General features: G+C 41.9%; 6 protein-coding genes and 1 long non-coding RNA gene across 15 annotated transcripts; 4 read left to right on the forward strand and 3 right to left on the reverse strand.

Annotated features, from left to right (window-relative positions):
- The first annotated feature begins 13,582 nt into the window (after positions 1-13,582).
- zgc:110158 (uncharacterized protein LOC553590 homolog) lies at positions 13,583-58,919 on the forward strand. 5 transcript variants are annotated; one of them, XM_058090222.1, is made up of 18 exons: positions 13,583-13,916; positions 22,088-22,160; positions 26,244-26,305; positions 30,817-30,901; positions 43,300-43,389; positions 47,233-47,316; positions 48,163-48,222; positions 48,292-48,358; positions 48,965-49,029; positions 49,112-49,173; positions 49,260-49,305; positions 49,795-49,830; positions 49,915-49,966; positions 50,150-50,220; positions 51,701-51,779; positions 51,871-51,899; positions 51,996-52,097; positions 54,688-58,919. In XM_058090222.1, exons 1-18 carry the CDS (start codon positions 13,861-13,863, stop codon positions 54,856-54,858), a joined length of 1,290 nt encoding a protein of 429 aa, XP_057946205.1. In that variant the 5' UTR covers positions 13,583-13,860; the 3' UTR covers positions 54,859-58,919. The 5 variants fall into 5 exon arrangements, with proteins under 5 accessions (XP_057946205.1, XP_057946206.1, XP_057946204.1 ...); XM_058090221.1 differs by having other exon boundaries at positions 13,586-13,916; positions 49,915-49,969; XM_058090224.1 differs by having other exon boundaries at positions 13,592-13,916; positions 49,915-49,969; positions 54,400-54,839.
- Positions 58,920-60,538: 1,619 nt separating this feature from the next.
- On the reverse strand, positions 60,539-68,635 carry LOC131140145 (ankyrin repeat domain-containing protein 34B). 3 transcript variants are annotated; one of them, XM_058090300.1, is made up of 5 exons: positions 68,599-68,635; positions 66,426-66,653; positions 66,173-66,355; positions 65,254-65,467; positions 60,539-61,115 (listed from the first exon to the last, which is right to left on the reverse strand). In XM_058090300.1, exons 2-5 carry the CDS (start codon positions 66,624-66,626, stop codon positions 60,877-60,879), a joined length of 837 nt encoding a protein of 278 aa, XP_057946283.1. In that variant the 5' UTR covers positions 66,627-66,653; positions 68,599-68,635; the 3' UTR covers positions 60,539-60,876. The 3 variants fall into 3 exon arrangements, with proteins under 3 accessions (XP_057946283.1, XP_057946282.1, XP_057946285.1); XM_058090299.1 differs by lacking the exon at positions 68,599-68,635 and adding an exon at positions 67,550-67,560; XM_058090302.1 differs by lacking the exon at positions 68,599-68,635 and having other exon boundaries at positions 65,254-65,308; positions 65,411-65,467; positions 66,426-66,714.
- LOC131140141 (RNA polymerase II elongation factor ELL-like) lies at positions 67,658-80,102 on the forward strand. Its single transcript, XM_058090294.1, has 12 exons — positions 67,658-67,989; positions 69,637-69,681; positions 69,770-69,891; positions 70,843-71,003; positions 71,863-72,161; positions 75,180-75,304; positions 75,381-75,858; positions 75,930-76,017; positions 76,106-76,172; positions 78,836-79,007; positions 79,230-79,274; positions 79,348-80,102. Exons 1-12 carry the CDS (start codon positions 67,846-67,848, stop codon positions 79,471-79,473), a joined length of 1,872 nt encoding a protein of 623 aa, XP_057946277.1. The 5' UTR covers positions 67,658-67,845; the 3' UTR covers positions 79,474-80,102.
- Positions 80,103-80,227: 125 nt separating this feature from the next.
- d2hgdh (D-2-hydroxyglutarate dehydrogenase) lies at positions 80,228-85,811 on the forward strand. 3 transcript variants are annotated; one of them, XM_058090296.1, is made up of 10 exons: positions 80,229-80,445; positions 80,675-80,985; positions 81,047-81,104; positions 81,177-81,316; positions 81,686-81,879; positions 81,973-82,141; positions 82,214-82,357; positions 82,782-82,924; positions 83,051-83,216; positions 83,529-85,807. In XM_058090296.1, exons 2-10 carry the CDS (start codon positions 80,676-80,678, stop codon positions 83,789-83,791), a joined length of 1,587 nt encoding a protein of 528 aa, XP_057946279.1. In that variant the 5' UTR covers positions 80,229-80,445; position 80,675; the 3' UTR covers positions 83,792-85,807. The 3 variants fall into 3 exon arrangements, with proteins under 3 accessions (XP_057946278.1, XP_057946279.1, XP_057946280.1); XM_058090295.1 differs by having other exon boundaries at positions 80,228-80,985; XM_058090297.1 differs by lacking the exon at positions 81,973-82,141 and having other exon boundaries at positions 80,240-80,985; positions 81,686-81,799; positions 83,529-85,811.
- Positions 84,531-88,557, reverse strand: acvr1l (activin A receptor, type 1 like). The gene is made up of 10 exons (XM_058090298.1): positions 88,395-88,557; positions 87,985-88,080; positions 87,587-87,838; positions 87,302-87,513; positions 87,133-87,232; positions 86,303-86,449; positions 85,960-86,235; positions 85,527-85,724; positions 85,326-85,456; positions 84,531-85,247 (listed from the first exon to the last, which is right to left on the reverse strand). The coding sequence occupies exons 2-10, from the start codon at positions 88,058-88,060 to the stop codon at positions 85,116-85,118; spliced, it is 1,524 nt and encodes a 507-aa protein (XP_057946281.1). The 5' UTR covers positions 88,061-88,080; positions 88,395-88,557; the 3' UTR covers positions 84,531-85,115.
- Positions 88,059-97,417, forward strand: otomp (otolith matrix protein). Its single transcript, XM_058091368.1, has 11 exons — positions 88,059-88,072; positions 88,584-88,616; positions 91,170-91,297; positions 91,368-91,504; positions 91,745-91,847; positions 91,920-92,105; positions 92,199-92,373; positions 95,551-95,618; positions 95,879-96,063; positions 96,136-96,307; positions 97,083-97,417. Exons 1-11 carry the CDS (start codon positions 88,059-88,061, stop codon positions 97,091-97,093), a joined length of 1,212 nt encoding a protein of 403 aa, XP_057947351.1. The 3' UTR covers positions 97,094-97,417.
- A 16,634-nt stretch (positions 97,418-114,051) lies between these two features.
- LOC131140632 (uncharacterized) lies at positions 114,052-120,178 on the reverse strand. Its single transcript, XR_009132434.1, has 6 exons — positions 120,033-120,178; positions 118,194-118,261; positions 118,017-118,086; positions 117,654-117,807; positions 114,410-114,496; positions 114,052-114,286 (listed from the first exon to the last, which is right to left on the reverse strand). It is a non-coding gene; the product is annotated as an uncharacterized LOC131140632 (long non-coding RNA).
- Positions 120,179-144,179: the final 24,001 nt, after the last annotated feature.

Genomic DNA, 144,179 nt, shown 5'->3' on the forward strand with positions numbered 1-144,179 from the left:
AGTCCATACCAGATGGATGACTTACGTATGTGCTTTGTGTGTTTAAAGGTGTCTTTCCACTCAGGACATTTTCATGCTCTAATGCCTGACTGCTGAAATGCTGTATTTTACACATACAGTACGCACATACGGTACATATTTTACACAATTAAGGTGAAACAATTCACATGAACATTAATGAAGGTGACCTCAAACTGTGGCCATCACAGAACCTTTATTAACTGTAGGTTTAAATATGGCTATCAAATGATGACAATTTCCTTTGGAGTCAAATTAATCACAGTTTTCAAATTCATTTTCATGATTAAGCACAATTATATATTATTATTATTATATATTATGTGAACAGAAAGATAAATGTCACACATGAAATGTATGTATCAACAGCTCCAAATGAACTGAAAATTTCAATCAAACTTCTGTGGTGTGAAAAAGTGAGATTAATTGAGATCTGTTATTCTGGAAGAGCTTTGGGACTCCAGCAAACCACAGTGAGAGCCATTATTTACCAATGGCGAAAACATGGCACAGTGGTGAACCTTCCCAGGAGTGGCCAGCTGACCAGAATGACCCCAAGACCGCATTGACGTCTCATCCAAAAGGTCACAAAAGACTTGCCTCAGTTAAGATCACTTTTCATGACTCCACCATAAGAAAGACACTGGGCAAAAAGGGCCTGCATGGCAGAGTCCCAAGACCAAAACCACTTGCCAGAAAACATCTTGATGATCCCCAAGACCTTTGGGGAAATACTCTGTGGTTTGATGACACAAAAGTTGTGTGTCAGTAAAAGAACATCATAGCAAAGCATAGTAGCATAGTAAAATATGATGGTGGTAGTGTGATGGTCTGAGGCTGGAAGTCTTGCTGTGATAAATGGAAGCATGAATTCTGTTGTGGGCAGCACGGTGACAGGGTGGTTAGCATGCAGGCCACACAGCTTTGTTCGATTCCTCGCTCTGTGTGGAGTCTGCATGTTCTCCTTGTGCGTGCGTAGGTTTTCTCCGGTTACTCCGGGTTTTGCCCACATTCCGAAAACATGCTAGCTTAATTTGTGACTCCATATGTATGAATGTGCAGGGAAGGGGGCAAAGACTTTTTCACCACGGTACCACCGTATATAAATGAGTCCTTGTAACAGCGCACTGAATCCAAGACTTCTCTAGCATTCTTTAGCATTGTTGATCTTCAATGGTGGTCACTACAGTCGAGTAAGTGGGACCATGAGAGCTTTTATGATGTTCATAAAAGCTCACTTCCATGGTCTTCCATGGTGATGGCTTTCTTTTTCCTTGGCGTACTGTCACCAAGTGTAAAAAGTAACTGTAGCTGGAACTAATTCTGGAGTGAGTTGTGTGTTTTTGCGCCAAAATGACATTATTAATTACCGAGGACTACCTGTATTAGGATTAAATGCCCTGGCAGGCCAAATATGGCCCACACGGCCACAGGTTGGCCAACCCCCCCACGGTAGTGTCACACATATTTCCATGCAGGTGTGAGAGTGTGTAATTGCATGCATGTGTCTGCGTCACGCATCCGACGGGCATCTGAATCTGTGGCACGTACATCCGAGGAGAAGCAGCGGCAGTAAGACAGACAGCAGGCAGTCAGCGGGGAGAGGAGAAGCGTGAGGTTGAGTGAAGATGTGGGGTGGGGGTGGGAGGAGGTGGGGGGGGGGGGTAGTGGTGGCTTAGAAGGAGTGGAGGAGAGAACAAATGAGGAGGAAGGAGAGACAGGCAGAGAGTAAGACACACAGAGATAGAGAAAGAGCGAGACGGACTCAGGAAAAGAGAAATAGGGGTTGTTTGGTTGGGGGGGGGTGGCATCAGCATACGGAGCCAGTAGCAACAGCAAAAGAAAATAGGGGAAGAGGAAAAACAATGATGGTTGAAAAGATTAAATTCCAGTCAGAGTCGCAACTCGGAGAAGGACACACTGATGCCGCTTTGGGGGTCGTGCCATCATAGTAAACCGCCCACCACTGAACCCCCCCCCACCCCTCCAAAAGCTGCATTCTCAGTACAGTAGACGCCCGTTATTTGCAGTGTTTACATTACAAAACACATCCACATAATGTGATAAAGTACAAGGTGACTGTAATGATCGCTAATAACTGGCAGGAGGACTGGTCGCGTTCATTAAATGAATTGACCATGCAAACTCCATACAGAGATGGCTCAAGCGGAGAATCGAACCCAGGTCTTCCCGATCTCCTGACTCTGTGGCCAAAATGCTAACCATTCGTCTACCGTTTATTATACTATTTATCTGTTTATTTTTGCAAGGTGGCAGTTAGCTTTAATAACTGGTAGAAGGAGCGATTGCATTCATTCTTTGACATGTAAGTCACACATAGTACATATCGGCCTACCTATACCTGTGTTTACCGTGGATTTTGACCTTTTGAGAACTATATTGAGTCTTTCAGTTCATTCTATTGTACCAGGTGGTTATTAATAATAACTGGTGGGAGGAGAGATTGCATTCATTTCATGACAGGTTTACGTTTTGTACCTGTGTGTGCCTGTGCATGAGCAAGCATGCACTGGACTTTGACTGAATGGATTGTAGGAGCTATTTATTGGTGTGTTCCTAGGTTTTTGATATCTGTTGATTTATTTTTTGTTGTTGTTGTTTTGTTTGGATTCCTTGATGGTATTTTCTTGTTGGTTATTTATTTATTTTGTTTGTCTATCATATTTTGTTGGGGTTAATTGGTGGTTGATTTGTGGGTTTGTTTCATTGGATGGCACCCTGGGCACCTGCAATATATTTGGGTGGGCGGTGCTCAGGGGACCAGCATGCACCGGGGTGGGCCTATGGTTTTGTACCAGAGCAAGAGAGACAAGAGGAAAAGGCCCTTGTTCCTTTTTTATTCGTTTTGCTTGCTTGGTAATAAAAGGAAAGAAGAAACGGAACAGGATTGTTTGGACTGACTCGTTTGCCTGCGTGAAACAAACCGATGGTGCATCAGTGGCCGTTTGATTATAGGTTACGTTTATTGTTTTGGAGAAGGACAAATAGCCACTACAGGATTATTTTGAGTATTTGTATTTATTTCTATTGTGTAAGGTGGTGATTGTTAATAACTGGCGGGAGGAGAGATTCCATTCATTGACAGGTAAGTGTGCACATATTCCTCTTCCTTAGTGTGTGTACTGTGGATTTTGACTTTTGGGAACTATTTTGAGTCGTTCAATTCATTTTTATTGTGCCAGGTAGTTGTTATAAATAACTGGTGGGAGGAGAGATTGCATTTATGACATGACTGGTTTATGTTGTGCACCTGAGTGTTCCTGTGCATGGATTTTGACTCAATTGATTATTTTGAGTTGTTTCTGTGTATTTCTATTGTAGAATGTGGTTATCGTTAATAATCGGCAGGAGGAGAGATTCCATTCATTGACATGTAAGTGTGCACATATTCCTCTTCCTTAGTGCGTGTACTGTGGATTTTGACTTTTGGGAACTATTTTGAGTCGTTCAATTCATTTTTATTGTGTCAGGTAGTTGTAATAAATAACTGGTGGAAGGACAGATTGCATTCATTACATGACTGGTTTATGTTGTGCACCTGAGTGTTCCTGTGCATGGATTTTGACTCAATTGATTATTTGGAGTTGTTTCTGTGTATTTCTATTGTAGAAGTACGCACATGCTCCAAAACTTAATGCATGATTATTTTGAGCTTTTAAATTTATTTTGATGGTGCATGGTGGTTATGGATAATAACTGGCAGGAGGAGAGATTGCATTATATGCATTATACGACAGGTTGATGCTGCTGATGTGTTTTTAAATAAACAAGTGTACCACAGACTTTGACTTTGTGGATTATTTGGAGTTATTTTATTAATAACTGGAAGGAGGAGCAATCCTTGTAACTACATGCGCTGCTCGATAAATTTGTCCAAATATTTGATTTATATCAGTGATTTAATTTGAAAAGTGAAACTTTCAAACTATATATTCATTACACACAAACATATATTTAAAAAAGTACTTATGACCAATAAGAAATGATTTTAGAAATGTTGGCAAAAGTATGAGCATGTACAGCACTCAGTACTTGGTTGGAGCTCCTTCTACCTGAATTAGTGCAGCAATAGGGCATGGCTTGGAGTCCATCAGTCTGAGGCACTCCTCAGGTGTTTTGACAGCCTTCAGCTCTTCTTGGAATTTCCCGTGTGGGACTAATAAAGGCGTATCTTATCTTATCATACCCTCTACATTGTTGGGTCTGGCATGTGGCATTTTCCTCTTGGCTGTAACGCATGGCTAACCCATTCTATGGGGTTGAGGTCAGATGAGTTTGTTGGCCAGTTAAGGGCAGGGATGCCATGGTCCTTAAACCAGGTCGTAGTAGTTCAGGCATTGGGTACAGGTGCCAAGTTCTTTTGGAAAAGGAAATCTGCATAAAGTTGGTCAGCAGCGAGAAGCATGAAGTGTTCTAAAACTTCCTGGTAAAAGGCTGCACTGAACTTGTACCTGAAAACACACAATGGACCAAACCATACCCGACTGTGGAAAGTAATGTCATGGTTTGGGATGCCATGTCATCTGTTGGTATCCCCGTACTTAATTGGCCAGCAAACTTGCCTGAGCTCAACCCCATAGAAACTCTGTGTTGTATTGTCAAGAAGAAAATGACCCAACCAGAACCAACGGTGCAGAAGAGCTGAAGGCCACGATCAGAGCAGCCTGGGCTCTCATAACGCCCGACTGATCGACGCCATGCCACACGGTATTGCTGCAGTAAATCAGGGGAGGAGCTCCGACCTCGTACTGTACATGTTCAATCTTTTCAGTTGGTCATAAGTAGGGATGTCCGATTTTGGCTTTGTTGCCAAAAACCGATATTGTCCAACTCTTAATTTCCGATACCAATATCAACCGATATGTGTAACAAATTTTTTAATATCGGTGTTCATGATGGGGATGATAATCCCATATCACATTTTTGTGCTGATATCGGACATCCCTAGTCATAAGTAATATTTCAATATTCTAGGGTTGAATTTGGGATAGTTCTAATCAATACTATGAAGCAAAATAAACATTTGAAATACATCTGTCCAGTTCGTGAAATAAATCAACTTTTTGGTCATATTGTATGACCATGAATAATCGTCCCATAAACAATACCATCATTTCTATCCATTCCCGAGTGCTGTACTTCTCCCATTGGCCGCTAATGTGACAAAATACTTCAACAAGATAGCTGACGGAGCCCCGCAGTTTTCTTTAACTCACTTTTTCTACCTTGGGGAGTGGCATTCTACCTATGAAGCTTTCTATCGCAGAAAGAACACGCACCAGCAAATACAAATAGACGGTGTAGACATTGAAAGGGTGAAGGAAAATACATTTCTGGGGATCACAATAGATGAAAATAGATGAGCTGGAAACCTCATATTTCAAATATACAACATAAGGTGGCCAGAAATATTTCAGTATTGAACAAAGCAAAATTTGTTTTCAATCAGAAATCACTCCACACTCTTTATTGCTCTCTGGTTCTACCATATCTTACTTATTGTGTGGAAATATGGGCTAATAACTATAAAAGCAATCTTCACTTGCTAAATGTACCGCAAAAAAGGTCAGTAAGGATAATTCATAATGCCGCTTACAGAGAACATACTAACTCCTTATTTCTAAAATCACAAATACTTCAACTTGCTGATATAGTTCATCTTCAAACAGCTAAAATAATGCATAAGGCTAAAAATAACCAATTACCTAAAAATGTCATCCAATACTTCTCTACAAGAGAGGAGAAATATGATCTCAGGGAAGAAGTACATTTGAAACACTTCTATGCTAGGACTACGTTATGCTAGCCATAGCATTTCAGTATGTGGAATCAAACTATGGAATAGATTGAGTAAGGAAATCCATTACCCATTATGTCATTGGATGCTCATATCACCTTGTACTTTGGTACGAGGTACATTATTTAAAAAAAAAAAAACTGTATTATGGAAAGCAGGAAGTGAACAAATGTAACAGTTAGTGATTGTAAAAGTACCAGATGGAGGGGTAGGATTTAATAAGCTTTGCTTCTTCCTACTCCTTTTGGACATGTGGAACTGTGAACTGATTATGGGATGCACTCAATTGGAATCTGATGCATGTTCAAATGAAATAAAACCATTACCATTACCATCGTCCGCACAGGAGTTTGTTTGCTTTAGTGTCGCACGAAGGTGATTCCCAATTTGGAGAAAGACAGTGACATGACAGTCATAGCATTTTATCTTCTATTAGTCACCATGTGACATCGTGACTTCGAAATTGTGAACGTACAGCACATTGAAGAAGCTGAATTTTCTGAAACAATCACTTGAAATTTTGATTGGGTCGTCTTTTTTTCCCCGATGGTGTTTTTACCACAGACGGGAGCGCTGTGATTGCCGAGTGCTACAGGCGCTCGCTCTTCGAAGCCAATGAGCTCTAATAGAGAAATTCCAACAAGACTACTGATTGGCAGGCAAAAGGAAGCCATTCAATTAGAAGAGAGTATGTGAATGGAAGCCTTGTGGAGTGATGAAAAATACAGGTTTGCCGTGATTGAGCTACAACCTGTTTGGAGATCGACAGTGTGTGTGAACGTGCACTCTCCCCAACCCCCGCCCATGCGATAGGGGCTTCGTTAGGGTAATTACAGCTTTGCCATGTAAATAAGGCACTCGTAGAGGGGAGCGACACACCCACCCACTTTTCCAGCCCCAATTAACCTAACTCCCCTCGGAATTTACACAAGTTACCATCCACACACACACACACACACACACACCACACTGTAGTTCACATTTTCCCAAGCATTTCAGTATTTCTTCTCATGCTTGAGAGTAGTCAGTGTACAACTTGTACAGCACTATATTGACACAGCCATTATTGACCAAACAGCCAGCAACACAAGCAAATAGGAAGATAATGCCGCCTGCAGTCACGTATGGTGGTAGCGTCGTGGTCTGCTGCTGCACGAGTGTCACTGGAACCAGGGAGCTGTGGTTCACTGAGATAGAAACATGAATTCCTACGTGACCTGTGGTATTCTGGAGCAGAGCATCACTTGGGGAACTGGTTATTAGGGACAATACTGGCAATGTGGATATACTTTGGAGCAGTCGTTCTAAAATGGTCTCACCGTGGGACCCACATTCTCCAGTCATTAAGTCCATCCATCCCTATGCTACTTGGGGCACGATGTGGAGACTGGTGGCCAGCCAATCACAGGGCACTTATAGTCAAACAACCATTCACACTCACATTCATACCTATGGACAATTTGGAGTCGCCATTTAACCTTTAATTTTTAATTTCTATTTATTTTCAATATTTTCTCTTTATCTAACTCAGGGGTGCTCACACTTTTTCAGCATGCGAGCTACTTTTAAAATGACCGAGTCAAAATGATCTACCCACTACAAAAATGCAAAACATCTATTTATTTTCAAATGTATTGAGGATTATTTGTACGTACAATGTATGTTGATGTACCTTACATAACCAAATGAGCCAATATTGCAAAACACACATAATTAACTATTAACATTTTTTGTAATTACCTCCACATTACTCCACATTTCCCTTCTTTGGTACTGCGATGGTAGAATGGCATATGAGGCAAACGCACTTGGAAAAAGACATTGTGAAAAAAAAGTCCACCTCCCATTCCGTATGGAAGTGATATGTTTTTGCCTTTTTACTTGGTCCAGCTCCTTCACTCATTTTAGTGACCATAAACTTTAGCGAGGGCTTAAAATCTGACGCAATTCGCCGACTAGCTTAGCACTTTGCATCGTTGTTTACGCATGAGCGGTGACCTAAAGGTCAAAATTCACTTGTCATCTGACTGGTTGTCCTGTATGTCAATCAAGTAACGGGGATGGATGATAGGCTGACATCGTAAGTTCTGCTGCACTTAGAGACGTTGTTTGATTTGATTGGTCGCCCGAAGGGCAACATTCAGTTGTCATCTGAATGGCTGCCCTGTATATCAATCAAGTGACGGCATTGATGCTAGGATGATATTTTTTTAATGTCACGCCGCGATCGACCAGCGATCGACCAGTACCACCTCCGCGATCGACCGGTAGATCGCGATCGACTTAATGAGCACCCCTGATCTAACTCATATATGTACACAAAAAAACATTGTTTTTTATTATTATTGACACTATTCTTTAAGTAATTTAAATTTATGTTATTATTTTTTACGCTTATATAAGTAATTTTATGAATCATGAATAATTCAATTTTTATTCTTCTTTTTATTTTTCAAGGGTGTAGGCTCCAGCATAAGGACAGAAAATAGATGGATGAATTTATTGATAATTTTGTTTACACTTTTATCATTTTTATTTGTAAATTGTTTATAATTATTTACAGTATTATTTAAGTTATGTTTATTTTTTATTGTTTTTTTAGGCTTTTAATTCATTTTTGGGTTTATTTATTTCTAATTCATTTAGCACTTTTATGTAATCAATGTTAGTTTGATTTATTTTATTATTATTTACACTTATTGAAGTCATATTTATTTGTATTGTTTCTAACACTTTTATTGATTTTATTTTTAGCCTTTTAAGTCTTCATTTGTTTATTTATTCCTTCATCTATTTAATGATGTATTTTAAAAATGTATTTGTATATATTTTTTGAATTGCCTGTCATCTGAGTGTAGTTCATGAAGGCATGTAGAGTAGAGTAGTCTATATAGTATAGAGTATAGCAGTATATTGTCCACACGCAAGGCACTTGAACTCAGTGAACCACGGCTCCACAGTGCCGGCAGCACTCATATGGCCCCAGACCATGACACTACCACCACTACGTTTGACTGTAGGCACAGTACCTTGCTACTCACTCATGTAGCCGGCTATGTAGACAATAATGAGCGTATGTTACATTGGTGTTGGTGTTAGCCATTGATGAAATCGAACAAAATGCAGCCGCTTGTCCACGCGCGTGTCTGAAGCAAAAGCAAAAGCACCACTCTCCTTCCCATCTGTGTGGACACCAGAGAAAGATGAGAAAGTGATGGTGCAGGTATCTCTTTAAGCTCCTGACCACAAACTCTATCACTGTCTCCCTTTCCCTAGCAGCACTATTGATCCGAGAACCCAGTGATCCTCAGGAACACGGCCTTCTTTCCTTCTGCGCACCAGCAGTATCACTTTGCTTCCTCTGCTTTATCAAACATGTAGCAGCTGATAAGCATGTTGGCCTTCTGTCGCCATCAGTCCTTAGCGCTCGTCATCTGTCCATCCAGACTTTAGACTCAGCCGCGCACTTTGCCCTGAATTGCCGAATCACAATGATACACAATTTGTAGAAATGAATCCTGATTTGAAGTCATGCTGGACATCGACACAGCACGGTAAACCACGGGTACCGTGATGATAAACATATTGGTAAAGTAATACAACTCAAATTGAACATTATTAATGCACAGGAGTACCTAATGTTGTCCTTGCACGTATTAAAATGAGTGTGATTCATTCAAAATATTAGAAACTAAAATGTAAATAAATTATTCAAATGTAACTTCATACTACTACTAATAATAGTAATAATAATATTAATACATTGTTTTTATACTTACTACTACTACTACTACAAGTAATAATAATAAAAATAATAAATACATATATCTGTGGTAGTAGTACTAGTGTTATTACAGTAATCAATTGCCTGTATTTTTATGTACCGTTACAACTAATACAAGTAAAAATAATGTATTCTAATTATGGATGATAATTATCGACCCGATATTCGCATAAAACTGCAATATCAGCTGATATCGGTATCACATTTTTTCCCGATCATGAAAACGATATTTAAAAAATGCTGTATACAAGACATACATGTTCATTCCACCATATATATATATATATATATATATATATATATATATATATATATATATATATATATATATATATATATGTCAATATTGTCCAACTCTCAATTGCAGATATCAGCCGATACCTATATATATATATATATATATATATATATATATATATATATATATATATATATATATATATATATATATATATATATATATATATATATATGTATGTATGTATATGTATGTATGTATATATATATATATATATATATATATATATATATATATATATATATATGTATGTATGTATGTATGTATATATATATATATATATATATATATATATATATATATATATATATATATATATATATGTATATATATATATATAGGTATCGGCTGATATCTGCAATTGAGAGTTGGACAATATTGACATATATCAGTTCATATCAGATTTCGGCAAAAAAGCCAATATCATCGGACATGCCTAATTTGAATGCAAGTTGCATCTTCTCTGAAGAGTAGCACCATGGTAGCCTCAAAACAGCTGCCAACTTGCAAGCTTGAGAGCAAAGATTGTTCAACATCATGGTTTAGGTGCAGGATACAAAAGCTAGGTCAGATGGCAGATGGCAGATTCTTGCCAACAGTGTTCAAGATTCGCTGACAAAGTTGAAGTTGCGCCGAGGATGAACACTTCCTACATAAAATAAAAATAAAAATAAAAATAAAAATAAAAATAAAAATAAAAATAAAAATAAAAATAAAAATAAAAATAAAAATAAAAATAAAAATAAAAATAAAAATAAAAATAAAAATAAAAATAAAAATAAAAATAAAAATAAAAATAAAAATAAAAATAAAAATAAAAATAAAAATAAAAATAATGGGGGCAAGTGCGCGGTCGAGTGGTTAGCGCGCAGACCTCACAGCTAGGAGACCAGGGTTCAATTCCACCCTCGGCCATCTCTGTGTGGAGTTTGCATGTTCTCCCCGTGCATGCGTGGGTTTTCTCCGGGTACTCCGGTTTCCTCCCACATTCCAAAAACATGCTAGGTTAATTGGCCACTCCAAATTGTCCATAGGTATGAATGTGAGTGTGAATGGTTGTTTGTCTATATGTGCCCTGTGATTGGCTGGCGACCAGTCCGGGGTGTACTCCGCCACTCGCCCAAAGACAGCTGGGATAGGCTCCAGCACCCCGCGCGACCCTTGCGAGGAAAAAGCGGTAGAAAATGAATGAATAATAATAATAAAAATATAAATAATAATAAAAAAATAATAATAATGGTTATCATCATCATGTTGAAATGCTAAATGTCTTCAAAGCTTTTTCAAGGTTTTCAAAGTTGCAGTCTGAATACTGTATGTCAAATACTGTATTATACATACAGGATGATGATTACGATGATTTTAGAACAACATTTAGCTTTGAGCATGGAGTGACGCCACCCCAATTCACCCCCGCTCCCTCATCCCGATTCCTCCTTTGCTTCCTCCTCCTTCCCTGCCTGTCCCTCCGGTACCATCTCTCCATCTCCTTCCTCCTCTTTCACATCATCCTAGTCTCCTCTGACCCACTTTCTTTTCTGCACTCACTAGTGCACTCACATGTTTCCCACTGTTCTTCTTCTCCTCTTTCATTTCTTGTCTTTTGCATGCCAGTCTTACTTTCCCGCATCCCTCACTCAACCGTTCCCCATCCTCCTCCTCCTCCTCCATCCCTCCTTCCAGTCCTCGGTGCGCTCTCCCCTCCCTCAGCCACAGCAGAGCCACTCAGGACAGACATTCATCAGCAGGTTGGGATGATAGATGCTGCTCCGCACAGCTCCAGCAGCCAGTTAGCCTGAGATGATGCCTCATGCATACAGATATCACCTGGCTCACAACACAACACAACACAACACAACACAACACAACACAACACAACACACAATCATGGTGGCCAAACGTCACACGTGCAGTTGCGGTGTGCTTAAAATCAAGTACAGTTTGGGACCAGGTCCAAAAACTCAAACCAGAAACTTTAAATGAGCTTGCATACCCGATTTGACCATCTGCTCCAGTCAAAGAAGATCCCAGACCGTGGATGGTAGAGTAAAGGCTTCTGTGCACACTGTTGGAAAAAAGATGCCGTTGGCAGAACAGCGCCCCCAGCCGGTTGTAAAGAGGCACATTGGGCTACGCATAACATGAAAAACCTTGCACTGAAGGCTCAAATTATGGTATATTCCGAAATTTTTGAGCGTGGAATTATCGTATGTCTGACAAACAAACATTTTGAATGGGGGTTATTATAATCTTAGTTTTTTTCCCACCCACTTTTTGGTCGGTAGGCTAGTTTTTTCGGAATGGACTATATCATTTGCAATCTGTGGCGGGGGGGGTCTCAAATTCAGTCTCAAAACAAATTCCTCAAACAAAAGTGAGAAAAGAACTCCTGAATTGCCGTAGTTAGGCTATTTTCCATTTTATATATAATAATATATGAATTGACGGACAGGACTCTACCATTTGTACGGTGGAGGGGAATGCTAGCTAACAAATACGTAATTAACCTCTAATCTTGTACAGTTTTTATTACTGATTCTAATCCTAAATGCTGATTTTAAACCCTATATGTTTTTATTATCTTTCTCCTCTTCTTATTGCCCCCGACTTGTCAGAAGACGCTTGTCGTCACACATGAACAAAAATAAAGCTTGTACGAAAACGCTTGCACACACGCACGTACGCACAGCCATGCATGCAAGCACACACATAGTCAGCTGTGCCCTTCCCACAGCTAGTAGCACGAAAACAGAACACACTGCCTGTCCCTTGCATTGCACACACACATGCACACACACACATGCACACACACACATGCACACACACAGACAGCTTCCATCTATACACACTCTTAAAGGGACAGGACGCATACTTCCACCACCAACAGCGACAGCATACCCGGACATTAAAACTCCATGAAGTGAGTGAATGTATCCTACCCAAACATAAGCACAGTATCATCACTTCCTGTGTCTTATTTTGAGTCTTTCTGATTATTTCTACTGTCAATGATGAGAGATGAAATGATACATATTTAAGCATGAACTCAAATGTATACCCTGTGTTGTGAATTTTGGATTACTTTGACTCTTCCTATCATATTTTGATGACAAAATTGCAATGGCATTACTCTACAACATTGCGTGTGTGCATGACCTTTCCTCCCACATTCCAAAAACATGCTAGGTTAATTGGCGACTCCAAATTGTCCATAGGTATGAATGTGAGTGTGAATGGTTGTTTGTCTATATGTGCCCTGTGATTGGCTGGCCACCAGTCCAGGGTGTACCCCGCCTCTTGTCTGAAGTCAGCTGGGATAGGCTCCAGCATACCCCGCGACCCAAGTGAGGATAAGTGGTATAGAAAATGGATGGATGGATGTCATCATGACCAATAAATAAAAGGCAAAATCACTGAATGCTCTTGAAAATGTTCAGGATTGATACTAAAGTTCATTTTAACCACACCAAACTCTAACTTTACAAAAAAGTAATTCCGTGCCCCGAAACAATGACTCATAAGCCGACCAGGCCTGAACTTGACGCCCATTCGAACTTGAAGTAAAGTCGTCAGAGGCAAAAAAAAAAAAAGACGCTGTGCCTTTAAGAAGCCCCCACCTTTGCTTAACAGGGGGATGAGAGCTGAATCCTGGAACAGCGATTGAAAAAAAAGCTCCACCAGCGGACGGTTTCAAGTTCCCCCCTCTGGTGAAACCCTGCCTGATTTGTGGGCAATGTTGGGATGTAAAAAAAAGGAAATCGGAGCAAAGAGAGAGAGAGAGAGAGATAGAGAGAGAGGGAGAGAGAGAGAGCGAGACAGAGGAGGGAGAGAAAGAGATCGAGAGAGGGAGACAACACTAACTGGGTAGCTATGGAGATACCTGCTAGCTTTCTTTGACAGGTGCCGAGTGGGATAAAATAAAGTCGCCGAGCAGCTTCCACGATGTACGGCAAGGGTAAAGGAGCTGTGGTCCCCTCAGACAGCCAAGCGAGAGAAAAGTAAGTGCACTGTTTGCACACTTCCATGATGGGGAGTGCTAAGGCTAGTTGGCTAAACTTGCTAGCTGATGAACCTCTGCGCAAACTACTGCTTAGCAAGTAAATTCGCTTTGTTTGGTAATTGCTCCTGCAGCTTTCTTCAATTGTTGGCTACAGTTAGCTAACCCGGAGCGGAGCTGCAAGAGCCGGGTAAAGTTGTGCAGCAAGTGTGGCTAGCATGTGGGGCTCCCCATGGCTAAGAACTTGCAAGTGTGGTCGTAATAGTAGTGGGGAACAATGAATTGTGTGAAAATAGTACATATATATGTTTATGTTTGTTAGATTTTACTTCACACTGCTCCATGCGGCTCATCGAACCACCGCGTGTGGGTGCTCCATTTGCGGATGCAGCCCCTTGCACTAGTGCGCCTCTTAACTTTTACACTTCCTCCACTCCAGCAAGGCACTACTGTGCAAAAGTACCAAACCGGTGTTGCCGAACAGAGCAGGGACAATTTAGAGAGGCATTTAACGGGGGGATTGTGTGCTGGTGAGGGTTAAAGCCGCAGCAGCCTCGGGTTTCTTTGTTTGCAGACGATTGTTCACTACAGTGTTGAACGGGACTCACTACCAGGGCACAATATGAGGTCACAGCATTGAAATGCATTGGTTTAAAAGTTCAACTCAAAGTGCATGTTGGTGTTGGTGTGTTTCAGTGCATTATGTTGTGTTAAACTACTCCGACACACCACAGGGCAGGTAAAAAAGCCTTCCCTTTTGTCCTGCAGCTGCTCATCCCGGCATCTCCTTCATCTCCCACTTTCCCCATCCTTTTGCTGCTCCTTGTGTTGAATTATTGAGACGGAGCCGAGCATCTGCTCTCTCAGCTTTGCCTCCCACTTGAGCCAGATACAGCAAGGCGGACTCATCCATGTTTAAAGAGGGGCTGCTATTGTCAAGATAAAGAAGCAGGCGCTTTCTCGTAACATGTTTAGGTGTGGCGGTCATGGGCACCGGTGGGGGGGGGGGGGATTTCTCACTTTTATATGTGCATGCTCCCCCCCCACGCCGTCACTACATGTTCCATTTTTTCCCCCCACAAAGCACAAGAGGGATCGGCGGTGGGGGTCAGGAGGTTAGCGCACATGGTGTGATGGAGGGAGAAGATTGTGCTTTTAGTCGGACGATCCGGGTCGAGCTGAGGCTGAAATTTTGAAAGTGGGAGGGAAAATAAGGCTGGATGTTCTATGTACCTGATTTTTCTGTTTACTAGAGACCAGTTCTAAGCTAAATCCAGATTAAAAACAGTCCTTCTGATTGTTGGTTCATACAAACATTTGAAAATACATCACAAAAGTACTTAAACCTGCAGAAAACATAGGAGACCATATATTTAATCTCTGCATATACACCCAACCAAAATGCTAATAGTGTAACATTTGTGCTACATTGCTACTCAGTCCGGAGCCTTTCTCACAGAATAACTGCAGCAGACCCACATCAGCAGACCTGGCTGTGTCTTTTAAACAGAACACACTGAAGGGAAAGCAGGCAACAACCCCAGTTTATAACAGAGAAGCGGGGCAACAGTTAGGAAAATTGCGTCTTTTCCCGTGCTGTGTGAAAGGGGCAAAGTCTACATAGAATATTCAAAAGTTAGATTTTTCTGGAAGGACAGTTCAGTTGTGTTTGCAGATCTGTGTCAAAGTGGATCTTTTTCAAATACACAAACCCTGTCCCGGCATTGTGGTGCATAACAGCTCTGAAGGGGAAATTGCCGGATGGACTCGTCTGTCTGTGCCTTTTGTACAGAACAGTGTCATGGAGGGGAAAAAAGCCACGGAAATGCTGGGTTTTACAAGCACTGTTACATTTGTATTGTGTATTACAAAGCAGTATTACAAAGCAAGGATGAGCAGTGCAGTTATTTTTTGCAAGTCTGTGTGAAAGGGGCACAGCAATCCACACTGTGTCAGAATAGTAAATAGTCAATAGAATCACTGGTTGAAAACAATGTAATGCATAAGGTACACTTACCGAAATATTCAGATATTATGTTGGCTTCCCGGTTCACTCACTTCTGATCATGTGACAGCAAAGGGGCGACAAAGTCATCATTTTGAGAAAGTAGTGGTTTGCTTGTTTATACAGAAACAACACTGGCAATGTTGCCAGATTTTTCCACTTATTTGCCTTTTCAGGGCTCTTTCCACCTGAAAACGTTCCCATGTGAACAAAGAAAAAAATCTGTAACCCCTTTCCCACAGCACATTACCTACCCTGCTCACCACGGTGCTCGGTGCTATTGCTACAATACACTCCACAGTCTTCACTTTGCTGCCGTGCTCTGTTTTGTTGCTGTCCTCAGTCTCCGCTTGGATAAAATGAGTTTCCTTAGAAGTAAATAGAAGATACCCTCTTTATCCTCCATTTTTGGTGTTTGTTAGCAGTGAATATAACTTAAATAAATCTTCCTCTGATACCACCCACAATTGGTTCCTGTTGCAACTACCCCCCCCCCCCCCCCGCCAACACCCCATACTATTCTTATCGCTTTACCCCCTTGTCCTCAAGCTTGAATAATGCACCAAAACACATAGGCACCACACATAAAAGTTTCATTGAAGGACTCCTGAGAAGGACGGCGGACCTCCAGACGCCAAACCAAGTGCTCCACGTGAACATAAATCAAGCAGCACCCTTTACTTTTGAAATCCATGCAAGAGTGTTGTCTTGGCACCAGCATGGATACCAGGGATCCCGATAGGTGCTCATGTGTGATTTTAGGTGCAGAAAACGGCACTGGTAAGCACTTTATGGTCCTATGTGTGTGTGTCTGTGGGACTGATGACCTGCAAGTGACAGTGTCTTACACTCTACACCAGCGGTCACTGAGAGCTTTGTGACCTACAAATTGCTGGGAGCTCCTAAGAAAGTGGTCAGATTCCTGCGGCCGTGTGGTCAAGTGTGTGTGTGTGTGTGTGTGTGTGTGTGTGTGTGTGGAAAGAGGCTGTCAGCACAACAGCAGTCTTGGATCTTGAAGTTTGTCCACCCTTGTCCACTGCTGCAGAAGGGTCTGCGTTCAGGGTCAAATTGTGACAATCAAAAGACATTTATGTAGAAGAAATGTTTTCATTCAATGTACTGTTCATACAAGTGTAAAGAGAAGTTAACCCCTGTAGAATAACATAATAAATATCTGCTGTACTGAGTAAGTTGGGGTTGGGGGTCCTCACACTGGTCCTCCTGGAGCCTTGGCTGAATAAAGTCAGTGTACAGGTTTCATCGCTATTAGAGCTGTCAATCATTTATGCTTTATTTATGACTGGCATTTACCGTATTTTCCCCACTTTTTTTCATAGGTTGGCGGTTCCTGCGACTTATACTCCAGAGCGACTTATACATGAAATAACTGTTTATGCTACATAAACAGCGGACACCTTTACTGTTCATGTTTATTTTTTGCGTATCTGAATAAGCATTGTGTTAGCATATCTTACACCTATTCAGTCTGTTCTTTTCTTTTATTCATGTTAGAACTTGCCTTCCAAGAGGAGAGTAATGTCTGTTTTGGTCAAGTAGTTTTAAGTAAATTACCCGCAAAAAATGCAAATTATACTCAAGTGCGACTTATGTATGTTTTTTTTCTAATTATCTAATTATGCATTTTTGGCCTTGAGCGACTTGTACTCCAGAAAATACAGTAAATTGTGCACCACTTTCTTTACCGATCACATCTCCACTCAAACAGTGTGGCCATCGGATTTATGCTATTTTTGTTATGTGAAGGCTGAAAGCCTGGATTCAACAGTATTAAAGTTGAAGTAAATATTCTTTGACCCTTTGGTGAGCTACTGAAAATGAGCTGATATACTATAGTATTGCTTTCATAAGGCTGGACACACGATGTGTTTATGTTCATTAAACAACCACACACAGACATGTGACAAAAAGAAGCTCCCAACTAACCAATTTGTTTACCTAAAACAAAATGTCACTCTGGTAAAAAGTTACATTTGGAGTCCGAAGATCAGAAGGTGGGCAATAACTTTAGCTAGTGAGCTAGGAAAAGTCCAGTGGCATTATGTTTGATAAGGGAGTGATTGGTATAGTCTGTGGAAAGCTGGGTTTCCAGACCAGTTTTGATTCTCCTGGCAATACCGGACAGATATGCGTCCGTTGTCGCCTCAATGTGGGTGTTGACAAGTCTACATGACACATGTAGGCCATGCCCATCTGCCTTTGTGAACGGCAAATGTTGTTTGGCAAAAACTCACAACTTGAACAGTTGTCTCATGAAAGTCGGAAGGTACCACAAAATTGGCTAAATATTTTGGGCTGCAGCTAATGATTATTTTCTTCGGTGATTTAATATGAAGCTTGTTGTTTCGATTCATTGAGTAATCGGTTACGCCCTAGACCAGGGGTGTTCAAAGTGTGGCCAAGGGGCCATTTGCAGCCTGCAACTCTTTTTTTTTTTAAATGTATTTTTATTAGCCCTTGATTGTTGTAGAACACTTGGGTAAAATGGGAAAAAATAAAGCACAATATAAAAGCAAATGGATGACTTTGGAAATTAAAATCAAAAGCAATTACTGAAGTTCCAAAATCCTTTTTATTATTAATTAACACTGATGTACCAAACCCTGCATGTCCTCATTGTTGTTGACTGTGTTCTTCATTGACCCATGATGGACGTTATTTGCAAACTAAACTGGCATGCTTTAGCTGGTCAACTTTTAGACGGCATTCTTGCGACGCATCTGGAAGAACCTGTCGGTTCTTTCCTTTCTTGCATCAAAGATTCAGTCCTAACCCTTAAGGAGCAATGTGCCAAAATAGCCTCCGGCCTGTAGTGTAGCATACATTAAGATACAGTAAGTGCTGTAGGTTAGATCACATGACTCATTCATGATTGTTGTTGAAAGTGCGGCTAGCTATGGCGATGATGCTCTATTCTTGTGTCACGAGTCGCCTGTCTGCCAGCGAGCCGAAGGCATAAGAAGACGTTTATTGTGTGGTCGCTGTCGTCACCACCTCAATGTCCATGCAGTATGAACTTGTGCCGCTTTTATAGCCCGCACTTTCTGTTGCTCTTTTTAAATAAACATTTCGCCATCAAATACCGACACCATTCTCTGAAATGCGGTGGTTAAATTATATCCTCAATGCGTCGGCGCTGATAGTTGATAGACTTGACTGACATCATGTTAACTATTTGTGGCAGGTGTCCAAACTGGTCTGTTCTGCAAACACTGCATACCGAAATAGCTCCTGTTGTTTTAGACCAGCTTGAAACCCCCACGACTTCTGAAGACTGGAGCTGGAGCTTGTCGCGCAATTGTGGAGACACTAGAGATCTGCATTGGACGACATTTCTTTCATCATTCATCAACTAATTGTTATTTATGTACATTATTTTCACTCAGATGGGAGAATCTCTCTCAGTATGTTCAAAAATCCACGGCAAGAGTGGTTGTACTGCGTGTAGCTCAACTTCCCACAGCTGACATGTTCTCGTTCTGCCAAGTAGTAGCAGTCGGCACTATTGAGAGACTTTTAGGGTGTCGCGCCCCAAGAAACCCCCAAAACTTGTAGTAAGATTTACTGAGTTTCAGAGTATGATAAAGCCCTCAAAAATACAATTTAATCTTCAGAATAATTATAACAATGCTGTAAATGCTCAGTTTAATTACCTAAAGAAGCAGTAAATAGAGAGATGCTCTTTCCAAAAGTCGTCCTGCCCGCTTTGTCTTTTGCTGCTTCACTCCATCACTTTTTTCCAAATATATTCATTTAAAAGATTATATTGGTGTTTCACAGTTGACTACGGACTACTTGTAGACAAAAGTATGCATTTCTAAGCATAAAAAGCATAACAATGGCAAAATGAACTAAAATACAAACAAAGCATTCAGAACACAAACTGCACTCAACCACTAGAAAACAGCTTCCAATAAAATCTGTTTGTTAATTCCATACAAAAAATCCTTACATTTATCGATGCTATGCATCATTGGCCAATTTTGCGCAGAAAGGGATGAAGCTTGGCTAACTGTTCTGATGGGATTACAGCCTCTACACACATTACTACAAAATCCTCAACAAAATGTCATATTTGTGCTTGTGGTTAAGGAAGACCGATGCAATTCCAATTGCCTCTGAATGTAAGATATTTGTTACGATGCCCTTATTTTGTTTCGATCATTAGACAGGATGTGGCAAACAGCACTCTTATTTTGAAGTTCACTATGTGTTGAGAGTGTCTGATGGTAAGGACAAACTGGGTGCAAGAATAAACGTGCCTATCGTCCTTGTTTCATTTGAACTTGCACGACGCCAGCGGGCATTTTAAAATGCTCATTTGTATTAACACACACAGCCGCACCAGCATGCTCTGCTAAACTCGGCTAATCCAGCTAGTTTCCATTCACACTCATTTTTAGGCCATTTTTCAGTTTGCCCTTTGAACATTTGTCGTCCGGGAGGGGGAGATTGCCCCATGATTGAGCGGTTTGCCAGGGAAATATGTTCCTTCTCCTCACCATGACAAAGTTCAAGAGTAGATTCACGTTTATTAGCCAATTCTGTCAGCGATTATGTCAAAGTGGAAATCATGGGAGGTATGTGTCAGTATGGTTGGAGAGAAATAAGCGACTAGCTATCTGAAAATTGGGAATTTGTAAGCATTTTTTCAGAAAAAACAACCCCAAGTTGCTTCTCATAAGCAGACCTGGCAGTGTTGGTGTGTCTACTATATTGGGTCGTTGGGACTATAAGGGTGTTATTTCTGTCTGTCTCTCTAATAATGTTAAAAAACATATTTCAAATGTAAACATGTTTACATGGAACTACGGATGTATCAATTTATAAATATGGAATTCTACTTTGCAGAAATTCACTTATCACCCTCTGGTCTGGAACCAGTTAACTGTTATAAACGAAGGACGCCTTTGTATATGAAAACATATTTTTCAAACTTTAATAATGATGTAGAGTGCATTATAAAGTGTAAAGGACATGGCCATTTATTAGTATAAGTGTATAGTATAATGTGTAAATGTATTGCACAGTACAGTAGCCACTGAACCAATGTTGTAATAGTGCCAGGGAACAAACTGCTCAGTCAGCTTGTAGCTCTGTTTTAAACAAGCGCATTACTACTACTACTCAGGATACTTCAAATGCTGCTACTGCCATTTTGTGCAATTGGTAAAACACTACATCAGGAGGTTACCTACAGCCGAGGTGTTAATGCCCATATTTTGTGATCTGGGCTAATTCCAAACCCTGACGGTTATTTGTTATTGTCGACCAAGCACTCGGTGACTATAGGAGATTCTGCAGTTAAAGGAATTGAGCCGTTAATTCTGGATTTCATCATACGAAAATACTCGTAAAAATAGGAATACGAAGAGCTTCTGGAAATAAAGACAGACAGATTATCTCAAAACCACGTTTCATTGATTAGCTGATGATAACAACGGTCTGCTGTCCCTCTCATTAGGGCCGGATCGGTCCCGTCAGGAGCTGCTGCAGTCGCACGGGGCCACAGTCATGTCCACACCGCCGGTCGATTGATGGTCCATTAACGGCCTATTAAACATGACTAAGTCAGGGAGTTGGGGAGCACAATGTTGGGTCAATAGGGGTTTCCCCACTCCTCTCCACCATTGGTGTCTGTTAATAACCCCACTAGGCTGTTTGTATTGGCCGTGATTTAATTGGAATGTTTTTTTGCTACTTTTACATCATTGAATGTAGTTATTGACTAGATTCTTGTGCTCTCTGTAAGCAGTCGCTGATTGTTATAGGAGATGAGAGCCAGAGTCTGATGACGTTTAATGTCTTTTAATGTTTCTGAATAGCTGTTTGACAAAGCCGCTCACTCAGGCGTTTGTAGAAAAGGATAGCGTAAAGCGTTCCCCCTTTAAAGTTCACCCATTAAAGCATCGCAAGTCGCACTTTGATCGTTTCAGACCCATCAAGCTATTTCATTGTGGAACTTCAAAAAAAATAATATTTTGCCATTTTATTCATACGGCATTGCTCAGGCGAACGACTCAGCTTTACACCTCTACAACAATGTCTTTGCTTGTAAAATGCAGAACGGGGGAAAGGGAAAGGTCACGAAAAGTTTGCAAGCTAAATTGGGTCTTTTAACCTTTTTTTATACTTCCTGTGCCTTCCAGGTTGGCGTTGTATGTGTACGAGTATCTGCTACACGTGGGAGCACAGAAGTCGGCACAGACCTTCCTGTCTGAGGTAAGAATTGGTACTTTAGATGGGCAACTTTTGCCTGTGATTATTTAAACTTTACCTTTGGCCATGTGGACAAGAATCTTGGAATCAAGCCTGTTTAAACTAAACTAGTGGTTCCCATTCATTTTTGTCATGGCTGCCCTAAAGGACAGACATTTTTGAGAACCTGCTACTGTATGAGTTTCTGCAGCAGCATCATTCACGCATGAATAAAGACACTAACACCCCTGCCCACCTTGAAAATATGTAAGTATAGTAGTATATAGTATGTATGCAGTGGTATATGGTACACTATAGTGTCCTTTGCCTCTTGCGACCCTAACCTTTCACTCTTAATTCTTAATTTTACCAAGACATTGCAGGTTCTCCACAGGACTGCAATCTATTTGTGGAGGGGTGCATTGCGTTATGCGGGGTTGTTCTTCTGTCGCTTTCTTTTGTCTTGTTTTTTAAACATTTCACAAACAAGACAGACAGCGGTGGGAGTGCTTTTGGATGCAGCACTCGCTGCTCGATGAGAAGCGGCAAATAGGAATTTATGGAATGACTGCAGTCGGACGCCACATCTAAAGCATGGTGTGTTTGGAAAGCGGGATTGATGCCCTTCCTTTGGGCCAGGGTGGATCATAGAATAGCCTCATTTTTTAGTAGCATTTTTACCCTGCAGCGGTACACAACATGGCAGTGAGTAAATTGGTGGTTAATGTGTCATATAAAACCGCACGGTGGATGAGTGGTTAGCATGTTCGCCACCCAGTCAGGAGATCGGGAAGACAATTCTCCACTTGGGCATCTCTGTGTGGAGTTTGCATGTGCGCGCGTGGGTTTTTATCCAGGTACTCCGGTTTCCTCCCACATTCCAAAAACATGCTAGGTTAATTGGCGACTCCAAATTGTCCATAGGTATGAATGTGAGTGTGAATGGTTGTTTGTCTATATGTGCCCTGTGATTGGCTGGCCACCAGTCCAGAGTGTACCCCGCCTCTCGCCCGAAGACGACTGGGATAGGCTCCAGCATCCCCGCGACCCTCGTGAGGAAAAGCGGTAGAAAATGAATGAATGAATGAATGAAATTGTCCATAGGTATGATTGTGAGTGTGTATGGTTGTTTGTCTATAGTATGTGCCCTGTGACTGACTGGCGACCCACCACTCACCCAAAGACAGCTGGGATAGACCCGCGACCCTAGTGAGGATAAGCTGCATGGTTGGCTAGTTGTGAACACACCGTAAACCTATGCAGAAACAAAGCTGGTGATGAATGGGCTAACTTTTCCACCACTTCTTGGAGAAAGTTGGACGAATTCTAAAATCACTTCTGTAGCCCCTTGGATCTTCCTTGTGATTTTCTGTTAATAATTGATCACAATGCCCAAATCGATGTCTTGTAGTCAGTAGTTCCCTCTCCTTCTCACACTTCATTTGCCTTCTTTTTTTGTATTTTATGCCCCCTTCCTGCTCTCTCAGCATTCTCTTTTTGCAGCTGCAAGAAAATATAGACTTATCTTTTTTCTGCAATAATGAGTTTCTTCTCTGGAGTTCAACATCTTGTGGGTCCCTTGCAAATAGAGGAACTAATGAAGCTAGGGGTGATGCCTGCTGTTGCTTGGCGTCACGTGTGACAAAGCGAGACCAAATAATGCCACGGTTGCTTAATGGATGGGGGTAGTGATGCGTACCTATACGTACGTGTTCTGCGTCCTGATACAGTCGTCCCTCGCAATATCGCGGTTCGATTATCACTCCCTCATTGTATCGTGGTTTTTCTAAAATGAATTAATGATCACTGTTTTATTAGTTAACACATTGAAATGCAAGTCACTTGTAGTATTCTGGCAACTAGGCAGTAGTAATGTTAAATGGATGAGACATCAACCCTTATTAGATTACCCTATCGTGCACTTGATGCAGAGAGAAAGAAAGGTTCCCCTCCCGTTCCATGTGGAAGTGGTAAATTTGTGGCATCATACTTTGTCCATTTTCCCCTTTCGTTAGAAACCCTTTCTTCAGTTTCGAAGAAGTAAAGTGGAGGCAAACTTGTCAGCGCGCTTGTTTGCTAGCTAATGGCAATCTAGAGTCTCTGTAGCATAAGTGGTGACTATAGTGGTGTTATTTCTGCATGGCTCTAATGATCTTAAAAATCTTAAGAAAGTCATAAACAGGTTTTCTATGCTCCAATATTGCAGAATTTCATTTACCACGGTCGGGTCTGGAACCAATGGACGATGGTACTTGACTAAGGAGTAAAGAAGGCGTACGGGAGGGTGGCATTTCCTGCCAATGCACACCACTTTCAGTCAAGAAATGCGTGACAGCTGACACAATTCATCATAGGAATAAAATGTAAAGACTCAAAATAATCCAAAAGTCAAACACACGGCGCTGTCGCTCACCGGCAACAATAAAGGTGCCCTTTGATTAATGTGATCACTCTTCTTGCAAGTCATGACAGCTGCCACATTACAAGGTAGAAATAATCAGTTTGACGCAAAATAATCCACCAAGCCAGGGAAATTGCAGTTGTACAACCTTCATGAAGCCATGTCCAGCCTGGTGCAAGTGGACTAACTTTTGATAAAAATCCCATAGAAATTCCCCAAATCTTGACATAAGTCTTCCGAGGAGAGTGGAAGCTTGATAAATTTGGTGTCCCAATACTTTTGCTCACACTGTGCATCATATCAAACACAGAACTCAATCTAAAAGACCTATCAGGTCTCTTGTAGTCCTCTCAGATATTAGTTGTCCTCATGCTGATTACATGAGTGGGAGGTGTGGTGTACATTTTTCATGAGCCAAATCCTATAAAGTTACGCGGCCATTCCGCTTTCTTGTAAGCTGCGACATGCCACCTTTGACGCGGGGAAACACACGATGCAGCAACAACAACAATGCCTGCGTAACTTAAGGGAGAGTCGTTTGATTGGAGTGGAAGAAGAACCAAAAAAAACACAAGCAGGTCACTTTGGTTGGGTTAGGTATGGAAATTTTAACAAATTTATTGTCACAGAAAATAATGATTCATATAGTATAGGGTGTATCCCGCCTCTCGTCTGAAGACAGCTGGGATAGGCTCCAGCACCGCCGCAACCCTCGTGAGGGTAAGCAGTAGAAAATGAATCAATGAATATACTAGTACCAGGTTGTGGCACCCTTACTTTAGGGGTGCCAACTGCGGTATGCATGGGGCTTGACAAAGAATCGTTAGTAGGTTAAACAAACCACAAATCTGGTCTCTTTGTCTTCAAGGTTTCACTAAAGTTAGTTTGAGGTGTGAGGTGGACCACCTCACACTTTTTTGAAAACTACTGGCTCCTTGCAATTCAGAAATGCGAAAAACGTATTCAAAGTCTCGGCTATACAGGTACAGCTTTGCAATGTTTGAAGTCACACCAGTAGCACCAGTAAATCCAAAACATCAAAATGATCAGACGTCTGAAACGTTCCTCGAAGATCAGAACCAAACTGAATTAGCTTGAGTAGTCGTCATGAGCTTCAACGTTCCGAATCATCCTGTGACGAACGAACATAACTACCCTGATGGAAACATGGGTAAAGATATGTTAGCAATTACAGTTGTAATAGATTTTAGCAGTGTTTTCATGTCACGTTAGTAACTTTCATGAAATTCAAAACGTAAAAAAACGCACTTCCAAGAACCGATCCAAACTGAACTGAATTATCTGGGTGGTGACACTTTGTTCCTGCTCTGTCACGGTAGTAGCTATCACATAGCTTCAACGTTCCAAACCAACCTGTGAAGAGTGGCCTGAACTGCCCAGGTGACAACTGAGGTAAAGATGTCTGAAAACCACTGATGCTCCAATAGATATTGTCCTCCGATTTCCGTAAAACCGTGTTTGGCATATGTCAATGAATGCTTTTCCAAGCCGATCACAAAAAAGAATTTGTGTGCTGTGTCATGTAGGATACAACTCGTGTGATTGGTCTGTGTCGGCCGATATCACTCATGGATGATCGGCAGCATAAAACCCTGATCGTAGCATCCCAAATGAAAACCTATTAGAGCCTCTTTTCCTGAGACTGGCCTCCAGGTTGTGACTTCTCTTTGTTCTTCTGTTCAAAGATCCGATGGGAGAAGAACATCACATTAGGGGAGCCCCCTGGATTTCTCCATTCGTGGTGGTGGTGAGTGTCACTTTTTTTATTGCTATCAGTGTAGCAGTTTCATCACATATTATTTCTTCTACTACAACTGACAAGGCACCACCCTCAACACGGTCTCCATTTCCAAACAGGGGGGCGACCCCATCCTTTTGATGGTCCCCAGCATACAGTTGAACCCGTTGGACTAAAACGGCTGGTGTCTTGTCGTGATTTATGATTTTATGATGACACCGTTGGTGTGGGGCTGGCCACAGTCTCAGCCTTGGGGGTGACCAGACTCGCAGAGGGCGTGACCCTCCCCTCCCCTCCTCCAGCTTTCTATCTTTCACCCCCCGTTCCTGAAACAATAGATCCAGATGGTTAGAGAATTGATGCCCTCCCCAACTCCCCCCCCCCCCCCCCCCCACACTTTTTGGGTCCCCTCCCCCTCTTTACCCCCCGGTCACCCTTTGTGTGCCCCCCACCCTCCCACTTTTCCTCCTTTGTTCGGGCAGCAGAAGGATTCTTAGCAGATTATCCCGTCGCATTCCATCCTCCTTTTGTGCCACCCCTTCGTCCGCCATTTCTGCCCCCTCGCTGCTGTCATTTCTGCCCCTGGCTAAGGGTTGACCTTAAAAGTAGAGGGGGGGGTCAGCAGTTTAAACACTTCAAATCAGCCAAGTTGCTTATTTTAATAACATAGGACATGGTTCTCATTCAGTCTATATAGGAGCAATGTAAGCATGTTGCTGTCAAGCGAGGTGTCCTTTTACCATTTTCAAACTTGCGTAAAGAACATTAGCAGCGCACTGATTGTTCTAAATCAGGGGTGCTCATTAAGTCGATCGCGATCTACCGGTCGATCGCGGAGGTGGTACTGGTCGATCGCTGGTCGATCGCGGCGTGACATTAAAAAAATATCATCGTCGCATCAATGCCGTCACTTGATTGATATACAGGGCAGCCATTCAGATGACAACTGAATGTTGCCCTTCGGGCGACCAATCAAATCAAACAACGTCTCTAAGTGCAGCAGAACTTACGATGTCAGCCTATCATCCATCCCCGTTACTTGATTGACATACAGGACAACCAGTCAGATGACAACTGAATTTTGACCTTTAGGTCACCGCTCATGCGTAAACAACGATGCAAAGTGCTAAGCTAGTCGGCGAATTGCGTCAGATTTTAAGCCCTCGCTAAAGTTTATGGTCACTAAAATGAGTGAAGGAGCTGGACCAAGTAAAAAGGCAAAAACATATCACTTCCATACGGAATGGGAGGTGGACTTTTTTTTCACAATGTCTTTTTCCAAGTGCGTTTGCCTCATATGCCATTCTACCATCGCAGTACCAAAGAAGGGAAATGTGGAGTAATGTGGAGGTAATTACAAAAAATGTTAATAGTTAATTATGTGTGTTTTGCAATATTGGCTCATTTGGTTATGTAAGGTACATCAACATACATTGTACGTACAAATAATCCTCAATACATTTGAAAATAAATAGATGTTTTGCATTTTTGTAGTGGGTAGATCATTTTGACTCGGTCATTTTAAAAGTAGCTCGCATGCTGAAAAAGTGTGAGCACCCCTGTTCTAAATGAACGCCGGCTACTTACACATACCATTGGAGGTGATACTAAACCCCTCACCCTCCACCAGGCTCGACTTAATTCGAATCCAGACACACCCACGACTGTACGACGAGACCATCGAGGCTTGGATTAAGCCCAGAGCAGAAGTCTGAACCAGACCCCAGGGCGAATAAATTATCTCGCTCAATTAAAAGTCAAGCCGTTTTACACGCGCACATATATTAGCTCGGACTGTTGAGTCAATGTAATCACTGATTAACGCCAAATTCCCTTTATTGATGCCGTTTAATGCACGTTTAGTTTTCATGACCTTTTGTCCAAACTGGAACAAAGTGATTTTAGGCGCTTGTAAAGTTGTATAGTAGAAGTATTTCTATTTGTAAAGCGGGGGTTTCCAAATATTTTCAGCCCCTCAGCACCAAAATGTACTAAAATACATCACATAATTGTTATTTCTGTCATTTGAAAATTCAACTAAGAATGTCCTCCAAAAATGGCATAAAGATGGCATAAAGATGTTATATCACTTCATATTGGTATCAGCACGGGAGTGATAATGTACTTCACACAGCAACAAATCAAAATGTTGCATTTTCAAGCATAAACATAGCTAAATTAACAAAAGTACAAATGTAAGGTATTCAGAAGAGGCATTCAAAGTTTTCTCCTTTGGTCACTAGGTGTCAGTAATGTCATATTGAGACACTAGCCGCCGCAGGAAGTACTGTAAAGGAAATTTAAAGTAAAAAAAGAACAATAACATGGAACTCTCCCAATGCTAGTGTGAATTAATATGTCTACTGTTGTTGGGTAATAGGAGTCTACAGGTGACCATAGGGGTATTATTTCATGTCTAGAGGGTTCCAATAATATTTTAAAACTGTATTTATAAGGTCTTAAATAGGTTTTCTATGCTATAAATACAAAAATATTATATTTCCAAATAATAATTTCTTTATTGCAGTAATTCAATTCGGGTCAGGTCTGAAACTTATTAACCACTATAAAGAAGGGATTACTCTATATCTGAGTCAATTTTAGTCTACAGTACGGCAAGTGTATTACTACAGAAGGTAGTCCTAGCCGACATTTTAAAGTGCAATCAGAGGTAGATAAAGCTTCCAGGCACTTCCCACACATGAATACTTCAAATTTGGCTCCTACCATTTCGTGGAGTTAGTAAAATCAGAAAGTTGCCTACAGGCACTACATTTCATGTAGGAGGCACTGTGGCTACCATAATAGAGGAGCTAAGTGGAGCAGTTAGGATATGCTAGCGCTAAAGAAGACAGAAGACGTCTATATATTGTCATATACCGTATTTTCTGGACTATATAAGTCGCTCCGGAGTATAAGTCGCACGAGGCCAAAAATGAATAATTAGGTAGAAAAAACATACATAAGTCGCACTGGAGTATAAGTTGCATTTTTTATTATTTATAATTTTTTATTATTTATGATTTTAAAAAAGTGTGACTTATAGTCCGGAAAATATGGTATAAGTACATGACAATATCTTCCAGTCTACTAATTTAATTTTAACATTAACTGTATTGCTCCTCACAAGGCTACGCTCTGCAGTCTGTGTGTATGCTCGCAGCCCCGCCTTCACCCACCAACACTAAGAGACTATATGACTGACAAAAGGACTCACGGCTTTCATGATGATGTTCTATGGGGTGAACTCCCTTTCTGCCTGTTTGGGAACGGGAGACCAGGAAAATAGACTTTTTGCCGGCCTTTATTGAGCGATTAATTAATTCATGTATTATCGTCACAACCCTGGTGCCCACAAGACGAGAAATCTTGTCCCATTTTAATCTTGTGTGATCTTGTGACAGCCCTATCTATGACCTATGTTGAAGCCCATACCTAATATGGCAACAACAACAAAAAGACAGAATGAAAGCCAGTTACTAGAAATGATCAACTATGCATTATGTATTATTGTATTACAACTACAAAGCAAATATTTAAAAGTGTCCAGACTCCGCATGTAGCTTTAAATGGTGTTTAGTACAGTTTGTAGTGTAACTTTTCACCTCAGGGGGTGATTCTGCTGAGTCATAAGAATGAACTTCGGGCTCGCCAAGCACTATCAGCAATGTGAAAACCAAGGACGTGTTTTTTAATAGCTAGTAAGAGAATGGGCAGCATAATAATTTGAAAAGGTTACAACCCCGGTTAACTGGGAGGGGGGAATCGGATGTCATGGTCATTCCTCTCTTGCACACATAAAATGGAAATAAATACAATTATGTTGTCTTTGAGTTTGCATTTGAGCAAAGCATTGGTATGCATGCCGCTACGGCGCCCGTGCACTCTGACCTCATCACGGAGGGGGGCTAAGCTGGATAATTAGTTGACTTTTTCTGATCAAAACATCCATAAGTTCACACGGTTTGGGACTGGCAAATTAGCATGACGCGGCTGTGTTTAACCGTGTGGCGCTGTTCCACCCACTTTCTAGCCCCGAATCGATACATACAGACTGATCCAATTAGGACCTCTTAGACACTTGGCGGATAGTGTTGCCGGCCATGTTGGCGATTTCCCCCACTTCCACTGCCCAAATAGACTGCGATCGAAGTTTATATTGACGGGGTTTACAAGTACCCATCTCTGTCCATTTCCAATCACCGGACTGCCTTGTTGCTCTATCACAAGGACTTGATACGTTTACAAGGTGTACTACATTGTCAGTGAGGTGTATTTACAGTGACTGAGAGGCTGATTGAGGGTAGAGGGGGAGGGGGTGTGACACCGGCATTGTGTCCCGCCGCATGCCGTTGCTCAAGTGTATAAGAGGCAGTTTTAAGAGCACTACGCTGATAGTGAGAGTGTGTGAATGGGTTATGAATAGCTGTTACACATTGGCTTGTGTTGCTCCATTTGCTAACCCTTGCGACCTTTTCTCTACCCCCCGCCCCCCCCCACCCCCACCCCCTCCATTTCAGCGTATTCTGGGACTTGTACTGTGCAGCTCCAGACCGAAGGGAGACGTGTGAGCACTCCAGTGAGGCCAAGGCCTTCCATGACTATGTAAGTGGCCTCACTCAATCGGGTATTTGAACTCTTTCTAGGCCGTACCTCCACTGTGTGGATTACCACTGATGACACGTTTCACTCCTAACACTTATGCCAAGGGTGAAAAATGAAAGGATGCAAGGGTCACTTGGATATTTTGTAAAGCAACACATGTAGATATGCTAAGACGTGTTATATATATATATATATATATATATATATATATATATATATATATATATATATATATATATATATATATATATATATATATATATATATATATATATATATATATATATATATATATATATATATATATATATATATATATATATATATATATATATATATATATATATATATATATATATATATATATATATATATATATATATATATATATATATAGCGCGCAGACCTCACAGCTAGGAGACCAGGGTACTCCGGTTTCCTCCCACGTTCCAAAAACATGCTAGGTTAATTGGCCACTCCAAATTGTCCATAGGTATGAATGTGAGTGTGAATGGTTGTTTGTCTATATGTGCCCTGTGATTGGCTGGCCACCAGTCCAGGGTGTACCCCACCTCTCGCCCGAAGACAGCTGGGATAGGCTCCAGCTCGCCCGCGACCCTCGTGAGGATAAGTGGTAGTAAATATATATACATATATATATGTATATGTGTATATGTATATAATATGAATATATAATATTTATATATACTTCTAGAAAATCTGCATTTCAGCTTTCAACGTGTTTTTTTCTTTAACACTTCAACTTAATGCTACTAAAATGATAATATTTTTTTTCTCACAGTATTTTATTGTTTATTGTTGTAAAATATATTTTTTTTAACTTTTCAGTTACTTATATTATATTGACTTTATTCTTTATTACTCTAATTACAGCAGTTTTGTCCATTTGTGTTGTTGTCAAGGAAGGGCTGTCCTTCAGACACACAGCTGTAGATATTTGCTGGAGAAGAGACAGCACTGTGTTGAAAACAGTCCCATAAAATAGAACATATGTGAGAAGTTTGAGTTGAAAAATTCCTGCAATTTGGGTCAGCACTTGTCATTGAGGGGTGATGGTGGGTCTCGCAGCCAAACCAGTTGAGAACCTCTGCTGCTAGTAGAACATCAGTAGTAAACTTACATTGAAGCCACCGGTAAAAACTGGCAGTGGTCAGGACGGACCCGCAAGAGAACCCTCAGAGGAGGAGGGTGGTGTTCAAAACGTGTCCCTTGTTATGAAATGGGATGGGCATGTAAGTGGACCTGGAAGAAGCTACTGTATCTCGTCTCGTGTGTAAATGTCATGTGTTATGATTGATACGCTGCATCTTTCCCCTTAGGAGGCCATGCCCTCTGGTCAAGACTGTGTGTGTTCGTGTGTGCGTGCATGCTGTATAGTGTGGGGAGATAATGGAATAGAGTTCTAATCCGGTAATCCCAGCACTGGGTTGAGGCTAAGCCAGGGATTTTGTGTCTGTGTGTGTGCGTGCGTATTTATGGACGGGGGGCATCTTTGGCAAGCAGCCTATAGAAGAAGGGTGGAGGGGCTCACACCCCCAGTGCCAGTTAACCCCCGTGTGCGTGCGTGACAGTGCGATAGTCGTGCTGCACGGTCGCTCGCTGTCTGCTTCCCAGCAGTGATGAAGCGAAGGAGACAAGCCCGGTTTAATTTTGGCTCCGGCCCCCCTGAGGCCTCTCTCTCCGAGCACAGGTCCTCTCTGCTGGTTTCAAGAGACGCTTGACAGAGAAGACATAGCGAAAAAAGGGAATTTGTGTGTGTGTGTGTGTGTGTGTGTGTGTGTCTTATCTTTACAAGAGTTTGTCAGTCTTTTGAAGGCTGCTTGATTGCGGGGGCCGCCGTTTATGAGGCATTATCCCGGCGTTCTCCGCTGGGTGCCGGGACCCTGCAAAGGTTTTACGGTGGCAGTCGGCTTTGTGTGACATGCAGGATGAAGGGCTTTGAGGCTCTTTATCTTCACTATCTTCAACAGTAGTTTATTGATGCTAGTTGTTTCTCCTCAAATGTCTGAGCAGAGGAAATAGTCATTACAGTACGGGGGCACATTTGTTAAACAAAAGCAGCCGCAAACTTGCATTGGCCCCGGTGGAGGTTTCTTTAGTCTTTACAACGCATCTAATCCTTTGGAATCCTGACTTGCAGTGAGGTCCTTTTAGTCTTTGTTCGTTTGCATTAAAAAGGGCTCAGCATACTATAAATATGAATACATGTATTCATTTAGTTAAGCTAACTTCTTAAATTCATTGTTGCTCTTCTATAAGGATTTTATTGTGGTTAGATCAATCTAAAGCTCACCCTGCCTGGTTTGGATCTGCGTCATTTGTAGGTGACCCCGTGAGCAAAGTAGTGTGAAGCGTCTTGCTCAAGGGCACAACGGCAGTGGCTGGGATGGAGGAAGCGGGATTCGAAACATGCAACCCACCAGTTACTGGACAATCTGTCCTCCCTTCACAGCGTGCCTTGTCTCATTAGATCCATTCATGAATGTTAATCTAAGACAATCGATGAATAGTTGGAGTCATAGTCGCTGTGTGTATATGCAATAATCCCTCACTAGCAGTTAATTGGTTAAGTGAATTTCCACAAAGTAGGGACCTGTTTGCGACCTTTTAAATACGTTTTTTGCAAACAAGATTAGCGCCCTCTAGACATTAAATAACACCTCATAGTCACCTTTTATACCCATTACCCAATATAGTAGACATAATAAGAGAAAATAAGGCTGTACGATTACAGAGTGGTTAGTGTGTTGGCCACACAACCAGGAGATGGGAAGACCTGGGTTCGACTCTCCGCTTGGCATGCACGGGGAAAACATGCAAACCCCACACTGAGATGCCCAAGCAGAGATTTGAACCCAAGTTTTCCACAACTGACCAACAGGCTAACCACACAGCTGTACCACCACCTAGCTCTACGTATATCATTTATAAAATAAATAAAAGCTAACTGTATGTTATTTTTGAATAAAGCAATGGCCCATAGTTCTAAAATTGACATCAATTTTTTATTTTTTATTTTTTTTTATCATTGAACCTGAAAATTTCCCTTGGCCCGGTTCGTCCCCCACCCAAGGACTGGTACTGGTGGGGCGGGGGGACTCCTGCTGTACAGTACTTATTACTGTGGTAGCTGTTGTCTCAGCAGTCTAACATTACTGACACGTAGTGACCAGTGTAGAATACTACCTATCAATACAACGCTTTTGTATACGTCTTCTGAATGCGTCTTGAAAATGCTTCATCTAGCCAAAAATTAAATAAAATATGCACATTGTATTGCATTATGCAATATATTCTTCTTCTCGTGTTTTTCTCTTCATACCCTGCTGACGTCTTGCACGGTGGTTTGAGTTGTATGCCACTTTAGAGGCAAAATAATGTGCTACAGTGGAGGTCTGTGTGGATGGTGAACTTACTAACATCGTAACATCGTTTACGCAGCAAACGAGTTGAGACTGAATCAAACAGCGCCTCTGCTGGTTGTAGTCAAGTAGTGCGTTTTTGCCTCCAGACACAGTTAATCAACAATAAATTCATCGCAATTGCCAGATTTTTCAATGATGAATTCATTGATTATGATGTCCATACCTCATGAAATTAATTTATGCATTGCATAATTTTTGCATTGTATTAAAAAGTGTAGTGTCAAGCTGTCTGTTTCTAGGTGCTCAAAGTGCTTTTGTTTTCTCAGATAGCAGTTTGTTCATTTAACAGTTTGCTGAGAAACAAATTCAGTTCTTAGCGGCTTGATGCTTGCAGCCAGTTCTTTCCCTTACACAATCCCACTCCTCACCTCCATTGTTTCTATACACTCGCTCGTTATTTACATTTATCATCACTTTTGCCACTTTCACACTCCAGCCTTTTTTTTTTTTTTTTTTACACCTGCCTGTTTACATTGTGACATCTGAAGATCTGCATCGATTTATTATATTTTGCTTCTACACTTCTCTCTTCCCTCACCTCCTTTACCTTATCACTCCCTCTCTCTCACTGTCCCCTTTGCCTCTTCCTCCTTTCCTATCTCCCTCCTTCGCGCTCTCGCCAATTCCACTACCTCTCTTTCTGGGAGAAGATTGATTGGCTAATCTCTCTGTTTACCCACAATGCTGTGTAGAGGAGGGCAGTGTGGACAACACCAAAATTGTCTGAAAATGGAGCTGAGTGGGCAAATGTCACAATGGGGAGTAAAGATAAAGGCCATACGGGAAGTCCTCTGTTTACCAACAAGTTCTGTTCCGACAACTCTGCTTTTTTTAATGTAAGTTGCAGTTTATGCCTAAATTAGCACCTAATTTACTCCTACTGTCCACCATATTAAGCCATTTTAAGCATCATGCAAAAAATGGCTAAAGGAAGGAAAACCTGTACAAATGTAAGGGATTCAACAGCTTTTGTGATGGGTAGTAGTAGTAGTAGTAGTAGTAGTAGTATTGGTCCCTTGTTTATTGCGGTTAGTTGGTTCCAGACCCGACTGGGATAACTGTCTTTCCAGAAGCAGAATTCAATATTAATAAATTGAATATTTTCATAGAAAACACTTTCTTCATTATTAGAGCCCTGTAGATAGACACTGCAGTAGTCACCTTTACACTCATATTCTTTGATTACATCATATTGTGCAGGCTATGGGATCAATCCGAGGACATAAGACGCCCGCCTCATGGTAACTAGTTGGCCTCTTCAATTAGCTTATTCTAAACTTAAGAAAGTATATCACACTGAGTAGGGAATTATTTCCCCCCACTTGATCTCAGCCATGGCATTTTGGCCCAGTAGCCAATCTAATGTAATCTAACATCATGTCTCATAACATTACTGATGCCTAGTGACTGGAATATTACAGATAACTTGTCTTTCAATATTTTTTGACTAATAATAGGTAAGTGGTTCCCAAACATTTGACCTGAAGCCATGTACCCCCCCATGCACACTTAAAAAAACATCCACATTTTTATCGGAATTAACTTGAAATATTGAGCATAATTAATTGGTTAAATTAATTGTATAGTGTATGTGTATTTTGCATGGTCACATTTTGATTTTGAAGTTTCAGGTGAACACTGATAAATCGATAAGTAACCATCCTTCGTCTTTCATTGTGGTTTGATGTCGGCATCCGTCCGTATGAATGGGTTCAATTTGAGCTACCCTTTTATTGCCCACTTACAATGGATATTGTTTATCTGCATATTCATTTAATACCAAGGGGAAGGTTTAATGATCGTGGTAATGTAGTATCCCAAGTACAAAAATACCCACAACCAACGATAACGCTGCATTTTCCGCACTCACAGTGACAGGTTTTTACTTCATCTGCTATAGACCAAGAAAACCCAATCTGTTGAGGCAGACGGCCACCCAAAGTCTATGTTCTTTTTAATGGTGTGAGCTTAAAACCCCCAGATAACCTTAAAAGTCATATGGTGTTGAATCGAATTGATTAAATACAGGTGAGTGAAATGTGTTGATCGATGAATGAGCTGTTCAAAGTCATTTTACCCGGCGCTGCCTCCAGGTCCAGGGGAGGTTATCCGTTTTGGTGTGTGTTGCGCGTGCGTGGGGGGCCAGGTTTTGATCATCATGCCTCAGGCAAACAACTGCAGACGTGCGACATAAAGTGCGCAACCTTTTGAAGTCGACCGTAAACATTTTTTTTCAGCTTTCAAATCAGCATTTCCGCCCTGGCTCGTGGCGCCGCAAGGCCGTCCTTATATGACAAAATGTTTTTTTTTTTCATACTACTTGGACAGATGTGGCTCTCCTGCAAAGATGCCACGTTGACTTTGACCATCTCCACCTAGGGTGTTGGTAAAGATGAGGCTAATGGTGCCACAGGGCTGCTAACGGCATCTACTCAAGGAAGGCTCCATTTTCCTCTCATGTGCAGGACCTACTGGATGGATCAATAGTGCTCAACACATTATTGACCTCCGCCTGATTCCTTTCACACAGAAAAAACAGAGACATAAACACAAGACGAAGTGTGTGTGTGTGTGTGTGTGTGCGCGCCTGCCTGGAGAGGCTACTAATCTACATTCTGGTTCACACTGATATGTACCTCATCACCGTCTCCTTGACCTCCTGTCCTTAGCACACAGAGAGAAAGGGAGGGAGGGGCCGAGGTAGGGGGAGGTGATGGAGGGAGTGTGTGTGGAGAAGGGAGGCAAAAGAGCTGACTGTGGTGATCCAGCTAATTTATCAACCCAGTCAAAACACGGCGATTGCGCTCAGGAGCAACAGGATACGGACGCTTCACTCACGCTGTTACGTCGGACTCGCAAACATGAAAAAAAGCAGAGTCCGCGCACACACACACACACACACACACACACACACGGGATGACAGCACTAATACACGCCGCAGACACAACATCCACTCAACTCACACTCCAGAGACCCGGCACAGAGGCCAAAGACAAAGACGAGGAATAAAAAGAATGGCGAAGCTAAAATAAAAATCAGCCACTGTGGAGGAGGTGGAATGCAGGAGCAGACGAGGGGCGCTGCATACCTTTTCTTCACTTTCCCGGCTAACTTTTTCTTTGCTTTTGCGTCCTCCAGACAGTCGTATTCATAGAAGAACATATTGGGGCAACAGTGTTGCTGGTTAAGACACCGAGATCAGGGCTTCTGAAATGTTCTCATTTTCCTGTGGCCATTAAGTTGTGACCCACCTTGATTGCAGTCATGTTACAATTTATTTTGTATCATTTTGTATACTTTCTTTAAATCCCTTTTATTTGTATTTGATTTCTTGACATTAAGAAGAACTTGATCATACTCCAGACAGACAGGAAGAAGGTTGGGAGGCATTGCTCTCAGCACAGTGCCGCATTTGTTCCATAGAACAACGGCACGAATGGATTGAGCCTTTTTTCAGTCACAATCTCTTTTTCAATCTCGCAGTGAGCATGCACACAGAGTGACGAGTGTAGTCACATAGTAGAAATTCTATACATCATACTAGCAGATTGCAATATATAGTCATATTTTGTATATTTGTTTGTACTTTTCTTAAAGTTAAACTCCACTTTTGGCTTCCCATAATGCCTTGTTTTGTAAAACTTTGCTGAGGTTACATATGTGTTTAGTTAACATAGTTGTTTATTATTCCCTATATTAGTAGTAGCAGTAGTTGCTGTAATTTTCTTGCCTGTTACAGTACATGTCATTTTTGCGTTGCTGTGATTGCAAGCCGTGTTCTGTCTCGTGTGACAAGCTCACTGTGATTTCAGTGTTGGCTATGACTTGCCCAATTGAACAGCCGCTTCCTTTTAAGCAAGCTAAAGTGCCTTTGACCATCCCTTGTGGACCTCTAGTTTGTATATATGGAAATAAGAAAACAGCAGAAATGTAAAAACAGCCGTAATTTTATGAGCACAAAGTCAAAAATATTAAGACTAAAAAGTCATTCTGACTTGAAAAAAGGTGCATTTTTATGAGAATAAACTTGTAATATTATGAGAAAAATGTCATTCCAGTCGCAAAATGGTGTCTTTTTAAAGTCAGATTCATTCATTCATTCATTTTCTACCAATTATCCTCACGAGGGTCACGGAGCCTATCCCAGCTGTCATTGGGCGAGAGTCGGGGTACACCCCGGACTGGTCGGCAGCCAATCACAGGGCACATATAGACAAACAACCATTCACACTCACATTCATACCTATGGACAATTTGGAGTGGCCAATTAACCTAGCATGTTTTTGGAATGTGGGAGGAAACCGGAGTACCCGGAGAAAACCCACGCATGCACGGGGAGAACATGCAAACTCCACACAGAGATGGCCGAGGGTGGAATCGAACTTAGGTCTCCTGGCTGTGAGGCCTGCGTGCTAACTAGTCCTCTGTGAAGCCCATTCTTATCATATTTACAAAATTTCAAAGGAGCCCGTGCATCCTTTATTTTTTAGTATGGGGGCCACAAAATATGGCCCCAAGTTGGAGACCTCGGGCTAGAACTCATGAAGTTGGATAGTAGCAATACAATTGTAGAGAGGGTACTATCATCATATGCTGCAACTTATTTTGTATCGTTAGTAATGATGAAGAGTACATGAGAAAGCAGAAAGGAAAATGTAGCCATCTCTGACCACATAGTTATTTATCAATAAGTATATTGCACAACATATTAGCAACAAAAATGTTGGAACAGCAGTAAATACATTTTGAAGTACATGCAGAGTTTGAATGATGCTGACCACTACTTATACTTCAAATGTAGCTACAGCCATTTTGTGCGGTTAGTAAAAAAATAAAATAAAATAATACAGCAGGAGGTTGCCTACAGCCATTACAGGTGTGAATGTGAATGTTTTTTGCCCTAATTAGATACCCAGGCAGTAATTTGCTTTATAGGAGACTGTGGTTAGTTAAATAGAGGCGTTAATTGGATCATTTACGGTAGTTGTTGCATAAATATCCCCGAGCATTTTCAAAACGTCTCCCTCTGTTTTTGTTTAACTTTTGGTGGGCTCTAGTGACATAATTGACTCTTACGCTTCCTGCCTCATCATTATTTAGCGTTTCAAGCCGCTGTGCTACAAATATGTATGTTCATTATGTCAGTGAATTAGAGTGGCAGTGGTGCTTGTGATGTATGGCACATGCTCTTTTTGGCAACTATTGTTTATCATCATAAACAAGACCCCCCACCCCTTCCCCTTATTTCCAGCTTTACTTTCTCTGCTGATTGAAGATGGCAGGCTTGTCTTTTGTTTTTGTGTGTGTGTGTGTGTGTAACTCTACTTGTGTGCTTTGTGTTGCAGTGAAAAGGTAGATATAGGCGACACTGTGGGCGTCGCTACAAAAGCACAGTGGGCCAGTTTGGTTTTAATAAAGACCCGGCTGCATACTAAATCTACCTTTTGCACGGAGAAAAGGAACAAGAACTAATAGATGTTGTTAATAGTCTTTATCAATAATGTGCCACGGTGATTGATGATGAACAAATCCCATTTTTTTCCCCCTTCGTTCACAGCCTCTCTCCAACCTTGCATGTTTATCTTCAAACTCTACTCTCCTTCTCCTGCATCTTCTTGTTCTTTCTCTCTCCTGGAGCGGGGGATGCCAGGGGGACAGAGTGCAGATAGGACCTGTCTCCATGGCAACAGCTTCTGCAAGCTTCTGACGCCCTACTCGTAAGACGTGGAAGGGGGAGGTGAGGGGGGGATGGCGGCAGCGTTGAAGGCATGAGGGGAGGAAAAGGTTGCGATAGGGACGAATTGTACTAAGGTTGCGGGGCACAGGGAAGAGAATATACCTGTGTGTGTGTGTATTAGTATTAGGGTGGAAAGATGGTGGGAAAGGATGGAGAAGAAAAGATGAGGGGGAAGGAGAGAGACAGCCGACCCTGCTCCCTCCCCAAGGACTCGGTGGCCTGCTCATGTTCACTAGCAGAATTAACATAAAGATGGGGGGAGGTGTGTTTGTGCATGTGATTTTTTTTCCCTCCTTTTGTTATTTGTGTGCGCTGATTTCACGTAGAAGTGCAAGGAAGTAATTGGTAGTATATCCAAGCGTGCGTGTGTCACTACGATGTAGTGTGCTCGTTAGGTGTGTGTGTGTGTGTGTGCGTGTGCACGCTCGCACACTGGTGGACCAATGCATGGTGAAGGGTGCGTGTGTGTTGGTGAGCACCGTTCCCTCCCCTGGGTCTTAAACCCCCCCCCATCCTCCCCATTCTCCTCCGTCTGCCTCACTACTGAAAGGCTGTACTTTATAAGCTTGTGATGCAACTCTTTGTGTGTGTGTTTGTTCCGGCGTGCTTATGTAAGCACTTTGAACATGCGTCTCCGTCTATGTGTGTTGACGAGAATACAGTTATATCATATGTAACTCCCGGGCTGAATCATTTGGCGAGTCACCTCCCCCAAGATTCCAGTTCCAGTTTTCTTTGCATATTGTTTGGCTTGACAAAGGAGCGAGACAACAGTGTTAGCTTGTGCTCCTTTGGTTTAGCACTGAGGTTGTGCACGAAGAACTGGCATTTATTGGCTTTTCCTTCCTTACAGAACCCTGTGATATTGCCGCACCCTTGTGCGCTTTCACACAGCGACTGAAGGGGAGAAGTGAGTGTTGAGTGTGTCCCTGACCCGGCTTTTTTATGGCTCCGATACGACCTCTGGATACTGGCAGGATTCTCTGTCCTTGACATTTATACAGTTATCCAATCTGGAAAACCGTTGGATATACCTGGCTTGAACAGGCTGTGGTAAAAAAAAATGTTCATTATTTTTTAGTAGGAAATGTTACTGAATAACGGCGGCACGGCGGTCGAGTGGTTAGCGCGCAGACCTCATAGCTAGGAGACCAGGGTTCAATTCCACCCTCGGCCATCTCTGTGTGGAGTTTGCATTTTCTCCCTGTGCATGCGTGGGTTTTCTCCGGGTACTCCGGTTTCCTCCCACATTCCAAAAACATGCTAGGTTAATTGGTGACTCCAAATTGTCCATAGGTATGAATGTGAGTGTGAATGGTTGTTTGTCTATATGTGCCCTGTGATTGGCTGGCGACCAGTCCAAGGTGTACCCCGCCTCTCGCCCAAAGACAGCTGGGATAGGCTCCAGCACCCCCCGCGACCCTCGTGAGGAAAAGCGGTAGAAAATGAATGAATGAATGAATGTTACTGAATAGGGTCTGCACAGTCGAGAAGTGGTTAGTGCGCAGGCCACACAGCTCGAAGATGCAAGTTCGATTCCACCTTCGGCCATCTCTGTGTGGAGTTTGCATGTTCTCCCCGTGCATGCGTGGGTTTTCTCCGGGTACTCCGGTTTCCTCCCACATTCCAAAAACATGCTAGGTTAATTGGCCACTCCAAATTGTCCATAGGTATGAATGTGAGTGTGAATGGTTGTTTGTCTATATGTGCCCTGTGATTGGCTGGCGACCAGTCCAGGGTGTACCCCGCCTCTTGCCCGAAGACAGCTGGGATAGGCTCCAGCACCCCCGCGACCCTCGTGAGGATAAGCGGTAGAAAATGAATGAATGCATGATGCATGAATGCTGGTCCCCTTTCACACTGTCTGTAAAAACTGGCATTTTCCTGGCTTTTTCATCTTATGGATCATTGTCGTAATAAAGGCAGGACGCCTGCTGCTTTGTTGCGGAATATTTAGTATTAATATAGTTAGTATTAATATAGTTTGTGCACATGCACACGTACACTTGCAAGTGTGAAAATTGTAAATAGTTGGTATAATTGTGAAAACTATTTTTTTTTGTTTATGTTGTGTCACGGTGTTTAGCCATTTTGGCTAAATATATATATATATGGCTAAATATGTGTCAGTGTGAAAGTTATGCTTGAAATGTACTGCATCTTTTCACCAAAAGCCTTTTCTTTACATTTGTTTGTGTTATGTTCTACTGCCGATTACTAAAGAATGGAAAAAAATACAAACCATTTTTCTTCTGATGCAAGATCTTTTTTTTTTTGTATAAACCATGTTTATGTATCCCAAGACCACAATATTATGTGTGCCTTGAAAATTCCGCCAAAATCCTTAAAAAAAATGTAATTGTCATTTTTAGATTGCCTTGAATAGCTACCTACCTGACTCTCATATGGTTGTCGTCTGGTGGTGGCAAGGTTATGAACAGGAGACAATTAAAGGCCGCATTTAATAGAATTATCGCATGTGTGCTATCAGTTTGCGTTGGATGGTGACCAGCTGCAGCTGTAACTGCTGCAAATGGATCACCCGCACGTTGTCACATGTGATCATATTACATGTAATGTGTAATTGTTGTGATTTGTTTAAATCCCACTTGGCAAATAGCTGCCTGCTTCAATGAGCCAAAATAAACGAAGGCATAATGAATTGGCTCAAATTGAATTAGTTTTGACTCTGAAGCAACTGTTGCATAGCCACATACTGTATATGAACGCTATCCTGTAACAGTTTATACCGCAATAAAAAGGTTTTCTTGTTGTCATCATGTACTTGAGGATGCTGCCACGTATCGTTAAACAATATTTCCTTGAGGTTATTGTGCTGTGCTTTGTTAACTGACGGTAAGTATCACTGAAGTGGCGCTGCTTTTTTCATAGCATGCATCAACGGGGTTCTCGTTATGGCATAGAAGTGCAGTGATTTCTCCTTGAACACTTTGTCCTAATTTAGTCTTGGTCAGCAGGAAAAAAATGAATCCCTTATAGTCTACCATCTTCATGTAACGGTTTAAAGGCCATAATAGAAGACACTTTCCTGAATTAACCATTAAACTTAATATGTTGAGGGGGGGCAGCAGGGCAGGGAGGGCGCTGAGCCATCAGGTGTAGACATTGCCCCCTTCAGGATCTTGGCAGTCATTGCATCATGGACATTATTGTGCTGAGCGTCACATTGAATGAGTTTCGCTTTGTGTTCCAGAGTGCAGCAGCAGCACCCAGCCCGGTGATGGGCAACATGCCCCCCAACGATGCCATGCCAGGCGGGCCCATGCCTCCAGGCTTCTTCCAGGTATGACCCTTATCCCGTCCACCCCACACAGCTTTGCACCAATCAATTGTTCCTTCCATCGCATGGCCACCTTACCGCTATTTCTAGCCTGTCACTCCTAAAGGTCATTATTAACAGTTAGTAGCTATGTTGGGGGGAAAAGATAATAGTGTTAAAACGTAATGAGGAAAATATCTATAATGATGAGGTAAAATACCATTTTGTCAAGACTGTTGTTTGCATTTGTAAGTCCATCATTCACTTATGAGTGCACTGTTGTTCTTTTAAAATGACTTCTAAAAACTAATTTGACATTTTTTTTTTCATTGCAATATTTCAACTTTTGTCTCGAAACATAGGCTTCTTTTCTCTTTTTTAAGTTATTAATTTAACCTAGCTTTTCCCCCTCACAATACAACTTTTAGAAAATGTTACTGGTAATAGTAGTACAACAACTTGATTGTTCTAACACAAAGTTTTGTACTTTTTTCTGCTAGTATGACCATTTTCTGGTCACTTTCTTACAACTTTATTCATGTAACATCATAATGCTACCACGTGACTTCTCCTCATTTTACCACTACTGCACAGTCCTGCTAAGTAGTACTACAAAAGTTGTTTTAATTTGAAAAAAGTTTTAAGACGTTAACTAATTTGAGTTTTTTCTCAGATTACAAATAAAAAAAAATGTTTTACAAATAATTGTAATATAAATTCATTATTACAACACAACTTTTTAACAATGTTGCAGCTGTAAAATAACTTATTTTGAATATGATGACTTTGTTTTACTCTTATTGAAAATATACCGCTCTTTTTGTTATATTGCACGGAAGAGAGTATTTCATGGTGTAGCATATGCCACACAACTTTCGAAAGAGTTCGAAAGATTATCGACTGCATTATCAGTAGTGAAAAACGAATCTGTCTCACAATGGTCTAAACCTAGCTGATGTTCCCTGTTAGCGGGTGAACAATCGAACGCTTGGTGAGTGCAGGTACTCGCTACCGCCCTGCCTCTCCCTACTGGGACAAAGAGACTGAAAGACTGACAGGAGGGCTCCCTATGCCGTTCATTCCGCTATAGAACCAACATTCCCAGGTGTTGAGAGACACATAGTGTCACATAGTGAACACTCTTGTCAACCAGCTTGTTTGATAGAGAGAGAGAAAGAGAGAAGGAAAACACGCATGCACATGTTGATATATCAAGGCCATAAAAATGATCACATTTTTAAAATGTATTGTGCTGTTAATTGATTTATTGATTATCATGGCAGACCTACTTTCAGTTATGCAGGCGTTTTAAAAATCAGTGATGGACCACGAATTTGTAATCGGGACATTATGGCGTCTCGTAATCTTCCTCTTATTTTCCCCTCTATTTTTACTATTCTCATAAAACGACTTTTTTTCTTCTAATATACTTGCCTATTCTCGTAACAGTGTTCTTAACTCGTAATGTCACTAAAATGTACAATTTTCTTCTTATAATAGTTTAACATTATTCTGGTATTGTCATGAATTCTCTTTTTTTCTCCAATTTTTTTTCTCATAAATTCTAATATTACAGCTCAGAACAGTGCAATTGTTTATTTTCTCACTTTAATTAAATTCCTTCTAAAGGAGTGACTTTTAAAGAATATATTTTAAAAATGTTCTTTTGTGTTGGACTGTTATTGTCAGGTCTTTTAATAACAGTTGTTAGTTATCGTCATAATGACTTTTAGATAAACGTGTAATAATTCACTTGTATGTTCAATGATTTCCATCTTCTCACTCTGTGGCTTCCATTCTTGATATTTCCACCCACCGGGGGCTTGTGAAGCTCTCACCATTCATTCATTCATTCATTCATTCATATATCCGTGGTCCGCTGTTGAGTCCATTGGTGATTCAGCCTAATGTAGTCATCCTCTCCATCCTACATCTCTGCCTCCGCCGCCCTGTTCTCCCGACTCTGGCACGCACACACCAACCACACGACCTGGGACACAGAGCTGCACACCGGTACATGTACACTCGGTGTGTGCGGTGTGATGGACAGCGTTGGCATTTGGCCGCGGCACGATAAGGTGGCGGAGGAGAGTAGGAGAGAGGAAGCGGGCGGCATTCAAGAGAGTTTGAAGGGTGGAGGGATGAGAAAGCTCACCTGCACCTGGGCTGTGGTCACCGAGCATTGTTTTCATGCTGTAAGCAAGGCAATCTGCTGGCTGGCAGGCAGGAGGTGAGGGGGTCCTAATGAGAGTGAATAAGCATAAGCAATGGTGGAGGGAGCCTGTGTGCTATTTATAACGTTGGTGGAGGAGTGAGGGTGTATGTGCACATGTAGCGGTGAAGGGACTTATTGTGACAGGGAGCTGTGGTTTGTTTGCTGCAAACACGCTTCGTTGGCACTGTAGGAATGCTAACCGTCCGTCATGCAACAGTTTGAGAGCATGCAAAAGACTCATTCGCGTGACAACTGTAGAGTCCGAAATGCCCATGTCTACACAGGTTATTTATGTACCTCCTGTCATCGAGGGGAAGTGCATTGAATTGTTTGTTCTGCATGTCACTATGCGTTGCTGGCATGGATACACCAACAAATGTGCATTATTTGTCATAAATAAATAAATAAATAAATAAAGGAAGTGAAATTGAATGATTTGTTTGGTAGATTATTCATCACTTCAGAGTAGTTGGGAATCCCCGTTTTATAATGATCAGACAAATGCTCACTGACTTACAGTATGAACAATTACTTTTGCTCGATGCCGGACATGTTCAATCAATCTTGCTCAAATGTTACACGCATGCGGTTGTCAGTCCCCTGAAGGTGTGTACCAAATTTTGTGCTGATTTGGCACACACCCTTGAAGTTACATTGGGTCTCTGTGTGAGAAACCTCAGGTCAATTCCACTAGTGGGGTTTAATAACGACGTGGCAGAGGTGTGGACTTGAGCCACGCGACTTGGACTCGAGTCAGTCCCGAGTCACACTTTTTGATAACTTTTGCATCGGCTTGACAATATCATCAAAGACTTGCGACTCGACTTGGACTTTGACATCAGTGACTCGGGGCATGACTCTGTCTGTAGTCTGGATGACTTGCACTTGACTTTCGGTGAATGTTTTGGGTAAAATGTGTCGCCAAAATGTATTCGACTAACATAAGGGTGTCCAAACTGCGGCCTGGGGGCCATTTACGGCTTAAGTCTCATTTTTAATGAGCCCTCAACACATGGAGAAATAGAGCAAAAAGGGGAAAAATGGAATGTGGACACTAATAACACACACACACATATACACACACCAAAGTGCAATAAAGACTCACGTGTGTGTGTGTTTCTGCATATGCTTTATATATTTGATAGTTATCAGTGTGTGCCGAGATGACCATGGGGTCAATAATGGCAAGTTCTGATTGGTCCGTTCTGTTTTTCTTGAATTATCAGGACAGTTAAAGAAAAGTGTTTTATTGTGACTTATATAAGGGGTCATAAGGGCTCTTAAGTATCCAACTCCCAGCTACTGTACTTGCCCCAGTGCATGTTCTATTGCAGTGAACCTTTGGCAACACTGCCCCCTTGTGATGCACAGCGGAACTACGTGTTTCCCATGACAGGCACCTAACCACACATTTTGACATCAGTTGAACTTGTTTTAATGACCTTTTTAAACATGATTTGTTAAGAATAACATTATTCAAAGTGCACGTTCAGCTCCTTTTGTCCTCAAACTGAAGACGTCTCCCACTAACTCCTCCCCTTCATGGTTTTTAATCGGGGTTCCACCAGGTGTTACCCCCACCCCCTGTACCCCACAACCTCACCCTACATGGGCCCCTCCCGTCTCTCTGATATCACTCTTCTTTCTTAAAGGGACCGCCCGGCTCTCAGCAGTCCCCCCACGCACAGCCCCCCCCACACAACCCAAGCAACCCCATGATGGGACCCCATGGTCAGGTAAGATGCAAAGCACTTTCTCACCCAGCTTTCATTCCTTCTAAAGCCCACTCACCCCCCCAAAAACACACACCCGCTCTTCCTCTCCCCCAGCTTTCTCCCATTCTTTCTTCCTCGTTTGCCCCTCCAGGCCCGCTCATTTGATTCGGGCTCGTAGATGCTCCGCTCTGGAAGCATCCAGAGGCGGCAGGCCATGCCTCCTCTTCAAGGCCCAGAATCGGGTGTCCCTGTGTTGGATGAATTATTCACTCCTTGCCCCTCCCCCGGAGCTGCTAGTGGGGGTTGCACACTTATCTGCTTCACCGCTCTTAGCGCGCACACACACACACACACACACACACACACATCTCCCTTCTGCCTGCATTTTCTATCAGCTTATGAATAAAACAAGGGGTGGCCATGGTGGACCTACGCACACACATGTACTCACATCCGTACTTAAATAAATGGGGCACAGTCTGGGTTAGCGAGGTTGCTAACTAGACAAGATCCAGTTTGTCGAGTTTTCCTAAAGAGTTTGGTGCAGCGAGCACAACACCAGCGCTCCTCATTCTTGTGGTTTCCATGGCTTCCCTGGAAGGTTTTGTATCGTTGGCCCGAGGTGCGTCTAACCACGGCAGCGAGACCACAGGCCGCGTCGGCTTACACCACAGCGAGAGCGGGGCGATGTCTTGAGTGCTGTCTTTACACGCTGTCGTGCTGCGCCTCGTTACAAAGAGACGCTTGCGGTGCGTTCCTTGTTTCAAGGCATGTCATCCTCATCCACCCACATCCTCATTGGTGTGTCCCCAGTGGAACGTTAACCAAATATCTCCACATTTAAAGTCTCTTTCTCCTCTTTTGCAGCCTTTCATGTCACCACGGTACCCGGGTGGACCGCGTCCCGCTCTCCGAATGCCAAATCAGGTACACAGTCTGCCCCACCAGATAGATTTTCTATTGTCGCCTGTTTTTCATGTTCTGTTGTGTGTTCAGCCTCCAGGTGGAATCCCGGGATCTCAGCCTCTCCTGCCAAACAGTTTGGACCCGACACGGCCGCAAGGTACAATGCTTGGTATCCAGAACTGTGGCGGCATCGCATCAGTCATATCATTTTTTTTAATGCGCAGACCCCGGGACAACATTCTACTTGGATCAGGTTCAGATTTAGCATGTTTGATACAGTACAACATGGGCCAAATTTTGGATCACTTCAATCAATTTTGCCCATGTAACAAATGCCAGCTTGTGTGGCTGCGCCAAAGTAAACCTCACTCCCTGACGCTCCAAAGAGCCATGCTGGACGGGGAGTCCACAGCTCAGACTTTAAGTTTTAGTTTTTCTTTGTTATTCATAATATTACTCATAATGATATAGAAATTAATTCTTGCATTTTTTCGTTGGTATTTTTAATTTCTAATGACAAAGCGAACCCTCCCCCCTTAAGTTATTTTAACACGAGTCAGCTAATTCCACTGTTGTATTAGTTGTGAATGTGGCCCTGCATGAAGTCTGCTGTGATTATTAGCTGGAGGTTACCGCCAGAGGGTTTGAACTAATGGTATTGGGAAGGCGTATAGGATGGAAGCGTATTTCTGCTGCAAGTCCCTGTTGGACTTTAGGAGATGAGCCATCTGTGGAATTAACTCTGCGTGTCTGTTCGTTTCAGGACATCCTAACATGGGTGGTCCAATGAGGATGAACCCTCCTCGAGGAATGGCCATGGGCCCACAGGTACCGCTCTGGCAAATACACACTCAGACCTCCATTTATCATCCAATATCTCAATTTGGCATTTATTTTTTTTGTCCTGCAGAATTACGGGGGCATGAGGCCTCCCCCCAACTCCATGGGCGGCCCCATGCCAGGAATGAACATGTACATTAAAACACTTATTCTAATGGTCTACTCCATTGTTGTGATGGTGATTGTCGTCTTATATTTGTTCCTTTGTTTCCCTTCAGGGGTCCAGGAGGAAGAGGGCCATGGCCGGGGCCTAATGCTAACTCAGTGAGTGTTTTTATTTTCTTTTTTAATACAAGCACAACATTATTGCAACCACTGACTCAAATATAAGATGACCCTGAATATTATAAGGCAGTTGGAAAAACATCTTTTAAAGACAATATTATGAATGTGAGTGAAATCACAATTTTGGGAGTGAAAACAATACATAAAGATTATATTTCATAGTTTAGCTGGACTTTCCAGAGGGTCTCTGCATCTTTCCAGGTCACTGGTGGTTTTTATGTGTATGTGTATGTGTGAGTGGCAGGTAGAAAAGCTCTGACCCACTTGGAGGCAAGTTGGGCGCAGCTTGTTGATTTGCATGAGTAAATCTCTAGACCTCGACTTCACCAAATTGTACTCCATTCAGTGCTGTATTATGATGTCACACTTGAGCTTATTTTTGAGGTTTTTACGTAACTATCCCTCACATCCAGATGGTCTCCTTCTTTTCTTTCTTCCTATTCTGACTTGTGACGCTTCCCTCTGCAGATAGCATACTCCTCCTCATCTCCAGGAAACTATGTGGTAAGTCAGTGATAAAGATCTTCAAGTTAATAATCCTGAAATTTGTTTGAAATTCATTGTCACCCGTTCTCCTCCTCCTCTCAGGGTCCACCAGGCGGCGGAGGTCCACCCGGAACTCCCATCATGCCCAGCCCAGGTGGTGCGTCACCTAACTTTGACCCCCACCCCACGGCACTAACACTCCTGCATCTTGTCCTCCTCACTGACCACGCATGCTCCCCCCTTTGATGTTTTTTTGTCATCCAATTTGCGTCCGTCACTCTCAAATGACAGACGTCCATTTACAGTCCGTTAACTGACCTGTTTCATCCTCACTCAGACTCCACTAACTCCAGTGAAAACATTTACACCATGATGAATCCTATTGGACCCGGAGGCAACAGACCCAATGTAAGTTACATTTTGGGACTATTAGGCCGCGCTCATGCTTTGCTTAGCATTCTCTTTTGTCACGGCACCAAAGGCTGTGCAGTAAAGAACATATACATAAAGTAAGCGCTTCATTAGGCACTTTTTGTGACCGATGACATGACATAATGCAAATATTCCAAGCCAAAATGCCCTCTGCATACATCCTATCCGCTGGAATATACTTATAAGGAGCGTTGTCTGCAGCGTTTCCTTTTACATATTTATACAGGCGGACTGGTGCGGCGTCTGCAGTCTCACAGACTCTGCATCAGTCCGTTGTGGCAAAAAGGGAGCTGAGGCGAATGACAAAGCTTTCAATTTGCCGCTCGATCTACGTTCCTACCCTCACTTATTGTGACAAACTTGGGTAGTGACCGAAAGGACAAGATTGCGGCTACAAGCGGGCCGAAATGAGTTTTGAGCTAAGGTGAGAAGCACTGACATTCGGAAGGAACTTGGAGTAGAGCCACTGCTCTTCTGCATTGAAAGGAGACAGATGAGTTGGCTCGGGCTTGTAGTTAGATGGCCTCCCGTACGCCTCCATGGGGGGGGTGTTCAGGTCACAGCGGTGGGAAACCTTGGGAAAGATCTAGGACACGTTGGAGGGACTCCTGATCCACTGGGGACCTGTGATGTTTGTCATTTCTTCCTGCTTTTTGCTATCATTTTGAGGCTGCTCTGTCTTTGGTACGTGTAGCGTTCACGTTTGAGTTCAAGTGTGGTGGGTCTCACTTCGCTTGTTTGGTGCCCAGCGGGGTTCAGATGATGAACCGGCAGACCACATACTGGCAGACCACACGCACTAGAGTTCCTTGTGTGTGTGTAACTTTAAAGCTTTTTGGAAATATTTCAACTTTATGCTACTAAAATGTCATTATTCTTGTAAAATTATGCCTTTTTCTCGTTTTTTTCTCTTGATAATTGGACTCTATAGTTATTTATTTAGTTATTTAAATTACTGCAGATTTTTTTTTTTTGCTGCATTTTTTGTAGTTTTTTTTTGTTAAATACAATTTTTAGAATGTCCCACGGGCCAATAAAAACAGCTGTGTGGACATCTAACTCTAAAAGAAGCTCTATCCATTCTTCATGGAGACTGAGCCACCAATGTTTGGCTGCTTTGTCAGCGGCATTATTTGGCCGAGACAGTGTGTGAAAACCAAGACATATTTGTGGCGACAATATTCGTCCAAAACCAAAACAGAATGTATGAAAACCAAGGTTCGGCTGTACATATTCAAGTCAGCAAATTACATTTTCATTTGAAATATGTGCATTAGCTCATTAAATGTCAAAAAAGCTTCCCAGTCAAGTCCTTACTTCATTACTGCACAGCCTTTGGTCCCATGACAAAAATACATGCATGAAATATATATTTTTGAAGCCCAGACGAGAGTACCGAATGACACATATGACATCAAAACAAACACAACACTGAACTTCTCATTGGTTTCCCCAGTTCCCAATGGGACCAGGGCCTGATGGACCGATGGGCGCCATGGGAGCCATGGAGCCGCACCACATGAACGGTTCGCTTGGTACGTGGCCGTCACTCATTAAGCAGCACCCAATTAGCCAAGCAGAAACATTCTTAATGTTGCCTTGACTGAGTGTTATTTGCATCCACAGGGTCTGGAGACATGGATGGCTTGCCAAAGGTGAGCTCTCTCACCAAGTCTGGACGGAAACATCTGGAGATGCTTAAAAGGAGCAACGTTCATCACTTTTTTTTCTCTTCCTCTCTTTCCATACAGAGTTCTCCTAACAACATGGGGGGCATGAGCAACCCTCCCGGAACGCCGAGAGACGACGGCGAAATGGGCGGCAACTTCTTGAACCCATTCCAAAGCGAAAGTGTAAGTAGAGCGAGTGAATGACGCCTCATGAGTCCTAATGGTTCACCTTGACGCCCCAACTTACCAGTGGAGGAATGCAAGCAGAGAAGGACGCCCTAATATATATATATATATATATATATATATATATACTATATACACAGTATATTTTTTTCATGAGACTCAATATATTTAGGATAAACAGTGGAACCTCTAATATCCAACACAATCCATTTTGGTACAGCTGTAAAAACGGGTCCAACTCTGACCATTTTATAAACTTTATTACAGGCAATAACCTTTTTCATAGAAAAATCCCCAAAATTCCACCTTCATTCTTAACTGTTGTGCAAGTGTAAAAAGAAGTTAACCACAGCTTAATCTGTAAAAAGACACTTCATTGTTCATTTTAATGACAAATCTGTTTTTTAAACCCCTCCCCTGCATGTTGGACACCCCTGCCTTAAGGGTTATTTTACTTTCCTTAAGAGGTTCCACTGTCGTTGACATTTTTGGGCCATTTTTAACGTAGCTTGAAACCCTTGCTAGATGGCGTAGTGTTTCGTGCGACCATAATATATCAAGTGTTGTCTAAACAGCCTTGCTTGGAAGCTAAAATTGGCTGAAAGACAGCATTTGAAATGTCTTCTGCTTGCATTGTGGCCACTTACTAATCACAGACAAATTCATTCTGTCCCCCGTGTGACAGTCATGTGTGATGCTGACCATGTGTCAAACACACAGCACCTCAGCACAAATGTTTTATTATTCTTATTATTAATGAATGCTAATCAACTGGATGTTCCGAGCCAAAGAGAACTGTGGTCTGTGAAGGTCCACCATAGGGGGAGGGGGCTGCTGTTCAGTGAGCTGCTTTTGAAATACAGAATTGGGCCTGGAATGTCCAACCCTAATCTACAAGCAGGAAAATATCAATTCAACTCATTTTTTGTCATGCTCTAATTATGACCTCCTATGAGTATCTCCCAGTCTTGATCATGAGTCATTCTTTAACAATTGTGAAAAGTGAATTTCCATATCCGTAACGTTATATTTTTATTTATTTATTAGTTAGAGCATAGGAAACCTGTTTATTTCTAGGATGACCAGGCTGCAATGGATGTCGACAGGTTAACATGTGACAGTTAAATATAACAGAGAGTATAATAGTCCTGGTCCAAGATGCGATGCCATTAGGAGTGTACCATGTATCTGGTGTACCATTACTAGAGCCTGCTGGACATCAAATAACACCCCTATAGTCACCTTTACACTCTGATTACACAATATAGAAGGAATCATCACAGAAAAGAAGCCATTTCAGACATAAATAAAGACTCGTGCTTGTGTGTGTTTCAGTAAATGTCTTCCAGACATGTGAACAGGAAGTGGCATTGGGGATTCAGAGTTGAGTTTTAGCTGGACTACGTCCACAACAGGAGCCCATGATATGATGACAGTGCAGTCTGGTGTGTGTTACTAGTGACACCTGATGGCCAGAGTAGACTACAGTTCATCAACATCTCGTATTGCCTTAAACTGTGTTTGTATTTGAGTTATTTTACAATATGTTGTACAATAATAATGTTTAAGTTAGGCCAAGAATATGTAACACTTGTTTATATAACAGGTCATAGTCAACAACGGAAAAAAAAGCTGCAGTTAGGATGTCCAAATAGAGCCTCGGCATCTTTAAAAACTAAAATGTGATATGATAAAACAAAACAAAAACAGCAAAAAGATGGGGGAAAGTAGTTTTTTTTCCAAGTTTCTTGGGCTACATAGACATGGTAGAAAGATTAGATTCTCATCTTTCATCCAAAAAAAGTTTGTCTCTCCCTTTTTCCGCTCCTTCGTAACCAGCAGTAGAACAAAGGTAAGTTTAATGAAAATATCAGCTCCCAACTAAAAAAAAGGGAGAAAATTAGCTTTTAGTGAAAAGATGTATGTTAAGCATACCTTTCAGTTTGATACAAATTTAGCCATAAATATTTAACCAAAATGTCCAAACAACAATACCACAACATAAACGAGACAACAAATGGTTGGTTTACATGAAAATAAGCACTTATTTACAAATATAACACTGTGAACTATTTACAATTGCAAACAGTTGCAACTGGACCGTGTGTGTTTGGCCCCCCCGACTTAGAATATGGTGCAAAAGGGGCTTTTGCATGCTAGGGGACCTTTTTAATAGTGGACCGGGGCCACCTCTACAGTATATTTGCAGTGCTGGGTCAGTCAGAGCGCCTCATGGTGTTTAAATGTTGCACATCCACTCATCTGTGCCCCCTCCCCCTTTCCCTCTCTCTCTTTTCAGTATTCTCCCAACATGACGATGAGTGTGTGATTTCATTTTTTCCTTTTTTGTATTTTTGTTGATCTTCCCCTCCTATTTCTTTTTCCCTTTTTAATTTGGATTTTTTCCGCAATCCTTACCTCGCCTCGGATCGCGCCTCCTCCTCCTCTTCCTCACACACACAAACACACACACACACACACACAACCTCTGCTCCCATCTGGGGCGGGGTGGTGTGTCCACCACCTTCCTGCCGCCATCCCCGACTCTCCACCTCCTCTCTTTGGGTGAACTGTGTGGTCCACGCAGCCCTCCGGAGCAGCCCTGGAGCATGCTGGGACTCTAATCAAGACGGGCCCTTCGGGAGCGTGCAAGATGGCCACCGGCCCGAGCAGGAAGTTGTCACAGAGCAGCAGGAAGAGCCTCTTCTCGAATTCGGGCCCGAGCCTGCCCGGCTTCCTGTCTGCTTCGAGACAATGAGGACAAACTGGAGGGTGGGGAAGGAGACTGACTGAGGACACAATGTTGGCTCTTTTCAGCAGCGGTCTGGAAACGTCATCAGACTTTTTTCAAGTTGTTTTTAAAAGTGATGTTTCCAACAGATTGGATGCAGGGTCTGCCGACAGGACCTCTCCGACCCTTGACATTATTCTCTCTGTGTGTACATTTTGAACAGAGGTGTTGTGATGATCCGTGAATTTTTTTTTCCTATTTTGTGTATGTATTGTATCATTGCTATTTTTATTATTATTGTATTATTGTTAATTATATTGCTATGGTCATTTTTAAAGATTAGGATCAAATTTTTCCTTTATTTTTATTTTAGGGGCACATTACAGTATAACATCACTGGCTGGCGAAAAACATGTATCTCCATATTGGGGTTTTTTTTCCCTTCTTTTTATTCCAACAAATTCTCAGTTTTTTAATTAAACATATAAAAATCTACCAAAAATGTAGATGAACATACAAGTGTCTGGAACACTTAATTTATTTGATCATTTTGCGTAACTTCACTTAGTAATTTTTTGTGTGATAAACATAAAAATCCACCAAAAATGGGCAATATACAATTGTCAGGAAGGTTTTTTTTTCTAATTTATTTTGATTCCATACTTTTTTGGGGGCGATGGATAAAAACACATCAAAAATTTGGATAAGTATATATAACTGTCCAGAAGTTTTTTTTGCGTAATGTCACTTGCTAATAAAAACATGTATATCAAATTCATATATTTTTTTAAGTACTAGTTTTAATTACATTTTTGGATAACGATAAAAATCCAGTACACTCAAAATTTATATATATCAATTTTACGGAAGATCCCCCGGAATAAAAATACATAACACATATTACCTATAAATTAAAAAAAAGATTGTTTTGTCATTGCATAACGTCAATCACATTATGCAAAAAAGTAATTTAACCCTAAACACAGTTTTTTGTTGTTAAAAAGAACGTGGATTTACATGTTTCCTAGTCAGCCACCACAATTGAGTACACACAAATCCAAACTTTAATGATGTGACCTCACTGCCCCCTGCTGGTAAGACCACAATATAGCATCGGTTGGCCTACTGCTTTGTTTGTTTGTTTGTTTGTTTGTTTTTTTTAACTCAACAACACAAATCCAAACCTGATTTTTTTCATGTTAAAGAAAGAAATGCACAGCTCTATTTATTTAAGGACTTTTCTTTTTGTTGGTTACTTTGACCTGAGAGTCATGGTTACATTTTCAAAGTGTTATTCTCGTAGTAGCAACTGTGTAAATATGCAGATCCAGTCAGCACTGTGTCCTCATCTGTGTGATGTCAACCACAGCCTCCCTACAAAGGTACTGACCCCAACCTTCGTGACCCCCCCCCCCCCCCCCCCAGTCCCACATGCTGCTCACGCCGAGTTTGGACTGTCTGTGTTTGCATTTGGACATTTTTCTTTGGAGTTAGTCCCCAACAAAAAGGTCGCCCCACTTCTCTGTGTTTATATCCGAGTCCTGGGAGGGCAGCCTCGTGGTAGCAGCGTTCTCTCGGCTCGGGTGCCCCCTTGTTGATGTTTGCTAACCGGGGGGCGGCGGCAGTCACAGTCAGCATCCCCTTTCAGATTCTCTCCCATCTATTTTTTTTTCTTTAAATTAGTTTTGTAAATACTGTACAATGAGTTTTGATATCATTGACATGTTTTGATATTTCAAATGACAGTCGGAACAGAAACTTGGAACGGGGGGGCGGGAGACAAGGTGTGTTTGTCCCACTTTGTCTTGGAGGGGCACTTTTTCATGGACGCACTCAAATTCCCTTAGAAGACTCTTAAAGGGCGCACTCACACCGGAGCATGTCAACCGTGCCGGACTTGGGCGGCACTCACACTGCGTTGCATTACAGCGTTGAAGTGGACCATCACTTCATGACACAACACACCACTTTCCTGACTTGGTGGCTTATTTTCAGCCATGTTCCTTTAGAACGATAATATAGTTATTCAAATGATATCACCCTAACGTCTACAGCGAGTGTGAGCGACATGTCAACTTTGATTTAGTGGATTATTTGGAGTCATTCTGATTGGTTGTAAGGTGCACGCTGGCTGGTTGTCATGAGAAAATGGCAACAGGAGCGATGATATAATTATATAATTATATATCATACAGTAGTTATATCATTCAATGACGTGTTTACGTTGCGCATGAGCGATTGAACCATCTATTTTGATTTTGTGGATTATTTTGACTCATGTTAAGGTGGTGGGTTATCGTGAGCAACTGGCGGCAGGAGCGACTATAACATATATCATATAGATATTATAATTATATGACATGTCTATAATGTGCACAAACGATTGATATATAACATTTCATATATATCATATATATCATATAGATATTATGTCTATAATGTGCACGATCGAGCCATTAACATTGATTTTGTGGATTTAGAGTTTGAGGTGCAAGGTGTCCGGTTATCATGATTAACTGGCAACAGGAGCGTGGATGTAATTATATATCATACAGTAGTTATAATTCTTAAGATATGTTTACGTTGCGCATTAGTGATCGAACCATCTATTTTGATTTTGTGGATTATTTTGACTCATTATGTTAAGGTGGTGGGTTATCATGAGTAACTGCCGGCAGGAACGACTATAACATTATATATATATATATATATATATATATAGATAGATAGATAGATATTATAATTATATGACATGTCTAAAATGTGCGCAAATGATTGAATCATCAACATTGATTTTGTAGATTTTGAGTCATTCTGATTCTTTTTAAGGTGCGAGGTGTCCGGTTATCATAAATAACTGGCGTCAGGAGCGATGATGTAGTTATATATATCATACAGTAGTTATAATTCATGTTTACCATGAGGGATTGAACCATCTATTTTAATTTTGTGGGTTATTTTGACTCATTATGTTAAGGTGGTGGGTTATCATGAGTAACTGGCGTCAGGAGCGACCATGTAATTCTATATCTTATAGTTGTGATAATTCTATGAAACATCTACGTTGCGCACGAGGGATTGAACCATCTGCTTTGATTTGGTAGATTTTGAGTCTTTCTGTTGACGTCCGTGATGCCGGTTGGTTATCATGTCTACCTGCCGCAGGGAGAATAGCATGAAATGACTCATCTACATTTTGTGCTCACACATGAGCAAACAAACGTGTCGGCTTTGATATTGTGGATTATTTTGAGGCTTTCTGTCACACAAGCTTGGAGAGACGTACATACAGTACCAGTCAAAAGTTTGGAGACACCTACTCAATAAATAACGTGATGAAGCGTCTCCAAACGTCTGATTTGGTGATGAGTTGCGCAGCCTGAGTGTTGCCTAATGTGAGTGCGCCAGTCATTAAAACCGTGCGTGTCCAACAACTATTGAATTCATTGCAAGTTAAACAGGAAATGTATTTTAACTGTGAAGGAGGCCATTTTTGTTGACACATATCCCTTCTTCTTTACTATGAAGGATTTCTTTTCAAATCTATTTCCAAGTGCAGGAACAGGGTTTATACATATATATACACACACACACACATATATATATATATATATACGTATATATGTATGTATATATATATATGTATGTATATATATATATATATGAGGGGAAAAAACACTGTACAAAAACTGCAGTCCAACTTCACACTCTTTATTTTCTTACTGTTATGTAAGAAGAAGAGTCGTGGTGACACCATTGAGGATCATTTCTGTATTTCTATTGTGCTGGTTGTAAAATACTGTAACATTGAAAAACAAAGAGGGGGTGAAATGTTCAGTTCCTTTATTTGGGTGGATTTTAATTTTTCCTCTGATGACAAAGCAGTATTGAACATGAGGCATTGTGTCCACAGGGGGTGGGGGGGTTGCTTTGTATCATGTTAGGTTCCCCCCCCCATCCTTAAATGTCTTGTGTAGTTAAAAAAAATCTTCTATGTATGATTCTTTATATTGATTTAAAAAAATGTTATCGGGGGGCAAACTGCATTGAGAATTAATAAATGTATTTTTTTTCAGGGTTTTTTTTCATCAAGTTGTCGTTTTTTTGCCTGTGCCGTCCCCCCGTCCCCCCTCCCCGTTGTAGATACATATTAAAACAAATAAAATGACTTCACTCCTTTTGCCATGAACACATTTGGAACACTGTTTTTTTCCTCTTTTTTTTTTTAACTTTATTTATGGAAGCTTGAGTTTGCAATAATTAACTCATTTTTTAATATTTATGTAATCAATGTATTATTTTTAATACTACTACAGTATTTCTGTTTTTTAATTTAATTTGAATTCAAAATAAATAATGACTTCACAGCTTGGTGAAAAAAGGTCCACTGTTGGAGCTATCATTAGAAAATGGAAGAAGCTAAACATGACGGTCAATCTCAATCGGAGTGGAGCCCCATGCAAGATATCACCTCGTGGGGTCTCAATGATTCTAAGAAAGGTGAGGAATCAGCCCAGAACTACACGACAGGACTTGGTCAATGACCTGAAAAGAGCTGGGACCACCGTTTCCAAGGTTACTGTAGGTAATACACTAAGACGTCATGATGTGAAATCATGCATGGCACGAAAGGTTCCCCTACTTAAACCAGCACATGTCAAGGCCCGTCTTAAGTTTGCATATGACCATTTGGATGATACAGAGGAGTCATGGGAGAAAGTTTTATGGTCAGATGAGACCAAAATAGAACTTTTTGGTCATAATTCCAATAAGCGTGTTTGGAGGAAGAAGAATGAAGAGTACAATCCGAAGAACACCATCCCTACTGTGAAGCATGGGGGTGGTAGCATCATGCTTTGGGGGTGTTTTTCTGCACATGGGACAGGACGAGTGCACTGCATTAAAGAGAGGATGACTGGGGCCGTGTATTGTGAGATTTTGGGGAACAACCTCCTTCCCTCTGTCAGAGCATTGAAGATGGGTCGTGGCTGGGTCTTCCAACACGACAACGACCCGAAGCACACAGCCAGGAAAACCAAGGAGTGGCTCCGTAAGAAGCATATCAAGGTTCTAGCATGGCCCAGCCAGTCTCCAGACCTGAACCCAATCGAAAATCTTTGGAGGGAGCTCAAACTCCGTGTTTCTCAGCGACAGCCCAGAAACCTGACTGATCTAGAGAAGATCTGTGTGGAGGAGTGGGCCAAGATCCCTCCTGCAGTGTGTGCAAACCTGGTGAAAAACTACAGGAAACGTTTGACCTCTGTAATAGCAAACAAAGGCTACTGTACCAAATATTAACATTCATTTTCTCAGGTGTTCAAATACTTATTTGCAGCTGTATCACACAAATAAATTGTTAAAAAAATCATGCATTGTGATTTCTGGATTTTTCTTTTTAGTTTATCTCTCTCACAGTGGACATGCACCTACGATGAAAATTTCAGACCCCTCCATGATTTCTAAGTGGGAGAAATAGCAAAATAGCAGGGTGTTCAAATACTTATTTTCTTCACTGTATATACACTGATAGTAAAGACACAATCATTAAGAATAAAATATATTTCTGAAATTAATAGAAATATTTAATATATATTATTAAATGTATATTTTTATAACATGTATTTAGTATTTACTGTAATTAAAATGGACTTTTAGACAATTGGTAAAAAAAAAAAAGGTAAAAATTGTTCTAAATAATTAACTCCGTATCAACTTCAAGAAGTTCAATATGTAGTATATGTGTAGACATGTATGAATTTATGGCATCAATAAAGTATATCTACAACCTAAAAAAAAACAACAAAAATATGCACCTTGTCAAAAATAGTCCTAAATTCTCCTCAAATGTGTTCAAGCTGCACGGAGTGGCGTCGTGGTACGTTCCTGTTCCTCCAAGAAACAAGAGGCGCCATGATGATGGGGAGCGGCGGGAGCGAGGGTCTCCTTCCTGATGTCCTGCATGAAGATGACCAGGGCGGACTTTTGGAGACTTGGAGGGGAGTGCTTGATTTGTTCACCAAGGGCGGGAGGGGAAGCAGAGGCTTGTCAGAGGGTAGAGTGTTCCTGCGGCTTTGGGAGTGATGTACATCCTCTCCGCCTCTCTCCTTGTGCAGGTTCCTCCACTTCAGGCCTTCCTCGTAAGCTTTGGTGAGACGGTCCAGATTGGGAATGTTCAGCCACGGCTCGGAGAACATCATTCCCTGCCTGGGTGGAGGCCACCGGAGGCCACCGGAGGCCACCGGAGGGCGGCTTGATGATGCTTCCCAGCCAATCAAATGGTAAGACTGATAATCACACACACAGGACTCAAAAGGTGGCCAGTTTGAATTAGAAGTAAGTTAGCTAGTTCCATCAGTGCATACTTTGTATTTTATACAAGTATGTATTACATTTGTATATTAATATGCATAAATAAACTCAATCTGTCTTGCAACAAGAACAGGGACAAGAATCTGAGCTTTTTTGTTGTTTCTGCGTCTGCTAGCACAGCACATACGTACAGTAACCCCTAACCATCCCTCCAACCCTGACCCTTTGACCTTCTAACCCTAAACCCCTAACCCCCTAACCTTCTAACCCTAAACCCCTAACGCTCTAACCCTAAACCCCTAACCCTCTAACGCTCTAACCCTAAACCCCTGACCCTCTAACCTTCTAACCATAACCCCGTAAACCTCTAACTCTCTATCCCTAACCCCGTAACCCTTTCACCCTCTAACACTCTAACCCCCTATCCCTCTAACACTCTAACCCTAACCCCCTCACCCCATAATGCTCTAACCCTAACACTCTAACCTTCTAACCCTAAACCCCAAACCCTCTAACTCTCTAATCCTAACCCCCAACCCTTTTAATCTCTAACCCTGTGAACCTCTAACTCTCTAACCCCAACCCCAACCCTCGAATTCTCTAATCCTTATCCTCTAACCCTCTAACTCTCTAACCATAACCCCTTAACCCTCTAACCCTAACCACCTAAAACGAACCCTCTAACCCAAACTGTAATCCTAACCCTAACCCTTTAAGGCTAACTACCTAACCCTCTAACCCAAACTGTACCCCTAACCCTCTAACCCTAACCCTCTAACCCTAACCATCTAACCCAAACTGTAATCCTAACCCTAACCCTCTAACCCTAACCCTCTAACCCAAACTGTAATCCTAACCCTCTAACCCAAACTGTAATCCTAACCCTCTAACCCTTTAACGCTAACTACCTAACCCTCTAACCCAAACTGTAACCCTAACCCTCTAACCCAAACTGTAATCCTAACCCTCTAACCCTTTAACGCTAACTACCTAACCCTCTAACCCAAACTGTAACCCTAACCCTCTAACCCAAACTGTAATCCTAACCCTCTAACCCTTTAACGCTAACTACCTAACCCTCTAACCCAAACTGTAACCCTAACCCTCTAACCCTAACCCTCTAACCCTAACCCTCTAACCCAAACTGTAACCCTAACCCTCTAACCCTAACCCTCTAACCCTAACCCTCTAACCCAAACTGTAACCCTAACCCTCTAACCCTAACCCTCTACCCCAAACTGTAATCCTAACCCTCTAACCCTAACCCTCTAACCCTAACCCTCTAACCCTAACTGTAATCCTAACCCTCTAACCCTTTAACGCTAACTACCTAACCCTCTACCCCAAACTGTAACCCTAACCCTCTAACCCTAACCCTCTAACCCTAACCCTCTACCCCAAACTGTAACCCTAACCCTCTAACCCTAACCCTCTAACCCTAACCCTCTAACCCTCTAACCCTCTAACCCAACCTGTAACCCTAACCCTCTAACCCTAACCCTCTAACCCTAACCCTCTAACCCTCTAACCCAACCTGTAACCCTAACCCTCTAACCCTAACTGTAATCCTAACCCTCTAACCCTTTAACGCTAACTACCTAACCCTCTAACCCAAACTGTAACCCTAACCCTCTACCCCAAACTGTAACCCTAACCCTCTAACCCAAACTGTAACCCTAATGCTCAAACCCTAACCCTCTAACCCTAACCCTCTAACCCTAACCCTCTAACCCTAACCCTCTAACCCTAACCCTCTAACCCTAACCCTCTAACCCTAACCCTCTAACCCAAACTGTAACCCTAACCCTCTAACCCTAACCCTCTAACCCTAACCCTCTAACCCAAACTGTAACCCTAACCCTCTAACCCTAACCCTCTACCCCAAACTGTAATCCTAACCCTCTAACCCTAACCCTCTAACCCTAACCCTCTAACCCTAACTGTAACCCTAACCCTCTAACCCTAACCCTCTAACCCTAACTGTAATCCTAACCCTCTAACCCTTTAATGCTAACTACCTAACCCTCTACCCCAAACTGTAACCCTAACCCTCTAACCCTAACCCTCTAACCCTAACCCTCTACCCCAAACTGTAATCCTAACCCTCTAACCCTAACCCTCTAACCCTAACCCTCTAACCCTAACTGTAATCCTAACCCTCTAACCCTTTAACGCTAACTACCTAACCCTCTAACCCAAACTGTAACCCTAACCCTCTAACCCTAACCCTCTACCCCAAACTGTAACCCTAACCCTCTAACCCAAACTGTAACCCTAATGCTCAAACCCTAACCCTCTAACCCTAACCCTCTAACCCAAACTGTAACCCTAACCCTCTAACCCAAACTGTAACCCTAACCCTCTAACCCTAACCCTCTACCCCAAACTGTAATCCTAACCCTCTAACCCTAACCCTCTAACCCTAACCCTCTAACCCTAACTGTAATCCTAACCCTCTAACCCTTTAACGCTAACTACCTAACCCTCTAACCCAAACTGTAACCCTAACCCTCTAACCCTAACCCTCTACCCCAAACTGTAACCCTAACCCTCTAACCCTCTAACACAAACTGTAACCCTAACCCTCTAACCCAAACTGTAACCCTAATGCTCAAACCCTAACCCTCTAACCCTAACCCTCTAACCCTAACCCTCTAACCCTAACCCTCTAACCCTAACCCTCTACCCCAAACTGTAATCCTAACCCTCTAACCCTAACCCTCTAACCCTCTAACCCTCTAACCCAACCTGTAACCCTAACCCTCTAACCCTAACCCTCTAACCCTAACCCTCTAACCCTAACTGTAATCCTAACCCTCTAACCCTTTAACGCTAACTACCTAAACCTCTAACCCAAACTGTAACCCTAACCCTCTAACCCTAACCCTCTACCCCAAACTGTAACCCTAACCCTCTAACCCTCTAACACAAACTGTAACCCTAACCCTCTAACCCAAACTGTAACCCTAATGCTCAAACCCTAACCCTCTAACCCTAACCCTCTAACCCTAACCCTGTAACCCTAACCCTCTAACCCCCACTGTAATCCTAACCCTATCCCTCTCTAACACTAACCCTAACCCTCTAACCCCAACTGAGCCAAAGTATAACCAACATTACACAAATGAAACAAATGTGCTTTGCTATCTTGTTGAATAAAATGTACTCTAGTATCAGTGCTTGTAAATGGTGTGCAAAAAAAATCTATGATTTAAAAAAAAAAAACATAAACTGGACAACAGCGCTATATGTGCCCTGTGATTGGCTGGCGACCAGTCCAGGGTGTACCCCGCCTCTCGCCCCAAGACAGCTGGGATAGGCTCCAGCACCCCCCGCGACCCTCGTGAGGAAAAAGCGGTAGAAAATGAATGAATGAATGAATGGACAACAGTGTTCCTGTTCCTGTTCCTTTCCTGTTCCTGTCAGAATTGATTGGACTTAAGTAGAAGTGCCTCATAGGCTCATTGAAAACGCCACGACCACCCAGATGGCTGAGCTAAGGACCAACTCCTTGCATACAAGGCACACCATGACGCCACCATTCAGGCTAACCTTGGCTAACGGATGTTTACCAACACAACAAATCCTCACAATAAACACACTTTTTATCCTCCTCACATCTTCAGTGATGTTTTACTGCTGACATTTTTATCTGATTATTATGAAATGATTCAATATGAAATATGATCATAATACTGTATGATAGAGCAGCAGCTATTTGCATCAGCACGGGACTGATTTCAAAGCAGCAGGCATCCACCCTTCTCTGTCTGGACTTGCCTCCGTGTGACCCTCCAGGCTACAGTAGAAGCACTGCTGCTTGGCCTTTTTTCCAACTGCTCTTACAAAGTGATTGTATAGCTGATATTGCACTGACTAGCCACATTGCAATAAAGTTCAATTTCCTGGTTCTATGGTTATCATCACATTTCCTTGCTTTCTGTGGTGGCATCACACCACAAAATTCACATTTGCTGACATCTCTTGTGATGAGCATGAGTTGGCTTCTTTTCCATAAAAACTGGTGTTGAACCCACAGCTTTTCACCCCTTTTTGGGGTTCCTTTCCAAGCGTCGTTGGTCCTATACCAAAAAAAAACCTGTTCTCACTCACCTGTTCCTTTGAAGCTGAAGATGTTCTCACTCTCAGAGGAGTTGGGAGAGCCCATCTTGAGGACAATGTCGGACGGGGACATGCAGGACACAGAAGAAGATGTGTCAAGGGGTGAGAGGATGTCCGGGTAGCTTGGACACTCAGCCCCACTGCTTACTTCTGTGGCAATGATGATGATTTCACGTCCTTTGGCCCTGCAGGCATCCATTAATACCTAAAACACAACACGTGGAGGTATCAGATATTAGTCAAAAACAGCCATGAGGTCCCCTATGATACAAATTGATTTGTCCTATACAGCTTGTCCTTAGAGCCTCTTTATGAGAACCAAACATGAGAAAAATCTCCCTCACTTCCTGGTTCCTGTCATGTGTGATTTTTTTCATTCACTTGATCCCTGCCGAGCTCTTATTAAATGTACTTCTACCACCTTGTGGCACTTTTTATGAGTTATGTTAATAGTGCTCTAAAATGTTAATGCATTAGTGGAGAGTTGCATCATCACCTTTTTGCCTCTCATGCAAAAAAAACCCCAATGTATAAATATGTTGTTGGGCTCAAGCATTCGGGATAATGAGTTAAGGAGGTTAAAAACCCCACGTAAGAAGAGAATTATATATATATGTATATATGATATAAAATCTACATCAAGCTACTGTAAGTGTAGCACCAGTAAAAGCAAGAAGGCTTGTTGTCAAAGATATCAACAATCTGGATACATATTAAACATCATATCACCATGACAACAAGGAACATGGAGGATACAAGCCACAAAGAAAGAACCATACAGTTAGAAGGATTACATTCAGTTACATTTGTCAAAACAAACAGGCTTTGCTACACATCTTAACTATCCCCATACTGTTTTTTTTTATCTCCTTTCTTCCTTTTTGTCCTGGAGTTACATCTTCTGACAGACCTTCAGCGTGGGCTCATCTTGTGTGTTGACGGCATAGACAAGGGCCGAAGCTCCCGAATGGTCCACCATGCTGGGATCAGCCCCTGCAGACAGCAGAAGGGACGCCACCTGAGCTCTGGCTCTCTCCATGCAGGCGTACATCAACGCGGTCCGCCCCTCCTGGTCCCTTGCATTTGGATCAGCCTTCAGCGCGAACAAAAACTGCCATTTTAATGCCTAAAGTATTGAAATGTAATGGTAAAAGTTGACAGACCCTGTTCTGGAGCAGGTAGGTGATGATCTTCATGGCTTCAGGTCCAGGAGGTTCTCCTCGTAGGGCTTTACAAGTGGCCAGCAGGGCCGTCTCCTCCCTGGAGTCGCATCCATCCACTTGTGCCCCACCTTCCACAAGCAGGCGCACCAGGCGCAGCTTTCCGGAGGCCGCGGCACTAATAAGGGAGCTGGTGTCGGTCATGGGGTCCACCCGGATCAATTCGCCTTCCTACAAAGAAACAATGAACATGCATGATTGGAAGGGCCAGTAGCTTTTATCGACCTCTTTCTGGAAGAGTTCTGGCTGCTCTGTCCTTTCCTCACTGGCGGGTTAAAGGAGAGGTTCAAATGTCACCTGTTGCTAGGCGAGCGCTACAAAGACTCAGAGAGACTTTGGTGAGTCAGATTTGGCACCTCTGCTGGCTTCAAACGCACATGAAAACACATTATATCCAACTAGACTCCAACTATACGTATATATCCAAATATACTTTCTTCACAATGACAGCATACATGTCCTCAAATTATGGTCTCAGTTCTCATTGATGCCGTGCTCCGAATAATTTATGACTAAATTCATTTCATGCAGGAAGAAAAACAACCAAGTAGAAATCATATACAGTATAATGTGAATCGAGGCCATGGTTTAAAATATAATAATTGATATTGTAGCATTATTTTTATTTAAAACAAAAAACCCAACAGGATTAAATAATATACATAATTTGATATTTGAATATAGTTATAAAATTTGAAGTTGAGTGAACGCCCCAACCACTGTGACGAAATACAACATTTTGATTATGGTGCCTTCAAGACAATTTGCACAAATAAAGGTCTCACTGTTGTAGACACTACACCCTAATAGATGCCTGAGACTCTCTGCAGTTGAGTAACAGACTGGTTGGGCATTCGAAACCATGTTGACAGTATTTTCGCTTGAGCGGTATAAAATATTCTATGTTTTCTATAAATGCATTCTTAAAATTATTAATTAAAACGGAAATAAGCGCAGGTATACAGGACTTTGAAAAACTATATGTTCAAATAGATTAGTCTAAGTTTAAGATTTTTCATTAAAAAAGTTTCATTAAAAACCGACATAAAGCCCGAGGCAACTTTTACGTTATTGTGAAGAAATTCCTAAATGTGTTAAGCAGGAAGGCAAACGGGAAGTGGTCGTACATACGTCACCACTTACGTCACAGATTATTTACGCCTCTGGCCAATCGCGCACACGTAAGCGCGATGACGTAAGGCGTTGTACTCGGAGAAGAGCGCGCGGCGGAGGAATCAGCACAACTAGACCAGAGAAAAAGGCGAACAAGTCCAGCGTTGTATTCTTCCTCCGCCAATGTCCGTTTGTTTACCTTTTGGAAGCGGTTCTCTAGTAAGGAGGCTGGCGGCACCCTCGCTGCCCCATGCTGGCTCTCGAGGAGAACCGCAGCTACGGGCTGTCCGGCGGCTGCCCGCTGCCGAGGAGCCGTGGCGCCAACGTTTCGGTGTTTCACGTCAAACTAACTGACAGTGCGGCTAGAGCCATTAGCACCTTTCACCACGACAAGGTAAGCTAGTTTTTAGCTGTTAGCTTAGCCTACTGATAATATCTACTCCACACCGAATCTCTGTTTTTAAGTCCGCCAAAGACTGACATACAATTCCACGTTACACAATTGAATGCGGAAAAATAAGCATATGTTAACAGTTGAAAGCGGCCAGGAAAGAGTGATGATGATGATGATGATGATGATGGTGGTGGTGGTGGTGGTGTGATCATTTGTTCACTTTGTAGAGATTAAACACTCAATTAATAAAATGTATGCAGCTCCAAAGTGCTCTTCCGGCAAGGTTGATCAACTTGAAATGAAAATAGTGTGGATGTAGGCAGTGTTGGAGTGGCGCACTTCCTCTATGAAGCACTTCCCAGTTGTTTAGAAATAGGTCATTTCACAGACAGCCAACATGGAAACCACACATCTCCTCCTTGTTGGACTTTCCAGTGATGTAGCTTGTTACCGTGATAATGGCAGGTCAGCATAGATGAGAGTAACAAGGGAAACCACCTGTTTGCACGCCTGCATTCAATGCTTCAGGCAGTTTGAGTGTATCTTCCTAATATAACTGGCTGTGTCCAATTTAATGGTCTGCACCCAACAGGGCCAGTAGTAGCCTACCTGGACGAATGCCGGACTTTCTGAGGTTCCTCCTCCATCCAAGACCAGCCTTGTGAATAGTCAACATGTGTCAAACTCAGGCATGGGGACCAATTTATTCAGACTGTGATATCATAGAAGTTATTAGTTTTTAAAATGTAAGCTTTACAGGAGATATTCTGCATGTGTTACAACAACATGTCTTTGTAATAAAAGAGTGGGTACTACACTGGCCTGCCTGCAAGAATGGGACAGAATTCCACCTACAAAGCTTCAACAATTAGTGTCTTAAGTTCCCAAACTTTAATTTCTTTCTAATTATGTCATGCAGCCCACAAATGCGGACTAGTAGGCTGCAGACCCTGCAGATTTAGCCACCCCAATATAAATAACATTATAGTTACTATTGTGGCTGTAGAGAAAACACTTCTCAATATTCTCATTACATTATTAAATGACCATTATTGTTATTGTAAAGGCAGATGTGATGATGGCACAATTCATTCATTTTCTAGCGCTTATCCTCACAAGTGTCACAAGGGTGCTGGAACCTATCCCAACTGTCTTCGGGCGAGAGGCGGGGTGCACCCCGAACTGGTCGCCAGCCAATCACAGGGCACATATAGACAAACAACCATTCACACTCACATTCATGATGGCACAATGATGTATTAAATTGTTTATACATACTTAATGAAGCGACTGGTTGGAGGCTTGTGTCATAATGCGAGTGCTTTCCCTGGGCAGCCTCGTCATTAGATGTATTAAATTGAAAGCACACCCGATGTACACAGCAGTCATTTCCAGGCAGGGACATGTGGGATGACTACCAAGTTCTGCTGTCAAGACTGGGGGAAGAAGAAAAGGGAAAAAAAAACAATCATGATTCATAGTTTGACATCCATTCAAAAGAACACACATTTGGAACATGGTGGGTGGTGTTTTGAGGACCGTGGGTCCCAAAAAAATGTAGTTAGTGCAATAAGAAATGTACAGAGTAGAATGAATCCTTTATGTTTTTAATCAGCCAGTCTTTAAATGATTTCCTTTCCTTTTTAGGCTTCATCTGCCCCACCCACCATCTCTTTCAATGGAAACCAAGGGGTGAGAATCACTTTCAACATACCTTCATATTAAAAGCATTCTTTCTTTTTTTTGGCATAAATCAAACTCTCCGTTTCTCCAACTGTAGAAAATCACAATTCCCTGCTGCAAGAATGGAGGTGAGGCGAGGAGCTTCATGTTTGGGGTGACCAACGTCGCCCAGGACAATCCCCACGGGAGCTTTGACTGCATCCAGCAACTCAGCATGAGGTACGAGTAAAATACACACGCACAAAACACTTTAGAAAGTGTTAGAAAGAAAGAAACTTGTGCATATGTTGAACTCGGCTGCAACGTCTTTTCTGGACTTTGATGAAAAATACACACGGCCCACATCACTCCTATTCCATGCTTAACATGCTGTTGTTGTGGTCACCGTGGGTCTATCCGGCCGTTGCTGGATATAGTAGCTGGGACAGAGTCTGGAATCGACAGCATGTATCGGAGTGCCAATATCTGAGATTTTAGATGCAGCTGATATAATCTGATACAGGCGTATTTCGCTGTATCGCGGTTCGAACATCACTCGATATTGATGAACTGTAATCTACAATGGCCACTAGGAGGCACTAGTAACACTAGTAACACCAAGCAACAGGCACAATAACAACATAATAATAACAATAATAGTCATCGTCATCATCGTCGTAACGCAGACTATTGTATTGACTATTTGTTGAAACACACACACGCAGCTTACGTATGTCTTAAATGGTTTATTTTATGTCTATTATCTATTATGTCACGTTAGTGTAAAGGTAATTATACTAAATCATGGTAAAAATGTTATTTACCGTGGAAAGTCATGCACAGGTTTTCTATGCTCTGACTACGGAAATGTTTAGTTTATTAATAAGGAATTCTACTTTGCAGAAATTCCCTTATGCCGGTTGGTCTGCCACTAATTTACCGTGATAAATGACGGTTTATCGTCATTATATCGGCCCAATATCAATATCAGACCGCAGACTGGGACAACCCTAGTTTTAAGCTGCCACGAGTCCATCTTTCCACCAAGGTGGACATCTGGGCTCCTTTTCCCTTTCCGGTTAATGCTGTGTTTTTCATTTCTCGCCATGTTCTGATGAGAATGCATATATGGTAGTTTCAGTATTTGCAAATGTCCTCACACTGTTAAGGCATCACCCTCTTCCCCTTCAGTGGTGTGCAGGAGCTGTCATGTCTCGGCGTGATTCAGAAAAAGATGACGGTCAAGGCGACAGATGACTCGTACGACAAAGCCCTGCAGAGCATGGCGCAGGCCGAGGAGGAGACCCGCAGCCGGGGAGCCATCGTCATCAAGCACGGCGGGCGCTTCCAGGGTAGGACGCTATTTGTTTTTCCTCCTTTTTGTAATGCCCTAACCTGGGCTGGGTTTAAATTATAGCCTCCATACTATATCATTTTTCATTAGGTCTCAGAGGTTCCCCAATAGTGTATCGAAGTGTGTTGGCCAAAATCTAGCCTTGTTGCTGAAAAAATGTCCTTTTAGTAAGGCCTACTGGGAACACAGCATTTTGTGCCCCAAAAAGCACTCAAATCAAAAACTAAAATCTTCGAAAACGACCATTTGAGCACCTCTTCTCTCATAATCGCAGCAAACAGATGAGAGAGATAGATTATTCTCATATTTGGTGCTCATAAACAGACTCTAGGGAGACATATTACTGTTGGATCATCATTAAAAAAAATCTATTTTGCTCAATAGGGGACCGATATTTGTTATAATATGCTTGCAAGCCAATAAAAAACTCTGGTGCCACACCCCTTTGCTGTAAAGTTTGTGGGTTGATCACACACGTACGCCGATGCTTGTGTCGATTCAGCGGAAGTCAATGTAACAGCGCAGTCATTTCCAAAATTAGATTTCACTTCTTCCGCTCACAGAGTGTGTCACAACACAAGTGTGGCTTTCTGAGGAAAAGGAAATTGGGTCATTAAAAAAAATGTGTAACACTTCAAGACGATAAAATAAGATGCCCAGCTTTTTCCTGCCTGTGGTGTCTTGGTTTGAGTGGGAGTCGCACAACAAACACACATGCATATGCAGTGGCTTTCTAATGAGCTTGATTTGAATGAGAGCTAAACATTTGAGTGTATGAGGTCACCTTTGATAATACAAGTACCGCCTCATTGCCCGATTGCATTTGTATGCCGATTCATTTTGCTGCCGCCCTGCAGGCAAGAAGGTGACGGTGCGCGCCCCTGCCCCAGCCCTCGCCAGCCTGACCAAACCTCGGCGCTCCACCAAGTCCCTTTTCAGCGGCATCAAGGCAGCAGGCGTCTCCACAGGGAAGACAAAGGACGCCGGAGTACCCAATGGGAGGACCACCAGTGAGGTGCAGCAGCGACCAATCAGAGAGCGGGTGACACACTTGCTGGCCCTGAGGCCGTACAAAAGACCCGAGCTGATGCTGAGACTGCAGAAAGATGGACTTACCGCCAGAGATAAAGGAATGCTGGACTCTCTGCTGAAGGAGGTTTGGACTTTTTCTATTTACCTCTGTCATGCAAGGTGGTGGTTATCATCACTGGTGGGTGGAACAATTCAAAATGATTATGTGGCACAGCTTCGCTGCATTATTTACAGATCCTTTGGTTATTTCTATGGTGCAAGGTGGTGGTTATTATGAATAAGCCGCTGCAGGAGAGACTACATTAATTATCCAACACATCTACAATGTGTGCTTGCTCTTGTGGCTTTTTGAGTTTCTTTTTAGTTCTTTTGATTATTCATTATTATGCATGATGGTTATTATCATTAATGGAGCCATCATGTTGATTATATGACACATCTGTGTAAGCCCGTCACAATAATTGATAAATCAAATGATTTATGATGCCGCCTCGATAAATTGACATTTGCATACATATATGCCTGCTTGTTTTCCCTGTCTCTCTGGATCCTATAGGCTGGATGACAAGAGGGTTCACTCTGCATGTGTCTGTGCTCAGTGGTTCTACGTACAGTGCATCCGGAAAGTATTCACAGCGCTTCACTTTTTCCACATTTTGTCATGTTACAGCCTCATTCCAAATTGTATTAATTTAATCTCTTACCTCAAAATTCTACACAAAATACTCCATTATGACAATGTGAAAAAGTTTTTTTTTTTACTTGTTTTGAATTTATTAAAAATAGAAAAAACTATACCAATAGTTAGTAGAACCAATAAAAAAAAATATAAAAAACTAAGAAATCACATTTACATAAGTATTCACAGCCTTTGCCATGAAGCTCAAAATTGAGCTCAGGTGCATCTTTTTTCCACTGATCATCCTTGAGATCTTTCTACAGCTTAATTGGAGTCCACCTGCAGTAAATTCAGTTGATTGGACATGATTTGGAAAGGCACACACCTGTCTATATAAGGTCCCACAGTTGACTGTGCATGTCAGAGCACAAACACCAAGCATGAAGTCAAAAGAACTGTCTGTAGACCTGCGAGACAGGATTGTCTTGAGGCACAAATCTGGGGAAGGATACAGAAACATTTCTGCTGCTTTGAAGGTCCCAATGAGCACAGTGGCCTCCATTATTCGTAAATGGAAGACGTTTGGAACCACCAGGACTCTTCCTAGAGCTGGCCGGCCTTCTAAACTGAGCGATCGGGGAAGAAGGGCCTTAGTCAGGGAGGTGGCCAAGGCCCCGATGGTCACTCTGTCAGAGCTCCAGCGTTCCTCTGTGGAGAGAGGAGAGCCTTCCAGAAGGACAACCATCTCTGCAGCAATCCACCAATCAGGCCTGTATGGTAGAGTGGCCAGACGAAAGCCAATCCTTAGTAAAAGGAACATGGCAGCCCGTCTGGAATTTGCCAAAAAGCACCTGAATGACTCTCAGACCATGAGAAACCAAATTCTCTGGTCTGATGAGACAAAGATTGAACTCTTTGGTGTGAATGCCAGGCGCCATGTTTGGAGGAAACCAGGCACTGCTCATCACCAGGCCAATACCATCCCTACAGTGAAGCATGGTGGTGGCAGCATCATGCTGTGGGGATGTTTTTCAGCAGCAGGAACTGGCAGACTAGTCAGGATAGAAGGAAAAATGAATGCAGCAATATATAGAGATATCCTGGATGAAAACCTGCTCCAGAGCGCTCTTGTCCTGCTGAAAAATGAACCTTCGCCCCAGCCTGAGGTCAACGACCCGAAGCACACAGCCAAGATCTCCAAAGATTGGCTTCAGAACTACTCCGTGAATGTCCTGGAGTGGCCCAGCCAGAGTCCAGACTTGAATCCGATGGAACATCTCTGGAGAGATGTGAAAATGGCTGTGCACAGACGTCTCCCATCCAACCTGATGGAGCTTGAGACTTATTGCAAAGAAGAATGGGCAAAACTGCCTAAAGATAGGTGTGCTAAACTTGTGGGATCATATTCAAAAAGACTTGAGGCTGTAATTGCTGCCAAAGGTGGATCAACAAAGTATTAAGCAAAGGCTGTGAATACTTTTTTTAATTTTTTTTATTAAATTCAAAACATGTAAAAAAAAACCTTTTTTCACATTGTCATAATGGAGTATTTTGTGTAGAATTTTGAGGTAAGAGATTAAATTAATACAGTTTGGAATGAGGCTGTAACATGACAAAATGTAGAAAAAGTGAAGCGCTGTGAATACTTTCCGGATGCACTGTATAGTAGAATAAACGGCGAGAGTGAACTCTCCTGTCAGCCTCCTTGTCCCACAGTACTTGGAGGTGGCAGACAAAGTGTTAGCAGTTACCAACAAACGCTAATATAAATGAAGGCACAAAAGCCATGGTTTTTAAGCCAGATGCCACAGCGGCAGGGCCTTCATCCCAACAGTCAACACTTACTGAGGAGTTTGATCGTCAAAATGGTGCACGCTCACAGACTGTGTCGCTTGGAGAAGAGATGCAACCTTTCCATACGGTTGATAATCCAACATTTCTGTACTGTCTCATTATTCTGCTATATAATTTATGAAAAAGTTGTCTCAAAACATTTTGTCAATTATATTGATTATTGAGAGGTTTGTTATTGTGACAGGCCTACAGCTAGACTGTGTGAATATGCATTTGCATCAACAAGCGAATTTTAAGCTTTGCTTATTTTAAGCTCTTCTGGTTATTTTGATTGTGCAAGGTGGTGGTTATCATTAATAACTGGCAGAGGAGCGACTGCATTAATTATAACACATCTACATTGTGTAGATGTTCAGGCAACAGGATTGATCGCATTAATTACACAACATGTGTACGTTACTTGCCTGTTCTTGTATAAGAGCAAGCGTACTGTGAACTTTTGGTTTGTGGATTATTTTGTTTATTTTTGTAATGCATTGTGGTTATCATTCATAACTGGCTGGAGGATTTATGGCATTGATTATACATCCTGATGATATTGCGCTAATGCATGAGCGAGCGTACCATGGAATTAAACTTTGTAATAAATGACCAAATATGCTTCCTTTCTTGATGCAGTGCTTCTCTGTAAGCACTATTTCCTCAGCGCATGTCTCTGTGTGCTTGCAGGTGGGTCATGTCAACAGCAGAGACAACACTTTAGTGCTAAAGGACGCTTTGTATAAGGAGCTGCAGAAAGACTGGCCTGGTTACACATCAGGAGACCAGCAGCTTCTGAAGCGCATCCTCGTCAGGTAAGACCAGCTAAAGCCTGAACTTGAAAGTGCTAGTCACACTTGTTGTTACTTGTGGCATTCTTTCGGCATACAGGAGGCTTTTCCAGCCGCAACAGAACCTCCTCAGCATCCCCGAGACCCAGGTCAGCCCTCTCCGGGACACACCCAACTCCTCGCCGGCACACCGTCCCAAACATTCCCTGGCAGAGGAGTACACATACACTGACCCTCTGGCCAATAAGAAGACAAGGATCTCCCACTTGTCCCGCAAAACCGCAAGCGGCATTTCCGCATCGGGATCATCACCCCAAGCAGCTCACAGGGACGTCGTAGTGGCGCCACGGGATGACTCTCAGAAGCACTCGCTTGACCCCCGCAAACTTTTGGACTCTTTGTCAGCAGCTTGTCCTCGGGATACAGATAACGCCGTCAGATGGTCAGATGGATACTTAAGGCAAACTTCCTGCAAGCAGGAGACGCCCGAGCCTCTAGCAGAATCTGAGCAGCCTCTTAAAGTACCTCAAGTGGACAAGAAGTCCATTAAAAGGAAAAAGAACAAACACAGAGAGCAGGTGAGCACAAGAATAAAGCAGACAAATGCTATTCTTGTTGTTTCTACGGCATTCTCATTCTGCTTTAATAGATTGAAGAAAGGAGGAGAGGCGACAAAGAGAGGAAAAGAGGTGACAGTCCAGGGGATGGAACCAATCAAGCTGGTGTGGACTGTGCAGGTGAGAACACAAGAACACCTCTGATGACGTATTTACTGTACAGTGTGGTGTTTCATTAAGCTGGTAACTATCTTGACTTCGTCCACAGAGCCTGCTGAAGTGATGTTTGACTTGGAAGAGCCTCAAGCAGCTGATGATAGCAGTGATTATTTAACGTAAGTATTCTGAAGCCGTGTTATTGTGCCACGCCATCACTCACGAGTCTCATTGATAGCAAAAGGGAATAACTATGTCAAGGTTGCTGAGTCCCATATGACTGAGGCATCAAGATGCGTTATGAAAGAATCGGAGGAAAGTCTTCTAGGTTTAGTCTTAAAGGGATAGTTCAGATTTTTTTGACATAACGTTGTATGGCACATGAGTTCTGTTCGCATTTCAGTGATGATGGAAATAGTTACTCATCAGTTTAGTTGGTGGTGCCACTTAAGTAAAGGGTTTGGCTTCTCAAAACATTCATTCATTCATTTTCTACCCCTTATCCTCACGACGTGAGGGGTGCTGTCTTCGGGCGAGAGACGGGGTACACCCTGGACTGGTGGCCAGCCAATCACAGGGCACATATAGACAAACAACCATTCACACTCACATTCATACCTATGGACAATTTGGAGTGGCCAATTAACCTAGCATGTTTTTGGAATGTGGGAGGAAACCGGAGTACCCGGAGAAAACCCACGCATGCACGGGGAGAACATGCAAACTCCACACAGAGATGGCAGAGGGTGGAATCGAACTCGGGTCTCCTAGCTGTGTGGCCTGCGCGCCGACCACCGCTTCTCAAAACAATATGCTTCAAAAGAGTAAGACCAAAACGCCTCTAAAAAAAATAAAAAATAAAAAAGGCCTCTCAGTGGCTCTGCACTATTGCCATCACTGCACGCTAGCGCTTATACATTGTTATATATTGTATAGTTGCACATTGTTTACATGCTCTGATGAAGGCCGCTGCGGTGCAAGAGAGTGAAAGTGACTACTATGCCAACTGATATCGTCATATCTGAAAAAATTGTGCAGTCTTTGTTTTTCCTGTTATGAACACGAGACAACTTTGGTTTCTTGCCGTATACGGGATGTTAATAATGGCCGGGATGAAACAGCTTCATGGTGCACACTTCAGCGAGAAGGATTACGTTCCTACACGCCCCAAGACAGAAGAAAGGAACATGTTTTGACAAGATCTGTTATTCGCGGCAGCACGCAGTGATACCAACTTAGAGAAAATAGTGCCAAACGATTTAGAAGGGGTATTTTTTCCAAATGTATTACTCTTTTGAATGCATATTGTTTTGAGAAGCCAAATTCTTGACTTAAGTGGCCCCACCAACTAACCAGAACTACGTTCCTTATCAACGAAATGCGACCAGAACTGGCTGCTCATGGGACAAAGTGGGTAAATTACTACACAAGCACTACACTGCTGATGGGGATGTCATACAACTTCATGACAAAAAAATTGGAACCAACCCTTTAATGTGAAGAGGCTCTCCTCCAGGGCACACACAAACACAGTACTCACAGTAATCACCTCTGTTACGGCATTCTTACTTTAAGTTTCATACTGTCGCCATCTTCTGTAAATGAAGTTGTTGTGATGGTGACATGTTGACCCAGGAACAGATAATTTCTATTTCCTGTAGGTTGTGTTCAACCTTAGAGATATTAAGTATAGCTAGATGAATTTTGCCATTATTACTGTAAGTCAGCTACTCGCAGTGTGTCAATCACTGATCATTTTGACTGGGCTTGCCACAAAAATCAATAAACCACACGATAAATAGAAACGAATTTGATCATTTTGCTGGCCTCAATACATAGACATGTGCGTCTCTACCAGGCTGGATGACAAGCGGGTTCACTCTGTGCATCTAATGCAGGGGTGCTCACACTTTTTCAGCATGCGAGCTACTTTTAAAATGACCGAGTCAAAATGATCTACCCACTACAAAAATGCAAAACATCTATTTATTTTCAAATGTATTGAGGATTATTTGTACGTACAATGTATGTTGATGTACCTTACATAACCAAATGAGCCAATATTGCAAAACACACATAATTAACTATTAACATTTTTTGTAATTACCTCCACATTACTCCACATTTCCCTTCTTTGGTACTGCGATGGTAGAATGGCATATGAGGCAAACGCACTTGGAAAAAGACATTGTGAAAAAAAAGTCCACCTCCCATTCCGTATGGAAGTGATATGTTTTTGCCTTTTTACTTGGTCCAGCTCCTTCACTCATTTTAGTGACCATAAACTTTAGCGAGGGCTTGAAATCTGACGCAATTCGCCGACTAGCTTAGCACTTTGCATCGTTGTTTACGCATGAGCGGTGACCTAAATGTCAAAATTCAGTTGTCATCTGACTGGTTGTCCTGTATGTCAATCAAGTAACGGGGATGGATGCGAGGATGATATTTTTTTAATGTCACGCCGCGATCGACCAGCGATCGACCAGTACCACCTCCGCGAGTGACCGGTAGATCGCGATCGACTTAATGAGCACCCCTGATCTAATGTAACACCTGGGCGCATTCTATAGCAGAATGAAAGGAGTCAATATTCAGGCAATCACAACAAAGTGACGCTTGATAGACTTTATGTATAAATATTTTCGAATACACTTTTTTATTGTTTCACATCATGTTTCTGCGCGTGTTTATTTTATTTCAAAGCCTTGACTTTCCAATTCTAAATATAATGTTGACAATAATCAGCAATAATTTGTAGGACAAATGATCCAGCCAAATATCCTGTCATATCAAAGTTCTATAAAATGAAGTGATCACTGCTAATGTGATTGTTCTTCTATAGGAAGTACACAGATATTAGCAGCTACACTCAGCGGCAGCTTTACAAGGAGGAGTTCAACAAGGAGTACAGCGAGTACCGAGACCTGCACGCCCGCATTGACAGTGTCACCAGACAGTTTATGGAGCTGGACACGCAGCTCAAACAGCTCCACCACGATTCCCATAAATACAAGGTGAGATAGGGACTTAAAAACACTTTTTCCATTACTCGATGTCGTAATCGGCCGCTGACGCTTTTCCTCGGCTACAGGCTGTCACCATATGGATGAAAATTCTCACATTTGATAAATGTACAGATGCTACCGTTAGCTCCACAGCGTCCACTTTGCTGCAGCTCACTCTCTTGGGTAAAATATGTCTTTTTTTACCTGGGCTAATCTGTGTGTCTCTTGCAGACTGTTCATAATCAGATACTCCACGATTATAGCAACATAAAAAAGGTAACCCCTACTTTTCAATAACGGCAGGTGATATTTACCCACTTAAAATGTGTTTGTGTTTGTATGCCGCCAGTCCAATCCCAACTACAGCCAGGAGAGGATCCGTTGTCAGTATCTCCACAACAAACTGGCGCACATCAAGAAGCTCATATCCAAGTTCGACCAGCAACAGCTTCAGCAGCATTCTGCCCCCAACTGAAGAGAAAAGAGGGGGTCAAATGTTACTTTCCGCACGTTGAAGCGAGGGGCGTGGATACAGTCTGAGCTCTGAGCGGTAGGACTCGCCGCAGAATAGGCTGGTAGTCGCATGGGACGTGGAGAAGGTCAGCCAGAGGAACGGTTGCCGATGCCGAGGTGATCCGGATCGCCAGTGTAACAAAGGCTCTTAAACCAAGACAAGGCACATGACGATGCTTTGGAATATTTTAGTGTCCCGTGCGCCATGTCCATGTTCACACTCTCAGATGACAAATGTAAATAGCTACAGTGATGAGATTTGTCTTTTTTGTGAAACTAATGTGTAAGGTCAGTGTTCCGTCTCACACCCTCAGCCCTCATTTTATGTAAAGGTACCAGTGTTGTCTCAATGTCTAAAACTGTATTCAGGGATTTTTTTTGTTGTCCAAAGGATTAAGGTGGAAACGCATTGTTGCATGCAGCATATTTTACAGAATGCATGCTTAAATGAATTGTCAAGAGAAAAAAAGTATTTTGTGTAGGATTTTTAATTTTTTTGCTCATTTTGGTCACTTCAGTTGTAATACATTCTATAGGCAAAAGCTAAATCAGAAAATATGTGAATAAATTCCGATTTGAATGTGCATCAAATCTAATTTCAGCTTATGTTTGTGTTGCTATAAAAACTTTGCTGCGCAATTATCTACCTGCGTCGCGTTTATAGGCATTACGATACTTCACTTGTTGCAACAGCTGCCATTGGACCGACCTAAAACGACAACCCCGCCTCTTGTGGGGTGTTGTGGTGGTGTGCGTAAACGTTGATTGGTCTGTCATCTCCTGCTCTTCCGCACGCGGAACTGTCCCTGCTGCTATGCTAGCTAAACACATCATTATACAAACACGTTACTTAACTTAAAAAACAAAACACGGTGCTCTGTAGCGTGGCTTCCGTCACTAATATTTGAAGGTGTGCCATAACGCGACTTTTGAGGTACGCATGTAAAGATTTAGTAGCTAATTTCCGCAGTATCCTGTGCTGAGGTCACTAGCTAGGCGCATTAGCTTGGCGGAAGTTGTCAGAAGCCATTTGTTAACGTTAGATATCACTGCGAGCTAATGCTATTTTTTGAATAAATTTTGTGTGGAGCTATAGATAGAAGAAGTGGACGTAATTACCAAGACGTTGCTAACTACTTACTGCAATCTACAATCCTGGCTAGGATGTTGCTGAGGACACTGAGGCTGAGGACCTCTCTAAAACCCTTGAGCAAACACAACATCATGCGCCCATCCACATCCTGTTATGGCCCATTGCCCACCAGCCTGTGTCAAAGTGTAGCCTGCTGTCGGAGGCTCCACGGCGGGACTGATATGGCCAACAGGTCCTGTGACGAAGCACCACAGAGGTTACCCTTCGCCAGGGTGACACAAGAGGATTTGGACTATTTCAGGAGGCTACTACCTGGCAGGACCATCACAGACCCGGACCTTTTAGAAGCGTGCAATGTAGACTGGCTCAAGTCTGTGAAAGGTGACGGGACAAGCCAAAAATAGAAGAAGATAATGTAGTGATGTTTGTGTCTCTTCTGCAGGTTCCAGTGAAGTGCTGCTGAGGCCTCAGTCAACACAGGAAGTCTCTCAAATCCTCAGGTACGCACCCCAAACAGTGTCATTGACATACACTTGACCACATGCTAACAGTTGTCTCCTTCCCAAATGTAGCTACTGTAATCATCGTAACCTGGCGGTGAACACGCAAGGTGGCAACACCGGGCTGGTGGGCGGCAGCGTGCCTGTTTACGACGAGATCGTTCTGTCCACCGCCTTCATGAACAATATCCTGAGCTTTGACAGCGTTTCTGGTGAGTATCCACACTAACTAGTCGCCTCCGCTGGAATAGACACCGTGCCTCTATTATTTGCCAAAGCAATGCATCGTTGACCCCGTCCAGAAAATAAACAGTGGCTGTAATTACCTTTTGATATGACTGATAGCACGCTACCTATAATTACATTTTCATTAACTTTGTAGCAAAAAAATATTCCAAATATAATTTAATGTTACAATAACAAATGCTACGCTTATAGATGCCTATACTCTCTGCAGTTGAGTAAATCCATCAGAAGAAATGCAGTAAAATTGTGGTCTTGTGCATTATTATTATTTTGTAGGTTCTCCGGGTGTACCTAATGTTGTGGTCTATGATAACATAATTTTCTGCACCTTCCAGGGGTCCTGACTTGCCAGGCGGGTTGTGTTCTCGAGAACCTGTCTCTCTACCTGGAGGAGCGAGACCACATCATGCCTCTAGACCTGGGGGCCAAAGGAAGCTGCCATATCGGAGGTAACGTGGCGACCAACGCTGGCGGGCTGCGGCTGCTGCGGTACGGCTCCTTGCACGGGAATGTTCTGGGTTTGGAAGCGGTGAGGACGTGAAGGAGCCTGTCTTTCTTCGTTTAGCAGGTGTTTGTTTTGTATGAGAATGAGAGCCGATGCTTTGTGGGTGTCGTGGTCCAGGTGTTGGCAGACGGGCAGGTCCTGGACTGTTTGGCCACTTTGAGGAAGGACAATACAGGATACGACCTCAAACAGCTCTTCATAGGCTCTGAAGGAACCCTAGGGGTCATTACAGCCGTCTCTGTCCTTTGTCCTCGCAAACCCAAATCTGTCAATGTGGTTTTTCTGGGTGAGACTTCTCACATTTATCATCAGAGTTGTAAAAAATCAACAACTTGTGTCTTCTCGTGCGTGTGATCAGGTTGTGAAACATTTGAGGATCTCCTGAAGACATTTCAGCTCTGCAGAGGAATGCTGGGTGAAATCCTGTCTGCGTTTGAGTTTTTGGACAGCGAATGTATGAGGCTGCTCAATACACACCTCAAACTGGACAACCCCGTCTCTGGTACACACGCACACATAAAATAATTGATATAAAATTACATTATTTAACTGTGTTTAATACTATACAGGGTGGACCATAAGTATCCATACATAGGACACCCCAAGGGTATTGCAAACAAACAAAAAAATCCTATTAATGGAAACTTTTGGCCTTCCCCTGTAAAACTGCTCAACATGTTTAGCTATTGAATTATTGAAAACTGCTAATATGATCCAGAGTACTGAATTTGTTTCGGCAAGCAATGTGCTGGAATGAAACATTTTCAGAGATAAAGGCCTTTTCCTCACGGTATTCACAAAGCTGAGGTTTTAATATTTATTTTATCAATTATTTAGTGAACTCTCTGCAATTGAGTTAGCAAATGCAAAGCAGTCCCCTTGTAAGGGAATGTAATAGTTACAATCCTTCCTCCCTTTGCTTGCAGATTGCCCGTTCTACATTGTCATAGAAACGTCTGGATCTGACACGAGGCACGACGAGGAGAAGCTCCACAATTTTTTGGAGGAGGCCATGACCTCATCGCTGGTCACTGATGGGACGGTGGCGACAGAGGAATCCAAATCAAAGGTTAAGTGACTACAAAAGGAGATGAGTGTAATGTGCTTGTCCAACCACCAGGGGGCAGTATGCTAGCAAGAAAGTAAAAGCTGCAGCCTTACAACCTGCAAATAATGTTTTTTTTTTTTTTTAAAGGCTTTATGGTCGATGCGTGAACGCGTAACAGAGGCTCTGACTCACGACGGCTTCACCTACAAGTATGACGTCTCGCTTCCCGTGGAGAAGATCTACCAGCTGGTGACTGACATGAGGGAGCACCTAGGGGGCCAGGCGAAGAGTGTGGTAGGATACGGACACGTAGGTGAGGCCAAAAGAATCATTACCTAAAGATAAACTGGATAACTACCATGTCCATCCAATTCCTGCTATATGTGGGGGTTACCATGTGAGAGTCTCTGCTAAAAACTTCAGTAATGGATGCACTCATACCAATGCCTATTTTTCACACTCTAAGCAAATAAACATGTTACAAATGCTGAATTGTGAATACTGCACTGTACAGTATTCCATCATCCAATCAAAGTGAATGGAGGGCAATAAGTGTAACTCCATTTATTGGAGAAGTCAGTGAACTGCAGTTTCAACAACCCTGAGTGACTTGCTCTCCTTGTAGGAGATGGCAACCTCCACTTGAACATCACTTCTCCTGCCAGAGACCCCGTCCTCTTGGCCGCCATTGAGCCTTTCATCTACGAGTGGACATCCGGCTGCCAGGGTAGCATCAGTGCCGAGCATGGGCTTGGCTTGAAGAAGAGGAACTACATCTACTATAGTAAACCCAGCCAGGCGGTCGCCATGATGGCCAGAATCAAGAGCATGCTGGACCCCAAAGGAATTCTTAACCCCTACAAGACTTTACCGGACCACCTGCGATGAAAGTCACCAGTGGTGCAATGCTCTGTGAGAAGGCCTTCAAGGCTAATTAAGGTAATATGAAGATATGAGTTTTATATACCAATCAGTCCATGGTGCACCCCGCCTCTCGCCCAAATACAGCTGGGATAGGCGCCAGCATATTCATGACCCTAGTGAGGATAAGCGGCACAGAACTGGATAAGACTTCTATATACTACGACTTGTTTTTGTCCAGATGTGACCACATGGCAAGGGGGTGCGTGGAAACATTAAATTTCCAAGCTGAGTAAATTCTGTCATTTCATATTAAGTCAGACAATAAAATGGAATGTGTGGGTGACAAAAAGGCTCTGGAGGTTGGGAATGAATGTTGGGTTGAATGAACAGCTGAAGTAATGACTTAAAATTTCATTAAAACTGAATTACAGTACGTTTTTTGTTGGTTATGCTGTGTAATAAAATGGTAGTTTCAGCAATATTTTGCTTTATTTTTAATGCTACGATAGCTATTTTGATAACCATATTCAATTCCGCAAATTGTTCACAACAAAAGCTTAAAAAAAAAAAAAAGGATCAAGATGGGGTCAGCAAGACGAAAAAAAAATTGGGATCAGAAGCCAAAAAATGTGGATGGGGACATCCTTAACACTGTAGTACTGTAGTAAGTACCTGTATTAATATACAAGTATGGTCAAATACTGCAGTACTGTAGTAAGTACCTGCATTAATATACAAGTATGGTCAAATCAGTGGCCAGAAGTGCAGCAAATGTTTTATTACATATAAAAAGACAAAAATGAGCATTTGTGAGCAAATTCACCTGTAACCGCACACCTAGGCAACTTCAAGGCATAAATAAAATGTTTCCTACTGTAGATGGAGTGTTTTGTTTGTCCTTATTCAGGTGCTTAGTGCAGTGAGGCAAGATGGGCGGCGAGGGGAGTATGCAGAGGTCCAGCTCGCTAGACAGTAAACCTCCATATCTTAAAAATAAAAAGTCACTAGTGTAAACAAATATTCCTTGACCTCCCCTGTCCCTTCACAGACTCCAACTGTAATATCTGCAGATGTATTCCTATTTTGCAGCTCTAGCGCTATGACGATGGAGCCATGACCACAGCAAATGGACGTGTTTGCCTCCGTAGCGATGTGATAAGCTAAGTACACAGAGTCAAGTCTGTTGGCTAACTCCTGATTGTCTCTAGCCAGAGTAGAACATTAGAAGTGTTCCTGGTCCTGCTGATGGAGCTACACGTGTCTCCCCACCCCCCCGTCTTGTAAAGGCCCGGTACGGACCAAACCAGTGGAAGGCAACCAAGGGAGAAGGGAAGAAAGGATGCTCCTCTCACGAGTCCTTCACCTTGTCCAGGGAGCTGTGGATCTTATCCAGGGTCTTCTTGATGCGCAGCGCTGTCAACCTGGCTGACGGGTTCTGGTACCAACACTCCTTCATCAGCTTCACCAAAGATGAGAGCGTCTGAGAGGAGAAGAAAGAAAAGCTAAGACCTAACAGGAATGCAGTGATCCACAAGGGGCGAGCGAGCCAACGACATACCGGGTCAGAGAACCAACGATTGGGTATGAAAGGCCTCTGCTGTTCCACACAGACCACCTTCCTCATCTCCTCAAAACTCGGGTCGTTTGGCACCAGATCATAGAAGGGAGGCTTGTAGTCTTCTATGATACCTGCACAGACAAATTGAGGGAATTTATCAGGGCCAACAGATTAAGAAGGTCCCAAAAACTTAAGACTCACCGTTGCTGTAGGTGCGCCTCGCTATCTCCCACAGCACCAGCCCGAAGGCCCAGATGTCCACCCTCTTGAAGGCGTCGAAGCAGTCCGTCTGTATGCTCTCGTCCAGGACCTCGGGCGCCATGTAGCGCTTGGTGCCCACTTTGGGGTTGTTGCCCACGTCCAGCAAGTTGTCTGCCTGGGAGTGGGTCACCGCCAGCCCTGAAAACACACCAGCACTGAATCACAGCCCAGTTTCTACCACACAGTGCAGTCTGGTAAGCATTGGGGTTTCCTTTGTGGAAAGTTAGAGGCACTAATGACCATTAGTATAGCGGCTGGGCTATTGATTGATTGACAGACTTGTACAGTGTCATTAATAGAAAAAAAGATTTGACTTAAAACCGTGTCAGCACACAGCACTTTGTTGTCCTCTGTTGCAAAAGTATTCCCTTACCAAGGTCGGCAATGCAGCAGCGCAGCTCCTTTGTCACCAAGATGTTCTTGCTCTTCAGGTCCCGGTGTGCGATGGCCGGCTTGCCCTCTGTGCCAAAGATCTCCGTGTGCAGGTGCACCAGCCCGCTGGCGATGGATGCCGCCATGGCCAGGCCCTCCGGCGGCTCCACAGCGACCCGCTGCAAATAGTCGTACAGGGAGCCGTTTTCGTGGTAGTGGGTGATGAGCCACAGCTGGGTGCTGGAGTTGCGTGAGGTCATGTCGGATGCCATGAAGCCTGCAAGGCGTCACATCAAGGTCATCAATTCCTTGAGTGATGATTTGAAGAGGTGCAGTAGACTCACCCAGGATGTTCTCATGTCTGAGGAGCACAGTGTTGTAGATCTCGGTCTCTCGGAACCAGGACTTTTCATCTCTTGAGGAGAAGATTTTGACAGCCACGTTCTCGCCTTGCCACTGGCCTCGCCACACCTCACCATACCGCCCCTTGCCTAAGTGGGATGCACAGAAGAAAGGCGACGTGGAGCCGCAAAAACACCACAGGAAGACCGTCAACACAAGTATTTTAAGAAAAATACTGCACAAGCCAAAATGTAAATACCATTTAATAACATGGGAATGTGTACAAACTTTTGGTGGTACTGCATGTACTGTACGAAGGAGGCAATGCAATTCCTAACACTTACATCATTTTACTCTCCTGTTTACAAACAATGGTAATAATAATACAGGTTTAAAATTAAAATTACTGTCATTTAGTGACCAGTGTAGAATGTGACAAATGTCTTTGAATGCGTCTTCCAAATGCCTTATTCGTATTTCACTTATTTAGCCATTTGTATGCTTAAGTTCGGCAATATACACACAATTTGTTTAAATATGTACATTTTACCGATATGCTGTATTAAATCATGAAACAGCATGATTTGCTAAGTAATATATAGAAACCATTGGAGTGACGCCATGAAATTCCAAGTCGTGAGGATAATAAATGAATGTGGCACATTAAGGGGACCAAAAAAAAATAACCAAAATGACATTACTTTGGTTTCTGACTGTTACAGTAAACAAACCACTAAATAATAATACATTGTTTATTTAAAAAAATCTTATATTAGGAGTAATAGCAACCAGACTCTCCATTTTGCTTTTGATACAATGCCGCCCAACTTACCAACACACTCCACCAGACTGATCTGCCTAGCAACCGTCCTCTGGACCAAGAATGGAAGACCCGAACCACTCCCTGATGTGCACGAGTGATCCAGTAAGTCCTAGAAGGAGCAGACTAACCCATTCAGTCCCCTCAATGCAAGTTCAAAGAGATGTCCCGTTCCTCTTACCGCTAAAGTGCTGTCCCCCACGTTGGAGGTGATGAGGCCCTCCACGGCTCCCTGCTCCGTGTCAAACTCCTGCAGCCTCTGCAAACGACCATGGTGGAGCCTCCTGCAGGCCAGCGCCAATGCCACAGACAGCAGGACCAGAACCACAATTGGACCCACCACGAAGAGCGCCAGCATCCCGACACCGTACCCGACCGGCTCTTCCTGTGGGGCTACGCCGTGCATAATTCGCAGTCAAGAAAAGTCAAACAAGTGATCTTGGATGAACTATTTTTGTTCCTGCACCTGAAGGCAGAAGCGCCATCACTGAGCTCCTGGTAGTGTTGAGGTTGCACATGTCATGGGAGCAGCAGGAAATGGCCTGGTGGGAGGATGGCTGAGTGGAGCAGTGCAAGCGTGTTTTCTTGGGGCCCTCCAGGCAGCCACGCTCAAACACCACGCCGCTGGAGCCCACCCGCACTGAGGAGAAGCAGCGCGTGCCCTGGCACTGGTCCTGGAGGCATTTTGGACTGTCACACAGGCACACTAGCTGCCCATCTGAGGAGAGAGAACATAAGATGCTCACTGGGCTCTGCGGCGGTGTGTGCTTCAAAGCACAGCAACGTTTGATGCTTTGGTATATTTGCATCATGGACACACAACAAAAGGATATTAAACATGAGAGAATACAATTGCTGCAGTACCTGAGCCCTCAGCAGATGTTTGGAAGGCCCACTTGAAAAGCAGCAGCAACAGGATGTGGAGAGTCCTCCAAGCCATGTCTCAGTGCTGGTGGAAGACTGGAAGAGAAGCACATAATATGCAGTTATCTTCCCAATTAGCTTAGCCTGGCGCCAGCAAGCATATGTACTCAATATGCCTGTTAAACTTTAAAGCACCCCAAACGCTACCAGGTCAGATGTTATTTGGTTTGTGTAGCCGGGGGGACATTACCTAAAAGGTTTATTGGCCAAATACCACAGTCTCGGAGGCGCCAGTCAACAGCAGAAAGATGCTGTTAGCCTAAACTAGCATGCTAATCTAGCTACAGTACCAAACAAAGCCCAGGCACAAGACTCGCCAAAGTAAAGGACACGAAAGGCTTTCAACTTACCCGGCACACACGCGTGACGGATTCTACCTCATCCCGTTATGTGTACGTGTCCTTGGATGAGGTTAAATATGGGCTTTTTCTTAAAATGGGAATTAGCGACGGCAGCCACCGAAAAGGGCCACAGCCCAGCCCTGCCCACCAACTCGCTTGTTTTTGTTCCAGCCTAGCGTGACGTCACCAAAACATTAGCATCGCGGTGCATTGTGGGATCGGTGTTGCCAGGTGGGTGTACTACAATCTTTACTGTATTTTTTTCCACGTAACCTTTATAAATAAATGTATACCAAACAGTATACAATTAATCAAAAAATAGTAAAAACAAAAAACTTACATTACATTACATTTCTAATTTAAATGACTTACATTAAATTTCATTTCTTCATTCTTAGAACTCTTGCAAAAGCCTAAAGCAACATTTTCCCACAACAAAACAAAATCATCGACGATATAATAATCAATAATGTAGTAATGTGGTAATCAATAATGAATCTGCTTAAGTCCACCCACAGCTTTTTGGAGTGTGGACGATCTCTGGTAGATCTTCAAGATCTGCAAATGAAGATGTCAATAAAAATATATTTTAAATTTGAAGTGAAGAAAATATTTAATTCAATCGCATGAAACATGGGTACATGCTTTTGGCTGGTACTGTGAACAAAATACAACACGAAGAAAACGACTTTGGTAATTTATTGTTACATTTTTAATGACATATGCTCTTCACATCGTTTGTATTTAAGCAGGATGCTGTTGCTATTTAATTGAACAACACACCCACCAAAGTTAATAATCGGATATCAAACCCACCCACAAAAGAAGAAAGTTGCATAAAGACAAAGTCTCTCTTCATCTACTACTAGCATCTTAAATTACATAAAGCAACTGCTGTATTTGTTTCAATAGTAGGGGTATTTATTTACTTCACTTCAGAAGGAACCGGGCATTATTAGTTTAAAAAAAATCTTAGCAATGTAAACCTCATCCTTACAGATACCATGTTTGTGCTGCAGGTTGTGATAAAGTTATGACAAACGGTGTCGTTTTTATTATTTATATTTTGTGAGTGGGGATTGTCATGAAAATTAGACTTTATTGTTGCTTGTATAGTATATTTTTGTACTTGGGATACTGCTTTATCACGATTGTTAAACATCCCCCCTTCAATTTTGTATAAAAATAATATACATATTTAAATCGAAGCCATCATGAGTGGATGAAAATGTTTTTAACGTATATATCAATGCTTATGTGAAACTTTAGGGAAACGTAACCCGGCAAAATACACATTTTTGACCTGGAAATACTATAAAATGAATGAACCAATTAATTATGTTCAATATTTCAAGTTATAGGGGGGTACATGACTTCATCTTAAACGTCCGAAGGGGTACCCGACTGTAAAAAGTTTGGGAACCACTGGTCTATGTCATATTTTTAACATTAATACACATAATTACATGTCCAAAGTGCATTCAGAGCAGGGGTGGGCAAACTGCAGCCCGGGGGCCAAATCAGGCCTGCCAAGCATCTTGATCTGGACCACCAGGCATTACCAAATTCCTTTTATTAAACCTTTAACGTGGAAACTGTAACACTGTGGCACGCTGGAGTTGTCAAAATAGTCAAATGCAATCTGGAGCTCGTACAAAAAAAGCAACACGTCAACACACACCATGCACAAAGTAACCTATTTGTATGGGCTTACAAATAAATACCCACGCACTATAACCATGCCAACAAAAAGCCCACCCCTATATTCCATCCGCAAAGCATGCTGGGTAGCTTGTGGTACGCTTTTGCTGTGTTTGTAGCATTTTTGCTTGATTGCTAAAAATGTTGAGCGATGTTAACGTACGCTTGATGTCCAATGTTTTACTGATTACTGTTGCCACTAGACAACCCAGCATGCCTTGCAGGCATTTGGAAATAACAGTGTGAAGTTACATGTTATTTTTAGTGCTTAGCTGTTGTTTATCTCACACGTCGGCAGTAGATGATTTATGTGATACGTTAACTTGCTGTGGGTTGCTGTGTTTTCGTTTCGTTGCACCATGAGCAAATATGTCGTTCTGTTTGATGGCCCGTTTGCCAAATTTCTTAACCCAACATGGCCTGCCATTCACAAAGTTTGCCCAACCCCTTGATTTAGAGGAATTTATTAAGGCATTTTGTCAAGGAAATGAGGAAGAACATGTTAAGTCCATGCATATAAATAATGTAACAGTGAAATGAATTATCAAATAGGACCATAAATTCCGATATTTCACTTATTTCACTGGCTCTCTGCGACCCACCAGTTGAGAACCACTGCATAAAAGCCAAGTTGAGGAAATGCGATGCTTCTCCAATGATGGGTATGAACCCAACAGTGCAAAGGGAGAATTGTATGGAGCCGCTCTGTGATGTGTGGCCGTGGAACAAAAGGCAGCGCTGTTAAGTTAGCTAGGCTTCAGCCTCCAGTGAGTCTGGTCCGGTATCGGTTCAGTTCTCCACATAAACACAGAGGCACATTGTGTGCTGCACCTTTTAATTAAAAACTCCCAAGTTGACTCCCGTGGCCAGGTGACCTGAAGTGCCCCCCACTCTATGTATATAGATAATTCAGCATTGGGTAATGCTATACTGCTATACTATCTGAAGACTAAGAAAGGATTATACTGAGTACTTCTTCAGCGAACCGACACTCGCCTCCTCTCGGATTCCTGCGTCACTGCCTTTTTTTGTTTTTGCATCCTGCAATGAAACCCACCTGCTTCTCATTCCCTGTTGCATTAGAAGGATTATCCCGAGTCTCCCGACCAGAGTGGACATGGAGCATTTAGGGAGAACTTCAGCGTTCCTGCTTTTTTGTTTCTTCTTGAATCTTCTGTCTGTCCACGGCGTCTCCCATCAAAAAACAACAGGTAGGAACAACACTAGCACAACGTTATCAGGAGAAACACTTGCCTTTCATTGGCTGCTGGTTGTGTTCAGTGTCCTGGTGTGTGATATCGGATGCGGAGGAGCAGAAGTGCATGGATCTGGCCGGGAACGCCACAGCTCGGAATATCAGAGGGAACTTGCAATGCGTTCGAGGCCTGAACACCAGGGACTGCATGGAGAAAATTAAAGTATGCATTAAAAAAAAGAAAGAAAATTGTGATTAAGGGCTTCAGGAGCAGAAACGAGTTTATATGAATCATAAAAGTTTAAGCTAAAAGTAATTATAATTAATTACTAGTTGTTAAAAATTTAATTGTATTTTTATTTAAAATATTTCATTTTTTTTTAGATTTGTTTTAGTTTTGTATTAAAAATAGAATTTCATTTAATCTGTTTTAAATTTAAATTTCTGCTTTTGTGCTTCCCAGAATGGGAGCGCAGATGCAGCCTCCATGTTTGCCGATGACATCTATGCTGCGGGTCTGTGTCACGGCCTGGAAGTGTCAGCAGGGGAGTCCCTCAATGGAATGGGTGAGTCTAGAGGTCACAGGCAAATTATAGGGAGCTGGATTAGATTAAAAAAAAAAAAAAATCCTCCTGAAGATGGCATCAGCTACTATGTGGTGGCGCTGGCCCGTCGCTCCTCGTCCGACTTGTCCCTTTTGGAGATGCATGAACGCAGCTCCTGCCACCCCGGCATGCGCACCACCGTGGGCTGGACCGTTCCCATCGGCTACCTGGTCAACACCTCGCAGATCAGCGTTGGGGAGCAGTGCAACTTCCCTCGTGGTACTTTGCGTTTCCGTTCCTGACCAATCATCCTGTTATCCTGACAGATTATCTTGTGGTGTCAGTTCCTTTTTTCTTCATCTTTCCTTCCAGTGGTGGGCAACTTCTTCGGTTACAGCTGCGTACCTGGCATCAAGGACCCCCAGCATGACCCCAGAGGCAACAACCCCAAGAACCTGTGTGAGGCCTGCATAGGCGATGAGAATGACAGACACATCTGCGCCAGCAACCCCCGAGAGCGACACTATGGTGAGGCGGGGGCCCTGAGGTAGGTTATTTTCTTCTTTTTTTGTTTTTTTTTTATGGTTGCCAGACACAGTACCAGCAGTCAAACATTTTGAGACACTTTCCGATGGGAAGGTGTCTCTAAGTATATGATCACTTTCAATGCGCAAGGGTTTGAAATTGAGACACTCTTTGATCCAATTGCATAGGACAGTCTCTATAAACTTTTGCCGGGTATTGTGAATAGTAACTCTTTAGTGCAAGCTTTTCAAATGCAGTCAAAAGTCAAAAGCAGTAACGTTTAAAGTGCATGCATTTGAAATACAGTCCAAAGTTTAGAGACACGTTCCCATGTTATTGAGTATACGCCAGTCAAAAGTTTACAGACACTTTTTCATGCTATTCAATGACATGTCGTCTCTGAACTTTTGACCCGGTTTCAATTTGTCACACTCTGAAAGTTACTATTACAGAGGTATCCAAAGTGAGGCCCAGGGGCCATTTGTAGTCCTTGGCTGCAACTGGATGTGTATTGGCCCTCAGCACCTACCAAAAATAAAAAATACAATTAAAGAAAACATTGGAAAGTGTCAGAATTTTTTTTTTTACATGAAAAAAGAATGAAGTCATAATACTCATAAAAACTAATACTAATAAAAAAGCATGAGATGTAAAAATTAAAGGAAAAAAGGGGTAAATAATATGAGAAACCAAATATTTGTGCAAATAAAAAAAGCAAAAAAGGGGAGCAAAGTCATTATATCAAGATGAAAAAATAGCATAAACAAAGATACCATTATAATATTTGGAAAATGATGTTGAGAAAGGTACGGTGTATATATTACAAATAATACATTCAAGTCTAAATATGAGAATAAAGTCATAATATAGACAGAAGTTGAAATATTAGTAAAAAAAAAAAACCCCAGCTTTGTTTAGTAAAAAAAAAATGTAGCGGCGGATTCGTTGGATGATGACGGATTTGAGTGCGAATACACACATGTGTCTTTGGATGCGTGAGTGCCTGGCCCGCGGACGTTCCTCCCTGTCAGGTGCCCAATGCTGGAGCTCAATTCACAGGGTGTTGTTGTGATAAAACAGCGGTTGCCATGGAGATGTCCATGGGGGAGCCCAGAGCGTCTCCCAGTCAATCCAATTCACGATGGGCAGCTGTGGGCCAGGTTGATCCGTTCCCTCCATCATACAAATTCTGCGAAACACCATGGCAGGGCCCAATCCGCTCAGCAAGACCTGTTATCGTGGTTCCAAATAGGCAGACAGGTTCCCCCGAACCTGAGCTTCTCGTTCAATTCTATAATTTAGGTTTTGGAGAGACGGGACTAAATAAGACGTAAGAAAGGGAAAGAGAGGGAAAATGCAACCACCCTTGAGAGCTAAGATTTCTGTGTCAACACCTTCACCTTTCATCATTTAGCCTAGAGGTCAGAGGTCAGAGGTCCCACTCCATTGTTTCCTAATTGTCATTAGACACCACTAAAGAGCCAGCCATTCCTGTCTGGACCTGTCTCCTCCTTACACCAAGCCATCAGATTAGTCCTGTCCTACCTTGTCTGACTGGTGTGTGTCCCACCTCGTCTTTGAGCATGAACTGATGAAGTCTGCTCGAATGAGAGGAAAAACATCTTCTAAAACAACCTGAACAGTCCAGTTACATTGGACTGAATGCCCTGAGAATACGATGACCTGCATGAAGAACAATATTCACATACAGTAGTGTCGTTTAGTTGAGGTTTGGAGACTCTTGTGCTGTATACTGTACAAACTACCATTCAAAACTTTCCAGACACTTGCTACCTAATAAGAAACTGACTCTTAAATTGGACTGCTTCTGTAACAGAATTTGGCTCCTTTCTTACCCTTACACATTGTTTTGATACAGAAAGGTAGTATACAGTGGTGTGAAAACATGTCTGCCCCCGTCCCAGTTTTTGTTTTTGTATGTTTGTCACAGTTAAGTGTTTCAGATCATCAAACTAATTTAATTATTAGTCAACTGATCACAAAATTAAGCTTTCAAATGAAACATTTTATGACAAAGGGGGAAAAAATCCAAAGTTTAAACAACAAACAATTACCCCCCCTCCGTTAAGATGAATTGACACCTATCAGTCTGGAAAAGGTTATAAATCCATTCTAAAGCTCTGGGACGGGACTCCAGCAAACCACAGTGAGAGCACAGCGGCGACTCATCCGAAAGGTCACAAAAGACCCCACAACAACATCCAAAGAAGTGGAGGCTACACTTGCCTTAATTAAGGTCAGTGTTCATGACTCCACTAAGAAAGACACTGGCCACTCTGCATGGCACTCTGAGTTCCAAGACCAACACCACTTCTGAACAAAGAAAACATCTTGATGAGTCCCAAGACCTTTGGGGAAATACTCTGTGGTCTGATGAGACAAAAGTTCAACTTTTTGGAAGGGGTGTGACCCATTTCATCTGGTGTAAAAGTAACACCGCATTTCAGGAAAAGAACATCACAGCAACAGTAAAATATGGTGGTGGTAGTCTGGTGGTCTGGGGCTGTTTTGCTGCTTCATTACCTGACAGAATTGCCCTGATAGATGAAAGCATGAATTCTGCTGTTTCCCAAAACATCTTGAAGGAGAATGTCCTGCCATCTGTTGGTGACCTCAAGCTGAAAGCAACTTGGGTTGTGTAGCAGGGCAATGATCCAAAACACACCAGCAAGTCCACCTCTGAAAAAAAAAACCCAAATGAAGACTTTGGAGTGGCCTAGTCCAAGTCCTGACCTGAATCCTATTGAGATGAGATCATTGAGACATGACCTTAAAAAGGCTGAATGACAATTCTGCAAAGATGAGTGGGCCAAAATTCCTCCACAGCGCTGTAAGAGACTCACTGCAAGTTACCACAAACACTTGATTGCAGTTGTTGCTGCTAAGGGTGACCCAACCAGTTATTAGCTTTAGGGGGCAATCACTTTTTCACACGGGTCATGTAGATTTGGACTTTTTTGTCCCTTAATAAAAAGTTTCATAAAAAAATATTTTATGTTCAGTTGTGTTGTCATTGACTAATATTTAAAATTATTTGGTGATCTGAAACATTTCAGTGTGACAAACATGCAACCCCCCCCCAAAACAAATCAAGAAAGACTTTCACACTAGCGTAGATGACCTTATTTAGCTCCATGTTTGAGTCTATATGGACATGTTTGTTTTGTGTTTCTTTCAGGTGTGTGGCTGAGAACCTCGGTGACGTGGCTTTTGTCAAGCACACAACTGTCTTTGACAATTTGGATGGTGTGTATTATATGAAAAGGAATTCCGAAAGAACATCCATTCTGGCATTGATGTACTTTGCTGTGATGCTGAGATGATTTGGGTGTTCGTCCGCCTCTGGTTGCCAGGCGATAGGCGATGGATGTCCAAATGTCAGCATGCCAATTAAAGAAGAAAAAGGTTGCACCGATGTGACATTTAGGAAAAAAAAAACACGTTGTTATTTGGAGCTTTTCAATGCCAGTTAGCAAAATGACATCTCCGTGGCCTCACCTATCCAGGAAAGAACCAGGAGTCGTGGGCTCTGGATCTGGAAGTGGAGGACCTGAAACTGCTGTGTCCCGATGGCACAGAGGCGGATCTGGAGGACTACAAACGCTGCCACCTGGCTGCCGTTCCCGCCAACGCCGTGGTGGTACGCATGGAGGACAAGTGTCGTGTCTGGAAATACTTGGAACGCCTTCAGGTGAGTGTGTTGACCTTCTCTCCATCATCCGTCCAGCCATTGTCTATCGTGGCTGCTTCCTTCCTCCTGTAGAACATCTTCGGCAACACCAGCGACGGCTTCAGCCTGTTTAGCTCTGCTGGATACCCCGACTCTGACGTGCTGTTCAGTGACTCCACCCACCACCTGCTGAGGGTCCTGGGGGGCTTCACCTCCTGGCTGGGCCACTCCTACACCAGCACACTGCAGGCCTTTGAATGTCAAGGTGAGACTAGAGCAGCCATGTCCATTCATTGGTAAGGTATACAGTGGTGCTGTTCCGCTGCAGTCCAGTAGGGGGCAGTAAAATCCATGTTGCAGTGGTGTAGATGTGCACTGCATCAGACCGACAAGCTGTTGCTGTGTAATGTATGGAAGCCTGTTTCCTCTAATGGTAAGCCAATGGTAAGTCATAATTAGGAGATAAAAATGTGAAATCATGAGATAAAAACTCATAATTGAGATTTTTTTAAAGTCTCAATGAAGAGATACAAACTATGCATGTGCCCACTTTTGATCTAACTTTGACATTTTTGACTTTTTATATCATAATTATGACCTTTTAGTCCGCCATTTTTACTTTTTACCTCAATTATAACTTTTTTTTTATCTCATAATTGAATCTTTTTAGCTCATACTTATGACCCTTATCTCGTACTTTCAACTTTTTATTATTAATTATGACTTATTTTGTAATTTCACCTTCTTATCTGATAATTATGACTTTTAATCTTGTGATTTCAACTTCATATCTCATAACTAGGTGCTCTGATCTCATAATTCTGACGTTTTTTTAATCTCTTGATTTCAACTTTTTTCCCTCATAATTCTGACTTCTTATCATAAATATGACTTATGACATGATGACTTACCATTGGGATCTTTTTTTTCTTTCAGTGGCGGAAACGGGCTTCCACAGTAGTGGAGCTAAATAAGAATTGTCAAAATATCAGACCAACCAACCAACTATTACTACATAATGTGATATTTTCCGCCAACAGGCTTCTGCTGATGAAACCCGAAAGCAGACATCTCACATCCACTTTCGCTTGCTACTCCCTTTGCTCCTTCGACACTTTTGTTCCTTAATGTCCTTGTTGTGGTCCCCATTTAGAACTTCCAAAGTACCGCCTGTCAGGGTGGAGCTCTCTTAAGAGGGGCTAATCTGCTCAAACTGCTATAAAATGTCCCTGAAACAGTGTGTGGATTTAGGAAGGACAAAGCAAGAAAGGACGGGAAGTAAGAGTATAGAAAAAAAGATACAATAGAACTACATTGAAGATTTTACAAATAAAAAGTATGTCTCATAAGGATTTTCTACCCAGATATACTTTGTTGTTGTTTCTGATGATTTTTCCATGCCCCCCCCCCCCCCCCCCCCCCCACCCACAGGTTACATATCTGGCACTGAACCACTAGGTGCTATTCAACAATCCTGTAGTTTTGTACATATGTACGTGTGTGTGTGTGTGTGTGTGCGACTTGCCCTAATTGGCAGTGTGACATTTTTAAAAGAATCCAGTGTTGTTTTGCCAAATCTCTATCCTTAAGGTTGGTAATGCAGCTATTATTAAAGGAAAGAACCAGAGGATGAACAAATGTGTCCTATCACAAGAATTATTCTAATAAATACTAACAATAATAAATAAACCCTTTTTATTCCTCACAAAATCCTCTTTTTTCTCGTTTATTTATATAAACTATAGTCATAGTATTTCTTTATTTTCATTGTGGCCTTTTATTAATGCAAAATTCAATGTTTTTTCCTCATAGAATTGTCTATTTTTTAATTTTAAAATTGAATTACATCTCTATCTATTTTTTTGTTTTTGTTCAGTGTGATTTGATACCTTTTTAAATATATTTTTTATATTATTATATTTTTTATATTAAATAAATTATTTTTTATATCCATGTATATTTAATTCATTCTTGTAAAATTAAAAAAGGCATTTTCAATTTTGTTCAATTTTGTTTTCCCTGGTGTTTTTTTCTTTTAAACTCCTTCACAATAGCAACTTTATTTTTTCTGCAATAACATAATAATAACGTATCTTAACATAACAATATATATATTTATTTAACATAAAAAATAACTTGTACAATTATTATAATAAGTTCATTCATTCATTCATTCATTTTCTACTGCTTTGCTCATGAGGGTCACGGGTGTGCTGAAGCCTATCCCAGCTGTCTTGGGGCGAGAGGCGAGTTACACCCTGGACTGGTGGCCAGCCAATCACAGGACATATAGAACAGTTAACAGTTTATTTTACGTGTGTGTCTATAGCATTTTTTGCTTTCTCATATTTGATGAGTTCCCGCTGGTGGTGGTTATAAAAATGCCACTTTATTACAATTTTTAAAGATGCTGCCCCTTTTCTAATCAGTGACAGCATTGGCATCAATGAAAATGGACAAAATGATGTCTTCTTCAGCTTCAGCTATCATAAAAATGCTGAAGATTATTTCCGATCTAATCAGTTATCTTTGCCGGTCTGGACTAAGGAACTTTAATTAAAGCCTGTCGCTTTACAGCGTCACCAATTTATGTGCTCTGAGACGTATAAAAGCCCGTTCAAGGACGACAGCCGCGGCTTTTCTCGACGTCAGTAGCGGGGAACTGATTAAACCCGACGAGGTCCTTGGCGTGGCGCTAAAAGAAATGTGACAGAAACGTTGACGTGAGTCACGCGGGGCCTGAGGCCAGCTTCCCTGATTCTGATGGAAGGCAAAGACGTAGGACGCTGACTCATTTCCCGTCGTGTTTGTGCTGTTTGTTCAACCGTCCTTCATCACCAAGAGCTGCTTCTTTTTAAACCAATTAAAGAAATGATGCCAAAGAAAATAATCCTTCTTCTGACTTCTAAATATCCTTACTACTGTGTGTGATATAATTATTTACTATTTTCTGGCTTCGGAGACACTCCAGAACTTCGACAACATTGTTGACAATTGTCTATCAAGGAAAACATCATTTATGTACGCTTATGTTTAATAAAAATCACTTACAGACTAAAAATAGGTTTTAAAGTATCAATCTTGGGAAATTTCCAGTTTTTAGATGTTTTAGATGATGATGAAATGTTCTTTTTTTTGTACTGGTACCTATTAGTCTATTTCATAATTTTTTTAAATACAGTTTTTGAATACAATGTTGCCAATCTTGGCAGGGGCAAGCAGCTACTTTGTCCAGACCAGCTCCTTCCGGCAGATCCCGACAGGAGATGTTCAAGCCAGTTGAGGGACATAGTCTCTTCCGCATGTCTTGGGTCTTCCCCAAGGCCTTCTATAGGTCGGACATGCCCTGAACCCCTCCCTAGGGAGGTGTCCAGGAGGCGTCCTGACCAGATGCCCAGGGCACTTCATCTGGCTCCTCTCAATGCAGAGGAACAGCGGTTGTACTCTGAGTTTTTCCTGGATGACAGTGCTTCCCACCTTATTTCTAAGTGAGAGCCGACCAAGAAAAGTCATTTTGTTCGCTTGTACCCAAAGTCTTGTCCTCTCGGTCACTTCCCAAAAAGCTCATGACCATAGGTGAAGGTAGGAATGTAGATCACCCGGTAAATTGAGAGCTTTGCCTTTGCCTCAGCTCGCTCTTCATCACAATGGACCGATGCAGAGTCCGCATCACTGCAGATGCCGCACCAATGCACCTGTCCATCTTGCGTTTATTACTATATGTGTCTTTTTCTCATCATTGTGTCAAGCCAGCACCTCATTTTATATGACAATAAAGGTGAAATGTCATGTTTTCACCTCATAATATTACATATTTATTTAGTGTCAAATTATCGGTAATGGTAATGGTTTTATTTCATTTGAACATGCATCAGATTCCAATTGAGTGCATCCCATAATCAGTTCACAGTTCCACATGTCCAAAAGGAGTAGGAAGAAGCAAAGCTTATTAAATCCTACCCCTACATCTGGTACTTTTACAATCAGTAACTGTTACATTTGTTCACTTCCTGCTTTCCATAATACAGTTGAAGGTATTTTTTTTATTTTTGTATTTTTTAAATTTTTTTTGTAGTTTTTATTTTATTTTTAATAAAATTACTTTTTGTCATGTCATTGTGGCTGTGGCTTTGTATTATGTAGTTGTGGACTCCTATAGAGCAGCTACACACGATAACCAGCACAGAAAACTTTCTAGTTCTTCCAGAATCTGCACCTATTCAGCTGTATTTTTTTGGATTTCGTTTTTCCTGCGAAAACGGTCTGTTTTAATGTATTCCACCCATGGCCTGCCTCCAGGCACGCCCACTCTGCTGTGATTGGTCAAACTCCCAAGTAGAAATAGAAATAGTTCCGGTTTGTGCCACTAACTTTATAGGAGGCGATTTATCTTTTTAAAATAGCAGTCATATGTGTTGGATCTCTCAAATCCGATCCAGAAGTAAAGACTGTACAGTGCGAAGTTTCCCAAGAAAAGAGGTTACTTCAAGACATCTCTCAATGGTAAGTAGCTTTAGCATTTTAGCGTTTTCTACAGCATCGGTAAAGTAATGCGTTTTGTGGGACTACCAGTGTGCAGTAGAGCTATTAGCAACCTTGCTTCCTCTATGCTATAATGCTACACAGACAAGCACTTTTGTTCCTGACTTACCCAAAATAAAGACAGTTGGGACACTGATAAACTCTTACTTACAGCTTGCTCTTCTGACTCTTCCACACGACCAATCAACTTTGGAAAGGCATCAGGCTTCAGCAAGTTTGTTGGCTAGTCCAGCTGCATAGTGGCCCATGTTCACAACATAGTCCAGTGTGAAATTTCATTGATAAATTTAAATATTTTGCTGGTAGGAAATCAGGAAGTTCAACCACTTGTGCCTGATAGCGGTGTCTTTAAGAATTTTAAACAAATGTACTTTTCCCTTACACCCAAAGAAACACTTCCTGGGAGCCATTGTCAACAAGTATTGAACAAAGCAAAATTTGTTCTCAATCAGAAATCACTCCACACTCTTTATTGCTCTCTGGTTCTACCACATCTTACTTATTGTGTGGAAATATGGGCTAATAACTATAAAAGCAATCTTCACTCGCTAAATGTACTGCAAAAAAGGTCAGTAAGGATAATTCATAATGCCGCCTACAGAGAACATACTAACTCCTTATTTCTAAAATCACAAATACTTCAACTTGCTGATATAGTTCATCTTCAAACAGCTAAAATAATGCATAAGGCTAAAAATAACCAATTAGCTAAAAATGTCATCTAATACTTCTCTACAAGAGAGGAGAAATATGATCTCAGGGAAGAAGTACATTTGAAACACTTCTATGCTAGGACTACGTTATGCTAGCCATAGCATTTCAGTATGTGGAATCAAACTATGGAATGGATTGAGTAAGGACCTCAAACAATGCACAACGATGAGCCAATTCAAGAAACAATACAAGCAGTTGATGTTTGCTAAATACAAGGATGAAGAGTCTTGAACCAGTCATGATGTGCTATATATATCACTATATTGACACGCACTATGGTACCCATTATGGCATTGGATGCTCATATCACCGAGTACTTCGGTACAAGGTACATTATTAAAAAAACAGCAACCTCAAACTGTATTATGGAAAGCAGGAAGTGAACAAATGTTACTGATTGTAAAAGTACCAGATGGAGGGGTAGGATTTAATAAGCTTTGCTTCTTCCTACTCCTTTTGGACATGTGGAACTGGGAACTGATTATGGGATGCACTCAATTGTAATCTGATGCATGTTCAAATGAAATTAAACCATTACCATTACCATTACAACAAAGTAAACTCAGAAGCAGCGCTTGGGGGAGGGCAGAGAGTTTATGTATAAAGAAATCTGACCCTCTGTGACATCACAAAGGAACGGTTTGACCACGCCTTTTCAAACCGAGCGTTTTGAGCCATCACAAAGATCTTTTCGGGCTCACTTCCAAATACGCAAACCTCATTATCTGAAACTTTGGCATTGTTTAACATGAGAATACGACATTCTAACTACATTTATAGGTCAGAATAGTGGAAAAGGTCCCCTTTAATAAAACAGTATTGAATGGAAAAGTGTGAATTGTGAAAAGTGTGAAACCATTCAACAATGGTTTAGCTGGTGGATTGTGGGTGGGGTGAGTGGTGAGGGTTAACCTGACAGCAAGGGAATAGAAGGATGACAGTGATGGAAGGAGAGAAGTGAGGAAAGTGTCAGCTCATCCATCAGATGCATTCATGTCATTATTCAATTAGCAGCCATCCTTAATACACACACACACACACACACACACACACACACACACACACACACACACACATACTGGTGCTTTTGAACAAGTGTGTATGTGCGTGTGTTGAGCATGTTTCCTCACAAGCTTTTCGGCCAGCAGACCCCTTCATCCCCTCCCTCCCGCATGTCACCCTATTATGACAGTTTTGCCGTACCTTTCACCGCTTCCCCTCCAGCCCCATCCTCATGCTTGTCTCCATCGACACCATTTATCTTTTTCCTGGCCTCCTCGCCACCTACGGAGCCCTAAGAAGATAAGAAGGGCGGGTGATCAGATAGACGCAAGTGACACCGAGCTTATCGCTTGGCCTCCCAGATCCCGTTCCATGCCCGGACACAGTTATCAGAGACTCCACCAAGGAGGAGGTACAATAAAATTGCAGGTAAACCAGAGACAAAAGAATTTAAATGACTCTTTTGGTCTAAGCCAGGGGTCAGCAACCCGCGGCTCCAGAGCCGCATGTGGCTCTCCAGTCTCTTTGTTGCGGCTCCCTTTGCAATGCTTGAATATTTTTTAAGCACCCGAGTGGTGAAAATGCACATCTTCGTTATGAGTTTACAAAAATCCAACTTTGTGTGAGACCATGAATGCATCCTGACTGAGTTCTGACTGGTGACTGAATGAGCAGACAGGATGCTATCCAGTTCTCTCTGACAGGTTAACATGAAGGGAAATGAGTAATACTTTGAGTTATTTGAGTTATTAATTATTATTAATGAGTTATTTGACGATTCTAAAAAATAAATTAGAGCTCATTTAAAAACAAAAGTTTATCTCCAGTACTAGCAAGAGTACTCCAACTCGTCTTTTTTTTTTTTTCCCTCCAATGTTGTTTTAAACATACAACGTTTTGCGGCTCCAGGCTATTTTTCTTTAGTGGGCAAGTGGGTGAAATGGCTCTTTTCATAGTAAAGGTTGCCGACCCCTGGTCTAAGCGTTCAGTTTATGTTGGGCTTTAAAGGGCTTTGCAGATACTAGACACTAGATGGCACTGTTTCCTCAGCAGTGTGAGGTCCATATTAAGAGGCTTCCATTCAAAAGTGTTTCTTGTTCCAAAGGTGTGTATACTCCGTTTCAGGAGCAATCTTCGACATTTATGAATGTCGAGAGGATATTAATTATACTTGGGGCTGTCAAGAATAACGCGTTAAGAGCAGTAACTAATTTATTTAATTAATTACGTTGTTTTTGTGTGTAATTAAAGCATGCCTACCCACTTGCGCCTGTCTGTTATGACGGCGGATGGAAGCATTAGCGAAGCGTCCCCACACAGTCACACACACTCACACACACACTCACACACAGTCACAGTCACTCTTTTCTAACTTCATTGTGATCTTGGCCACATCAACAGCAGCACGATTCCAATACCATATCCTGGTACTGTAGGTATCTCCAACTCACACACCTCCGCAGTCCTTCATTCTTGGAAAATACTTCCTCATTCTCATTTCAAGACCGCGAGATGCATTCAGGGACACTGCGAACATCACAAAAATGGCTTTATAGTGTTCCCGTTTATTTAAACATACACACAGTGCATGTAAATAAACAGGGAGATTTAAAAGAACATGTAGTGGATATTCTTATCCATCACTTTGTAATTCGGATGTACAATTTACTACACTGAAAACAAGTAAATTTACCTTAAATTACGTGATGTTTTTGAATGCAACCCCTCATTGCTCATAATAACAAGATTCAAAAGTGGCATTCAATGTTTTGCCATGGCCTCGACTAATGTTGGACCAATACATTATTAGACTTGTGTGGTATCACACAAGCTTGATTGACATTCAATGCGTTTGGAGCTGTTAATACATACAAAAATGTACAGTATAATCCTCATGTTAAATACAGTAAAAAGGATCATATTTCAGACATTGTTACTAATGGTGATTAATTGTGTTTAATTTATTTAAAAATTTATTAATATGATTTAAAAACTAACTATTTTTTTACTATTTTTTTTACTAATTACTATTTTTTTTTTTTACTAATTTCATGTTTTTTGTAATGAAAGTGTGACCTTTTTAATATTTAAAGAGATTTTTCTAAAATCCCCCAACCTAAAAATATTTTTATTTGGCAAAAAAAGGCTGAATGTTATTGAATTTTACCCCCCCCCCCCCCCCCCCCATGAAAATATTTAACCGAAAGGATAACAGTGGTATCTTTGTTAAAGATCTGACCAGAGAATGTTGTAATATGTCAGCTCTTACATTCAATTTCGTTCCCTAAATAGTCAATCTGGATTGGGACCTTTCTTTTCCTTATACCCTTGATGGCACACTTCTTCTATCCGCCTGTTCACGTTGCGTGTCTGTCCTCCAACGTGGCTCTGTGCCTTTTTCCAGCATCTCATGTCCACTGAGGTCGTTAGAACATGCTCTCACTAATAAGCTCTGTCTTGTGTTTTTTTTTTTTTTTTTTACACCAGTGGAGCGTGACTCCTATATAAGCAGGCTTCTATATGGTGGCGAGTGGGGGAGGCTGTATTTCCTTGTTTGGATCTGCTTGTAGGTTTTGTGTGTGTGGACCACGTGGATCAGTGACAAGATGTCCTTGAGTGCGTGACCCTGTTATGAAGCTTCGCCTTTGGCTGTACCGCAGACCAAACCTCATTAAGGATGTGGACACACACATCCTGCAGTTACAGGTGAGTGTGTGTGTGGGTCCCATTTCACACCAAAGACCCTTTAATTGGGGACAGGGGATGTTCAAGTGTCATGTTCCCCATTAGGTGGGAGCTGATGGTGTGGGTCACTGGCTGAGGTGGTTAATGGCCATGCTTACAGTCTGAGCAAATTATGTGAAAAGTGCTGCCAATCCTCATAAACTCCCTTCTTAACCTCCTCAACTGTTTTACAAGTGGAAAAATAAGTGAAGCACTGCAAAACATTAAGAAAAATCCTTCGATGGAAGATGCTAAAGCTGTAGAGGAAGGAAACAAAGGTTGGAACATGAAGAAGAAATGAAGAATGGGGAACAAATTGAGGCATTTAGTTGGCAATTAGCAAAGGGATGAACTGGGAGGTAAGGGGAGCGGAGGAAGGAAATCACCAAGCATCCTTTGCCTTACTCTGTGTTTTGGAAAAATACTCATCGTTAGCTTTAATCTTTACACCGACATTCTTCCTCATTATGAGGATGATGTGTCTTATTAGCTCCCCCCGACAGGAACATTGTGATGGATGTGCTCCAATCAGGGGCTGCATTGATACCATCAGCACCGACGTTACGACAATCATCCAGTGTGCTCGCCTGATAATATCTCATGCTTGTTGTGACTCGCCACGACAGCTGGAGTGACGCGTGACGACCATTAGTCATGGCGAGGTGGAGTGCGTGACGGAAGCGGAAGCAAAGGAGGAACAAAAAGTGTGGGCAAAAGCTAAGAAAGAACACTACGTTGAATAGTGTTGGCTGATGCTGAAAGAAAGGGTTAGGATTTGGTAGGTTTAGGGTACAGGTTTATCATTAATGTTAGGGTTTATAGTCAGGTTAGGGCTGGGTAGGGTTAGGGGTTAGATTTAGGGCTTGGGGTAAGAGGATAGTAGGGGTTTGGCAAGGGTTTACAGTTGAGAGATAGGTTCGAGTTTAGGGTTGGTAAGATTAGGGTTTACAGGAGTTAGGCCAGGCAGAGAGACAGAGATGGGAAGGACGTGCAGCAGGTTAGGGTGGTCAAGGAAAGGAATGGAAGTGTACTGACAGATGGCAGTAGCGTGATGGGAAAATGGAAAAAGTACTACGGAAGAGTAGAAGATGTGTCTCCTGTGGACCAGGAAGTAGCAAAGATTGGTAACGAGGATTGAAAAGGATGAAGACTGGGAAGGCACTTGGTCCTGATGGTATACCTGTGGAGGCATGGAAGTGTCTAGGAGAGCCGTAAAGTTCCTGACTGGGTTGTTCAATAGGATCTTAGGTGGTGAGAAGATTTTTAAGAGCAAGGGTGATGTGCAGAGCTGTGGCAACTACAGAGCTAATGAGCCATACTATGAAGTTATGGGAAAGAGTAGTTGAAGATAGACTAAGGGCCGAGGTCAGCATCTGTGAGCAGCAGTATGGTTTCATGCCAAAAAAAGTGCTACAGATCTAAGATCTAAGCTCTAAGATTTGCTCTAAGAATGTTCATAGAGAAGTACAGAGAAGGTCAGAGGGAGATGCATTGTGTCTTTGTAGATGTGGAGATAGCCAATGACAGGGAGCCTAGAGAGGAACTGTGGTATTGTATGAGGAAGTCTGGAGTGACGGAGAAGTATGTTCAAGTGATGCAGGACATGACGAGGACTGTAAGACAGTGGTAAGATGTGCTGTAGGTGTGACAGGAGAGACTGCATCAGGGATCAGGTCCGAGCCCCTTCTTGTTTGCTATGGTTGGTGATGGACAGACAGACAAGAATCTCCATGGACTATGATGTTTGCAGATGACATTGCAATTTGTAGTGAGAGTGGGGAACAGGTGGAGGCAATGCTGGAAGAGTGGAGGTTTGCCCTGGAAAGGAGAGGAATGAAGATTAGCCGCAGCAAGACGGAGTATATGTATGTACATACGTATGTGTGTCAATGAAGGGACCCAAGTGGAAGAGTGAGGTTACAGGGAGAAGAGATACAGAAGGTGGAGAAATGTAAGTACCTGGGGTCAACAACAAGTTCAGAACAACAGAGATTGTGAAAAGGAGGTGAAGAAGCGTGTGCAGGCAGGATGGAACGGATGGAGAAAAATGTCAGGCGTGATGTTTGATAGAAGAGTTTCAGCTGAAATGAAAGGAAAGGTCTCACCACAAAACTGTGGTGAGACCAGCCATGTTGTTTGGTCTAGAGACAGTGCCACTGAGGAAAATACAGGAAGCAGAACTGGAGGGAGCAGAGATGAGGACGCTGAGGTTCTCATTGGGAGTGACCAGGATGGATAGGATCAGGAAGGAGTACATCAGAGGGACATTATATGTTTAGAGGCCTTGGAGATGAAGTCAGAGAGGCCAGACTGAGCTAGGGTTATGGCCAGGTAGTATTTAGGTTTATAGGGTTTATGTTAGGGTTAGGCTAGGTTCGGATTTGGCTAGGGTTAAAGTTGTAGGATTATGGTTTAGAGCTGGGTAGGCCTTGGGTTGGGTTAGGTGAGACCTTGGCTATGGTTACAGTTAAGTTTCAGATTGGAATAGATTAGCTTGGGTTATTGTTGGTAGGGTTGGGATAAGGATAGGGTTTAGGTTTGGTTAGGTTCGAGTAGTATTAGGGTTTAGGTTAGGGTTAGGTTTTTACTGTAAAGGTTGGGTTGGTGGCTAGGATTTGCCATACTTGGGGTCTAGGGTTAGAGTTTGAGTTAGAATTACATCTGAGGTATGTGCTTCACTGTTGCCAACAATAGGTGTCGCACACATCTGGCACATGAAGTATACTTTAACAACGACATAATGTAAGATGACAATGAGTATTTTTAAAAAGTAAAACTACCACCACAATCATTTCTTATTTGTGCAGAGTTTAAACGATGGTGGATCCACATCATTTCATCAACAAATAGGCAGGCATATGTATGCTTCATATGAGAACATGTCCTCTCGCTTCACATTCTACCATGATACTCCCTGTGTTTTTATAATAAGACATGCGACGCCAGCGTACACACACATTGATTCATGGCCGCTTGCTGAACCTCCACGCCCTCTATCGCACACGCTGCTGCAGTGTGACAGTTGTGGAGCAGCATGCACTGGAAACCATGCACATGGAAAGCTTTTGACACACACGGGTGTGTAATATTCATAAGGAGTGCTCCACTTCCTGTGTGCTGCTTTGGTCATGTGCTGTGATATAATATTCATGTGTGTGTGTGTGTGTGATAGCTTACACTCTGTTGTTCATTCTGCCCCATTTCTTCCACAAATGTTCAATGGGATGCTTGTTAAATGTTGTATGCCTTACTAGGACGCTATATAAGAAGCCTGATTATTGAAGGGGGAGGGAGGGGTTCTTTTGGGCTTTTTGTACATGCTGAACTTGATACACAATGATAGATCGCCTTGGCTCTGAAACAGCCCGCTGTTATTTTTCTTGCCAAACAAAGTGGCAGTAAGTAAAGCTGCACTGAGGAAAAAAGTGATATTTACTTCCTGGGCTGCTATAGCGTGTCAATAAAACTCTACTGCACGATGGCATTATGGTTCCAAGTACAATACTAGAATACACTGATAAATAAATACATCGTTCATAATATAGTACTGATATTATTCTTCAATTTGAAGTACATACTACTGTTTTAGTCTAATTCACATGCTGAAAACTAAACTACATCTAAATGCAAAATCTTTCATTAGCGTTCTGACCGCTGCTTTTCCCTTTATCCTCACGAGGGTGGTGGGGGTGCTGGAGCCTAACCCAGCTGTCTTCGGGCATTCACACTCACATTCATACCTATGGACAATTTGGAATCGCAAATTAACCTAGCATGTTTTTGGAATGTAATGGTAATGGTAATGGTAATGGTTTTATTTCATTTGAACATGCATCAGATTACAATTGAGTGCATCCCATAATCAGTTCCCAGTTCCACATGTCCAAAAGGAGTAGGAAGAAGCAAAGCTTATTAAATCCTACCCCTCCATCTGGTACTTTTACAATCAGTAACTGTTACATTTGTTCACTTCCTGCTTTCCATAATACAGTTTAAGTTTTTTTTTTAATAATGCACCTCGTACCGAAGTACAAGGTGATATGAGCATCCAATGCCATAATGGGTACCATAGTGCGTGTCAATATAGTGATATATATAGCACATCATGACTGGTTCAAGACTCTTCATCCTTGTATTTAGCAAACATCAACTGCTTGTATTGTTTCTTGAATTGGCTCATCGTTGTGCATTGTTTGATTTCCTTACTCAATCCATTCCATAGTTTGATTCCACATACTGAAATGCTATGGCTAGCATAACGTAGTCCTAGCATAGAAGTGTTTCAAATGTACTTCTTCCCTGAGATCATATTTCTCCTCTCTTGTAGAGAAGTATTGGATGACATTTTTAGCTAATTGGTTGTTTTTAGCCTTATGCATTATTTTAGCTGTTTGAAGATGAACTATATCAGCAAGTTGAAGTATTTGTGATTTTAGAAATAAGGAGTTAGTATGTTCTCTGTAGGCGGCATTATGAATTATCCTTACTGACCTTTTTTGCAGTACATTTAGCGAGTGAAGATTGCTTTTATAGTTATTAGCCCATATTTCCACACACTAAGTAAGATATGGTAAAAAGAGTGTGGAGTGATTTCTGATTGAGAACAAATTTTGCTTTGTTCAATATTGAAATATTTCTGGCCACCTTATGTTGTATATTTGTAATATGAGATCCCAGCTCATATTATTATTATAGTATTATTATTATTATTATTATTATTATTATTATTATATCTATTGTGATCCCCAGGAATTTATTTTCCTTCACTCTTTCAATGTCCACACGGTCTATTTGTATTTGCTGGTGCGTGTCCTTTCTGCTGTTACCAAACAGCATGATTTTAGTTTTACTTAGGTTCAAGGACAATCTATTATCATCAAACCATCTTTTTAGTGGGACCATTTCTTCTCTGACTTTTCTAATGATTTTGTCTGTACTCCCTCCAGAACAAAAAGCAGTGGTATCATCCGCAAAAAATACCAGATTTAAGTCTTTTGTGACTTTGGAGATTTCATTGATGTACATATCATTGATGTTGGTCCCAATATTGACCCCTGGGAGGGGTCAATGTGGGAGGAAACCGGATTACCCGGAGAAAACCCACGCATGCACGGGGAGAACATGCAAACTCCACACAGAGATGGTGCCGAGGGTTGAGTTGAACTCGGGTCTCCTAGCTGTGAGGCCTGCGCGATAACCGCTCATCCGCCGTGCAGCCTAAAATGTGATCATCACAAAGATTATTAAAGCAATCTTAACTTTGCTAATAATTCATGGAACAAATCAAGCAAGAAAAAATGTGAAGGCTTAAGTCAGGCTTATTAATAAAAAAGACCAATATTTAGATTTGACTTTTAAAAGTGTTAGATAGAGTCAGACCACAATCCACACACTGGGCTCGCGGCTCTGCCTCGCTTCCCCCATTTACAAAGCTGTACTTGAAGTCAGGAGTGTACTTACATAAATATTTAGTATTTTGGGGTGGGGACTTGCACCACTTTTGTCTTCATTTTCTTGTTTTAAGAACTTCTCCATTGCTCGTTGCAGTTGAATGTGTTCTTGTGATCTTCTGTGAGCTTGTTAAAACAACTGTCTGACACATTACTGCCACCATCTGGTCGGAAGCGGCACTGTTAATGAGCATCTTATGCATAACATACAATAGCATAGTGGCTAGCCTAGCTCTGGTGGCTTCAGTTGATAAGCTACTACGCAGTCCCGCGGCCCATTGGTGCAAAACGCAAAGTTTTTGCGGCCCTATAGGTGGCGCTTGAGGCCCACGTTTGGGCAGCGGCCCTATATTATTAAGAATCACTGCTCTAATAGAATCATTGCGCTGTAGTTTTTCACTGTTTTTGGGCTAAGAGAGCCATATATTCTCAAATGTATTTCTGTGAGAGCCATATGATATTTTTTAACATTGAAATACATTTTATTGTGTTAAGAAATGTCAGAGTCAGATGTATTCATCAAAAGATGTATTCATCTGGCTCCTAAGCCATAGAATCCCTACACTTAGCTTCGATGATATTCGGCCTTGCAGAAGCTTCTAGAATGTTCTTGGCTGCCAGCATAGAGGACGCCATAGAGGATGTGGAGTGAAGGAGGGCGTACATACACGGGGAACACGTGCTGTTGGCTTTAATAGAATGCTAACCTGCTCTCAGCGCCCGAGGAGAGGTGCCAAGGAGACGTAAGGGAGGAAGTTCTTTGGGCTAATACCAGAATAGAAACCTTGCATATTGAGCAAGAACACCTCATTAATAAATTGCTGAAGTCAAAAGCCAGGGTCATGAGCATGTATGAGATGACGGGAACATGCAGTGTCAACATTTTAACATTGTGTTTTTGTCCTCAATGAGTCGGAGTTAGGATTAAAACAGTGGATTTTATGAATTGTTATGAATAATTTGAAATACTAAACTAGAAAGAACCTTTAGTAGCATATTTATTTATTTATCCGGACCTGTGATCAATTAAAGTGAATGGAAAATATAATAAAATATAATCATGCTTGCCAATTGTAATTACTTCAGGTATTACGGTTAAGATGACAGCAAACGTGGTGATGTCACTCAAAAGGAGCCAATGAAAGTTTGTTTACTTGCCAGGAACGATCCATCCATTTACCGATGCCGCAAATCTTCCAACAGAACAAAAAGTTAAATGAAGATTGAAAAGTGAAAGGACGGACCAAAAAAATGTTCATTCTTCAGAATCCAGTGCCAAAACGTTGTGTTTCATGTGCTCTGAAACTGTAGCGCCCAGTATGAAAAATCTGGAGTCGTCGCTCATGAACGTACAGCACAACAACGAGTCTTCACTAAGGAAGTACTGTTGCAGCTTTTCTGTTACAGACACTTGTTTAATTATCCATCCGGTTTCCATACCACTTAGCCTCATGAGGGTCACAAGTATGCTGGAGCCTATCCCAGCTGTCTTTGGTACACCCTGGACTGGTGGCCAGCCAATCACAGGGCACATATAGACAAACAACCATTCACACTCACATTCATACCTATGGACAATTTGGAGTCACCAATTAACCTAGCATGTTTTTGGAATGTGGGAGGAAACCGGAGTACCCGGAGAAAACAAACCCAGATCTTCCTGATCGTGTGGCCATTGTGGTAACCACTCACCACCGTGCGGCCTTGTTTGATGCAATGTGAAGACAAAATAAAGTTCGGACCCTCAGTGTGAAAAAAAAACCCTGCATATATTGACCTTACTTAGTTTTAATTGAAGACCTCTGCTGTGGTATAATGTCCAGTATAGTATACAGCAGGGGTCACCAACCTTTTTGAGGCCGAGGGATACTTTGTGAGCACGGATAGTATGAAGTATGACCTGTTTGCGGTGAACTTCCAAAATGACAAAACTGCACGGATTACTTTTTAGTAATCAGAACAAAAGGAATAGTAGTATTAACACGATGTGAAGCGACTGCTCACATATCAATGTTCATTATTTTCCACAATAACGGTAACAAAAACATATTTTTTTTTAACAAGAAACATTTACGTATTTATGTGCTCACAAATTTGAAAGCCAGAGACAACACCTTTCTGTGATTTTTTCACCTGCCTAGTGAAAAAAGTCCTTTGTTTGTCCAAAGCTGCCTTTAACAAACGAGCCTTTTCCGTCCTTAATGTGCTGCCGGGTGGGTAGCTCGCATTGAAGCTTTCGTGACAAGTTTTGAAGTGTCTCTCCACATTGTGCCGCTTTGGTATGGCAACAGTCGTCCCGCAAATAAGATACATACATTTTTCTTCAAAATACGTAAAGAAAAATTCTTCCTCCCAATCACTGTGGAAAATGTAAGTCCTTTTTCACTTTTCTGCCATGTTTTTGGGGGTTAAACTGCACGAGTAAGCTAACTCCTCATCACCGCTGCACTATATCGGAAAAGCGGTGAGCGGACGCGTGCGCACACATGAACTATGACTTGAAGTAAGAGTTTGTTATAAAATATTTTTGTTTTAATTTTTGATGTTATAAGACTATTAAAAAAATACATGAATGTAAGCAATTCTGATTCAAAATTTAAAGCACAAAATAACAATGATAATTTCAGTGCTATTTTTAGAAGATGCCTCGCGGGCGCCTTAGGTGGTCCATGTGGGCGCATGGGCGCCCGTGGGCACAGCATTGGTGACCCCTGGTATACAGTATAGTCACCCCCCCCCCCCCCCCATCCCCCAGACACCTCACCTACCCCTGAGTCACAAGATTAGGGTAATAATTGGTGCTAAGTATTGGTTGAAGTGTGTGCGATGATAACCACAGAACCTGACATGGAACTAATTGCGATGTAGGAAAGTGTCTGTCTTGGTTGCTCAGTACAACACAACAAAAGAAGAAAAGAAAACAGAATGTGCAAACTTCCTTTTACACTTGCATGTTAGAGAATGTTAAACTCTAACTTCAAACATTTCCTGTACATTGAATGATGTCAGGGGCGGCACGGTGGTCTAGGGGTTAGCGCGCAGACCTCACAGCTAGGAGACCAGGGTTCAATCCCACCCTCGGGCATCTCTGTGTTTGCATGTTCTCCCCGTGCATGCGTGGGTTTTCTCCGGGTACTCCGGTTTCCTCCCACATTCCAAAAACATGCTAGGTTAATTGGCGACTCCAAATTGTCCATAGGTATGAATGTGAGTGTGAATGGTTGTTTGTCTATATGTGCCTTGTGATTGGTACCCCGCCTTACGCCCGAAGACAGCTGGGATAGGCTCCAGCACCCCCCGCGACCCTCGTGAGGAAAAGCGGTAGAAAATGAATGAATGAATGAAATGTCAGAGTTTGACCCAGGAACAGACGATTTCACCAGCATTATTTCCTATTGGGAAAATGCTTTCTCTCCATCAGTTTGAGAGGTACCGTTGTAATTTAAATTTTCATTAGCTTTTATTTTCAGGGGAAGGAGAGACAACATGAAGCAAAGGAAGTTTGACGTTTCCCAATTTAATAGTCCTCAGGCCAACATGACACATTTGGGTTGTTATTAATCACAAACGTGACAGCCAGAGACATAAGCAGTTTTCCCCGAACATCTGTTCATGAGAGACTCGGTCTTAATAGTGACAGGAATATTTTATTAAAAAACATACTTTGCAGTTTTATATTTTATTTGAAAAAAAAAACATATCACACAAAAGCTAAAAGCTTGCAACTGGAGTGTTGAGGTTGTCTTAGAAGGCTTCCTCCGTTCAACACTCATCAGATAAGATCTAGTCTGAGAACCTGGTGTCTATTTATCCTGTAATGGAGGAGAAGAATGTCCAGAGAAGAATAGTTTCACTCTTTTGTGGTGTCAAATGACAGTGGGATATAATGGAGTGGGGCCTCTGCCCGGCAACAATGGTCATTTGGGTGCTATCACCTTGGTTAGCATTCCATCCATCCATCTTCTATCATCCCTAGGGTCACAGGTATGCTGGAGCCTATTGGTTAGCATGGCGCCACCTGGCTGGGAAGGGATGAGAGTACAACATTGTATGTTGGAGAAAGGTGGTGTCCAAACCTCCCACTCTGTTCTGAGATGTCTTCTCAACCTTAACCTTACCATATCATATATGATGTCATTTTTAGGACACGATGTACTTATAGTCCATATGTCCATGTATATATGAATACGTACATACATCCTGGCAAGATGGAATTCAATAGCGTCTCTCTCCTTCTTTACCAAAGCGTTGGTAGGCTCAACTTTTTTGGCCCCGTGGCAGGTCATTTAGCAGTTGCACCTCCTAAAACCTGCCGGGATGCTGAGTCAGCAACATCTAAGGTGCTTTGTTTGGGCGCTCGATTTAGCGGAACAATACCATACAGGGCAAATGGACTGCAGTCGTACGTCGCCACATCATGCTTCAAATTTTTGCAGGTCACGCTACCATTTTTCAGTTCAAAAATATATTCATAAATAAATAATTGCTGCCTTTTATTTGTCAAAAAAATATTATCCTATATTTTAGTTTTCCAAGCATAAAAATGTGTAAATGAACAACAATACAAATGTAAGGTATTGAATGAATCTTTTACACTAGTCACTAGGAGTGAAAAACAAAGTACAAAGCACAAAAAACACAAGTAAAAAAAGGATCTCTCACAATGCTAACATTTGTGATTCGATATTATGTCTTCTTTTCTCATATCATGCCAACTATATTAGGTAATGGGAGTGTAAAGGCAACTGTAGGGGTGTAGTTTCACACCGAGAGTGCTCTAATAATGTTAAAAACGTATTTAGAAGGTCATAAAGACTATACTGTATTCCCTCACTTATTACATCACCGTCATGTCGGGAACTGATTTATTGCGATAAATGAGAGACTACTGTAGTTTGATACGTGCAATATTTGATGAAAATTGAGGCATTTTCTGCAAAAAATGAATGATACAATAACTCGGGCACACAAAAACCGAGGTTTGAGGTTTGAGTCCTCATGCCACTACAGAGGACATTGAGAAAAGGCCACCTAATTGAAGAGTAATCACTATACCAGGGCTCGACAATAACGATGTACCGATGGCCCGGGGCAAGTTAAAACAAAATTGGGGCAAGTAAATCCAATCATTAATATTCCCGTCGGGCAAGTGCACTTTGGCATGCCATACTGCCAAGAGTTTTTTTAAAAGCGGTTCTTGTTGGGTGTTGGTAAAACACGGACTGCGTAATTCCGGTGGTAATTTGCAAACCAATCCTTGCAAATCTTGAAATGGACCAAACAGAATCGTTTATTTAGACCGCGGTCCGTAATCCACAATCCGCGTTTTACCCACACCCGTTCTTGTTCGTGATCAACCAATCAGCAATGGTTTTACTAGGAAAACATCTATCATGGCGTCCCTGCCAACATGGTCTAATTCTTCAACAACTTGTGAAGGAAAACAGCAAAAAGTGATGAACCAGTGCCTCCTAAACAAGTATTTTATTAGCGGCAGCAAATCAAATGATGGCACAGGTGAGTGAATCACATTGCTGTGACAATTTGAAGTGGTCACAATGAAACACCACCCATTAGATCCAATACCAAGTGCTGATTTTGCACAAGCTACAAAATCTAGCGCTTCCATTTCTCTGTGGATTTTTCTCACCTTTGCTTCACAAATTATTGTTTGACCATTGAGCATTTTTTTTCTGGATTAAAAACACTTTACTAGTACACAAATGTGTCAAATGTTTCATTGTGGTGCACAACTTATAAATATCACTGCTTACTACGACTACCATGTGTAAGGTAGCATGGCTTGCCATGTTAAATACATCTCCACAAATTTTCAGACATTCCTCCAAATACAATGCATCAGTACTATTATCTGATGAATTATCAGCATATATTGATATATGATATCATTATGGCAGTCTTTTCATTTTACATGGGGCAAGTTTGGGCAAGTAGTTCTCACCTTAAGGATTCCCCATGGGCAAGTCATTTTGGTTTTTAACGTAGAGCCCTGTATACATTCTATTTAGGGATGTCTGATCATTTTCGGCCCAATATAATAGTGTAAAAATGTGACATCAGTTAATATGGGTATGAGATTATTTTCGCGGATCATGAAAACCGAAATGCTGCATACAAAACAAGTGTTCCACACATCGGTATCAGCATGGGCTGATATCGGTATTGGAAATTGAGAGTTGGACAATATCGGCATATGGGCTTTCAGGAAAACAGCCAATATTGTACATCCCTAATTGCATTTTAAACATTGTAAGCTCAGACGTTCTCTTTCCTCATCAGATGACATCATGCGGACGTGACATGAAACGTGCCTGAGAGAGGTCCAGACTAATCTTATTTTTACGAGCCAACATAAATCGCTTTGCTTTCCGGCCCGTTTTCCCAGCAGTGCTGGTTCCCCCTGCGGTGTTAAAAGATTAGAGGAGCCTATAAATAAGAAGCAGGGCAGCACATTAGGTTGGTGATGGAGAGCGTACATGCAGACTTACATACAGCAGCCCTGAGCACTCTTAGCATGTGTCATGTTGCATGCATTGCCTGACATCATTGACAGCCATTGCTCCTAATTAGTCAGCACACACAAAGCAGGCCTGATGGCGGACGGCTCACCTTTCTTGCCACATTTTCTCCCACTTGTCAAATTGTTTACTGAGATGCCAACACAAAGAATGCAAATGAGGAGAACCACACTATTTAAAACATCGATGATGAGGGTTGGTGTCCGAGATGATTTCAAATCATGGCAAGCCAAGTCAGGCTGCAGGCTCAAACTGTCACTTTCGTTTAGTGCACAGGCAAATTTAAAACAAAATATTTTCACACTGAACTGTCAAACAAGTTCAAAAAGAAGCTAAACCACTGAATAAAACTAAAGCAAAGTAAAATTAGCCTGATAGGAAAGTAATGGAGCGCAATTAACTGTACAGGAGATATCACAGCGACATACACGTGTGAAAAGAAGTTAATTCAAGCCTGTACGATACAACTAAATCAAACTTTGAAAAAGTCAAATGACTCACCCTTTTAAGACACTTTGCAGTTAATTAACACCACGGTCAATGTTTGAAGTAACATTTTCACAGTGAACTGTCTTACACGAGTCAAAAGAAGCTATATGATGTAACTAAATAAAATTAAAACAAAAGTAAAATGACTCACCTTTTTAAAGAACGCTCCTTTGTGGCTCCGGTATCTGGTAAGGATGCCTCCCGTAGAGAGAGACGATGTCTTTCAACTGGCCTGGCAACACTTCAGAATTGGAGAGAGGGAAGTCTGGGCATCTCTGCTTAGGTTACCACCCCCGCAACGTGACCTCACGGTAGGAAAGCGGTAGAAGATAGATCAATTCACATTTTGAAATCAATATCATATTTTCTGACATCACCCAAAAAAGCCAAAGAAAAAGCAGAATGCTCTGCTTTTCCTAGTAAGCAATGACTAGGGCGCCATCCAGGCTAGTTGTGATCTGACTGAATTGGTTCTCGTCATATACATGTCCAGGTTTGATTCCTGCCATCATACCGTTTCTCGGTCTTTTCAGACGTCGAAGGTCAGTCTACTGAAGGACTTGATTGTCTTTGCTGTCGCCTTCCTGCAGACATCAGACAGTACAGGAGGATTTCCATAAAGCCAAATAACATTTTTTTGTCTTGCCGTCCAATTAGTTGCCAATTATTGAATTACTTTGTACGCTAGTACCTGTTCTCCTTCAGGGGGCGGGCAGCTCTCCCTGTCAATCTAATTTATGTCGCTGCTTTAATGAAGTCCTGCAGGGGGATTACAGGAAAGCATATTTAATGTAGCTTGATGTCTGACAAGCACTCAGACTCTTGCTTCGTTTTATGTTGGACTACAGAGGACGTTTTTAATGTTTCAACAACTTTCTTCAAATGTTGATCATATCCAGATATCACTCAGGTACAGGTACACATTACTTCTCATAGGAATTGATTTCATGCAAATGAATACATTACTTACAATATTACAACACAGCAAACAAAACAGTAATATGGTATAGCAGCCCTGGGTAAAGTGTTTGTTTTTATTCACCTTCTTCTGTAAATTAGTGCCAAAACAACACTTAGAAAGTAGATTTATGCATTTTTATTTAGCCTCCAGCACAGGGGTGTACAAACTTTTGAGCCACATCGTGAAAAATGAAAGGATACAAGTGCAATATTTTGTAAACACATGTAGACATGCTAAGACGTTACATATATTTGAATATCAAAAACTGCATCACAGGTTTGTTATATATAGTAGGTTAAAAAGTGTATTATTGGTATCGAGGGATGTCCGATATTGGCTTTTTTTTTGCTGAAAACCGGTATTGTCCAACTCGTAATTTCCGATACGGATTTCAGGCAATACTGATTACTCGCAAGAATATGACATTTTTTCTCTTAATATTTTTATTTAATTTTTGTAAATCTGATGTGTTTTCCATTTCTGCTGTCCCCAAAATGACAACTTCATTCTTTGCTTTGTATGTTTTCCATAACATAATGACATAAAAAAAATCTTTCTTTCATATTACAACTTTATGCTACTAAAATGTCATTATTATTCCTCTTAATATTACAACATTATTTTCGTGAAATGACAACTTTTTCCAATTACATTTAAACTTTTTTCTCCTAACTCATTAATACATCTTTACAAATGATGCACCTGTGCACTAATGCATTAACGTGTCAGGGCACTTTTCGCTTGGCAGCAACCTTTAAAATGGAGGAATCACACATGACAGGAAGGAGGAAGTGAAAGATCATGGTGGAGTGTAATGTGCAGAAGGCAATGCAGCATTGTAGGGAAATTGTAACGCATGCATACGCACAATAAACACACACAAACATAATGTGAAAATCGTAAATTGAGTTATATTTGTAAATGAATTGTAAATGATTGTTAATTTGATGCAAAACAACCCCTTTTGTGTTGTTTACGTCAGTATAGTTGTTACATATTTCAGTTCTCACAAAGCAAAATATATTTCTGTCAGAGCGTGCAAGGTGCAGGCAGGATGAGACATGACAAGGCAAACGATCTGACGGGGGAACAATGGAGGTGAAGTGATATGAGAAGGCCCAATGGCTGATGGGCAACAGGTGTGCAGACCAGGAGAACAAGGCAGGAGTCCGCTGTAGGTTTCATGTTGAAAAAGCCATAGAACACAATATTCTGTTTCAGTCTTTGCATGAAAAGTGACACAAAATGGCTTTTACAAAAACCCGACTGAATGAACTGCATTGATGAAGGGGTTTGACTGTATTAATTAACAATGAATAATATGAAAAAACAGACTTATATCTTTATTATTTCCTATGAGGAAAATGTTGAAATGTTTATATTTAACAGCCGACCTCACAGAATCCCCACTCTCTCTCTGCTCCCAGGATGTAATCCTCACCTCATTGCCCACAATGACTAACCAGTAACATGCAACACACACAACATATACACTCTGCTGCTTTTATACTGGCGGCTGAATGGGAAACCTATACGGTAAAAGGGAAGATGCCTTTAGTAACCATTTACCTTGCCATCTCCATCGCCACATGATTAGAAGATTATAACACCTCTCCTTGCTGTGCTTTGGGGGTGACCTTCTATGTCCAAGCCCAGTATGCTGGACTACTGCCGGGGGTTGCTGCTTTGAACCAGCCAGAGGGCACAAGGGGGTGGGGTGGTGGGCTCCTCCTCCTCCATGATGGATGGAGCTTGCTTATTTATGGAGGAAAGACTGTGTTTGCTTTATTGTGTAAAAAAAAGTATAAGATACCGAGGGTGGGGCCTGGGGGTGGTGGTGGAGGGGGTTTGTCGGGCCATGAAGTCTGATGTGTGCTCTAACCTTAACCTGGCTTATGGGCAAGATAAGGCCAATGTGTGTGTGTTTGAGGGGGGGTGGGTGTTTAAAGGCCAGAGGATAGTCTAACCTTGGCAAAGAATAGTTTGGACGGGGGCCAGCCTCGGCTTCACCTTAATCCCTGAGCCTCATATATCCTTCAGCGCATTCTGTAGAGGAACGCCGGAACGTTTCATTTTATGACCCCCCCCCAGTCATATTTATGATAAATCTTCACTACTACGCCCCCAAAAAGAAGTCACTCGGGCTCTGGCGGTCGGTTAAAGAAGCTGCAGCAGCATCTTCCACCTGTCGGGGGCACTATTGAGTTATTTTATTGCGTTTCCTACCTCCTACATCCTTCCCTGCCTCCTAAGCTAATAATAATGTCGCCTTCACTTTACTAAGCTGGAGGAGAAGACAAATAAAGGAAGCCACGCTGGTCACAAAAATGCCATTGAGTTAATATAAATGGTAAACAACTACATCTGTATTCTAATGGCCTCTATGGTACAGTAAAGCGTATAGGACTAACTAAAAAGTATAATAAAAGCATACACGCCTAACAGACTCCTACTGGAAACATGATGTGTGATCACTTTGACACAGCAAAGCAATTTTATAATTGTTACACCAGTGCGGCCTACAGCTGGCTCAAGGCACATTCTAAAATTAGAATTAAAATATTAGGAGAATAAAGTCAAAATATTCGGAGAAAAAAATATCATTTTATGAGGAAAAAGTCATAATTTCACGAGAAAAAAGTCTTTTTAGAAGCCTAAAGTTGAAATATGAATGAAAAAATTATATAATTATATTTTATAGAATTATAATAATTTGAGTCATTTATGATAATTATAATAAATTTATAATTATTTTTATATGGAATAATTATAATTATAGGCGGCACGGTGGTCTAGTGGTTAGCGCGCAGACCTCACATCTAGGAGACCAGGGTTCAATTCCACCCTCGGCCATCTCTGTGTGGAGTTTGCATGTTCTCGTTGTGCATGCGTGGGTTTTCTCCGGGTACTCCGGTTTCCTCCCACATTCCAAAAACGACTCCAAAGGTATGAATGTGAGTGTGAATGGTTGTTTGTCTATATGTGCCCTGTGATTGGCCGGCGACCAGTCCAGGGTGTACAAAGACAGCTGGGATAGGCACCAGCACCCCCCGCGACCCTCGTGAGGAAAAAGCGTTAGAAAATGAATGAAATGAATGAAATTAATTATAATTATTATTTTTATTATTAATTCTTCTTATTAATTATAATAACATAATAATAATAATAATATAATTATATAACCCTAACACCCTAACTCTCTAAAGTTTAGAGGGTAACAGCACCCTAACCCTAACCCTCCAATCCTAACCCCAAACATAACCATAACCCTAACCCCCTAACCCCAGACAAGGCAAGGTACGTTTATTTATAGAGCGCCATTAGTACAAAGGGTCATTCAGTCAAAGTGCTTTACAATATCATTACATGAAATTCCATAAAACAAAGCAAAACCCCCCAAAATAATGAAGAGTGCGGGTAAAATACTTTCAGTTCCCAGATGCACAGTTGAATAGAAATGTTTTCAGCTTACATTTGAACATTGCCAAAGATGAGGATTGTTGCACATTTCCTGGAAGACAGTTCCAGATTTTGGCAGCATAAAACTGAAATGCAGCCTCACCATGTTTAGTCCTGACTCTGAGTGCCCGCATGAGACCACTACTTTGGTACTTTGATACTTTGGTATGTACTTTGGTACAAGAGACCATGAAAAGATTTGTACACAAGAAGAGGTCTTTTAAAGTCTGTTCTCTGAGCGACAGGAAGCCGGTGCAGAAACCTGAGTACTGGACTAATTGGCCATATTTTTCTAGTCAGGACTCGAACAGCAGCATTCTGGATGTACTGAAGCTTTTTTACAGCTCGTTTAGTGGAAGAAGGCCGTTACGGGAGTCTAGCCTGTTGGAGACAAAGGCATGGATTAGTCTCTCTAAATCTGGCGTAGACGTGATTCCCTTGATTTTGGCAATGTTTTTTTTTAAGTGGTAAAAAGCTGATGATATTATTGATTTAATGTGGCTGTTAAAGACTATATTACCCCCACATTTCTAACTTGAGGTTTTAGAGAAAGAATCTCAAGGAGACTGATAACACGTTCTCTTTGTTTCTGTGGGCAAAAGACAATGATTTTAGTTTTGTCCGAGTTCAGCTGGAGGAAGTTGTTTTGCATCCACACACTGAACTGTTTGACCATGTTCACCTGCTGTCAGTGACACGTAGATCTGAGGACACATTGCAGCTGCGTATTAGCTGGCCTAAAGGGAGCATGTCGAGATTGAACAATAGCGGCCCCGGGATTGACCCCTGGGGAACCACACCGATCATAGCCATTTGGACTGAGACACAGTTACCAATTCCAACAAAGTCTTTTCTGTGCTCCAGATAGGACTTGGACCATTTTAGAGCTGTACTAGAGATTCCCACCCCTTTCTAACATCTGTAATAACATCACATGGTCATCCCAAAGACAGAGCTGCATCTTGTTCAAACGGATATGTGGTAGGGCCTAAAGCCTGATTGGAAAGTATCAAACACATCGTTAGAGAAAAGAAAGTCAGTAAGCTATCGGTATGCAACCTTTTCTAGAACTTTCCCCAAGAACGGGAGGTTTGATATTGGGTGGTAGTTACTCAGTACTGTGGCATCAAGTCTGCTCTAACCCTCTAACGCTAGTCCGAACCTGCTAACCCTAACCCTGCCTTAACGCTACCCTAACCCTCCACTCCTACCCTAACTCTCTAACCCAAGTCCACCTCTGAATGGCTGAAAAAAAAGAAGACTTTGGATTGGCCTTGTCAAAGTCCTGACCTTAAAAAGGCTTCATGTTGGAAAATCGACCAATGTGGCTGAATGACAACAATTCTGCAAAGATGAGTGGGTCAAAATTCCTTTCAGAGACCCGTTGCAAATGCAATTACCGCAAACGCTGGATTGTAGTTGTTGCTTCTCAGGGTGGCCCAACCAGTTATTAGCTTTAGGCGGCAATCACTTTTTCACACAGGAACATATGTATATTTTGTGTTCAGTTGTGATATTTAAACTTGTTGATGACTTGCTGATAATGTGACATTTTTAAGTACGACAAATGTGGAAAAATTTGGTCACCCGGGCCTGACACAAAAAAATGCATGCAGCCATGTGAAAACAAATGGGACACAACATTTTTTGTAGCGTTGTGGTAAAAATGCTTTGTAAGACATTCCAGCATACAAGTAATACAAAGTTTTATCATCATTACACAAATGCTCAATGACTTAGGCGACGTTTGAACTTCAGGGTATGATCCCTAGTTGGGATTTTTTTTGTTAAATCCTATTCTATACCGAAAAAAAATGCAACCTGTTAACGCAATGTGTCCAGAAGGTGATGTGCATGCACATAAGCACAATCACACATATTTCTGTGTGTTTATGGAAGTAAAGATTGCTGCAGTGTGGGCACATGGTGCTTTCCTGCCATGTCTGTTTCGAGGAGCGTGTGGGTGGCAGGAGTGGTGGGACACTGCCGTCAGCTGCTTCACTGACACTTTTTAAAAATAATTTTCAGACGACAAGAAGAACTTTTACCTGCATGAATACCTGTTTTCGACATGACCGTTCAGACTAGTAGATCAGATAAATATCACATTTATATCTACATCCAAATGAGTTACAAATAAAATCTGAATTGGACTTACATGAACTGCGATTGGCTGACGACCAAGCCAGGGTGTACCACGCCCCTCACCTGGGATAGGCTCCAACATACCTCCGTGATGGATGGATCAAATACAGGTCACATATGAACAAAAATCAGAATTTGTCCTGCAGTGTGAATGTAGCCTTGTGGAAAATGAGATCCTAAGTTGCTATGATGTTTTGCTTGATGGTTGCCATGTTTTTCCACCAATCTTGCCAGATTTTACACACGTGTACTTGTCAGTCCCATAAACGTATACACCAAATTTTGAGGTGAATCGAACAAATACCCTAAAGTTACAGGGTGTTTTATGGGGTGAGTTGAGCTGAGAATTTTTTTTGTTAGAATGCTATGATTTTTAGTTGCTGTGAAATTTTTACATTTGCTCATGTAGTCATATATGATTTTTGAAAACAATAAATGACAAAATATTAACATATCTCTTTTTAATTGTGTTTCTATAGATAATTAGATGGTTCACAGGAAGCAGTGAGTAGAAAAAAAAATAATAATGCTAATTGAGAGTTGGGCTGCACCGCGGTTGAGTGGTTAGCGCAGACCTCACAGCTAGGAGACCAGGGTTCAATTCCACCCTCATCCCACATCTCTGTGTGGAGTTTGCATGTTCTCCCCGTGCATGCGTGGGTTTTCTCCGGGTACTCCGGTTTCCTCCCACATTCCAAAAACATGCTAGGTTAATTGGCCACTCCAAATTGTCCATAGGTATGAATGTGAGTGTGAATGGTTGTTTGTCTATATGTGCCCTGTGATTGGCTGGCCACCAGTCCAGGGTGTACCCCGCCTCTCGCTCGAAGACAGCTGGGATAGGCTCCAGCACCCCCGCGAGGATAAGCGGTAGAAATGAATGAATGAATAATTGACAGTTTTTAAATAATAAATGATATAAATCAAATAATTATTAAAACAATTTTTTTAAATGCGTAAAAAAAATGGTGAACCAGAAATTTTTTTAACCAATATGTCTATATGTGTCCTGTGATTGGCTGGCCACCAGTCCAGGGTGTACCCCGCCTCTTGCCCGAAGACAGCTGGGATAGGCTCCAGCACCCCCACGACCCTTGTGAGGATAAGCGGTTGAAAATAAATGAATGAATAATTGAGAGTTGTTAAATAATAAATAATATAAATCAAATAGGGGCGGCACGGCGGTCGAGTGGTTAGCGCGCAGACCTCACAGCTAGGAGACCAGGGCTCAATTCCCACCCTCGGCCATCTCTGTGTGGAGTTTGCATGTTCTCCCCGTGCATGCGTGGGTTTTCTCCGGGTACTCCGGTTTCCTCCCACATTCCAAAAACATGCTAGGTTAATTAGCCACTCCAAATTGTCCATATAGGTATGAATGTGAGTGTGAATGGTTGTTTGTCTATATGTGCCCTGTGATTGGCTGGCGACCAGTCCTGGGTGTACCCCGCCTCACGCCCGAAGACAGCTGGGATAGGCTCCAGCACCCACGCGACCCTCGTGAGGAAAATGGGGTAGAAAATTAATGAATGAATAAATCAAATAATTATTAAAACTATTTTTTTAATGCGTAAAATATAAAAAAAATGGTGAACCAGAAATTTTTTAACCAATATTTGAAATAATAATTCAGTTTCCTCATGTATACAGAAGCATAAATGTGTTATGTGAAGGACTACCTGTGTATGGTATGTACAGTATTAAATGTGCTACTGTGTGTGTAGGAATGTGCCTCGTTTGTCATTGCACTTGTGTGTTTGTGTGTGTGTGTGTATGTGCATGCAGCCGTGAATCTGTCTCTCGGCCGCCGCCGCCATCGCCGCTATACGAGGCGTGTGAATCATCCGAGGCAGGCGAGGCCATAAAAGCCTCGAGCTGTTAGTGGGGATGGCTTTGGGAATGATCACAGGGTGGCTGCTGTACTTCCATTTCCCTGCAGGCTGCCGTCGCTGCAGGGGGCAGCGACAGGGAGGTGGGAAGCTGCCGCCATACAGTCACGGCTGACAGCGGCGCCAATGGCCATAACGTCAGCAACAATGATTGAACATGTGAAATATGTGCTCTTTGTCCATGCTATTGGACGGGGTGGAGGTTAGACGAAGGGTCAGGGGAAGGGTTAAGGCGAGAGCAAAATTGCCTTCAGCCCTGCTGCCATCTTTTTTTTCTTTTTTTTAATTTTATTTCAGGCAGCCCTCCACAAGATCTTTGTCTCGTGTGATTTCTTCTCTGCAGCAGGCCCACTCGGGCTGCTTAGACACCACACTGTGGATGTACAGTATTAATAATGCATACTGGTCTATGCCCGCTAGGACCCATCTATATGATTAGTGCAGACTGAACATACTTGCATTACTATGGAATGCATGACACCACAGCTATACAGCTATACTGTTGCTGGTACCTTACGGAATCAATACACTGCGACTAGCTTTAGTTGGTGTCTGAGGTTTGCATGTTCAAATTGACAATTGTGCCTGGGCTATTATTTTCCTAAAAAAATTACTACATGGGGGTGCAGTTACTGAACTATTGAAAAAACGCTCTACACGAAACACTTTAGGGTGTTTAGCCGAATCAGCACCAAATTTGATGCACATCTTTTGCTGACTGACGTGTGTCAAATTTGAGCAAGGTTGAAAAACATGGCTGCCATGAAGCAAAACATCTTCACAACTTGGCAAATAACAGTCCATAAGGCAGTGAGCATCGGTCTAATAATGATAACATTTTCTTCCAAAGGATTTTGACCACAACCCATTAAAGCACAAAAATGTACCCCACAGCAGGGGTCACCAATGTTTTAAGGCCAAGAGCCCTGGTCTCAACCGTAAAACTGCGGAAGATCAAGATCTACCCTCCCAACCATTCATTCATTCATTTTCTACCGCTTTTTCCTCATGAGGGACGTGGGGGTGCTGGAGCCTATCCCAGCTGTCTTCGGGCTAGAGGCGGGGTACACCCTGGACTGGTGGCCAGCCAATCACAGGGCACATATAGACAAACAACCATTCACACTCACATTCATACCTATGGACAAATTTGGAGTGGCCAATTAACCTAGCATGTTTTTGGAATGTGGGAGGAAACCGGAGTACCCGGAGAAAACCCACGCATGCACGGGGAGAACATGCAAACTCCACACAGAGATGGCAGAGGGTGGAATTGAACCCTGGTCTCCTAGCTGTGAGGTCTGCGCGCTAACCACTCGACCGCTGTTCATTCAGTTCATATAAGAGCAAGAAATACGCACCTGTAACCCAAAGCTTTACATATAGTATATATCAGGGGTGCTCATTACGTTGATCGCGATCTACCGGTCGATCGCGGAGGTGGTACTGGTCGATCGCTGGTCGATCGCGGCGTGACATTAAAAAAATATCATCCCAGCATCAATGCCGTCACTTGATTGACATACAGGACAAACAGTCAGATGACAACTGAATTTTGACCTTTAGGTCACCGCTCATGCGTAAACAGCGATGCAAAGTGCTAAGCTAGTCGGCGAATTGCGTCAGATTTTAAGCCCTCGCTAAAGTTTATGGTCACTAAAATGAGTGAAGGAGCTGGACCAAGTAAAAAGGCAAAAACATATCACTTCCATACGGAATGGGAGGTGGACTTTTTTTTCACAATGTCTTTTTCCAAGTGCGTTTGCCTCATATGCCATTCTACCATCGCAGTACCAAAGAAGGGAAATGTGGAGTAATGTGGAGGTAATTACAAAAAATGTTAATAGTTAATTATGTGTGTTTTGCAATATTGGCTCATTTGGTTATGTAAGGTACATCAACATACATTGTACGTACAAATAATCCTCAATACATTTGAAAATAAATAGATGTTTTGCATTTTTGTAGTGGGTAGATCATTTTGACTCGGTCATTTTAAAAGTAGCTCGCATGCTGAAAAAGTGTGAGCACCCCTGGTATATACAATATATATATATATATATATATATATATATATATATATATATATATATATATATATATATATATATATATAACCTGTTGGGTTGCAGAAAATAGAATATAAGTGCCCCCCCATCCTTTGATTTTTCAGTACAGAAATGATTGGACATTTTTGGTGTAAGCTGCTAAATATTTCTGCTCCTGAACTTGGGCACACCAAGGCGTGAAAACTAGTGTGTGACCTCTTATTAACTGTCTGACACATCCACCACATGGCGCCACTGTTATTAAAGCCCATTGTTAGACACCATAAGTCGGGTTGAGTTGAAATTTCCCCCGATTCGCACCACTGTAACTTTAGGGTTTCTTGCCAAATTGGTACAAAATTTGGTACACACCTTTGGGGCACTGACAAGCACATGTGGAATATTTCAACAAGAAAAAAGACCAAAAACGGGACAGCTGAACACAAAGCAAAAACCATGGAACTGAAAATCCACACATGCACGGGGAGAACATGCAAACTCCACACAGAGATGACCGAGGGTGGAATTGAACTCGGGTCTCCTAGCTGGGTGGCCTGCGTACTAACCACCCGACCGCTATGTAGCCTACGTACAGTATGTATATTGTCTTATTATACTATTGCTATATGATTTTGTTAACACGTTACAGATGGTTTTGTGCTGTATGGACATTCACAGCTATCTCTTCTCAATGTTATGTTCATCTAACAGCATATTTTGGTTGCCACGGTAACCACAGTGATTTTAGGACCCCATTAGAATCAGTCTGGGTGGAATAAAATAATAAAAAACATCTAACGAAATCTCTCTTAACCTTTAACAACACACTCCTTCCGTCCCTCCCGTCCGGCCGTCTCTTATTCAAATCTATTCCACTCCTCTTCACCTTTCAACACTTTTTTCTTCCTCCGTCACAACTTCTGTCCAACCATTTTAATCCCTCGTCTTCTTCATCCTGCACCTCCGGCGAATTTCTTTCCTTTCCCCTTCATCTCACTGCCTTGCCAGCGGACGGACCTTTTCCTGTCCATCAGTTGTGACATTTCATCCCACTCTTCATCCTCCTCCTCTTCATCTCCCCACGGAATACAGATGTGAGCGCCTTTGTTGGACAATATCAGTGGACCATGGTCATCAAATGTCTCCTTGATTTAAGTACAACAGCGGGTGGGGGTGGGGGTGGTTCAAAATGTAGATACAGTGATACATGGCATTATTAAGTCATGCTAAGGTATGGATACATTGTATCATCTGGTTTAGCTGGGTGGATAGGGGAAGAGAATGCTACATGCTACATGCTAATAGGTGTGGCCAGGATCGGGACCTATTTTTGGACATGAAGTTGCTTATTTGGGCTTGCATGAATTCTCCCTGATTATTTCCTAACTCACCATAGAGCGAAACACGTTCGGTAGTTTGTCCTTTTCCATACCCTCACTTCCTGGTCATCACTTCCACCCAGTAGACTCGGCATGATGCTTGTTATACACTTTTCAAGGAGACAATCACTGCTGGTAATCATTCATTCATTTTCTAGTCCGGGGTACACCCTGGACTGGTGGCCAGCCAATCACAGGGCACATATAGACAAACAACCATTCACACTCACATTCATACCTATGGACAATTTGGAGTGGCCAATTAACCTAGCATGTTTTTGGAATGTGGGAGGAAACCGGAGTACCCGGAGAAAACCCACGCATGCACGGGGAGAACATGCAATATAATATATATGTAATATGTAATATTTGGATCAGATAGCGTTCAATGCCTCACTCCTCTTCTCATCCTCAACCTAGCTTTGGCACTCCAAGGACTTGGACTTGGAGGTGCGGATTCTTATCCCAGCCGTTCACACTCAGCTGCGAACCGAACCAGTCAGAGCTGAAGATCACCATTCCAAGAAACCAGAAGGACCACATCATCTGAAAAAAGCAGAGACCCAATCCTGATGCCACCAAACCAGATCTCATCGATGCTCTCACTGTACCTACAAATTCTGCCCATAGAAGTAAGAAAGTAAGAAAATCCAACCCTCACTGGAAATGAGTCGATGCGAACCAAGCTCTGATTTATAGAGGGTGTGATCCACCTTAGATGGTCCAGTACCCCATACTCTAGGAGTACTCTCCACAGGATTCCTCAAGGACTTCCCTAAGTCCACAAGACACATGTGGACTGGTTGGGTAAACGCCCATGCACCCTCAAGGATCCTGCTGAGTATAGAGTTGGTCCACAGTTCCATGACCAGGACCAAAACCACAGTGCTCCTCCTGAATCTGATATTTGGACAAAACGCTTCCAGGGAGGCTGAGGAGTGGGATCCAATAATAGTTTGAACACACCTTGCGGTCCCCCTCTTCTATTCAAAAGGAGGACCACCACTCCCTTGCGCCTCTGCAACCTCAGCCTCGTGGCGTCATCAGGCACTACTTCCTTGTTGGAAGATGTGTCGTGGGATTGAGGAGTTCTTCGAAGTATTTCTTCCCCCGGTCCACAACACCTTGAGTCGAGGCCATCAGCACACCGTCCCCGTTATTCCGTACTGTTTACTGTGTACTGCTTCTCACTCCTGAGACAGCGACTGGTGGTCCAGAATCTCTTTGAAGCCATCCAGAGGTTGTTCTCCATGGCTTCCCTGTTTGTCAAACGTCTGCATAATGTCTTGATATGCTGGCTTTTCAGCTGTATTTCAGAGAATGCACTATTTCGTTTACTGTCAGGACGAAGGCTCAGCATCTCGATGTGTCGTTTTTTTGCTGACTGACGTGTGTCAAATTTGAGCAGGGTTGAAAAACATGGCCGCCATGAAGCAAAACATCTTCACAACTTGGCAAATAACAGTCCATAAGGCAGTGAGCATCGGTCTAATAATGATAAAACTTATGTCTTCCAAAGGATTTTGACCACAACCCATTAAGGGGGCCCCCAAAAGCACAAAAATGTACCCCATAGGAGTGGTCACCAATGTTTTTAGGCCAAGAGCCCTGGTCTCAACCGTAAACCTGCGGAAGATCAAGATCTACCCTCCCAACCAAGATAAATATATTCACAGTTTATATGTGCTGTTTTTGCCCCAGATGGGCAAACTGTTTGAGGTGGGCCAGTTCGTTTTGTTGTTTTTTGGTGATGTTGGTTGTTCGTGTTGATGGGCTCACCTTCCTCATGATTAATATTCCCACTTGAAGCTGTGACTTCCAGCTTTGCAAGCATCTTTTTCCCTCCTATCTTCGACTACGTTACCTTGCAGAGTAATGTACAGAGTCAACATTCCAATTGTTTGGAGGCAAGAGACAAAGAAAACAAGGATATATATATATATATATATATATATACTATATATGGCAATATATGCAATATATGGAGCCCGGCAAAAATTAACCAGCTCATTTCCAATAATGTGTGATTAATTAACGATCAATTATTATTGTTATATTTGTGAATGAGAAATCTTGTGACGTTTTTATCGAGCAAAATCTGGTGAGCAGACCATGTACACCATGTACAGAGTACACCGTGTACTGGTATGTTAACTATGAGTATTCTTCACAGCAACACTTTGCATGTTTGGAGTTCCAGTCGGGTTGCGGCCGCCCCGCTGGGAGGCCGCAACGCAGTAAATTGGATGTAGCTACGCCTGTCAAAGAGCAGGTATACACTTTGCTGCCATAATAGGACGCCTCCGCAGGTGAACTCTCTCTGTCACCGCAGGTGTTAGCGCGCACCGTGTCGCCAAGCGGCGTTTTGTCAGATGTTAGCGCTCTGAGCAATGTGTGATTGTCAGTGCGGTGACAGCAAAGACAGACGGGGAGCACTTTGAATTTGAGATGGAAGACGTAAGGGGAAGGGAAGAGTTATCAGTTATGAGGTTGCAAGTGGAGTGATAAGAGGGAGTGAAAGCATCCAGACATTTACTGATGTGAAAACAATGGACCTAAAAATATATACAAGAGCTCCGCTGTCTACATACGAGTTCCTCTCCTATGATTGCTTTGAAAATGGAGTCAAAACTAGTACCAAAATTATAGCAAAATGAAAACCTCAATAACTCACACTGTACCATGTATGAAGGCCATATTAAATACAGTCGTATCAATTAAATACAAGCTGCTTCTTTTATACCTGTGGTGGTCTTGCACACTGGAAGGGGCGTTGCAAAGGAGGGAGAGACAGCAGGGCTCGACAATAACGATGTACCGATGGCCCGGGGCAAGTTAAAACTAAATTGGGGCAAGTAAATCCAATCAGTGATATTCCCGTCGGGCAAGTGCACTTTGGCATGCCGTACTGCCAAGAGTTTTTTTAAAAGCGGTTCTTGTTGGGTGTTGGTAAAACACGGACTGCGTAATTCCGGTGGTAATTTGCAAACCAATCCTTGCAAATCTTGAAATGGACCAATCAGAATAGTTTATTTAGACCGCGGTCCGTAATCCACAATCCGCGTTTTACCCACACCCGTTCTTGTTCGTGATCAACCAATCAGCGATGGTTTGACTAGGAAAACATCCATCATGGCGTCCCTGCCAACATGGTCTAATTCTTCAACAACTTGTGAAGGAAAACAGCAAAAAGTGATGAACCAGTGCCTCCTAAACAAGTATTTTATTAGCGGCAGCAAATCAAATGATGGCACAGGTGAGTGAATCACATTGCTGTGACAATTTGAAGTGGTCACAATGAAACACCACCCATTAGATCCAATACCAAGTGCTGATTTTGCACAAGCTACAAAATCTAGCGCTTCCATTTCTCTGTGTATTTTTCTCACCTTTGCTTCACAAATTATTGTTTGACCATTGAGCATTTTTTGGGGGATTAAAAACACTTTACTAGTACACAAATGTGTCTATTCCATAATGTTTCATTGTGGTGCACAACTTCTAAATATCACTGCTTACTACGACTACCATGTGTAAGGTAGCATGTCTGAAAATTTGTGGAGATGTATGTTAAATACATCTCCACTATTTTTCAGACATTCCTCCAAATACAATGCATCAGTACTATTATCTGATGAATTATCAGCATATATTGATATATGATATCATTATGGCACTTTTCATTTTACGAGGGGCAAGTTCGGGCAAGTAGTTCTCACCTTAAGGATTCCCCATGGGCAAGTCATTTTGGTTTTTAACGTAGGCTTTTGGTTTTTAACGACAGGCTTATTGGAAGGAGAACATCTGCTTGGTTATAGCCTAGCCATACTACAGAATAAGCTGTCGGAATGAAAATATTCCTTATTCCTGAATATTCACAGAGCTTTTTTTTTTTTAAATTCTGACTGCATTCCAAATATTGGGCCCATTCTTGTGGCTGGCCTGAATGTTTTGAGCATGCTAAAAACCTTTGAGGTGGATTCCAAGTGTTTACAATATCTCTTTTTACTTCACTTGGGGGGGGGGGGGGGGGGGGTGAAGTAAAAAGAACAAAAGTCATGCGGTCTTTCCTCAGTGTCTTACTGCTCCTGGAGCAGCCTACTGGTTTTGTCACCATTTGCACTTGCCTGCCACTCATGCTCTCTCTCTCTCCCCTCAGGCCCCAGTTCGCCATGATGGGAGGAGCTACCCGGCCAGCCACAGGTGTTCTCAATCACCACCTTCCATTTAGGCACACCTCTGGCAGCAGGAAGGCGTCGTAGTATTGTTCCTCATGGACGCACGCCACTTGCTTGTTGGACCTGAGCCTTTTGCCGCCTTTTCCACCACCACATTGTGGTGCCAAGTCTCCTGCCCGACGCCTTCCTGCCAGCCAGGTAGCTGCTCCCTACCTGCACTAAGAAGTTAGTTTAGTATAGCCTTGCTAGTCTTTTTCGTGGTGCCTTTTCTGTTTTCTCTCAATTTTTGCACCATAGTTTTTTGTTATCACTATCCTGCTTTCTTGAGGAGGCAATAAAGACCTTTTAATTGCAAACATACTCCTGCCTGCGTGCCTCTCTTGGGTCCTACCCTCTCCACGGCGTGACACTCAGTACCATTATGTGTCATTTTAATGTCAATGTCATTGTAATAATAACGCGGGTTAATGTTGTGGCCATAGCCTACAACAAGCTAAAACTCAAATCTGAATTCCTAATGTCCGCCACTTCCTGTCCGCCATCGATTCTACTTCACTACAAGGTAAACCATCTTAAATGGCTTATTTCTTTGATTATATCTTTTATATTGTGTAATATGAACGTAAAGATGATTATATCATGTCAAGAATGGCTTTAATAATGATAAAAATGTATTGAGATTATTACAAATGGGTTTTCTATGCCATAATTGGGAAGATAAGGAAGGAATGCTACTTCACCGAAATTAAGGTTCATTGGAGACTCCATAGGTATGAATGTGAGTGTGAATGGTTGTTTGTTTATATGTGCCCTGTGATTGGCTGGGGAAATATTTTGGGGAAAATGTAAAATTTTTAGAAGCCTAAAGTTGAAATATTAATGAAAAAATTATACAATTATATTTTATAGAATTATAATAATTAGAATTATTTATGATAATAATTATTATTAATTTATAATTATTTTGTGGTTCAATTCCACCCTTGGCCATCTCTGTGTGGAGTTTGCATGTTCTCCCCGTGCATGCGTGGGTTTTCTCCGGGTACTCCGGTTTCCTCCCACATTCCAAAAACATGCTAGGTTAATTGGCCACTCCAAATTGTCCATAGGTATGAATGTGAGTGTGAATGGTTGTTTGTCTATATGTGCCCTGTGATTGGCTGGCCACCAGTCCAGGATGTACCCCGCCTCTCGCCCGAAGACAATGATCATGTGCCTTTCGCCTCATGCGGAGATCAACACCAATGCTCCACTGCCAAGCTACAGTAAAAAATAAAAAAGAAACGCACAATGGAACATCATTTTCAAATAATAGTCGAGCCAGTCAGCTCACGCAGAGCCATTCCGCCGCCATCTGGGAGCCAAGCGAACCCCCCCCCGACATAGGGGCTTTATGAAAGACACGACAGGTGTGGCTTCATCGACTGGGACATAGTAGATATTCACACGTGTATGCGCGCAATTCTTCCTTCGTCTTCTCAACCGTTGATTGCTTTGGTCTGGTAACAACCTCTTGGCCCCATTACTTCCTCCCTGTCACCCAGCCAGCTCCATCTATTCATCCTCAGTATTCCCCTCCTCTTCCATCACTTCACCCTCCTCCTCCTCCTCCTCATCATCATCATTCCCATCTGCTAGCTTTAAATCTCCCCATTCTACTATTCTTCTTGGCTTTTTTCCCTCAGTTGCCGTCTCCCTGTGTTCCGGTTCTTGCAGTAAAGATGAGATGAGCTCCATGAACAAGCTGTAGATTGATCATGCTGCCATCTTACAGGAATAATCAACAAACTAAACAAAACAGGCAGGCCTTATTAGCGAGTCTAGGAGGGATACATTAGCCACTATTGAGGGAAACAAACAGCTAAATCATAGAAAAACGGTTTCTTTTTGGATGAGATGGACACATAAAGTATTTACTGTAAAAATAAATATATAAATACAATATTTTGAAAAATTATTCAACCGGTACAATTCAATAATAATAATTTTTATGTAAATAAGAGTCATGCTGTTGTGTGTTCTCTACGGGACCTTAAGTGGGGTCGGACAGGAAGCAATGTTGTAATAACGCCAAGCGATTTGTGAGGTCAGATTTTTTTGAGTAGGCGTTTTTATGATGCAAATGTATTATGCAAACTCTTGACTTAACTGCCGCTAGCAACTAGCGACTAACTACTTTCCTCAGCACTGAAATCTGACCAGAACCGGGCTCAGGACACAAAGTGGGGAGTGCGTTGCTGTTGGGGGTGTCATACAACTTCATGTTAAAAAAATCTGAACTGTCCCTTTAGGGGCCATCCATAATTTTCAACATTTTCACGAGCGTACAAACCGTACGAGGGGGGGGGGGGGGGGGGGGTTAAGACATCAACGTACGCTTTTTTGAAAACCAGAAAATGTCCATGTCTGTATGTTCGAACCACGGGACGCAGTCAAATTTTAGCGCGAGTAGACTGGTCCCCTGTCGTCGTATGCTAGCGCGAGAGCGTACGAGTCCACGCGATAATTCACGTGGGTCTGCGTGCTTCGCATTCCAACACAACAATCAGACAATGGCCGACCCCGGTGATTTCGATGACCTATTTTCGTTCATCAAAAAGAGAATTACTGCCATTCATCGCTCACCGAGCAACGCATACGAACAATACATCGATGTTTACTGCTTTGTGCGTTCGGAAAGAAAGCGGAAGGACGCTGTAGCGGCTGGCCAGGCGGCTTGGAAAGGTTCCAAATCGAAGGAATCGAGCAGGGCGGATTTGTTCTGAAGTGCCGTTGCGAAAATGGAGAAGATCAAAACTAAAGTAAAGTAAGTAAGTAAGTAAGTAAGTAAGTTATATTTATATAGCACCTTTCTCAGACAGAAGTCACAAAGTGCTTCACAAAAGGCAAAACACAGAGTTAAAATACACACATAAAAAAAAATACAATAAAACAATGTACAATAAAAATAGACATAAAACAGTACATAAAAACAGTATACAATAAAATAGACATAAATATATGATGGTCATAGTACCCTAAATCTACTGAGCTGGGTATGCCTGCAAAAACAAGTGAGTTTTAAGGTTACTCTTAAATGCATCGACAGAGTCAAGCGAACGTAGGGAGGGTGGAAGGTCATTCCAGAGCCTCGGCGCAACAACCTGAAAAGATAGGTCTCCTCGGGTCCTAAAACGACTACGAGGGACCATGAGTAAATTTTGATCGATCGATTGATTGATCGATCGATTGATTGAACGATCTCAGCCTCCGAGAGGGGGTATAGGGACGCAACAAGTCTCGTATGTAGACAGGGGCCTGGCCTTGCAAGGCTCTAAAAGTGAGCACCAGGATTGTAAAATTCACACGGAATGAGACCGGGAGCCAATGGAGAGCTTTCAGAATCGGCCTGATGTGAGCCCTTCTGTTGCATCGAGTCAATAACCGCGCAGCAGAATTTTGAACCTGTTGCAGACGAGACAACTCTTTTTTGTTTAGACAAGAAAACAAACTATTGCAGTAGTCTAAACGAGAAGACACAAAGGCATGGATTATCATCTCGAGCTCACCTTTAGATACCATTGTTCGAAGTTTCGAGATTTTTCTTAGCTGAAAGAAACAATTCCGAGTGAGCTGCTTTGAGTGGTGCTGTAATGACATTTCCTTGTCAAAAATTACTCCAAGATTTCTGAGGCTTGACTTACAAGACAGGCTGTGAACACTCAAATACTGTTTGATCCCTGGAATAGCTTCATCAGGGGCAATCACCAGCACCTCAGTTTTATCAGAATTAAGTTGAAGGGAATTAGCGCCGAGCCATTGTTTTATTTGCACTAAACAATTAACAACTAAAGCGACCATCCTGAATCTATTCGCCAGCTCTGTGTTTATTTTCTATATTTGGACATGGACTTGGCTGTGATTGTCATTTTCTGAATGACTCTGTGGTGGTGAATTTGACTTTGTGGACAGTGCAGTAACAATCAATGTGATTTTCACTTCCTGTGATACACTGACTAGACCAGGGGTCGGGAACCTTTTTGGCTACAAGAGCCAAGAAGACCAGATATTTTAAAATGTGTATCTGTGAGAGCCATATACATTTTTTTAAACATTGAATGCAATGTGCATTTTTATGTAAGACCAACAGTTTTAGATATAATGGGCTCTAATTACGTAGACCAGGCACACTACCCCACGCCAATGGGGTGTGGCCAGCACACTTTCGTGAGCAGCGCAGTGTCCAACAATAAATCAAATACTTGCTGCCATTAATGCAACTTCTGCTGCTGCATGGTTTTGCACCGTACTCAGTATATTTCATTCTTTTGGCCATCTTTGCCAGAAGGCTTGGTTCTGCAGCTTTAGCTAGGTGGCTATTTGACTAAGGGAGGAAAGTTTATATTTACATGTTGACATCTCAATGACCGAGGTAGACTACCGCATTACCCAGTAATAATTGAGTTTTGGTGTTTGACCTGGAAAATATCTTCAAGAAAGATGGATATGGTCGGCCATATTGCAGTAGAAAATAGATGGACGGATTAAAATGCATAAGAAAGTTGTTAATTTTGAATATTATTTTTAACAGTCATTTCTGTGATGGTTTACTTTAAAATGTTAGCAAAAATACATTTTTATTGTGGTAAGAAATGCTTGAGAGCCAGATACAGTCATCAAAAGAGCCCTACCTGGCTCCCGAGCCATAGGTTCCCTACCTCTGGACTAGACTAGGTGTGATTGTTAAGCCTTTTCAAAACAGTTGTGGCATCTTTATTGCGTACTTCGCATAGAGTTGAGTTCAAGGGTTGTGTCCATCATTTCAAAGAAGATTTGATCTCCTCAGGCTTTTGGAAAACCAGGGGCAACTCTTCTGCTCCTTGAGTAATCATGTGTGTATACAAGAAGTATTCCCTTGTTTAAAAAATCCTGTGGAAAACAGTTGTTGCATCAGGACTTTTCTACATGTATCATTTGATAGAAAGAACAATACAAAAAGACCAAATTTGTAATACATTTGTATTTTCTTGAAAGAAAAATACAAAAAAGAGGCATTTGATATAATTTTTGATCTTGTTTGTGTTCAATACAATGTTGATGGGCAGTGACTGATTGACCAGAGTCCCAAAATACAGCCAGAGAACACTATTGGACATGTTTGAATTTCCTGGCTGTATTGGGTCAGTTGGTCATGGACCTATCAACATTTTTCATTTGGGATTGTACTCTTTTTTTCGGGGGGGGTTGCTCAAAAGAGTACTCTTTGTACTCTTGTGAAAATGTTGAAAATTATGGATGGCCCCTTAAGGTTTTATTGTGCCTGTGATAATTCAAACCTGCAATAAAAGCCTGTTGTTCCGGCGAGCCTGGTGCTTGTGTATCTCACCCAACATTAATACCTGGCGACTAGAGTCGAATATGACATCATCATCGCAAAGTATTTGAATGCGTCTTCTGAATTCCTTATATTTGTATTTGGCTTTGTCTAGTTATGCGTTAATGGTTATTTGCTTTTATAGACCACACACCCGACCACTATAGGAGGCCAATTGAATGGAGGCGTTAGCTGGAGCATTTATGGTATCGGGTTGTCAGAAAGTGGACTTACTCGGTGATGATGTGATCTTTTATAAAAATGATTTTTGTCCCTTGCGAGAGGCTGTCACATATCTAACGCAGGCATGAGAGGACACTCAGACAATATGAAACGAAGTATTACGTTTCCACCTGCAGCCAGCCTCATTACCGCCTGTCCCGCGCCATTTCTTCACTCTGCTCTCGCACCCTCTCCTCGCCTCTCACCGTCCCCTCCCCTCAGGCAGATATTTTCACTCCTGCAAGTGTCGGGTCACGAGGGGGTCAAGCTCCAGTCAACAGTCTGGATTAAAATTTTACAAGAGAGCCCTGATGCATTTTTCAGTGGTCTCCTCGTCCTTTTATCCATCATGTTATCTTGCTATTATCTATCTCCGGCTGCTGGCTCCTTCTGGCACTTCACAGCCACTGATTACATTCATGATGCACAGAATAAAATGACAATAAATAAAGACATTATGTCTCATCACCATTGCAGGAGGACAGTGTGTGGAAGCACGTCGTATTTGCAGGGGATTTCATAATATTATATTGTAATTGCGCTTGGGTTAGTAGGTTCTGATCACAACATATTACAAACATTTGTGGCATATTTAGTGGCATATTTTAATTTAAAAATTTCATTTAAAAATGGCATTTTGTGTTCAGTTGTGTTGTCAGTGACTAATATTTACACTTCTTTGATGATCTGAAAAATTCTATTCCAAAAACATGCATGTTAGGTTCATTGGTGACTCCAAATTGTCCATAAGTATGAATGTGAGTGTGAATGGTTGTTTGTCTATATGTGCGCAGTCCCTGCCTCTCGCCCAAAGTCAGCTGGGATAGGCTCTAGCATAGCCCCATGACTCTAATGAGGATAAGTGGCATAGATGTCCGACATGGACTTTTTTCCGAAAACCGATATACCGCCTAGTCCTTTAAAAACAGCATGTTTTACATATAAAAAAATCATATATATCTCTGGTATAAAGGAAAAAAGACAATATTATCAGGAATGCGGTGGAAAAGCAAGGAAACTCTTGGAGAGAACAGAATGCTGATCCAAAACATACCTCAAAATCCACCATGGACTTTTTGGAACGGCCTTTACAGTCTCCAGACAGTCTATCATTGGATAGATTCTGTGGATAGTTCTTTAAAGAGCTGTGTATGCAAAACGACCCAAGAATATTGCAGAATTGGTCTTAGTCTTTGGGGGATGGGGGGGTCTTGTACTAAGTACTGAAGGTTCTGACACTGGAGTGTGCCCCGAGTTTTGCACATGCCAAAATGTTTTTTTTTCTTTTTGCAATTTTGTTAAATTCATAAACTATGTAAAATGTAGTTTATGAATTGTAGTTTATGCATTCATGTGTCCTGATATTGTCTTGTTTTCCCTTAAAGGGGTGTCCTGACTTTTTCACACCACTGCTGTATATGATATATATCCACACACACAGCCATACAGTATATACACATAATTACACACAATTTGATGCATTTCATATATTTATGTAATCAATGAATCGTATGTGTGTTCATTAAAAAAAAGGTAGTTTATATACTCCCATTTGCTTTTAATGTTTAAAATGATTATTTATTTAAATTATGTATTTAAATATAAAAAAGTGCAGTAAAAACGAAATGAAACGTATAAAGCAGTATTGCATGTCAGAAAACCTGGTGTAAAAGTAATTATTTTCCCAAATATGTAACTTAATAAATTATATTATGATTATGAATAATTGAAAACAATTATTTCATATATTTATTTAATCAATTAATTATTGACAATTTTGTGTACATGATTACCGGTACATGTAATACAGTGCATCTCAAATAGTACTCAACATGCAATTTGACTCTTGAATATGCTTGTATGCTCCCCGTTTTGTTGCATTTTCCTGGTTTCATTTTAAAGTTCAGTGTTTACAGTACAGATAAATTAGTAAATATGATCAGTTTTTCTAGTATTTCAAATGGGGAATTGAGAAGCACTGATGTATTATTATGCCTTGCTGACTGACATTTAAACAAATATGAAATTGCACGTCCCCAGGAGACCAACGTAGGTTCTGACGGCCCTTTTCTTGATTGAAGTGTTCCAAAGCAATAGGGAAAATATGGGATCCACAGAATTAGGTACCCTTAGATGAGAATCTCGTCAGCACTAAAAAAGAACCGTGTAAAGCAGGGGTGCTCATTAAGTCGATCGCGATCTACCGGTCGATCGCGGAGGTGGTACTGGTCGATCGCTGGTCGATCGCGGCGTGACATTAAAAAAATATCATCCCAGCATCAATGCCGTCACTTGATTGATATACAGGGCAGCCATTCAGATGACAACTGAATGTTGCCCTTCGGGCGACCAATCAAATCAAACAACGTCTCTAAGTGCAGCAGAACTTACGATGTCAGCCTATCATCCATCCCCGTTACTTGATTGACATACAGGACAACCAGTCAGATGACAACTGAATTTTGACCTTTAGGTCACCGCTCATGCGTAAACAACGATGCAAAGTGCTAAGCTAGTCGGCGAATTGCGTCAGATTTTAAGCCCTCGCTAAAGTTTATGGTCACTAAAATGAGTGAAGGAGCTGGACCAAGTAAAAAGGCAAAAACTGGACCAAGTAAAAAGGCAAAAAACATATCACTTCCATACGGATATGGAATATTATACGGATATTATGATACGGATATTATCCATGACTGATAAACATTTGGAAGTGTGCTTGAGGCTGGCTATCAGCAGCTACTGTCCGGACTATGCATCCCTGGCTGGTTCAATTCAGTGCAAGTCATCAAAGTAAACTCAGGTAATTACAAAAAATGTTAATAGTTAATTATGTGTGTTTTGCAATATTGGCTCATTTGGTTATGTAAGGTACATCAACATACATTGTACGTACAAATAATCCTCAATACATTTGAAAATAAATAGATGTTTTGCATTTTTGTAGTGGGTAGATCATTTTGACTCGGTCATTTTAAAAGTAGCTCGCATGCTGAAAAAGTGTGAGCACCCCTGGTGTAAAGAAAATGCTAATAATGTTAGAGGACACTTTGGCTTGTGCAAGTGTATCCAATAAATTGCACTGCTGCAGAACGTCCAAAGCAAAATTACGACTGCTATTTAGAAGCTGCTGTCCCATAAGCTGTGATGATAAAGGGAATGATGATGACACTTCCCCTGGAGGGAGTCCTTTAAGACTTTCTCATGCGTGTCTACCTGAGACTCTTCCCAACCTCCGTACCACTGAACTCTACTTGGCCCAACAGCGGAGTCGGCGTTCACCCGGCGGTAACCTCACATCCACTCCCCACCTCCTCCCCATCCACATCCTGCCATCTTCACTACACACACGGCGGGGGAAAAAAGAGCTCATTCATTGCAGCGCCGCTTCGGTTGACTGGCAGAGTGAATTTCCTCGCACTGTACTAACTTCTCATCCATTTTTAATCAAAACGCTGGAGAGGGAGGAATTTTTTTTTAACAGGATATATGAGAGTTAGTGAATACAGAGCACAAACAAACATGAAAGATGGCTTCAGTCCACAACACAGCACTTTGCTGCGGGGGGGCCATTGGTGTACTGCATCAGCCTGAATGCAAATCAGTCACTTTCATGTCAACAGAATTAGAAATAGGTTCCCTTGCTGTGTTGTCACGGCAATAAGGATGTAATCAAATGAGAAAAGTGTCACTGGTCGGTCACCCTGTGTCACGCTAAGGGTGAGTTCACACTTGCCATGTTTGCTTCCATCATACAAACCCTGGACTGAGACCGCTTGGGACATGGTCACACGTGCTTAGTTACCACCGTTTACCTGAAACCTGAAAAGTTCTGAATGAATTTGGATGAATGGTAATGGTAATGGTAATGGTAATGGTTTTATTTCATTTGAACATGCATCAGATTACAATTGAGTGCATCCCATAATCAGTTCACAGTTCCACATGTCCAAAAGGAGTAGGAAGAAGCAAAGCTTATTAAATCCTACACCTCCATCTGGTACTTTTACAATCACTAACTGTTACATTTGTTCACTTCCTGCTTTCCATAATATAGTTTAAGTTTTTTTTTGTGTTTTTTTTAAATAATGCACCTTGTACCGAAGTACGAGGTGATATAACACTACAATGCCATAATGGGTACCATAGTGCGTGTCAATATTCAAATGTTTTTTTTTCTTTTAAACTCATATTGGTACATGTTGCTATATTTCTGAGGTATGACATTTGTTAATGGTAATGGTAATGGTAATGGTTTAATTTCATTTGAACATGCATCAGATTACAATTGAGTGCATCCCATAATCAGTTCACAGTTCCACATGTCCAAAAGGAGTAGGAAGAAGCAAAGCTTATTAAATCCTACCCCTCCATCTGGTACTTTTACAATCAGTAACTGTTACATTTGTTCACTTCCTGCTTTCCATAATACAGTTTTTTTTTTTTTTTTAATAATGTACCTCGTACCGAAGTACAAGGTGATATGAGCATCCAATGCCATAATGTGTACCATAGTGCGTGTCAATATAGTGATATATATAGCACATCATGACTGGTTCAAGACTCTTCATCCTTGTATTTAGCAAACATCAACTGCTTGTATTGTTTCTTGAATTGGCTCATCGTTGTGCATTGTTTGAGGTCCTTACTCAATCCATTCCATAGTTTGATTCCACATACTGAAATGCTATGGCTAGCATAACGTAGTCCTAGCATAGAAGTGTTTCAAATGTACTTCTTCCCTGAGATCATATTTCTCCTCTCTTGTAGAGAAGTATTGGATGACATTTTTAGCTAATTGGTTATTTTTAGTCTTATGCATTATTTTAGCTGTTTGAAGATGAACTATATCAGCAAGTTGAAGTATTTGGAATTTCACAAATAAGGAGTTAGTAAGTTCTCTGTTGGCGGCATTATGAATGGGACATGGAAGAATTGATTACATTTTGGAGGTGATCTGGATCTAGGAATGTTTTAATAGGTCTCTTTAACCATTTTCAGTATTTGCGCATATTTACAACACCACAAAAATGGATTGGAAGAAAAATA

The sequence above is a fragment of the Doryrhamphus excisus genome, chromosome 13 (genome assembly GCF_030265055.1).
Source record: "Doryrhamphus excisus isolate RoL2022-K1 chromosome 13, RoL_Dexc_1.0, whole genome shotgun sequence".
Lineage (NCBI taxonomy): Eukaryota > Metazoa > Chordata > Actinopteri > Syngnathiformes > Syngnathidae > Doryrhamphus > Doryrhamphus excisus.

Excerpts from the sequence above, each read along its gene's own strand:
- zgc:110158 (XM_058090221.1), top strand. The coding sequence starts at position 13,861 with ATGTACGGCAAGGGTAAAGGAGCTGTGGTCCCCTCAGACAGCCAAGCG. Across the intron at positions 48,359-48,964 it reads GGACCCGACACGGCCGCAAG|GACATCCTAACATGGGTGGT; the intron begins GTACAATGCTTG and ends TGTTCGTTTCAG. Across the intron at positions 49,174-49,259 it reads CCCATGCCAGGAATGAACAT|GGGTCCAGGAGGAAGAGGGC; the intron begins GTACATTAAAAC and ends GTTTCCCTTCAG.
- LOC131140145 (XM_058090300.1), bottom strand. The coding sequence starts at position 66,626 with ATGACCGACACCAGCTCCCTTATTAGTGCCGCGGCCTCCGGAAAGCTG. Across the intron at positions 66,356-66,425 it reads CCTACCTGCTCCAGAACAGG|GCTGATCCAAATGCAAGGGA; the intron begins GTCTGTCAACTT and ends TTCGCGCTGAAG. Across the intron at positions 65,468-66,172 it reads AAGATGAGCCCACGCTGAAG|GTATTAATGGATGCCTGCAG; the intron begins GTCTGTCAGAAG and ends GTTGTGTTTTAG.
- LOC131140141 (XM_058090294.1), top strand. The coding sequence starts at position 67,846 with ATGCTGGCTCTCGAGGAGAACCGCAGCTACGGGCTGTCCGGCGGCTGC. Across the intron at positions 76,173-78,835 it reads GATAGCAGTGATTATTTAAC|GAAGTACACAGATATTAGCA; the intron begins GTAAGTATTCTG and ends GTTCTTCTATAG. Across the intron at positions 79,275-79,347 it reads ATTATAGCAACATAAAAAAG|TCCAATCCCAACTACAGCCA; the intron begins GTAACCCCTACT and ends GTATGCCGCCAG.
- d2hgdh (XM_058090295.1), top strand. The coding sequence starts at position 80,676 with ATGTTGCTGAGGACACTGAGGCTGAGGACCTCTCTAAAACCCTTGAGC. Across the intron at positions 81,105-81,176 it reads GAAGTCTCTCAAATCCTCAG|CTACTGTAATCATCGTAACC; the intron begins GTACGCACCCCA and ends TCCCAAATGTAG. Across the intron at positions 82,358-82,781 it reads ACTGGACAACCCCGTCTCTG|ATTGCCCGTTCTACATTGTC; the intron begins GTACACACGCAC and ends CTTTGCTTGCAG.
- otomp (XM_058091368.1), top strand. Across the intron at positions 92,374-95,550 it reads GGTGAGGCGGGGGCCCTGAG|GTGTGTGGCTGAGAACCTCG; the intron begins GTAGGTTATTTT and ends TGTTTCTTTCAG. Across the intron at positions 95,619-95,878 it reads TGTCTTTGACAATTTGGATG|GAAAGAACCAGGAGTCGTGG; the intron begins GTGTGTATTATA and ends TCACCTATCCAG.
- acvr1l (XM_058090298.1), bottom strand. The coding sequence starts at position 88,060 with ATGGCTTGGAGGACTCTCCACATCCTGTTGCTGCTGCTTTTCAAGTGG. Across the intron at positions 87,839-87,984 it reads AACATCTGCTGAGGGCTCAG|ATGGGCAGCTAGTGTGCCTG; the intron begins GTACTGCAGCAA and ends CTCTCTCCTCAG. Across the intron at positions 87,233-87,301 it reads TGGGGGACAGCACTTTAGCG|GACTTACTGGATCACTCGTG; the intron begins GTAAGAGGAACG and ends TGCTCCTTCTAG.